Below are 111,654 nucleotides of genomic sequence, written 5' to 3'. Positions count from 1 at the left end.
TTTTGTATAAATGCATGTCAATTCGGATTCTCTATTCTTGTTATATCTCGGTTATAAGACAAATACTGTTAGGAGAATCATCCAATTAAGTTTTCATGTAAATAGTGGAATGAATTGAGTACATATTTTTTTCCTGACATAATGGTATAAAAATGTATATTTATGTTGGTAGAATTACATGAACTAAACATCACTTATATGAACTAAATGCAATACAATGATTTGGGCAATACTATAATACCTTTCCTTATTACTCGTTCTCCGCCATACTCCTCTCCCTCAGAAACCTCATAACAATCTGTACGGTTGTCACCAATTTTCCAGTGTCTTTTTCTCAAACCATTTTTTTCCCTCCTACTTACCTGTAAAATGAACTCCATAATATGTTATTGAAGAGACCGCCATGAAAAGTCACTTCAAAAAAGGCAAGAATCCACCTGTAAATGTTTAGTTCAACTACATTTAAATAATCGCTTGATTCGTTTTGTATACACTTGTGTTTACGTATCTATATCTACATATTCTTAAGCAATATATTAATATATACACACGTAAACACTATATGTATATGTACACACAGAAATATATAAATTAAATAAATATAATAAACGTAAACACACACACACACACACACACACACACACACACACATATATATATATATATATATATATATATATATATATATATATATATATATATATATATATATATATATATATATATATATATATATATATATATATTAGGAAGACAGGTCTTACACTTTTGTAACTTACGCGATTTTTACGCCTCCAAACAAAGCCTTGTATTATGATAAACCTCAATCACTGTGCCTTTATTGTTTTCTTTTCTTTCGTTTGTCGATCTTATTCTCATCCTTCATTATAGTTTTATCCATCCATTCACTCAAACGTCCTATAATACATCAACATCTGTAACATAATAAATATTTGTACATAAAACATAGGTGTGCGTGTCTATCGGTATATATTTGCCTGTGTGTTTAAATACTGCGTCAACGGATACGATCAATGCGAAGTCCATCGACAAATAATTACAACGTTTTTTATTTGTCAGCGGATATGATCAATACATGGGCTTTATCAACATAAGTGTATGTACGTATTGATGTAATATTATTTTACGATACCTCAAATCAAAACGAGTGGTTATGTAGCACCAACTAAGGTAAAATGCGAAAAATGTAAAATTGAATTTGGGATTTAACGCCAATTTTCGGCGCAAGATAGGCGATATTTGGCGCCAGTATAACTTGTGGAGGATGAACCCGAGAAAACCCGAGTAAGAACCACCAACCCACGTGCAGCACGTTGGCCGATCCCGAGACTCGAATCTAGGAGGACTGAGATGAGATGACAGTGATCGGTAAAAATGAACCCTTTAGACCATTTGGCCACCAGCTCAGCCCCCCCCCCCAAAAAAAAAAAACAACATAAAGGAAGATGCATTCTTCCAAATCAATGTAAACATTAATACAAAAATATAATATGTAACCACTTCAATATCTTAAAATTCTGTAAAACGTTTTTTTTTAAATAATAGATGAAGGTAACACATTTAAAGCCATTGAATATGATTTCATTTTGTTTTATAAACGGTAGCCCCTTTAAAAGTCCATGGTTTTCTCGGATGGTACTTTCTCGCACAGGTTTCCCCACCTCCCAGCTGTTTGTGCCCAAATACTTCTGTCTCGAAGTCTGGAAATGGACATACTTGACAAGGCTGTGCTCCATTGTCAGTGGTCAATGGCATGGTATCATTCCGTTCGAGGCTCAACATTCAGGAGATATGCAGAAGTAGGTAGATATGTGTGTCTGATGAGCATTAGACACAATACCATCTCATCTATGTGACTGGGTCAATACTAGGAATGTCACTCTTCAATTATGGGTATGTTGTTCTTAAGTTTGTTTGTGGAGAGTTCATTCCACATAATTTGCCAAGTACGAGGAACATGTTCATTTAAACAATATTTGAGGTCAGTGTGTGCAATCTTCCATTAGGAAACATGTGAGTACAGGGTGAGTACAGAGTGAGTACATGGTGAGTACAGGGTGAGTATAGGGTAGCTTTGGCTACTTTATCTACACTTTTATTTACATTTACACCAACGTGACTAAGCAGCTAAGAGAACAGAATAATTTTTCCAGATTAACCAAGAACATCTTTCTTCAATAATATATGGGATATTAACAAATAAACATTTTGATTATTCAAGGCTTTTAATGTAGAAAGGGAATTTTAAAAATGGTGAAATTTGGTATTTGACAAGTTTTATCTTATTTCGATGCTTTGTGAACGCCAATAATTACTGCAGTAAAATTGAGGGTGTCATGAGGTGTTGCAATGGCAGATCACCCTCCAATGGTGTCGAAACGCAGAACCTAGCCGAACAATGAAACCGGGGAAAATGAAACTTATAGGAGCATGAAGTGTCCGTACTCTCATGGATATATACACAAGGGCAAGACCCCAAAGGCGAACAGCCCTTATCACGAGATAATTAGCACGAAACAACATTGATTTGGAGGCACTCGGTGAGACCCGACCTCCTGTGGAAAGATTCCTGACGGAGATAGGAGGTCGGTAAACATTTTTCTGGAAGGATAACGCAGAAGAAGAGGACAGGATCCATGGAGTGGGAAGCCTACTGAGCCATCTCCCAGACTTACCAACCTGTATGAAGAAGAGATTAGTGAACTTCTCTCCTTGAGTGGCAAATACTTCCTGGCAATCACAAGTGCCTATGCCCCAAACCATGACATTCCCAGCTGAAACCAAGCAACAGTTCTATACCAACTTGCACAGTACCCTCACTTCGGCCAATGATAAGCTGATCTTGCTGGGTTATTTCAACACTTGAGATGATATGGACAAAGCTCAGTGGGGTGGGGTGATTGGAAAACATGTTGTTGGCAACAGCAATGGTATGGGTTTCCTGAGCAAATGTGCTAAATACAGCGTTCAGATATGAAACATCATATTTAGACAAGCAGACAAGTACAACACAACGTGGATGCACCCGAGATCTAAGCATTGGCACCTCATAGACTATTTCATCGGTAAACTGAGGTTTTTTTTTAATTTCAAAATCAGATTATATTTCTTAATTTTAAAAATATGATTTAAAAAGATTAGCCATTTTTTAAATATTATTTATATTCTTGTGCTGATTATTCATTTAAAAACAATACGGAATCATCTGAATGTTTCAATTATTACGTAGTTTAAACATTCATATGTTGATAGTACCTTCTGCATATAATAATAATAATAATAATAATAATAATAATAATAATAATAATTATTATTATTATTATTATTATTATTATTATTATTATTAATTTATTTTTTTTCTCCAAATGTAGTCAAAGCACCGACATTTTAAAAACAATTTAAATATGTTTCACCTCTGTCCGCGTGGGTTCAAGTCTCGAGCTCAGCCAACGTGGTTATGTGAGAAATCCTGCCGCTAGCTTCACGTGGGTCGGTGGTTGTTACCAGGGTTTTCCCGGGTTCGTTTTCAACCAGTTATACTGACCGCCATGTATAGCCTATCACGCGCTGAAAAGGGCGTTAAACCCTAACCATCAAACACCTCACTTAAATATGAATTCTACAAACTGCAAACGCCATTTCTGTAATTCGCATGGTCTGTAGCATAATATATATGTGCCGACTTCTATTTTGACCTGAAAGAGTGTCCCGTCATGCCTCTGCAGCTCACCATGCACATTTGGCTGATTTAACATCGCCCTCGCAGTTGACGACCATAATTTTCCAAATTAAAACGGTGTACACAAACGGAGCACGTTACAGTTTGACATTTGAAAGTTATAAAGGACTAATATCTATCAGCTTGACCACTGGTCTCAAACGCGTGGCCCGCCAAGCCTTATCCTGTAGTCTTCAAGCCGTATCTTGTGGTCCGCAAAATGACTGGCGTCACAAGGTGTCATGAGAGATAATAAAGGTGGTGCGGTCCTTCTCTTGGCATCCGTCCGTCTACGAGAGACGATGGCATAGCTCCAAAGTACGCTTTTGCTTATCCTTCTTTTTAGCTCTCTTTTCAGCTTGCTTTATTCTTCTCTTTTCCTCTGCGTTTTGAACTCCCTGCCTGACAGCTAGACGCCAGCTGGAACGGTTGTTTGCACAGCTCTCCCAGTCGTTGACATTGATGTTTGCTGTCTTCATATCCTTCTTGCAAACATCTTTGTAGCGCAGATGTGGTCGTCCAGTTGGTCGTGCACCTTCTGCTAACTCCCCATATAACAGGTCCTTGGGAATGCGACCTGGGTCCATTCTCTTGACATGGCCGAGCCAGCGAAGGCGCCTCTCGCTGAGTATGGAGAACATGCTGTTCATGTTGGCGCGTTCTAGAACTTCTGTGTTGGGTACTTTGTCCTGCCACTGGATGTGCAGAATGCGCCGCAGACATCTCAGGTGGAAGCTGTTGAGTTTCCTCTCGTGTCTTGCATAGGTGGTCCATGTTTCGCTGCTGTAGAGAAGTGAGCTGAGCACGCACGCTTGGTAGACACGCAGTTTGGTCTTCTCTGTGAGGTTGGGGTTGTTCCAGACCCTCTGGTTAAGTCTGGCCATCACTGCTGCTGCCTTGGCAATCCTGCCGCCCACCTCAAAATCAATGGAGAGTGAGCTGGAGATGTTAGACCCGAGGTATGTGAAGTTCTCGACAACTTCCAAATTGTACCCATCGATGGAGACAGAGGGAGGGGAGTCTGTGTCCTGTGCCATGACATTTGTTTTCTTCAAACTGATGGTCAGTCCAAATTCCTTACATGCATGGGAGAGGCAGCATACCAGCTGCTGAAGTCCATCTTCCGTGTGTGATGTCAAGGCTGCATCGTCGGCAAAGAGCAATTCACGGATGAGTACCTCTGTGACTTTAGTCTTAGCACGGAGACGGGCGATGTTGAACAGCTTGCCGTCAGCCCTGGTATGGATGTACACTCCCTCGTAGCAGTCCTTGAATGCGTACTGGAGAAGCATGGAGAAGAAGATGGCAAAGAGCGTCGGTGCAAGGACACAGCCTTGTTTGACTCCGCTAACGACTGGGAATGCTTCAGATGTTGCGCCATTGAAGCACACTGTGCTGTGCATGTTCTCGTGGAACGACATAATGACAGCAAGCAGACGTGGGGGGCAGCCGATCTTCTGCAGAAGTCTGAAGAGTCCACTCCGACTAACCATGTCAAACGCCTTCGTCAGGTCTATGAAGGCAACGTAGAGGGGCATCCGCTGCTCGCGACACTTCTCCTGCAGCTGACGTAGTGAGAAGATCATGTCTACAGTTGACCTGCCGGCTCGAAATCCACACTGGGATTCTGGGTAGACGCGGGAGGCTAGGATCTGCAAGCGTGCCAAGGCAACACGGGCGAAGGCCTTTCCGACGATGCTGAGGAGGGAGATGCCCCGATAGTTGTTGCAGTCACTACGGTCTCCTTTGTTTTTGTACAAAGTGACGATGTTGGCATCACGCATGTCCTGTGGGATGTATCCCTGTTCCCAGCAAAGGCAGAGGAGTGTGTGTAGGGGCTGGAGCAGTGCTGGTTTTCCGCTCTTGAGGACTTCAGGCGGAATGCCGTCGCTTCCGGGAGCCTTCCCACAGGCAAGGCAATCGATGGCTTTTCCGAGCTCTTCCAGGGTGGGCTGTGTGTCTAGCTCCTCCATGACAGGCAGGTCTGGAATGGCGTCCAGGGCAGTTCCAGTGACATTGTTTTGGGTTGCATATAGCTCGAGATAGTGCTCAACCCATCGCTGCAGTTGTTTCCCCTGGTCTGTGATGACTTCGCCCGTCTTGGACTTGAGGGGGGCGGTCTTGTAGCTGGGGGGGCCTGTCGCTTGTTTGATACCCTCATACATTCCTCTTGTATCCCCGGTGTCAGCAGCTGTCTGTATACTGTTGCAAAGGTTCAGCCAGTAGGTGTTGACACAGCGGCGGGCGGTCTTCTGGGCATTATTCCTTGCAATCCTGAGGGCTTGTAGTGTTCTGGGACTAGGTGCAGCCTTGTATGCCAGGAGGGCTTTCCTCTTTGCCTCAGTTACGGGCTCCATCTCCTCCCAGTTTGCCTCATACCAGTCGACATTCTTTCGCTCCCTCTTCCCGTAAGCTGTGATGGCTGAATTGTACACAGAGTCACGGATATGGGACCACTTGGAATCAATGGTGTCATCAGGTGTCACTTTGGTGAGGGCTTCCTTCAGTTTGCTGATGAACTGCTGTGTTTTCTCTGGGTTGCTTGCACAGCAGGTGTTGATACGTGGGTGACCCTTCTTCTTGGCGTGGTGCAGCTTCTTGGGTAATATTCGCACCTTGCTGGCCACGAGGGAATGGTCCGTGTCACAATCGGCACTGTGGTAGCTGCGGGTAAGGAGGACACTGGCCAGTTCTGCACGCCTGGTGATGACGAGGTCTAGCTGGTGCCAGTGGCGTGAACGTGGGTGTCTCCACGACACCTGGTGGATCTCCTTGCATTTGAAGAAAGTGTTTGTCACACATAGGCTGTGGGAGCAGCACATCTCCAGCAGTCGCTGACCATTCTCGTTGATCTTTCCCCTTCCGTAAAAGCCGAGACAGGTGGACCAGGCCTCATGGTCAGCTCCCACTCTAGCATTGAAGTCTCCTAGTAAGTAAAGGCTTTCATTGTTGGGGATACTAGATATTGCCTGATCCAGAGCCTCATAAAACTTGTCTTTCTCCTCGTAGGTGGAGTAGAGGGTTGGAGCGTACAAACTGAAGATGTTGACCGGGCCTAAGGATGTTGACAGCCGGAGGGCAAGGATTCTCTCAGTACCTGATGATGGAGGTTCAATGAAGGCGATTAGCGTGTTCTTGACGGCAAAGCCTACACCATGATGCCTAGGTTCATCCAAGGGCTTCCCCTGCCAAAAGAATGTGTAATTGGCTTCCCTGATGGTGCCGCTGTCAGCCAGTCGGGTCTCCTGGAGGCAGGCAATGTCGATGTTCAGTCGGGAGAGTTCTCTGTCAATGACGGCAGTCTTCCGTGCATCGTCGATCTGCTGTAGGTCAGTGGTCAATCCAGGACACATGGTCCTGATGTTCCAGGTTGCAAAATGAAGAGTTGGTGCGGTCCTTAGGCCATCGAAAATGCCCTTATGCGGCCCTCGGGGTGGTTTGAGTTTGTGACCCCTGAGCTAGGCCGTAATTTTGCCAGGTAATACTATGGAGGATATACTGAAAGTGGGGTACGATTCATAGTGGATTAGAACCTGGCTTTAGCAATTTTCCCTCCAAGACAGCTAGACTATGACATTCGACGCATTATAAGACTTACATGAAAGAGAAAGTCATTATTTTAAAAATCATTTTGAAACTAAAGACTACTTTTTTACATTGAACTCAATGCGTATTTAATAAACTTCTACCACATTCGGGTCAAATGACCTAGTTTAGTATATACGCCTAAACAAGGCAGTGTACTGAACAGAGTACGTTTGTGTGTGTGCAGACAGGCGTTCATTATATAGAGAAAACGCATGCTTGTGTTGGTGTTTGCAGTTTACTTTTGTTGTTGTTGGCGCTAAATAGATTTAGTGCTGGTGCGCCGTAAAACCAAAAGCAGTCAATCATTGGTGTTCTGTCTGACAACCACCATTGTACTTTCATAAAGGAATCGAGATACCATTGATAAGTTTACTCACTTCAATGCACAAAAATATTATGCTACAAAACATAAATGTTATTGTGAGGAAAAATCCATATGACAGATGAACACATAATTTAACTACGAGGTAAAGTAGTTAGGATGAATGATGAAAAGAAAACTAGTGTCTCTCCCCACATATAGAAACTTTCATGGATGTATAATGGTCAGTTCTAACGTGATTTTCCTTTATGAACATGTGTTTTACTTTATATGTTGGAATATTTTTATCTAATAAATCAAGCTGCTTTATTTTAGTTGTCCGTACCAAGGAATACATTCTAACACCTTATGTTGAAATATTGGTGCATTATTTCAAGAGAAGTTCTCCAAGTGTTGTTTCTCATCGGATCTTGACCCTTGTTCCTGAACGCCATTGTAAGGTTCATGTTCTTTGACCGCTGTCTCATCGTTTTCTCCCATCCGTTCAGTCTGTGGTGTTCTATCGTCTTTGTGAGGTCTTTCGGCATCTGTATCATCATTATCTTTCATCACACGAGTTAGTGGTGTTTCCTCTTGGGCCTCGATTTTAATATGTTCAGGTCCCGTTCCGGTCGGAATCGCTGCCTGTCGCTGTCGATGGAACCGAATAGCAAAAGCAAGGTTCACGATAAAGCTAACCAGGAAAAGAACCAGGAAAAGTATGAACAGGATTATAGCCCAGGCAGAGGGTGAATTTTCTTCTGGAATGGTGCCTAAAAAAGAGAAGAAAGTTTAATCTAGCATATTTTGCATGTCGTTTATCTTGCTATGAATAACAATCATTATATTTTGTGCACACATCCGTAGTAGTAGTGGTAGTAGTAAAAGTGGGAGTAATAATCTTGGTGCGGGGGGGGGGGCTGAGGGTAGAGTGCGATGTGTGATGGAAAAGGAATTCGTTTTCAACTTAATGTTTCATATTTAGATCACTTATAGCTTCTGATTTTCAAAAATAAATGTACTGGAATATTAATAATTGGCAGTGACGAATAGGCTTTTGTATCTAACCTCTCAACCCTTCAAAAGGTTATTCGAGTCTTGAATATATACTCCCACATGAGCAGCTTAAGTCTCATGAATTCTGTTTGAACCCTTGAAAATCAGAAATCTCTCAGAAATTAAATCAGAAATTGTTCGATTGCTGTTTAATTCACACTTATGTATGCTCGAGTTCATACTAGTTGGCAATGTGGTTACCTTTATTCGCTTATATTCGAAAACCCATGTTGGCCTGCAATACGGTTATCTTCACTCACGTTCTTATTGCTGTTTCAAACATCGTAATCAAGAATTTTTATATATTCACAATTAAATATTATTTCGTGGCATTAAATATTTTACCTTTACTCTAAAAGGTACCTTATGAGCATAAATTAAAATCGAGGTATTACAACTTAAGTATGTTTTCATTCAGATAAAATGAGAATGAAGAAATAATACCTTGTATGTCTTGCATTCCCTGCTCAATTCCTTTCCCTGAAATCATAGCAAGAGATAAAGAAAAAGGGCATTTAATAAGTACACGTAAATGTTCATCGTGGGTTAACATTAATTATGGCCATCACATTTTAATTTGCGTGATTGTATACAGAAACAGGTCGCACTTCTTTCAAACAAACTGTATATGGAAGATGTAGAACAAATCATGCAGTAAATCATATTTTAAGAGACCATCTAAAACTCGATAGAGTGGACTCTTAAAACAGATGGAACTTTTACACAGGTTTGTGAACATATATTGTATACGTAAGCTGCCGAGTTTCTTTGATACGACTCTCGCCTATATACAATGCTGGATGGCGAGGAGCGAGATTTCCGTGGTAAACAATACGGAACAACTATTTGACTAATTGAGCAATATGCGCCATTTCGTTCTTGTTTGGTGGGTGAACACAAAGAGATCTGCTTGGGACATGGTTCTACACCATGACCGTGCTGCCTGCTACGGCCTAGTCTAAAGTATGAAAATTATGCATCGTAAAATAAGCGGTATCTTAAAAGAGGTGGCCATAACACAGGTTGATCTAAATTTGAATATTAGTCACTGAGCAGGTGTGTGGCCAACACTATAACTGCACAAGTGTACCTGAAAGTGATGCTAATCCTTTATGAAAAGTTGTATTTCTACGAAAAATATTATTGCGTCTCTAGTTCACTCACGACACCTTATATACAGCTGACTCAGAGACCTAGGACCAAAGGAAGGTACTAATTGATTTAGCGTCGGAGATATTGTGATACCATCCGTCTGTCCATGCATCCTTCCATCTTTCCGTTACCCTACCTGCTGCTAATATATATTGTAATATTATTTGGATCATATGTTATGGACGTAGACACACGGGAGGAAGAAACACATTACGTGTTGAATTTGTGCTATGACCACTGGTCATAGTCTGGCTCGGGCTGACAAAGTGAGAAAGTGTTGGCTGCAAAAGAAAGAAAAAATACGCGAGCATGTGCAAAGGCGAGCGATCAAACTTATTCTAGTTTTCATGGTGATAATAATCATTCAATATATCTGTGTCAACGATAACTGTGTATGCCGTAATTCATTATAATGGCGACTTTCAAAACCTTACGTATCTAACACAAGCCGTACCTGAAACGAGTTAATATTCTCCCTGCTCAACAATTTTAAAGTGTCATGAAGGATCACCCCTTACCTATGCAATACGAAAGGCAGTCCAGATGTGGAGTACAGTTACGCTGTGTATAGTTACGCTGTGTATATTGGCATAAAAGGCATTTATTTTGGATTTTATCACAATATTCTTCATTCTGCACGCACCATCTGCCGTTACAGTAAAGACTTTGGTTCGCCGCATCTGAATCACCGCTCACGTGTGCAATAGATGTAACACAGCACAAAACGATAAAGGCTGAAATGATATATATTTTATAGATATCAGATTTGTTTAAAATTTAAAAAATATTTTCATTCGGATATATTGTTCTATATTGCAGATGACAAATTTTGGTTTATCATTGATAACCTGTAACAATTTTCTAATTATCTAATAACATATTTTAATTTTAACAAGTGAATGAATTTGTGATACCCACGTGTATTTTACTAACACTGTAACGCGATGGATTCAAAATATCATGGGAGTTATTGACAAAGAATAATTTCATGGCCTACAGACCTAATACCTTGTATAAGGAAAGTTGTATCCTGCGTACGTTTTCTGAATAACTACCCACAACACTTGTGCTATATAATCTATCTTTCACCACAGAAAAATCAGCTGACTTGCCATTTACAACAGTAACTGTTTATATTAACATTCCATCACGAGTTTTATAGGACATGGTGAATTATTTTCTTCGAGGCATATCAGTCAAATTATATTATATTTTTCCCATTGTCTTTTACAGTGGTAATATATCTTGAGGAAAACCAATGTAAATGTTATCCCCCAACAAAGCACCCTCTTTAGAACTGAATTTCAATCGTATGCGACCTGGAAGGGGTATTGTGCCGGCTGGGGGAATATGCTACTTATTTTGAGTGAGGAACTTTACAATTCCTTTGACAATCATCACTTATATCCTGCAATGACTAGCATGGCTAAAGCAACTTCTTTCCAACACACGTAGTGGTACAAATTTTATTTTAATAGCTCATGTAAACTGTGTTTTCCTAGTCCAAATTAAGAATAGAATGGCCCAGCATGACTGACTATTCCAGCACTTGTATATTCCATAGGGGTGGGGGGGAGTAGGAGAACCGGGTGATTTTGGAGATGAGAGTAATCTGGATTTCGCTCATTTATCGATGCTAAGAAGTATTCAGTTTGGTCATACTTTCAAAGTTATGTCATCCCTTTAATAGATCTTGCTTACCTACCTCAGCAGAGCAAGCACGTATCCTTGCCTTAGGTCAATGCCTCATGCATTGTACCATTTTACTCTTTATTTTCTGGCTCTTTTTTTCCTTCTGCCGATCTTTTCCTCATTCGTAGTCTTATACATTCGACCACCAACTGTGTGTGTGTGTGTGTGTGTGTGTGTGTGTGTAAACAAACATCCAATACAATAAATTATGCGTGGGTGAAGGTCATCCTGTCCATCTGTTGGTAAAAGTGAACCTCTAGCAACTTAAGTTCACTACATATGCACGCTGTGTTTTCTTAACTAAAATCCAGTACAACTGTATATAAAATTTTCATCCTGATTGACGAGTCATACTCTTTCATGTTCTTTGGAGCAGAGGGGAGGGGGATGACAGCAGAAAAAGAGGTGGGAATTTATATATTCTGTGATTCACTCCACTGTTAAGCCTGAGACGGATACGATTAGGTTGTAATTAAACGGTTCATAGCCACATTATTATCTTTTATATAAATGCATGTCAATTCGGATTCTCTATCCTTATTACGTTTCAGTTATAAGACTAAATACTATTAGGAGAATCATCCAACTAAGTTTTCTTGTAAATAGTGGAATGCCTTGAGTACATAATTTTTTCCTGACAATGGTATAAAAATGTAAATTTATGTTAGTAGAATTACATGAACTAAACATCACTTATATCAACTAAAGGCAACACAATGCTTTGGGCAATACCATAATACATTTCCTTACTCCTCGTTCTCCGCTATATCCTACTCCCTCAGAAACCTCATAACATTCTGTACGGTTGTCAGCAATTTTCGAGTAACTTTATCTCGATCCATTTTTTCCTTACCTGTAAAATGAACTCCATAGTAGGTTATGGTAGAGACCGCCATGACAAGTCACTTCAATCCACTTGTAAATGTTTAGCTCAACTCCATTTAAATCATCGCTTGATTTGCTTTGTCCACACTTGTGCTTACGTAATCTATATATAGATACATATACGTAAACAATATATTAATATGTACACACGTAAGCACTATATATACCTGCACACACACAAATATCTAAATTTATATCCACGTAAACACACACAAATATATATATATATATATGTATATATTACGAAGACTGGTCATGCACTTGTAACTTACGCGATAAAAAAAAAAGCTTTTGAATATTAAACCACGCGATTTGTACGCCTCCAAACAAAGCCTTGTATTAGGACAAACCTCAATCACTGTGTCATTCCTTTATTGTTTTCTTTTCTTTCGTTTGTTGATGTTATTCTCATCCATCCATTCACTCAAACGTCCGACAACACATCAATACATGTAACAAGATAAACATTTGCACATTAAATATAGGTGTGTTTGTCTATCAGTCTGTTTATTTGCCAGTGTGTATAAATACTGCGTCAACGGATACGATCAAAGCGAAGTCCATCGACAAATAATTACAACGTTTTTTATTTGTCAGCGGATATGATCAATACATGGGCTTTATCAACATAAGTGTATGTACTTGTTGATGTAATATTATTTTACGATACCTCAGCTCAAAACGAGTGGTTATGCAGCACCAACTAAGGTAAAATTCGAAAAATGTAAAACTGAATTGATGTGGTTGTTGTTGTGGGGTTTAACGCCATTTTTCAGCACGATAGGCTATACATGGCGGCCAGTATTAATGGTGGAGGAAGAACCCGGAAAACCCCGGAAAGAACCACCGACCCACGAGAAGCTACTGGCAAGCTTTCTCACATGCCCACATTGGCTGAATCTTTGACCCGAACCGCCGCAGACAGAGGTGAGATGGCAGTGATCCGTAACGAAGAGCGCTTTAGACCACTCGGCCAATCGGGGCACCAAAAACTGAATTGAACAAAAATGCAGGATTTTTGTTGTTTTGAAATTTATTGTCAATTTTCGGAGCAAGATAGGGTGTATTTGGTGGCCATTATAACTGGTGGAGGATGAACCCGGAAAAAACTGTGTAAGAACCACCAAACCACGTGAAGCTACTGGTAGCTGTCTTACCTACCCACTTTGGATGATCCCAAGACTCGAACCTTAGAGACTGAGATGAGATGACAGTGATCGGTAAAAATTAGCTCTTTAAATCATTCGGCCACCATTATCGCCCCCCCCCCCCCCCGAAAAAACCCATAAAGGATGACGAAGGATGACGAACTATTCAATGTAAACATTGATACAAAAAGATAATAGATAACCACTTCAAGATGTTAAAATTTTATAAAATGTATTTTAGAAAATAAGAGATGAAAGTAACACATATAAAACCACATATAAAACCACTGAATATGATTTCATTTTGTTTTATAAACGGCAGCCCCTTTAAAAGTCCATGATTTTATCGGATGGTACTTCGTCGCATAGGTTCTTTCCCCAGCAGTTCAAACCAAAGTACTTCGGTCTCGAAGTGTGGAAATGGACATACTTGACAAGGCTGTGCTCCATTGCCAGTGGTCAGTGGCATGGTATCATTCCGTTCGAGGCTCAACATTCAGGAGATATGCAGAAGTAGGTAGATATGTGTGTCTGATGAGCATTAGACACAATACCATCTCATCTATGTGACTGGGTCAATACTAGGAATGTGTGCAATCTTCAATTGTGGGTATGTTGTTCTTAAGTTTGTTTGTGGAGTTTTCATTCCACATAATTTGCCAAGTACGTCGAACAGGTTGATTTAAACAATATTTGAGGTCAGTGTGTGCAATCTTCCATTAGGAAACGGGTGAGTACAGAGTGAGTACATGGTGAGTACAGGGTAGCTTTGGCTACTTTATATGCACCTTCATTAACATTTCCACCAACGTGACTAAGCAGCTAAGAGGACAGAATAATTTGCCCAGATTCAACAAGAACAGTGATATGATGTGATATGATTTTTATTTTTAACGTAGCGATAACAATTTTTCAGTCATATCGCTACGATGCAATGTGGCAGTTTATAGTGATGTCTAGCACTGGGGCATCATGCCGCAACATGTAGCATGATGTCCCACCCAGTCACGTTATCCTGACACCAGGCCGACCACTCCTAACACTAACCTCTTAACGCTGAACGCCAAGCGAGGCAGCTGTTAGTACCATTTTTGTAAGTCTTTGGTATGGCTCGGCCGGGGATCGAATCCACGACCTCCCGCATCCAAGGCGGACGCTCTAACCACTAGGCCACCGGAGCGGTTCAACAAGAACAGCTTTGGTCTATAATATATGGGACGTTAACAAAAAAACATTTAGATTATTCAAGGTTTTTAATGTAGAAACGAATCAGAAGAATGGTAAAATGTGGGTTTTGAGAAGTTTTAACGTATTTCAAAGCACTGGGAACGCCAATAATTACTGCAGTAAAATTGAGGGTTTATTCGATAACCGGTTCAAGAGGGTGTCATGGGGTGTTGCAATGGCAGATCATCCTCCAGTGGAGTCGAAACGCAGAACCTAGCCGAACAATGAAACCGGGGAAAATGAAACTTATAGGAGCATGAAGTGTCCGTACTCTCATGGATAGATACACAGGGGCAAGACCCCAAAAGACGAACAGCCCTTATCGCGAGAGAACTAGCACGAAACAACATCAATTTGGCAGCACTCAGTGAGACCCGACCTCCTGTGGAAGGATCACTGACGGAGATAGGAGATGAATAAACATTGTTCTGGAAGGGAAATGCAGAAGAAGAGGACATGATCAATGGAATGGGACTTGCCATTATGGTAAGCCTTCTGAGCCACCTTCAAGACTTACCAACGCTTCCTGACAATCACAAGTGCCTATGCCCCAAACCATGACATTCCCAGCTGAAACCAAGGAACAGTTTTATACCAGCTTGGACTCTACCTTCACTTCGGCCAATGACAAGCTGATCTCGTTGGGGTATTTCAACACCCGAGATGATATGGACAAAGCTCAGTGGGGTGGGGTGATTGGAAAACATGCTGTTGGCAACAGCAATGGTTTGCTTCTCTTGAGAAAATGTGCTGAACACAGCCTTGTGATATGAAACATCATATTTAGACAAGCAGACAAGTACAAGACAACGTGGATGCACTCGAGATCTAAGCATTGGCACCTCATAGACTATTTCATCACTAAACTTAGGGACATCAGCAATGTACTCATTACTAGAGTCATACGCGGAGCATACGCGGAGCAGAGTGTTCAACTGACCACAGACTTGTCAGAACCAAGTTTAACCTATACATTATACCTCACCACTACAAGCGACCCAGAAGGGTGAGACTTGTCTTCAACACAAGCAAGTTACAGTTGCCGGAGCATAACCAGGAGTTCCAAGTCAACTCGACAACAAGCGGTCTGTCAAAGGACCATTGACTGGAGGCCCAAGTGAAAAAATGCAACCAGTTAAAAGAGATGGTGACGGAAACAACTAAGTAAGTCCTGGGTCATAGAACAGAGTCCATTATGACTGGTTTGATGAGTATGAAGACAACATCAAGAGCCTGATTGAAGAATAGAACAAGGCATACTCTGAGTGGTAGAAAGATCAAAACTCCATCTCCAAGAAAGACAAGCTAAAGCACCTGCAGACAAGGGCTCAATGGAAACTCCGCAAAATGCACGATCGATCATGGGAAAACACGGCTGAGGAAATACAACAATATGCTGATATGAAGAAATCCAAAATGTTTTTAGTGCCATTAAAGTGTTTATAACCCATTCAGATTAGGATCCACCACTCTACTCTCTGAAGATGGCACCACAACCGTCAAAGACATAGAAGGGATAAAATCAAGATGGAATGAAAACTTCAGCGAGCTCCTGAATCGCCCACCCACTGTTGATAGAGCAGCACTGCACAAAACCCATCAAAAACCAGTCTACGAGATAGGAGGTGTCGAAGGCCATTTAACAGATGAATCATTAAAGGATATGCCTACTGATCTTCGAGATGCCACCATCATATCACTGTACAAGCTGGATTTAACTTCAACAGCTATAGAGGAATTTCTCTGCTCTCCTTTGCAGGAAGATTCTTGCCCCTACCATCATGAACAGGCTTGTCTCAATCATCTCAGAGGTAATGCTAACTGAACTACAGTGTGGATTCCGTCCAGGCCGCACAAAGGCTTTCGACTGTTTAAATAGAGAAGCACTGTGGTTTGTCCTTGGAAAATATGGCTGCTCTAGAAAGGTTATCACCATTATTAAGTTGTTCCATGATGATATGACTGGAGAGGACTTGGTCAGTGGTGAGTGCTGAGAGCACTTTGGCGTCTTGACCGGAGTGAAGCAGGGCTGTGAGCTAGCAAATGTATTTTTTAACCTCTTCTTCACCCTACTCCATGTACTGAAGGACCTAGATATTGGAATCTACGTCAGTATCACCTGATGGATCCGTTTGACTTGCGTCATCTCTCTGCAGCAATAAAGACACTTGAAAGACTACTTCTCTAAGCTATGTTTGCAGATGACTGCACTTATGGCACACATGGAAAATCACCTACAGACCATTATGAATTCGTTCTCTGAGGCATCTAGGCTGTTTGGTCTGACAATAAACCAGGATAAAACAAAAGTACTACTTCAGCCAGGATCTTACACAAACCCACTACAAACCATCACGATCAAGGGAGACAGTTCAAGAACGTGGAGAGTTTTACATACCTGGGAAGCAAATGTCTTCAAATGGGTCTGTCACGTTTGTTCAGGCCAGGTCGTAAGTCGTGTATAAACTAAAGCATTATTATTACAAGCCATGTTTGATGTCTGAACATACCGCAGGCTAGAGTTAATCTAATATGCAAAGTTACCTGACCAGAAAGACGACCCGGCATCTTGAATCGGCATAGGAGTTTGATCGAGCGACTTCCCACCTATGTGTTGCAAACATCAGAGGAACCCGTGATGACCGGGGCATGTTCTAAATCCGTCCGCGCGTGGACAGACAGCGAGAAGGACATTGTCCACTAAGTTTGATTGGATCAGATCAAAGAGACATCCAATCGGAATTGAGACGTAGGGGGTGGTAACAATTTCGATCCGAATTACAACTTCTAACTGGCAAGCAAAAATTTTGTTCTCCTGGGAATATTGCTGAGCAAATAGGATTACTTTGAGAAAGCCACTCGTAATTTGGCGGGAAAACTTAGAAACAGATTCTAAGGAAAGACAAAGCTTCCTAAAGGTCAATAGTTTATTTGCTAGATTTTTGCAGAATATTACGGCATTGTAAGTGTAATTATGTGTAGTCTGTACACTTAATTACTAGGATCGTTTAGTATGTAGAATCACCCTTGTAGTGTTCATTTACAGGCGTATTTGAGTATTATGTAGAGAATTATGTAAATTGTTAGCTTGTGGTCAGAATTAATTTTGTAATCCGCTATTAGATTACTTCGTAGTAAGCTAGTGCATTTATTCATGTGATCTATTAGAATTTACACATTCTTGAATTGTGAATTTGGAAAATGGTTGAAGTGTGTAAGATTAGTTAGTATGGATGTATGGATATATCAGAGCATGGATATTTGTAAACAAATGCGTCTGGTTGTTGTGATATTGTTTAGTATAATGGGATTAGGAATATGTACTGATGTGACGCAATTTATTGATGTATGTATGAGAAGTAATTATTACCGCGCTTTTATTACGACATTGTTTTACCATTCTAGAACGTATGAGTATTTCGATGTGAATAAATGCGTGACCGAAGAATTTAATAGCCGTTATCTGATGATAGACTGGGTGTAATGTTAGATGAGAGGGCTTAGGAAAATATTGTACCGTATTCATGTTTTCACAGGAAGCTTTTTGGGGGACAGAACTTCCGGTTCAGTGCGTCCCAAGTCTCTAAAAGGGGAGACGGAAGTAAGACTAGCAGAGCAGTCGGAGTCAAGTCTAGTCGGTATCGACTCGAGAAGGATGAGGAAAAGGAGTTGAGAAGGAGAAAGTGGAAAAATAGAAGTATAGAGAAGTCGAGAAGAAGTAATTTGGAGGAAGTCGGGAGGAGGAGGAGAAGGAATTTGAGGAATATGAGAGAAGAATACACAGATGAGTAGAATACAAGGACAGGTTGAAAGCTATTTCACACTACTAATCAAATGATGCAATAGGCTATCACAGGGTCGAGCGGAAGGAGAGTTCTTGGGAAATTTTAATCATTTGATTATTGAATTGTCATTAAATTGGTATTCGTTAAATTTAACGTTTTTGTATATTCAATCATTTAATCGTCGCCATTGCTGAATGGGGGCTCGGAGCTTTACATCTATCTTTCACTAATTTAACTTCCAACCAAAATCGAGCCTGGGTGGGACTTCTATAATAATTTAAATAAAATATTGGAAGCACCCCGACCCACACCTACCAAAGTGACGGCATAACAAACACCGACATGACACAGGGTCACTAAACAATGACATTACAGCCAGGATCCGGAAAGCGAGCCAAGTTCTAGAAAGATTTCATGTCAAGAGTCTGGCAGGAAAAATACATTTGGATGCCCACCAAGATCAAGGTCTATAATGATGTCGTCCTCACCTCCCTGCTCTGAAACCTGGACCACTTACTGCAGTCATGTGAAGCAGTTTTCCTTTATGTTCCACAGTGTTTTGCATACAACCACAAACATAAGCTTTGAGATTTTTGTAATATCTTTGAAAAGAAAGTCATCTAATGCAAATCTTGTATACATATAAGTTAAGACATGAAAACAGAAATTTGTCTCCAACGTTAATCTAATTTCATTAATACAGACTATAAAAGTATGAATTTAAAGAAATGATTACTTTAGTATTTTAAAAACAGGTCGTTGTCTTTCATAACAACCGTTTAGTACCAATCATTTTTAACTCGAATATAAGCTGACACTGAATGCAACCATGCAGAAAAACAATAAGCCGATCAAAACTTACAAATCATAAATGTAACCAGCCACACTTATTTTGGGGTATTGTGTCAGCATTTTGTGTTATTTATTCCACAGAAAATATTTGTCTTCTATTTCCAGGTGTATGGTCAAGCTATAGGAAATGGTTTTAAGTCATCTAGAAACACTGTCTTCTTCACGAGCAGGATGGAAATGATGAGTATGCTTTCCTCTCTGCAGTCTCTCTACAGCAAAATTTAGCATTCCTACTGTGTGCACCATCTTGCTTCTATTGAACTAAGCATGGTCACACTTCGACCTTCTCGATAACATCATACATTCAAATGTAAGCCATCTTTGAAAACATTGTATCATGCTGATATTAACTATTTACTTTGGACACTGTTCAAAAGTTGTTTGACAATCAAATATCCTTCTAAAGAAATCATTCTTTAGTTAACTGGAATGGCAAACAGTGAGGAAAGTGCAGTATCCTATTCATTCCATGTAATCAATGGAGTGAGGCAGGGAGGTATTCTTTTGCCTTTGTAGTTTAATATATAGAGACTTTTTAGTTGGGTCATTGTCCCATGAAGCCACTTTTGACACCAGATGCTTTATTTCTTAACAATTTTAGTTTGCAGAAATTATTAATGATATGTGAAAATTATGCATTATTTGCGCGTGTGTGTGTATATATATATATATATATATATATATATATATATATATATATATATATATATATATATATATATATATATATATAAAGAGAGAGAGAGAGAGAACATGTGTATAGTATGTAAACTGTATCAATGATATACCACGAGATGTAAAGATATTTTGTTAAAAGAAAACAAGGCTGTCCGAGTTTCCTTTTAATGAAAAATTTATACAAGTGGTATATCACTGATACAGCATACATACTATACATATATTTTATTTATATCACATACAAATACATATGTTTGCCCTTTGAACAGAATTCAGATTTACTACAGGCAGCTGTGTTGTGACCGAGTGAATGAACTCTTCATATCCCCAAGTGTGTCCTCTACAAAATGTAGTTCTGTCTTTTGTGGCTATTCAAAATCACCTTTGCATATTGATAAGTTGATTGTTTTTGTTTTTCTAGTTTCTATTTTTCTTCACATTGATTAAATCAATATAAAACACACTTATGATTTAAAGATGAAAAATGGTTTTAATGAAGAAAGTTGAGCACTACACACTTGGTTAGCTACACAATTCACATGAACGCTAAGCCATTCATGTATCAGCGCATGGGAATTAATGTGGAATAGAAACTAAGCTAAATGACGAACTAACAAGAGGTAATTAAAATCATTTAAGATATTTACAGTTGATCTAAGTCAGTATTCTGCTTTGAAAACAGTACTACTGATCATAAAACTCTCTGCCCCCCTTTGGTCAGTTTGACTTTAAAACTCAAATTCTCTCTCTCTCTCTCTCTCTCTCTCATCCTTTGGTCGGTTCTCTCTCTCTCTCTCTCTCTCTCATCCTGTGGTCGATTTGACTTAACTTTTACTAACATTCATATGCCCAGAGATAACCTGGGATGACACAAGCGAAAATTCTCTACACTCTTCTTTTCAATGATTTTTGCCTGTATCTTGCTGCGATGGGAGATAGAGAGAAAGAGATAGCAGCCTTTGGACATTTTCATATTTAATTAATACTTTTTTGAATATTATAATAGGTTTAAGAAACAACAACAAAACATTAAATACATCATAGTATGTGCACCATGTAACTGAGAAATTTACCGTATAATGTCGACAGGGTTTGCAGCTTTGTATCATTGATCAAAGCTGGCCGGCGTAGAACAGGAAGAAGAATTCCAGTTATCTCCCTTAATTCGACACAACCATTTTTAAAAAATTCGACCGTTAATTTAGATAACCTAATTCAAATCCAAATTAATTCATCAACCTTTATGTCAACTATCCAAGAAATACCTCTGCGCATTGCATTATTCAATGCCTAGTCAGTAGGACCACCAGAAAAACGCATAGAAATAGTTAAATTTATCAACGATGAAAATGTTGACATATTATTCTTGACAGAAACATGGCTAAAAACATCAGGTGATGAGCCCAAGTGTGTGGATCTAACACCCATTGGTTACTCCATCAAGTCGTTCCCCAGTAATTCTCACGGAGGTGGAACTGCTGTCATCACAAAGACCTCCATAATAAAACGTCTGAACTAAACCACAACATTCAGTTTCGACCATACATCGTTTGAACTAGTCCAAACCACACTCACACTGGAGCAAAGGTCAGTACATTTTTTCTGCCTATACCGCCCTCCTCCTAGTAGAAAAAACAAGCTACCTGATTCTCTCTTTTTGGAGCAGTTTCCGAACCTCCTGGACTATGGTAATTCGATAGGTGGCAACCTAATTGTTCTTGGAGATTTCAACTTTCACTTTGACTGTCCCGGAAACTCAAATACATCAAAACTCCTAGATTCCATTAATGTTTTCAACCTCAAACAGTCAGTTAACCAACCCACCCATAAACATGGTCACATTTTAGACTGGATTCTTCATAGACCTGATGATAACATTCTACGGTCCTCCCTGGTATCCCATGACCTTGCATCAGATCACCTCTGCATTTTATGCCATCTTGACGTATCAGCCCCTAACCCTCCACCTTTATCTACTACTAAGAGAAACCTCCGTATGATAAATAGAACCAAATTAATGCACGACATCCAAGCTAACCTAACAACTTGCTTACCTCCTACAGCAGAACAAGTCGATAACTGTCTGCGTTCATTACTTGACAAACATGCCCCAGCTACCAAGTGCAGAGTATCAATTCAAAAGTGTTCTCCATGGTATAGCAGTGTTAGGGACCAGCTTTGCACTGCTAAAAGAGACCGCCATAAAGCTGAGAGGATCTGGCTTTCCACCAGACTATTCATAAGCAAATCTATGAAGTCGCTAAGAAGAATGTCATAAATATAGTCCATGCAGCGAAATCAGCCCACTACACTACTAAGATCATGGAAAGTTCCAGCTGCAAAGAGCTCTTCAAGATTACTAACAAGCTAATGTCAAGGAACAAATCAACACCACTTCCAACTACCTTCTCTCCAGTTGACCTTCCGGACATGTTTGCAAATTTTTTCCGTGACAAAGTACAAACCATTAGAGATAAGCTTGACACCATAATTTCAATTGACTCGTCGTCACAATACAGTTGGGATACAGAATTTGAGCGGCAACCATTAGCAGCATTTGAACCTGTCTCTATGGATTTTGTACATACAATTATGATGAAGAGTGCACCAAAGTCATGTGAACTTGATCCAGTTCCAACATCACTGCTACTTGAGTGCATAGATCCAGTATTGCCTTCACTAACTGATGTTATTAATACCTCTCTCTCATCTGGGAAATTCCCATCATTTTTCAAAACTGCCATTGTAAAGCCTCTGCTGAAGAATCCAACACTAGACCATAATGATTTAAAGAACTACCGCCCAGTTTCTAATCTCCCATTCATTTAAAAAGTCTTAGAAAAGGTTGTTCTATCCCAGCTTGTATCTCATCTAAATTCAAACAGTCTTTTTAGCAATGTACAATCTGCATATCGCCCTTGCCACAGTACTGAACTCTTTTAAAAGTAGTTAATGACATTCTCTCTGCATTGGATTGTGGAAAGATTACAGTCCTCACCCTCCTTGATTTGTCTGCAGCATTTGACACAATAAACCATGATATGTTACTTTTCCGTCTCCAGCATGTATTTGGCATTCATGATACAGCCTTACTGTGGTTCAAGTCCTACTTGGTCAACAGGACACAAATTGTATCTGTAAAAGGAATACACTCCAACCCAGTTGATCTATGTTGTGGTGTTCCACAGGGGTCTGTTCTTGGACCTGTTCTCTTCATTCTGTACACTCAGTTGCTCTCAAGTGTCATAGATCATCATCCAGTGTCTCATCAATTGTATGCTGATGACACGCAAATATTCAAAACTAGCCACCCAGCTGAAGTTGATGCTACCATCCATGGTGTAGAGAGGTGCATTTCTGATGTGAAATCATGGATGACATGTATCAAGCTGCAGATGAATGATGATAAAACTAAGGCCATTATGATCACAAAACAAAGACTTTCTCATTCACATCCTTTACCTAAAACAATAAATATCAACAACACCAACATTAAATTCACACAATCAGTACGAAACCTAGGTGTTACTCTGGACAGTACTCTCACATTGCACCAACATGTCATGAACATATGCAAGGCTGCATATCTTGAGCTGAGACACATCAGCTCAATTCGCAAGTATCTTTAAGTTGATGCCACTAAAACACTTGTGTGTTCATTAGTACTTTCGGGACTGGACAATTGTAACTCAATTCTGTCTGGTTCATCTCAATATCTACTCCAGAAACTTCAAAAAGTTCAAAACACAGCTGCTCGGATCATACTTAGAGTACTACGATCAGAGCACACCTGCCCGCTGCTCTGTACCCTACACTGGTTATCCATTCGATACAGAATCAAACACAAAATTTGTTCTCTGTGCTACATTTCACTGTCGGACTCTAGTCCAACATACCTATCTGACCTCACTCATGTGTATACACCAGCAAGATACTTACGCTCCTCTTCTGACAATTGTATACTCATTATTCCAAGTATGAAAACAAAGTCATATGGACAGCGTTCTTTTGCATACCAGGGCCCAGCAACGTGGAATGAATTGCCCACTGAACTTAGACACAAAGACACAGTGATCAAATTCAAGAGGGCTCTCAAAACTCACTTATTTCGACAGCAAGAGCAAACTTAAAGACCTAATGTTTCCTACCTGAAATAGTTTCAGCATGTTTTTTATTTTTTTAAATGTTTTTCTAATTTCATGTTGCTTGTTTTTGTAATAATATTATTATGTTTCTTATCTTATAGGTGTTGTATAAAGTTGTAAAGCACTTAGAGCTTCTAAAGATTAGGCGCTATACAAAGTCCTCATTATTATTATTATTATTATATAAACGCTGTAGATAAATCCCAAGGAAAGTGCACACATGATGAATCATATTCTTGTAGGTTACTTGGATAAGTTCAATTTCAAGGTTTTCAACCCAAAATCTTTTTCTCTCTCACTCCAGATTTCTGCTTAGTTTTTCCCATTATGCACGAGAGGGGATAGGGGAATCGAAAGGAGACAGGATTGTAATGAAATTGTGTACCATATTAAATTCATTTAGAAAATGGGGATTATTAACATTTTGTATTGCTATTTTCATGTCACTAATGATTAATGTGTGGAAATTTATCAGTGACCTAGAATCAAAAGCACAAAGGTTGTGAGAATGTTTATATATGCGTATTATTGTACCATGGGCGGATCACAATTTGATATACCAATAGTACTGGTTCATCAATTTGCTTTATATTACACAAAAATCATTAAGCATGGTTTTTCAGTCAACTTCTTTAAAAGTACCATCTCTCTGTCTGTGCTTCTTTATGGCCCTGCCCATGCATTTGTCAACAGTTATACTTACTATTGGTCAGATTTTAAAATCCAATCTATCAAGCAATGAAGATACAAGACATTACATTTTTTTGTGTACTCAAACAAATATGCTTTAGGTAAATTTATTTACTGCTACTTGAACATCAAAACTACATTATTCAAATCTTATTCCTGCACATTATACTTAAAACATTTGGGCAAACTTGTACTACAAAAATTCATTATAACAATTATCTTCATGTACTATTAATTCTTTCAAATGGAACAATACCTCTGACATGTCTGAAACTATAATGTAGTTCGTTTTGAAAAATTTATGAGAAAGTATGTTTTCAAGAATGATAAGAATGTCTAATAATGAAAACGACATCTTGAAACGAGTGTGAAACTAAGATAATCCTTTTAATTATTGGATTATAGATAGATGCAACAAATTACTTGTTATATGTCTTACTTATTCTTGTTCTTAACAATGACAGACACACACTGTAGTTGTAACTATGTCTCTATATTTGTACATAAGACACCCATGATCTCTTATGTTTAAAATACTTTTTTCATGATTCCCACGCTTTTCTAAAGATAAATTTCCAGGTCATTTCCAGGGTTTTTCCAAGATGAAATTACTTTTTTCAAGATTCACATATGACCATTCCTGAATGGAATTAAAGAACATTTCAGATTATAAAACATGCATTTTCTAAACCTAAAGACGTTTCTTTTTCAATGCTCTCCAAAAACAGCAAAGTCAGAAAAGATGAACATGTACAAGACTACCAAATGTATCACACAAAACAAGTTAGATTATATTCCTATTCATTTCAATGTACAGAATAAAAATTATAACTTTATTTTGCTGAATTATGCTGCTAAGTGGGAACAACAGAATGAACATCAATTATGTTTTGTTTCCTTTAAAGCGTTTAATTCTAAAGAATTCTGTAGCATAATATCTATGCATCTCATAGAAAGTAACATTTCCTATTACAGTAAAGAAAAAAAACAATAAATGCAAATAATTAGAATCTTGTCTTGTAACAAAAATTTATATGTGCCAATAAAATCCAAGACAACATTTTTCAAGCAACCTATTCTCCTTAAGATGATTTGGTTAAAAATCCATCATTAAAAACAATTTCAAAAGGATTAATTTAAATTTTGACAAAAGACCAGCAAAATTATATACTGTTGATTCTTTTTTTAATATGTAAAACATGGGCCAACAATTTCTCATGTCGGCTCTGAGATTCAACAATATGGACTACACATTTGGTTTAAAACAAATAGCAGTCCATTTTCTAATCCGAGTTTCCTTTGAATATTTCCACCCCATTTTTTATATTTGGACATTTAGGTTAGGGTATGGGGTGATTGCAACTGCATATCGAAAAATTTGGAATTTGCCGCCACTGTGTGTAGCAACATATGGTTGTCGCTACCAGTAGGCCAAGAAAATTTAAACTTATGTTATAGCAACTTATACTTGCAGGAAATCAATAGGAAAATGATTTATTTTCTCAGAAATGGCAAGTATTATACTCATTATGTCGTTAATCCGCTGACAGACTAGACAAAACTATGGCATAGATGAAACCTGACCCAGTGCTCACCATTTGCATTATGAGTCATATGACTTCACAAATCTCAAATGACGACATCAGAAGTCCAATAGTCATGTGATATCAACAGCAAACTCTTTTATAATGTTGTTGTACAGAAATTCAATTATATTAAATGAATGTCAGATACTCTTTGTAAAAACCAGCAATATGGCCAGTCTGATTCATCAAGCAGAGAGCACATGTCAACGCGGTAGTCATGTGATACAACAAAACTCAAGAAGTTGTTCTCAGAATGTATAAATATGGAGAATTTTATATTCTTTTTTTCTTTTTACAGCCAGTATACGACTTTCATTTAATATTTTTTTATTTTTTTTCTCTACAACATTTGAAAATATGGGTTGTTAGATTTGTTTACTCATGCAACTATCAATGCAAATTGCGAGTACTAGGTTACATTTCATTAACGATATAGTTTTATCTTCCTTTCAGCAGATTAAAGACATAACGATTTTAATAGTCACAATTTCTGAGAAAATAAGTAATTTTTATATCCATTTCATGCATGTATCACTCAATCTAATGTTTCAAGTTTGCTAGACCATCACCATATTGCCTCTTGTGATGCTAGACTGGTTTTCATACCTTCCATGTAAGGAAAGATATGGATATCGAGCTGATTTTGAAAATAAAAGTCTACTAGACTAATCCACTGGGTGTTTGCATTGACTCAGTATATATGTTTATTGCAAGCAACTAAATGATCTATACAGAACCCTCCGAATATTCTGATTAGAACTCGATCAACTTAACTCATGAGTAATTTAGTTATGACTCAATTATGTGATTGTTTTGGGCGCCAAAGTGGTGGTGGAAAATTTCTGGGTTTTTCCTGACTTTCATCAATGTTTGCAAAATTCAAGGACTTTTCACAGTCGGGAAAACAATTATCATTTCTCCAGTCTTTTTCCCCATTTCCCACTAGTGTAGGAACCCTGTTTTTTTAGTATTTTTGCACTGACTTCAAAACATTACACAGTAGACACTTGCCAAAATATCGAAATCCATCAGTGGAGATTGACATCTTTTATACAGAACAGATGCCAGAAATGAGGCAATCTTGATCATATAAGCCCAAATGTAGTTACCCGAGTCTCTCTTGTCAAGCCTGTAAAATCATATAAAACAAAACAGCAGAAAATTCTTGTGCAACAAATTGGTATGTTTCCTATGACCTGATTTCTGAATACATGTGACGAAATGAAATATCCATTGTGCATTCAATTCAATAAAACTATTGATAAACTGATACTGGCATTAGAATGGTTCTTGAATGAATCAATAGCTCATTTATACACAGCGACAGTGTTTTGCCCCATGAAAGAATTACACACTGATGTAGTATTTCATGCTTGTTTTCATGAAATTAAAAATGGCACATCCAAGCTTTTCGCATATATGGCCATATGCTCCCAATGAAATTTTCTTCTTTTGTTCTTAATTTTGCATGTTCTGCTGAAGTGCAGAGTAAATCATGAAGAACCAGAAATATAATACTGGACACAAAGTTTCTACATCTAGGGGTTTAAACTGAAGTTACAAGATTATATAAAACCCAAAGAAGCATTCAAGTTTTCCAAAATATAAATTTATTGAAATAAAATGCAGAATCAAGCAAATTGAAAGAATTAAAAAATAATTTACAGTGTATGAATTCCTAGAATGTAATCATAATAATCCTAATTATACTATAAAGTTTCTTACTAATCTGAAAACTGTTTCAAGGTATAATGACTGAAACTTGCTACCACAGAACAATATTGAAATCTATAGTTATTAATTCAAATGTTTTTACTTCAATGAAATCTCATGAGTGTAGGATATCACTAAAGTTTTGGAAAGTGTCACATAATCTGACTTAATTAAATAGTCATGTACTTGAATATAATCACATAATCCCAATGATTATCCACTCCAACAATTATAAATCACTATTTTCCTCTCACTGACTCATACAAGCTCTAGCATAACTGCACAAGAATAAAATAAATTATGCATATAGTCATTATAGAGTGTCCACTTGCATTCAAATAAACAATCTCTGATTCATAATAATTTCTAGAACAACTTGAATCATATTATTCCCTTTCACAATAAATTGGTCATCAATATACACAAACAGTCCTATTATGACCTTCAAATCTCACTGAACCAATTCAATGTTAGAACACATTTTAGCTCTCCATAGGACAATTGTACTAAAAATTACAAGCTTTGTTTATGTGACCTTCATTCACACTTGTGTGTCATTCTTGACCTGCTTATCATTTATTTCACCTTAGTGATTGGCTTTGTAAAGAATGAAACTCTTATGATGAAGTATACATGTAATTTTACCACCTTACTAACCAGTGAATTAAAGGATTTTAAACATATTTTTAATATATTTTCAGTCTCAAATGACTTAAATATGAATTCTAAATTCATGCATAATTCTGTAATAAGGCAGATGATGTGTGCAACGACTAAAATCACTTCATGAGTGGTGCTGAAACAACACTCATTTTCAAGTTATTGTAAAATGGATCTACAAGGGGATTATTCTATAAAATGGATCTACAAGGAGATTATTCTATAAAATGGATCTACAAGGGTATTATTCTATAAAATGGATCTGCAAGGGTATTATTCTATAAAATGGATCTACAAGGAGATTATTCTATAAAATGGATCTACAAGGGGATTATTCTATAAAATGGATCTACAAGGGTATTATTCTATAAAATGGATCTACAAGGGTATTATTCTATAAAATGGATCTACAAGGGGATTATTCTATAAAATGGATCTACAAGGGGATTATTCTATAAAATGGATCTGCAAGGGGATTATTCTATAAAATGGATCTACAAGGAGATTATTCTATCAAACGGATCTACATGGGTATTATTTTATAAAATGGATCTACAAGGGGATTCGTCTATAAAATGGATCTGCAAGGGGATTATTCTATAAAATGGAACTGCAAGGGGATTATTCTATAAAATGGATCTACAAGGGGATTATTCTATAAAATGGATAAAATCTCCTCATATTGTTTAGACACAAATTTGTTTTCAATAGTCAAGTTTTTAAATATTACACAAAGTCAGGCTTGTACAAATAGAAATTATGTTTGGTATATTTCTTTCAGATATGCTTACATGACACTGTGACATTGGATCAGTACTGAATATTTGAACCATTGTACAAAACAGGAAGTGTTTATATAGCTTGGTGTCTGCTTTCTCCTAGGAAAAATGTAATCATTTCATCTTGATTACAAAATTTAATTTGACAAAGTTGTACACACTACCTGAACTCTTTACATTGCATGGTGTAGGTGTAAGCCCTCATTCTCAATTTTCTGGAAGTGTACTCTGCGCATCTTTTAAATGTGACAATAATTTTAGGGGACAAACTTTTTGGGGGATGAATCAGGACTCTTATGGTTTTGTGACAGAAGTGGAGGACATTGATTGAGGCTCACTCATGTCATCTTTAAAACTGCATGCATGGATTTGAACTAACACTTCAGCTTGTGTGTGTACGGCAATATGGCACATTGGTGCCTCTTACTTTCTTCTAGTTTCTCACTAGAACTGTTTCATCTTGATTGCAAAAATTTTGTTTGACTAGGTTTCATATGCAGCAGGTAGAAATAGTGTCTTAGATTTAGAGAATTCATTCAGTTCATAAAACAATCAATAAGCATGAAGCATAAGCACAGATCGACCTGCTGGTCAGAGATTTGCTTAAAGCTATAAGAATGTATATTTCAGAGTAATCCTCCAATTGAGATAAAAGTCAAGACTATAGCTGTATCTGTCAAGAAAAGGACGCTGGGCTACCGAATATCAACAACATCAAAACAAGATAGGGGAAAAGGCAAAGGTCAAGATACCAAAAGAGGAAAAGAAAAATGTGGTACTCCCCCATCTGTTGATATGGCAGACCTACAAGGTGAAGCCTGTGGTAATGACAGCAACACATCACCAACCACCATGACAGAGGGCTGGTGTCCCTCAAATTGAGAATTATTACCTGGAGTCGGAACATCAGCACTCAGAGTGGGAGCCCCAGTGGTCAAAACCACAGCCACCACAGCATCCATTGGTGATGTGCCACTTAGAGTGGTGAGGGAAAGAGAGAATGCCCCAAATGTAAGATTGTGGTTCTGAAGCCACACATGTCCCCTCAGCACTCCCTATTGTGATTAATCAACGTGGTATAGATAAATGGAGGCAACAGTGTGTGTGTGGATCTAGGCCTGGAAGGTGTAGGCATTAACAAAGTGAACTGGAGGGGAAAGGCCATTTTCAGAGCCAACCACACTCTAGAAATGAGATCCTATTAAATTTGCCAGAAATTGCTTGTATTTGTATGTTTAAGAGCTGGTGTGTGTGTGTTGTTTTTTCACCAGCAAAAAACTCTTTCTTTACAAACGTGTTTATATGAGGTCTTAGTGGTGTGTCTATAAACACTAACTGCCCTTGGTTGTGTGATAGTGTTTGGTGTTTGTATGGTTTGTCTTTGTCTTTTAAAAAATATCTTTTCTCCGATATTTGTTAGTATTGGGTATGTGGTATAGTGTGTGTTTCTAATAGTGTTTTCTTTTCAGCCTGTGTAATACTAATTTGGATGTTATGGTTTATTAGGTAGTATGTAGTTTGTGTGAGGGATGAATGTTTTTCTTTATGTCAATGCTTCAAGCACATAATGTGCTCTGTACACCATTGGGTTACCCTCAATGATTAGTGAACACATACTAAAAATGAATTCAGTGAACGATTTGATAGACATTATGGATTGGATGATGTTGATTATGTTCTAGAAAAGATAGCGACCTATTGGAAGTACCCAGTCAGTCTTGACTTCATGACAAGGTAAGATGCAGCCTTAAAAAACTGCCAGGGACCTTGTCAAAGAGATAATGGAGGAGGAAGAGATGAAAATGAAAGAACTGGTTACTTATGGACACTGTAGTGTCAGTAAAATGATGGCTACATGGATTTGATAGAGGCGAGTATTTTTTAAATTTTAGAGACCTGCATAGATTGGTGTTACCCACTGATAAGAAGTGTGAGATGGCAAACAGCTGCTTTCAAGATAGCAGAAAGTCTTGTGAGGAAATTGATGGAAGAGGAAGTCGTAAAGAAAAAGGCTACCTGGGCAAACGAAAGAAAAGAAAAGGAAAATATGAAGAAAAAGGAAGACTTTGACAAGCTGAATAAAATTTGGATGAAGGTGCAGGGAAAATGTAGAGCTATGACCTGAAGAAGAGAAAAAGAAAGAAGTTACTAGACAAACTGAGGAGGTGGTGCAGAACTGAAAGAAATAGAAGAAACCCAACGGCCCTTTTCAGGGCCACTAATTTGCCTCAAAAAGATATACTCTTGGACTATTGCCTCACAGCAATTTTTTGTCTTTGTGTTGTATATGTAATTGTCTGTTTATACTGACCCCAAAAACCCTTTTGACCCTATAAATACTTTTGACTGTATAAACCGTTTTGACCCTATAAGCAATTCACATAGAGTTTCACACATTTAACTGAGAATAGCACGTATTGATGTCCACTGAGGTCAGCCACTTGTAACACTGTTGCCCTTTTCCCCAGTAACGACAGCATCATGACATAACCCATGCTAATTTCTTGTATGACCCCCATGTGCCTTTCCTATGTTAATCTTATGAACTGATATAACACTGGATTTTCAGTATGACTTCCAAGTACCTTTCCTATGTTAATTTTATGAACTGATTTAACACTGGATTTTCAGTATGACTCCCAAGTGCCTTTCCTATGTTAATTTTATGAACTGATTTAACACTGGATTTTCAGTATGACTCCCAAGTGCCTTTCCTATGTTAATCTTATGAACTGATTTAACACTGGATTTTCAGTATGACTCCCAAGTACCTTTCCTATGTTAATTTTATGAACTGATCTAACACTGGATTTTCAGTATGACTCCCAAGTACCTTTCCTATGTTAATTTTATGAACTGATTTAACACGTGATTTTCAGTATGACTCCCAAGTGCCTTTCCTATGTTAATTTTATGAACTGATTTAACACTGGATTTTCAGTATGACTCCCAAGTGCCTTTCCTATGTTAATTTTATGAACTGATTTAACACTGGATTTTCAGTATGACTCCCAAGTGCCTTTCCTATGTTAATCTTATGAACTGATTTAACACTGGATTTTCAGTATGACTCTCAAGTGCCTTTCCTATGTTAATCTTATGAACTGACTTAACACTGGATTTTCAGTATGACTCTCAAGTGCCTTTCCTATGCTAATTTTATGAACTGATTTAACACTGGATTTTCAGTATGACTCCCAAGTGCCTTTCCTATGTTAATCTTATGAACTGATTTAACACCGGATTTTCAGTACGACTCCCAAGTGATTCTCATACTTTTACCATGTGGAAATCCAACTGAACCCCAAGTGGTGCATACTACTACTTTTATTTTTCAAACAGTCTGGATTCCAAAATAATTTGTTTAGTTATGATTTTTGCATGTTTAAAAAAGAATAATTATTTTTAATTTAAACATTCAAGAAATATGACATTTTTTGGTAAAAGCGCAATATCAATATGACCAGCCAGCTAGAAGTACTGGTAGTGAAAATAAGGTTTACCAGATGGACATTGTGCCAGCCATATCAGAAGAAGTCTTTCACTGAAAACACCCTGCTAATATGGCCATTACTCAGGAGAAGTAGTGATAAGAGTTCCAAGATGGCTTCTGTGGTGGTCACATTGGTCACACTGGATGTCTGAGCATTGCCATTTTTATTTGGGACCAACCAGACATCATAAGAAGTCTTTCAGTAAAAACCCTATGTCCATCTATCTGACCATGCATTCAGGAGGAATTCTCAAGTTGGCATAATTTTTTTAACTTATTTATAAACTTCTTCAATGGTGTTTATCTTTTCTACTAAATCTGTGGCAGGCAATAATACAAGTGTTAGAATTATCTTGAGTAAAATCTCAGTTGAGGAGAAACTGTAGTACATTTCTGTGCAATCAGAAATACACCTTTTTGTTTGGTAGTATAAGTGTCAGATTTTGATTCCAACAGTCTTATCCTTTGCTGCTGTTATGTTTCAATGGTGCAACCTTGAATATGAGACTAATTACAATCAACACATTCATTGACATCAGATTGATGTGAACAGGAAGTACATCTATGTGCACTGGTAAAAGATACCAGCATGCCTATCATAATATTACACAAACACTTTTCATTAAGCAAGTCACAGTCAAAATGTAACAGAATCATCCCTTAAAACGAAATATAAATTACTAACTGAAACATAAACATTAGTCTTCATCAAACCGTGAACATATTTTATGACAGACACTGGAGTAACCAAGGCATTCACCACAGTGAATTGTACTAAAGTGAAAGCTGTTTTTTAGAGGTAATTACCAACTTTACATCTGATTGATATTCAAGTCACATTATGATGACCAGAATGCACCAATGAAATTCTGAGACACTTCATAAACTTGACAATGACTAGATATTTGTAAGGAATAAGATCAACATTTCTGAATTTTTGTTTCACAACAAAGATATCAAACACTTTATAAATCACGAATTTAGCAATAAATTAACTTCAATAATTTTCATTACTGCTGACTCAGAAAGAATTTTAAGTGTTGGAATCAGCCATATGTCTGGCACTTCCTTCGTCTAATTCTAGTCGATTGTAGCGGTCCCTCAGTAAGAACAATACTGGCAAGCAGAATACAATGGACCCTAGACAGCACCAATTTTCCCACATGGTACCTGAAAAACCCAGAGGTTTACACAATACAGTATATATGTAACGACTAACAATATGAACTGTTAAACAGAATTAAGAAAGACTGAATGACAATAATTAATGAGAACAACTAAATTACATTAATGAGTGCTACTGAATGATATTAATGAGAATGACTAAATCACATTAATGAGCACTACTGAATGATATTAATGAGAACGACTAAATCACATTAATGAGCACTACTGAATGATATTAATGAGAATGACTAAATCACATTAATGAGCACTACTGAATGATATTAATGAGAATGACTAAATCACATTAATGAGCACTACTGAATGATATTAATGAGAACGACTAAATCACGTTAATGAGTACTACTGAATGATATTAATGAGAACAACTAATTCACATTAATGAGCACTACTGAATGACATTAATGAGAATGACTAAATCACATTAATGAGCACTACTGAATGACATTAATGAGAATGACTAAATCACATTAATGAGCACTACTGAATGATATTAATGAGAATGACTAAATCACATTAATGAGCACTACTGAATGATATTAATGAGACTGACTAAATCACATTAATGAGCACTACTGAATGATATTAATGAGAATGACTAAATCACATTAATGAGCACTACTGAATGATATTAATGAGAATGACTAAATCACATTAATGAGCACTACTGAATGATATTAATGAGAACGACTAAATCACATTAATGAGCACTACTGAATGATATTAATGAGAACGACTAAATCACATTAATGAGCACTACTGAATGATATTAATGAGAATGACTAAATCACATTAATGAGCACTACTGAATGATATTAATGAGAATGACTAAATCACATTAATGAGTACTAAATGATATTAATGAGAATGACTAAATCAAATTAATGAGCACTACTGAATGATATTAATGAGAACCACTAAATCACATTAATGAGTACTACTGAATGATATTAATGAGAACCACTAAATCACATTAATGAGCACTACTGAATGATATTAATGAGAATGACTAAATCACATTAATGAGCACTACTGAATGATATTAATGAGAACGACTAAATCACATTAATGAGTACTACTGAATGATATTAATGAGAATGACTAAATCACATTAATGAACACTACTGAATGATATTAATGAGAACAACTAAGTCACATTAATGAGCACTACTGAATGATATTAATGAGAACGACTAAATCACATTAATGAGCACTACTGAATGATATTAATGAGAACGACTAAATCACATTAATGAGTACTACTGAATGATATTAATGAGAATGACTAAATCACATTAATGAGTACTACTGTATGATATTAATGAGAATGACTAAATCACATTAATGAGCACTATTGAATGATATTAATGAGAATGACTAAATCACATTAATGAGTACTACTGTATGATATTAATGAGAATGACTAAATCACATTAATGAGCACTATTGAATGACATTAATGAGAATGACTATATCACATTAATGAGCACTACTGAATGATATTAATGAGAATGACTAAATCACATTAATGAGCACTATTGAATGATATTAATGAGAATGACTAAATCACATTAATGAGCACTATTGAATGACATTAATGAGAATGACTATATCACATTAATGAGCACTACTGAATGATATTAATTAATGATTACATACAATTTCCAAATTATGATTAATTCTTATTACTCAGGGTTTGTTCTTTGATGCATAAAATCTGTGGAAGATAACAACAATAAGAATAAGCCAAATAATTTTTTGTTCAGGCAGAATTACTATCTCAAGATATATGAAAGAATTTATGATACAGTGTGGCTGACTGTATATAGGAATTATTATTTCAGATACAAAAAGTTACCTGTAGTTGCCATTATGACTAACATCTTTAGAATTTAAAAATAATAATTTTGTAATTTAACTTTGTGAAACCTCTCTGATAAACTTGTGTGTATCAATTATCAAGTCACCACTGGGCATGATACAGGATGCCACCATGCCTCTATATCAGTGTACTGTATTATGCCATCAATTAGATCATTTCATATACATTTCATACACAAACACATATTTCATTAAAAAAAATCAAACAATGGTATATATTAATGAAATAAGTTCACACTTTTCCACTTTTCTTTTCCCAACCAATAAGTTAATTATAAGTTGCCTATGTACAGATGACACAATGACCATTATGCCATGCCTATGTATAATGCCACAATGACCATTATACCATGCCTATGAATAATGCTACAATGACCATTACACCATGCCTATGTATAATGCCACAATGACCATTACACCATGCCTATGCATATTGCCACAATGACCATTATGCCATACCTATGTACAGATGACACAATGACCATTATGCCATGCCTATGTAAAGATGCCACTATGACCATTATGCCATGCCTATGTATAATGCCACAACAACTATTATGCCATGCCTATGTACAGATGACACAATGACCATTATGCCATGCCTATGTACAGATGCCACTATGACCATTATACCACGCCTATGTAAAGATGCCACTATGACCATTATGCCATGCCTATGTATAATGCCACAACAACCATTATGCCATGCCTATGTACAAATGACAAAATGACCATTATGCCATGCCTATGAATAATGCTACAATGACCATTACACCATGCCTATGTATAATGCCACAATGACCATTACACCATGCCTATGTATATTGCCACAATGACCATTATGCCATGCCTATGTACAGATGCCACTATGACCATTATACCATGCCTATGCAAAGATGCCACTATGACCATTATGCCATGCCTATGTATAATGCCACAACAACCATTATGCCATGCCTATGTATATTGCCACAATGACCAGTATCCATGCCTATGTAAAGATGCCACTATGACCATTATGCCATGCCTATATATAATGGCACAACAACCATTATGCCATGCCTATGTACAGATGACACAATGGCCATTATGTCATGCCTATGTACAGATGCCACTATGACCATTATGGCATGCCTATGTATAATGCCACAATGACCATTATGCCGTGCCTATGTATAATGTCACAATCACCATTATACCATGCCTATATAGGATGCCACAATTACCATTACAACATGCCTATGTACAGATGCCACAATGTTCAATACACCAGCTGGATTACATCATGAAATTCATGCATGATAAACAACATACAGGAAAACATCCAATTTCATTTGTTATCATCACTCCCCATCAGTTAGGGTTCCTGTTCAGATTTTGCTTGTTGACTATGGTGTATATATTGTGCTTCTTTCCCAAAAACATTTATCAATATGCACATTTTTATATAATGACCAATAAATGTACAAAGTTTCACAACGATCAATAAAAAAAAAACACAAACAAGTTACATTCACAAAAATCTGATTTGCACTGCATTCAGCAGCATGACAAAAAGTGAAATCACTCTAACAAAACATGGGAGAGCATTTGCTGACATGGGCATCAGATGATGAAGACCATAACATGTGTAACATTCATAACAAGACCATAACATGTATACCATTCATAACAAGACCATAACATGTATACCATTCATAACAAGACCATAACATGTATAACATTCATAACAAGACCATAACATGTATAACATTCATAACAAGACCATAACATGTATAACATTCATAACAAGACCATAACATGTATAACATTCATAACAAGACCATAACATGTATAACATTCATAACAAGACCATAACATGTATAACATTCATAACAAGACCATAACATGTATAACATTCATAACAAGACCATAACATGTATAACATTCATAACAAGACCATAACGTGTATACCATTCATAACAAGACCATAACATGTATAACATTCATAACAAGACCATAACATGTATAACATTCATAACAAGACCATAACATGTATAACATTCATAACAAGACCATAACACGTATAACATTCATAACAAGACCATAACATGTATAACATTCATAACAAGACCATAACATGTATAACATTCAAAACAAGACCATAACATGTATAACATTCATAACAATACACTGAATACTTTGAAACTATCTGCATTCACAATATTCTGTAAAGTACACCAACCAGTTACAAGTCAAACTGAGCAACAAAAATATCCCAATGGTAGACTGACCTGCTGACATGCACATCATCATAAAATGACCATAATATTTACCAAGTGTCACAGTCAGCCATCAAAAACTGTAGGGCAAGATGCATCCACAAGATTATATTATATGCTGCAAGACAGCAAGTATATCTCTTAACAAAGATTGGGAGCAACGTGATTTCTTTTGGTTTGGCTTGGTGATGCATGGCACAGCAAAACAGGTAGGTTTTTTGGTGCCAAGGTAATTGGATTATAGTGCCTTGCCCAAGAACACATCATGATAGCTGACTCAGACAAGTCTGATGATAGGATCTGACCTTGCATCCTTTTGGAATTTAGTCAAGCATGCTAACCACTGGACCAAATCAGCCCCCCCCCCTCAAAAGTGATTTGTCACAATTTACTTCTTTAAATGATGACCATACCAAATTTAATGGCTAGTCATTGACATCTCTGAGACTAGTTGCATTCACATGATTTTATCACACACCTGCAAGTCAAAATGGCAATAATTCTAACAAATGCAACAGCATAGTGATTTGTCAACATGCTCATCTTCAGACGATGACCATATTATGTACACTGATCACTGATCTATCAAAAACTGGACTAGTTTCATTCAAAACATTAAATAACACGTTATATTCTGCTGCAACACAAAAAGGGCAATAACTCTTTTAAAAAATTGTCAGAGCAAAGTAATTTGTCAAACTGCACATCTTCAAATGGTGACCATATCATTTACCAAGTTTCATTGCAAGCCATTAAAAACTGCAACTTCATACATTCATGAGAGTTTGTCATACATTGCATTCAGCTGCTAACTAAAAAAAGCAATAACCCACATATTTACCTCCATTAATAGGAACACCCAACCTTCTAACTTTAATGATGACTAATTACCATTATAATGTGTTACCTGAACTAGCAGGAACACCAAAACCTTCAACAGTATTAAACAGTATTGATCACTGCATCTATTTACCAATGTAATGTATTACCTGAATTAGTACGAACACCATATCTCCTATATTACTGACCAATGCATCTATTACCACTGTAATGTATTACCTGAATTAGCAGGAACACCAAAACTTAAACATTAATCATCACTGCATCTATTGCCAATGCAATGTGTTACCTGAATTAGCAGGAACACCAAAATTTAAACATTAATGATCACTGCATCTATTACCAATGCAATGTATTACCTGAATTAGCAGGAACACCAAAATTTAAACATTAATGATCACTGCATCTATTACCAATGCAATGTATTACCTGAATTAGCAGGAACACCAAAATTTAAACATTAATGATCACTGCATCTATTACCAATGCAATGTATTACCTGAATTAGCAGGAACACCAAAATTTAAACATTAATGATCACTGCATCTATTACCAATGCAATGTGTTACCTGAACTAGCAGGAACACCAAAACCTTCAACAGTATTAAACAATATTGATCACTGCATCTATTTACCAATGTAATGTATTACCTTAATTAGTACGAACACCATATCTCCTATATTACTGACCAATGCATCTATTACCACTGTAATGTATTACCTGAGTTAGTAGGAATACAACATCTCCTATATTACTGACCAATGCATCTATTACCACTGTAATGTATTTCCTGAATTAGTAGGAATACATCTCTTATATTACTGACCAATGCATGTACTTACAAGTGTAATGTATTACCTGAATCAGTAGGAAAACCAAAATCTCCTACATTACTCATCACTGCATGTACTTACTAATGTAATGTATTACCTGAATTAGTTGGAACACCAAAATCTACATTTCTGACCACTGCATGTACTTACAAGTGTATTATATTACCTGAATTAATTGGAGCACAAAATCTACTACATTACTGATCACTACATGTACAAGTGTATTGTATTACCTGAATTAGTTGGAACACCAAACCTCCTACATTACTGATCACTACATCTAATACCAATGTAATGTATTACCTGAATTAATTAGAGCACCAAACCTCCTACATTACTGATCACTACATCTATTACTAATGTAATGTATTACCTGAATTAATTGGAGCAATAAAATCTACTACATTACTGATCACTGCATGTACTTACCTATATTAGGTATCATCTGGATTAGTAGGAACACCAAACCTCCTATATTATTCATCAATGTGAGGGCAAAGTTTGTTATCCCCTCAGCTACTGGGTATGTAGCTTCACAACACATCTCAAAAAATAGTGGTGTTGAGGCAGGCAAAAGTAATGCAACTAAAATAATGGTTGCATACAGTATTCCTGAAAAATGCAATAAAAACGAACTGTCATGATGTGTTGTAATCTAAGAAACAAAAATATTAACCTCAATGCTATCTTCAACCTTGTCATTACCAGGTTTTCTATCAACAGGTGCTTAAGTGATGATGATGATGATGATGATGATGATGATGATGATGATGGTGATGATGATGATGATGATGATTATTATTATTGTCAACAATCTTGTATGCTCAATGCTTTTTCATTCTCAGTGGGGATCAGATTTTTATTTATATCATACCCTTATATACAGCTGTTCCCTCATTATAACACACTCATAACACACCAGATGAGGTCCACAATGGTTGGCTACTGCTCCGGTGGCCTAGTGGTTAGAGTGTCTGCCTCAAATGCAGGAGATCGTTTGTTCAAACCCTGGCCTAGTCATACCAAAGACTTATAAAAATGGTTCTAATAGCTCAACATTAAAAGGTTATTGTTAGGACTGGTCAGATTGGTGTCAGGCAAATGTGACTGGGTGGGATATCATACTACATGTCTGCGGCATGATGCCCTAGTGCTAGACATAACTATAAACTGTCACTTTGCAGACATTGTAGTGAAATGACTGAATTTTTTTTAAAGCTATGTTAAAAATCCATATCACACACACCCATAATGGCTGACTGCATTTTGTACCAAACCATGATATAACACAAAAGCTCAAAAATACACATGCGCATGTGTTATGGGGGGGGGGGGGTGTTAAGAGGGTATGAATACAGAAAATGCCAATTCAGAGGAACCTGAACAAACTTTTTATGAACATAAAATATATGTACTTTCCACTTCAAAGTAATCTAGTAGTCAAGCTGATAAATCAAGATGTCATTCATAAAACTTATCTCTTGTTCCTTTAAAAATATATACATCTGTATTTGACAGTTCCATAATTTTATAATTACTTCAGTCTCCATTCTAATAAAATGTTTTCACACAAGCCATTGAAAGTCCTATGTGGTCAATATTCACTCTGAAAATATAGCTGGAGATTTCATCGATTTTGTATTTAAGTGCATTGGTTTCTCACATTAGTGTACATGTTCATTACTATGTCCATCCATCAATAATCCTAGATTAACCTCTTTTTTTCTTTTGTAATAGGATGAATACATTGGTGGCATTATAATGCAGGACAGAACCTTAATATTTTTTATGTAACTAAAATATATGATGTAGCTTTGGCATCTGTGTGCATGTTCATTACTATGCATATTTCATTTAATTTATATTTGATTTAATTTAATTGTTTGTTTGTTAGCTTTAAAAAAAAATTATTCCATTACATACTATTGTAATGTAACTTTATTTACTGGATTTGACAATTTCCAGAAATTAATTTGACCTGACTGCTTTTTTCATAAACACCTAATAATAGAAACTTTGTATCAAATGCTGACGTAGTACCTAGTTTTTTTTCTTTCTTTCTTAGTGTAGATTCATTAAGTGAAATTGAGGCCCTACTGTGAGTGCGTGATGTTTGGCATGTAAAGCTTCTATCTAGTTCTAGAAACATCAACATATGGGAATCTTTTTTGCATCTTAAATTAGTGTATAACTCTTTTCTATAGAAAATTTAATCAGTTGGGCTAAAAACCATTGACACTTAAAGGTGTTTTGTTGTGACCAGTTTGAGTTGAAATTCTATTTTATGGAATTATTAATTCTTTTCCCTGGGAATATTTAAGTGCTCATACTGAATTCTTGGACAAAGAAATTTATTGAAATTATATTTGGAATTCAAAACTAGAATATTATTTTCTGTGGTTCAGCAAGGAACTGTTGACACATCGGGACAACGTTATCATCCTCCATCTTGGATTTTTTATCAGAACTCCAACTCAAATTCATTTAGGACTTTTTATTTCTAGGACTTCTATTTCTTAATTCTTGGATTATTTTTGGATTTGATTTGTAAAACCTTAAGTTCTTTTTCTCATTTTTACCAGGTTTTTCTAGGGAAATAAATTATTTGTTAAATTTTAAAAAGCTTGTTGTCTTCAGTCTCTTCTCGTTACTGTTTTAAAGCATCTAAATTGTAACACCATCAATCCATAAATCTATTCAGTTTAGATTATCCTGGATGAGTTTGTTTTTAAAACAATTAAGTGTCTATGGCATCACAGAATTAAATCCATGATCACATTATCATGATAAACACGATAATGAAGGAGAGAACTTTCACATTTTTTTATGTACATAAAATATATGACATAGGGATTACTTTGGCATATGTGTATAATATAACTATATCCACCTGTACGTCCTCCCACACCCTAGATTAACCTCAGTTGTAATGGGTTTAGGGATTTGTATCAACAATCAGCTGATATGAAATTCTGTCTGATAAAAAAATAATTACTCTATTGCATAAGAATGCTAGAATGCAATAAGCAACAAAAATGTGATTGTTGATATGAAAAGGTCTGACTGAATTTCAAATGTTTGTTTTTTAAAAACAAATATGATGTGCAAGTCAAACATCTGATTTGTATTGCATAAGTACTGATTACTTGCTTTTATAATGAAATATAAACTTTCCAATATAATCAATTAGAGTATTAACCATTATTCTTTAAGTAAGTCTATATAATACACTAACCTGATGATGATGGAATTGTTCCATACAAAGCCAGAGTAAAGACGGCAAAAGAAATCCCCCCTGACACATATAAGATGATCATGAATTTCTTCATATGATGGGAGAAAATATCTGCAAGCCTACAAAACAAATAACTGGAGCCATAAAAGTGCCACCATTCTTCTTGAGCAGCAAGATGGTCCTCAGATTAGCACCATTCTTTTAAGACTAAACACACATCATAAGAAGTCTTTCTGTTAAAAACCAGGTCACTATGAGAATTTATCAAAAAGATGTAGCAATGAAAAGATTTTCAAGATGGCTACACTTGCAATAACATAGAATGTTTTATATGCACCATTTTCATTTCCAAACATATTTACATCAAAAGAAGTAATTCAGCAAAAACACCTGGTTGATTTGTTTATTAGTACATGAGGAATAACAAGATTTTCAAAATGTCTGCCATGAAAGCCATGCTGGATGTCAGAATGGTACCATTTCATTTAGGACTGTCTACAGTGAAAACTCCAAGTTAACATGATCATATGCTCAGAAAGTGTCATGATAACAAGATTATTAAGAGAACAGATCAGCCCATTTTTCACTTAGAACTATCTCTCTAGAAGTCATAAAAAGTCTTTTAGTGAAAATTCCATATCAAGAGAACCATCCATTTGGGAGAAGTGATACCAAGATTTTCAAAATGACCACAGTTCTTTGAATTTTAAGGGACATTTATTTAGGACCAACTAAGCCTCTGGATATGCCAAGTTTCATGACTTCCTTAGGTGGAGTTGCAAATACAGACAACTCTTAACAGGAGACAAACAGGCAGAGAGATGATGGAAGCAGGCTCATTACATAAAATTGCTTATCAATGACATAAAAATCCTACACAAGTGCTAGCTTCAGATGAAAATTATGAACCAATTTTCTATTCTATGTAAGCCTCTGCCAGTAAAGATCCAGTTTAATAAATGATTTTGATAACATTTAATTGGATGACCATATATATACATCATTTTCTTATTCACATCTCTAAAATCACAACATTAAAAACCTGTCTTGAAAGAACACTCCTTCTGCCAAAAAATAATGGACCTTCAATACAGGTGCTCTCTCATGACAGGTCATAATACTATAATCAATAAATCTGTGCAGGGAGAACCTGGTCTCTCAAGACAGATGGTCTTTCATAGCAGTGGTCTCTCAAGACAGGTGGTCTTTCATAGCAGTGGTCTCTCAAGACAGGTTCTACTATAATGGAGTAGTAGGACTTCAAGGAAAGATGCTTCAGACATCTTACAAGTCATACCTACAGTTTTAACATCATATACTACACATCACGTCTTGAAATTTTTTTATGAACTGAAGTTATATGTTATATTGAAAATGTCATGTAACAGATAAGTTAATATGTAAATATTCTGCTACATAAAACTGACAAAACTGCCCAAATATTTATCATGGTATTTTAAAATGCCATACAAGATTACATCTCAAAACAATCTAACAATTACTTAAACATATTTTTCATTGATAAAAGAACCTGAAGATAGTTTTAGATTAGGAATAGCTGATTCATTTCTGACTAAATATCAAAATTAAGTTTTACAAAGAATAAATGATAGATATTTTTTACCTGGCCACAAGCAGCCCAGAGAAACATGCAGCAATTGTACTGTAAAATCCTAACCATCCTGCCTCTTTCTGCAATAAAGACAGACACATACACCTCTCCATTGATAACTCGTGCAAAACGTGGTCAAAAACATTGACTTCACTATATGCAAGAACACAAATTACCGAGGGACCTCTGATAAATGAAAAATGGGGTTCCATCCCAGATAAACATCAGGAAAACTGAGGAAGGAGAAGGGGGTACTGGCATCATTTAATAGTTGATTACTCATTTTAAATTGCACTGGGAATAATTGTTAATAAACAGCATTTTCTAATGAAACTGTTACCCTTTCAGTATAAATTATCTTTCAAGAAAACCAATCTTGGAAATATCGTGAAAAATAACTCCATGAGGTTTCAACACATCAAGTACATGTGTGCCTCATTGTGTACCAACAAAATTTTGTGTATTATGTCACCACATTTCGTAAAACAAAACAAGATTCATTTTGTTCAGAAAGTAGAGACATTTATTTTGTTAAACAAGCATCAAGATTTTTAAAATTGTTTTAGCAGTTAAATACTGATGCAGTGATTTCAGTACAAGTGAAGACACTTGCTTCTCCATATTGATCCATATGTATCCAATAAAGCTTTGAATTCACTGGGTACTCCTTTAGTATGGTTGATTTGACATCTCTGATCACATCTGAGAAAGACAAGAATAATTTATGGCGTTTAATTGTTACTTACAGAATAATATTTATAACAGTGTTTGAGTTGTCAGCTGAAAATGAGTTGACCTGACATACGACCATGACTGCTAGCCCAAATGCTGGTAGGATTTGTATGCCTTTTATCTTTTGTTTTGTTCCATCACCTTTAATTGATTTGACACAAAAGACATAATTAATATGATAATAAAAAGTAAGTCTTTTTTTAACTGAATATAGCAATACAACAAAATATGTTTGCAAACTGGAGATCAAAACAGATTCAGCAGTTAATTAGGTTCTCACTTGAGTGCTTGCGATGATAGCTGTCCTTTTAGATTGACATTTTTTGCATATGAATACAAGAGGGCATATGACATATATGATTCTTATGCTGAATTCAATTTAGAATATAAAACAAAAACACAAATTTCACTTAACAAAACTTTATTACACTCAGGTTTGAATTCTCAATCATTTTCAATAGGCTTATGTGAAAAGATAACGTAATTGGACAGCATTGCTTTTTTTGGTCACACACACCAACCTCACTTGAGACCTCACAACACACTTTCTGAGACTCAAACCCCTGCAACACTGTCTGGGAATATAGCAGGAATGGTGGTCTATATGATTCCTCTTTTATAATGCTAGAGAAAAAACTCAGGTACTACTGGGGTACTACCTAAGGGAAGTAATTCAGAAATTGTCTATTTCAGATACTTTCTTTGTGCAAAGACCCATTTTCAACCAGCAGTGCTAGCATCATGTTTCAAATGAATATATTTCTTACTAAGTGATATTACTGACCTAACACAATGCACAAACTCTGAACATTAGGCATATCTATCTTATGTTGACACAGAAAAATCCATTCTTGTTTGCAGTACACTGTAAATATATACTGTAAAACCTGTCTTGAGAGACCACTCTTTCTTTGTTCTATGATTTCCAGGCCTTGTTTCTAAAGATAAGTGGTATTTCATAGCACTGGTCTTTCAAGTCAGGTTTCAACGAATGCTGTATATTTGCCTGCTTTGCCACTGTATTATCCTAATCCCTACACAAATACTTACAGAGCAAGAAAAATATGTTGCTGTTATAGGTCTAATAACTAGTGTAAAGAACAAGTCTATCTGTTCTCAAATGTCGTCATATTCGACTGCTTATCAGCATCATTTGCATTAATTTGAAAGACATCAATGCAAGGATCCTTCTCTGAAATTTGGTCAAATTCTTAACAGTAATTTTTTATAAGTGGCCCTTTAAATGATTTTGATAGTTTTTTAGAAGTGGTCCAAAAGATTTTTTTTTAATGCAATGGATGCCATATGTGATTTGTGCAAACTTAAAAGCACTTAATGTCAGGACACTTTTAGTTAAATTTGCTTAATCTGTTTAACGGTGAATTTCAAAGGTTTTTCTGTTTTAAGTAATGGCTGCCATGTGTAATATTGGATGAGCATAATATGTAGAAATTGAAAGCAGTTAATGCTAAAAAGATTTCTGTTACATTTGGTCAAATCGCATTAAGCAATTTTTAAGAATAAGACTTTAAAGGTTTTTGTATTTTTAGTAATGGTGGACATATTTGATTACAGATCAGCATCATTTACATAAATATTGAAGACATCAATGCAAATATGCTTCAAAATTTGGCCAAATTCTGATAAGTAATGGTTTTAATTAGGTCCTTTAATCACTCCAGTGGCCAACTGGTTAGAGCGTCTGCCTCAGATGCGGGAGGTTGCAGGTTCAAATTTGGCAAGTCATACCAAAGACTTATAAAAATGGTACTAACAGCTGCCTTGCAAGGCGCTCAGCATTAAGAGATTAGTGTTAGGACTGGTTCGCCTGGTGTCAGGATAATGTAGATGGGTGGGACATGATGCTACATGTCTGTGGCATGAGGCCCCAGTGCTAGACATCACTATGAACTGCCACACTGCAGACATCATAGCGATATGACTAAAAAATTGTTAAAGCTAAGTTAAAAATCAAAATCCCATATATATATACACACACACACAGAGGTCCTTTAAAGAATCTTTTGATTTTTAATAACAGTAACAATGTTTGACAGAAATACAAACTTGAGAATCCTTCAAATCAGGATGTATTCTGTCAATTTGGATCCATTTCTGTCGAGTTATATCTCAGAAAAAATTGTTTCACAGTTTATCTCATTTTAGCAATGATGTTTTTTTGTGAAGGTGGATCAGGATCATTTTCATAAAATTAAAAATACTTAAAGTTCTATTAAATTTACTAAAATCTTTATCAGTTGTTGGGAAATGGTTTTATAAAGGTTTTTGGTCTTTTTTGTTTTAGTAATTGTGGTCATATCTGATAGCTGAAAAACTTCAGCGTCATCTAAATATAAAAGTCCTTCATGCCAGGGTCCTTTTCCTCAGTCTTGATCAAAGTCTATCTAGCTGACATTTATAAGAAGCTATTTTATATTTTAACACTGTAAGCCTATTTGATGATGAATTGGCATATTTTTTTAACATCCAATTTTTTTATAAAGAACACTGGTCAACAGTGAAATCATTACTGACTTGAAAAGGCCCTAATCTGTAGTATTTTGGTGTGCCGAACACGAATATAACCGTGAAAAATTTGTATTGGCTCTCGTTTTGAAGATATTCATATACCTCATTTTCTATGTTTCACTGTGTAAATTTCTCCAGTAGGACTGCAGCAACATCCGGAATAATGATGTAACATTGCATAATACCATCATGCTCACATCATCCACAGTTGATTGCATCATTTTCTGATGCAATGCAATACTAATGCCATGCGGCTGCTGAAGTAAGTTGACGTCAGCAGTGTACTATACATGTGTAGGCCTATTATACTAATGCCAGGCGGCTGCTGAAGCTGACGTAAGCAGTGTACTATATAAAGCCCAATCAGATAGGTTCAGCATTTAAAATATTTTAGACGTTGTGCGAGACAGTTCAAGCTACTGTTACATAAAACTTATTATTTTATCCATTTACGTACAATAAAGAACAGTAATGCCTCGAAAGTGTGTTAATACCGCGGACAATTTTTGCTATATTTGTGGGGAAGTGACATTTGCCAACCAGAAGAAAAGTATCAATTCTCAAGTGAAGAAGGCATATCATCTTTACTTCGGATGCAAGGTTGGTGACCAAGACAAGCCTTGGGCTCCGCATATATGCTGTGCTACATGTACAACACAGCTTTCACAGTGGTTGAATTGCAAAAGGTCATCAATGCCGTTTGCAGTCCCAATGGTGTGGAGAGAGCCAAGCAACCACCTAAATGACTGTTACTTCTGCTTGGTTCCTCCTCTTTCCAGCGGAATAACGAAGCGAAAGAAGTCGAGAATAGTCTACCCAAACATTCCGTCTGCATTGAGACCAGTTCCACATGGTGAGGGACTTCCTATTCCAGAACCTCCAGCAGAATATTCTCTTGATTCATCTGACGAAGACAAAGGTGAGTCGACCTGTTCTTCTCCTGGTCCATCAGCATGCAGTGATCCAGATTTTCACTGTGGTGCATCATCAACCCCACACAGAATAACACAGGAAGAACTAAATGACCTGATTCGTGATTTGGACTTATCAAAGAACAAGGCAGAATTGCTAGGATCAAGACTCCAACAATGGAATCTTCTAGAAGAAGATGTCACAATTACTGCATATCGAAAGCGCCACCAGCAATTGGAGCCTTTCTTCAGAAAGGAAAGTAATCTGATATTCTGTTCTGATATTGAGGGCCTCATGAATGCTTTAAAAATCACTCATGACCCACAAGAATGGAGACTATTTGTGGACTCTTCGAAACTGAGTCTCAAGGCTGTGCTTTTGCACAATGGAAACATTCTTCCATCTATTCCAGTAGCGTATGCTGTCCACATGAAAGAGACATACGATAACTTAAGGCAGCTACTGAATTCCATTGAGTATAACAAGTACAGCTGGCACCTCTGTGGTGATTTGAAGGTAGTTGCCCTTTTAATGGGACTGCAGCAAGGATATACAAAATACATGTGTTTCTTATGCGAGTGGGATAGCCGAGCAAGGGAAATGCACTACATGAGGAAGGAATGGACTCACAGGCAGAATGTAGCCATTGGAGAGAAGAATATCCAACACCCAGCTCTGGTTGAGGCTCAGAAAATCTTGCTACCACCCCTTCACATCAAACTAGGTTTGATGAAGAACTTCGTGAAAGCCATTGACCGGACTTTGCCAGCATTCCGATACCTGCATGAAAAATTCCCTCGACTCAGCGAAGCAAAGATTAAAGAGGGAGTTTTTGTGGGTCCTCAGATTCGAGAGCTTTTCAAAGATGACCGGTTCAACAACTTGCTGGAAGGTGACGCGAAACAAGCATGGAATGCTTTTCGCCTAGTTTCTACAAACTTCCTCGGAAATGTTAGGGCAGAAAACTATAAGGAACTAGTAGAAGACATGTTGATGAAGTATAAGAAACTTGGCTGCAATATGTCTCTAAAGATTCACTTCCTTCATTCCCATTTGGATTTCTTTCCTAGCAACTGTGGTATTGTTAGTGATGAACATGGCGAACGTTTTCATCAAGATATCGCAACAATGGAACAAAGATACCAGGGAAAATGGTCCACTACAATGCTGGCTGACTACTGCTGGACACTCCTCAGAGATGCTCCCGAACAGCTGTACAAGAGACAGGCGAAGAAATCTAAGATGTAGTCAATGACTTGATTTTTTATAGGTAGGCTATTACAGTTGACCTTTTACTATTGGAATGCATTTCGTTATGTAAACATTAATTTCTTGCAGATTACAAAAAAACTAGAGCCAATTTTGCAATTTGACTGTCATATTCGTGTTCAGCACATAAAAATTGATAAGAATTGACTAATTTTATTTCAGTAACATGACTTTTGTAAAAATTTGTTGTCCAGTGGAATTTGGAAAAGCAAACATTGATGAATGAAGGGTCATAAAATTAGGCTTCACAGGTGAGCTAATAAATTTCTTGAAACTCCTTAGTCTGAGTGAACACTCAATTCTGGATAGCTTTAAATACGTAAACTAATTTACATGCAAGAGATTGCAATGTGTCAGAATGTTTACATACGGTTATCTGTTATGTATAGATTCTATTGTAACACTAATACTAAAACAAAGGCAATTTTCAGTTTGAGTGTTCAATCAGGTTGAGAAGTTTCTGAATACAGGGCATGCTGTGACACACACCTCTGAGATATTATGGTCTTTAAGATTTGTTGTGACATACACCTCTGAGATATTATGGTCTTTAAGATTTGTTGTGACACACACCTCTGAGATATTATGGTCTTTAAGATTTGTTGTGACACACACCTCTGAGATATTATGGTCTTTAAGATTTGTTGTGACATAAACCTCTGAGATATTATGGTCTTTAAGATTTGTTGTGACAAACACCTCTGAGATATTATGGTCTTTAAGATTTGTTGTGACACACACCTCTGAGATATTATGGTCTTTAAGATTTGTTGTGACATACACCTCTGAGATATTATGGTCTTTAAGATTTGTTGTGACACACACCTCTGAGATATTATGGTCTTTAAGATTTGTTGTGACATACACCTCTGAGATATTATGGTCTTTAAGATTTGTTGTGACACACACCTCTGAGATATTATGGTCTTTAAGATTTGTTGTGACACACACCTCTGAGATATTATGGTCTTTAAGATTTGTTGTGACACACACCTCTGAGATATTATGGTCTTTAAGATTCACATCCAGCACTGAACCCCAGCATCCATAGATACCAAGAGACACGCCATATACAACCGATATCTGCCAAAATGTCACATTCCTGCAAATTGAAAACAATGAAATTGAATTATGTCATAATTCTGTAGAACAGGTACAAAATATTTTGAATAAAAGAAACATATGCTAACATCGTATTGTTCTATTTCTGTCAAAATATCAGCATTATACAAATTGTGAAGAACTACTCACTCTTCTATGAAGAAAATAGTGTTTACACAGTCTTTTTCAATCATACCAAATCATGCAGAACTACTCAAACTTGTACAGAGACAATAGTGTCTACACACACTCTCTCTCTCTCAATCAATCAATCGATCAATCAATTAATCAATCAATCATACCCAATCAAAAAGAACTACTCTTGTACAAAGAAAATAGTGTCCAAACATTCTGTCTCAAAAGATATATTTACTAATAATTACAGCCAAACTATTATCCAGACACCACTGAAAAATATTTTCTTGGTCCAAATAAATGACAATAATATAATGAACAAATTATAAGGTGAAAAAAAACATTCCAGTGGTTCTGATGAGCAAATATTCCACAATGTTTTGCACAAGGTTAAGAAGAAAAACAAAGTGTCTTGAAGGAACAGAAAAAGAGTTATGGTAGTCTTCTAGGCCTTGAGGTCATTTCCAGATTACTACTGAGATTTTGCCCAATACTCTGGAATGAAAAATCTCTGAAACTATTCAATTATTATTTCCATGCCATATGTTGATCACAATGTAAATATTTAATATAATATTTAAATTAACTGTTCCTGGTAATGTCCCTTATGTTTATTTCCATATCAATGTAACATGTTCAGTTATCTTGGCTATAGGTATTGATTTTTTTCTTTGACAGCTGACCTGACTCATGAAGGCAGCATCCTGTGCCTATTCAAATGAATGTACGACATACTAAATAACATATAGGTACCAAATATAATTGTTCATATCTGATAGCTGACCTCAATATGCTTTGCCTGTTCTTATATACCATGTTCAGTCCATCCTCTGCTGCTGCTTGTTCTACCTTATTTGCCAATTCCTCAACAAAGTTTCTTTTATCCATTCAGGCACTCCTTTTCATTTCTTTATCCTTCACCTTATAATCTTTCTGTGCTCCTTCAATCAACCTTGGTGATTTCGTACTCAGCAATTTGTTTTTGGCCATTCTCATTTCATCTATTCTTGTCCAAGTCTCTGATGTTAACCATTTCATTTCTTTTATCTTTTGATTACCAATGATTTTCTTTGCTGCTTCAGAGTATGTATTTTGATGTTAGTCCACGTACTTTCAACTGTGTTCTGCTCTTCCTCATCTTTAATGACTAATGCATTAAAACAATTTCTAAGCTTGATGGTAAAATCTCTCTTCATCTCTAGTGAGCAAAGCTTGCTGATGTCAAACACGTTTCATTGATGATGTGTGGTAAGTGTTGCCCATAGTTTCAGCTTTATCTTGGTTATCACAAGGTAATGATCACTGCTGACATTGGCCCCAAGATGGACCTTGACATCTTGAAGAGATCTGCACCACTTTTATTCATGACAACATGGTCAATCTGGTTGACAGTGTGTCCATTGGAGGATTTCCAAGTTAATTTGTGGACGTCTTTGAGCAGCAAGACAATGCCACCTATTGTGCAGTTGTTGCAGAGGACCATTGTCATTGATCACTCCACAGCCATGTTGCCCCATCACCTCCTCATTGTTTGCATTGTCTGATCCTACCATGGCATTCATATCTCTCATTACCAAGGGCATGTTATGTTGTAGGACTTTAGAAACTGCTAGCTGTAACTATTCATACGAGTTCTTATCTTCTTCCTCTGCCTCATTTATTGGAGCACAACAAGAGAGTGAGTTTGCAGTAATGGGAGTTACCGTATATACTCGCATATAAGCCTGTTCGCGTATAAGCCAATCCCCCAAACTGAATTGGTAAAACTGTTTTAAATTGCATGACCCTTGTATAAGCCGACCCATAATTTCTAGACTACCGGTACATCACAAGATGCACAAAGTGAGTTCTGAATACGTTTATTTAGGCAAATCACATTATTAAATAAAATGAAAGTAAGAAAGCTAATTTATATGTTGATATAAAAACAATTCTAAAGTGTTAATGGAAATTTAATTAATCCTCATTCTAAAATCATGAACTATAAAAGTTCTATCACTTTTAGAATCCTTCAAAATCTGGCTCTGTATCAGACTTGCCAAACAGTTCACGAAACTTGGCTTCTGTTACAGGCGTGCTTTCATCATATAGTCGTCATTGTCATCATGGTCATCCGATAGTGTGTCGTTCTCCTTCACACTCTCTTCATCATTGTTGGATTGAAATATAGCATCATCCTCTGTTCCATCCATGGCATTGCTGATACAGCGCTTTCTGAATGATTTTGCTTTTCCGCCATTCCCGTACTTACTTCTCGTTCACAAAAAATTTGCATGCTGCAGCACATTTGTTATTTGCTTCTGCATATTCAATAACTTTAAGTTTGAATGCTGCATCATAAGCAGAACGCTTTCTTTTACTTACAACATTATTTATTTTATCAAATTGAACTAAATATAAACATTCTAGAGCGATTAAACTGAAATAATTTCTTATAGTGGTAGTATACTATTTATATACCTTATCCTGTAATTATTTCCATGTGTGGTTGGTTATCAATTTGTATTTGATAATTATTTATCATTGTTGTTTATTTGTGTGTTTTTTTTAAACTACCGGTAGTGTGATTCAATTGATCAAAATATGACTGGTTTCAGCGTGGATTTATTCAAGTATTGTGACAGTTTATAACTTTGAGCAGAAACCATGTCCACTACCATATCTCATTAAACAATACATCTGAGAGTTGGCATGTATTAGTAAAGTCATTGGCATTGTGCAACAAAACAAACCTATTATCCCGAGGCATTTATCACAGATTAAGCATATGGTAGCTATTGTATAACACTCTACCGCTAACAAACCACTTTGCTTTACAAACAACTAAACAACAGTAGTATATAAACTGTGGCTGCCGATTACTTCTAAAACACCTGTCAAAGAAATCCCACAAATTATATTGTTTTACAATTATTCACGCTGACTCGTATATTGCCCTGTTATTTACCCTTCCTAAGCGTGCGCGCAACAAACCCTTATGGAGCCTCTTACTATTGTTCCTTTAACCCTTTACCTCATAGAGCATAGTGACAAAGTGCAGCTCGCTATACATAGAACACAGGTTACCTAGTCGACCGCATACGCATAGCTTGCCTGTGAACTATTAAGCAATGTAGTGTATGTTACGTTTAACAGCAATTTTAACCATTTTACATTTTGGTACACATCTATTACATGTGGAACAATTTAAGAGTAAAGTCCGATTGTTATAGCTGTGTAATTATTTATCACGGAAGAATTTGTTATGTGCTTTAAAATCTGGAGAGAATTCGTTCACCGTCATGTCAGTGAGGCCGTGTGACCAACCGTAGAGCTGCCATTTCTCATACTCGAAATTTACAAGTTTTTCATATGTGTCTACATCACTAAGTCATCTAAATTTGATAATTTATAAAAACTAATTGCAGCCTATATCAATATCCAAGCCTTTACCTAGGTTATTGAATATTTCATAGTTGTGATTATAATCATGAAAACTTCGTAAGTACTGAATGAAATCCGCGACCGCCATTTTGGAGAGTGGAGATTACGACCCAGTTACTTTAAATAGCAGATATCGACCAGTACATAAACAGTGACCACGTGATCTGACGTAATTGTCATTCACAGAAATGAATGTAGTATCTAATAAGGGGTTTTCCCCGAAGGTGGCGCTACGAAAACCGGCTTAAAATGGCCGTTGTTTACAGCAGACGTAAAAAGGCACTTCTATGGGACTTTTGTAGAAGCGTCAAAAGTCGCTTCGATGTGACTTTTGTAGAGGCGTCCAAAGACGGTTGTATGAGGTAAAGGGTTAAGACAATCATACATGTATTTCTACTCTCGATCAAAATGTTTGTCGCATATACCTTCAGTATCATAATTCTTTTATTTTTTTATATAGATTCTTTTCATATTTACGCTCCGGTGGCCTAGTGGTTAGAGCGTCCGCCTCGGATGCGGGAGATCGTGGGTTCGATCCCCGGCCGAGTCAAACCAAAGACTTACAAAAATGGTACTAACAGCTGCTTCGCTTGGTGCTCAGCATTAAGAGGTTAGTGTTAGGACTGGTCGGCCCGGTGTCAGGATAATGTGACTGGGTGGGACATCATGCTACATGTCTGCGGCATGATGCCCCAGTGCTAGACATCACTATAAACTGCCACATTGCAGACATCATAGCGATATGACTGGAAAATTGTTAAAGCTACGTTAAAAATCCAAATCACAACAACATATTTACACTGAAATAAGCTAGTGTGCATTTGTACGATACCGTAGAGTTAATGATTACTGATTAGCTGAGGGTTAAATACTTGACTGGAGATTACTAATATGGCGGTTCTTTTGGAAAATACAAGTACCACCATGGCTCAAATAACATGTATGGCTGCATTTTCTGGAGGATGGACATCTGTCAAATAGACGTCAAGTACATTAAAACATGTTTTTCATTCATTATCCTACCACTTAAGTTAGAAAAAAAATATTTGTTTCACTTCACAACAGCACAAATCTTATGAGCCATGTGGCATCATTAGGCATGTGATCTCATCTTTGGCGATCGACAGAAACAATAAATACTGGAAATCGAGGGAAAAAAGTGTTGAAAATTTTCAGACTTTGACCTTGGCCCGCAGATAAGCTGACCCCCTTTCTTCCAGGCCTTATGTTTTTCCTAAATTTTTTGGCTTATACACGAGTATATATGGTATTTCTTGCTTTGATAAGTCTGTCGTTGATAGGTTCCCATTGTAGGATTGCTTTTTTAATAGCATGCTGCTGATAAGGGCTTCCCCACTGGAATGGACATCATCCTTCCCAGAGTAAAGAATGGTTGGGCCTTCACTTGTCATCTTGCGTCCTGAACCTGTCCATCTGGTCTCACTGACACCAAGAATATCCCATTTTTACCTGTTCATCTCATTGATGACTTGTGCCATTTTCAATTTTCAAATATGTTGTGGGCATTACATGCAGCAAGATGAACCAAAATTTTGGGTTCTGAAAAGCTCCTGGTCAAGCTCCTAACTCACCAGGACTTGTATTGATTAGAAGATGTCATGATACCTAATAGTTGGTAGGAATTCTTTACTTGACCTCTGGTTGTTGTTGAAGTTCAAGCTGTTGCAGTTTCTGTAATGGTTTTGTTTTTATGGGGTAGAGTTGTTGGCATTACACCCAACCCCTAACCTGGAGGACAAGATGCTTTGGTCTGGGCTAACTTAAGTAGAAAAAGGCAGCTGAGTAGCTATGATAACAAAATAACATGACATGTTTCCAGGTTTCCAAATTAAATTAAAAGGGTGCAAAAAGGAGAAGGATTATTCATAATTCATAATAAGGGCAACTGGAAATATTAAAGTAAACAAGTTCATGATAAAATGTCTTATCTAGGCTATTGAACATATGGTGGGCTACTAGTTCTTTTTCCTGCAAGCTTGCCAAAATTCGATCTGATTTTGACGTTTATTGTACCCTCAAAACAGAAGCAAGTTTCTAACCTGATGAGCTCTTTAAAGCCTGAAGAAAAGTCCCGTCTCTCTACCGAGGCAGATATACTGGGTGGCAGAGGAGGCTTGTTGGGAAAATATATCAGGATCAGAAGAAAGGAAAACATAGAGACTCCAAATGCTGAAAACATATAGGATTATTAAAACAACAATAAAAATATATTACAGTAAATAATATCAGGAAACATGGGATTCAAAGAAATAATGTCTTTTTGGCAAATCGTGCTGTAATATATATTAAAAATACAGTAGAATTCTGATACCTTGACCCTCCAAGAGATTGAGTAAATCAGTCTTAATGATCAGTAATCTGAGTCAACAAGGTTCTGTATTATTATAATAAATATTCATTTTTCAAGTTAAGTGTTTTTTAATATCAGTTCAAGTTAGGTGTTCTTGAATACCAGTTCAAGTTAGGTGTTTTTGAGCCAACAAGATTATGTCCAACAAGAAAGAGCTATAACTGGACCAGAAAGTTTGTAACATCATTGGTGTTTTCTCTGAGCTAAATATTTTGGAAGATGAACAAAAAAAATGGCATACCGTATATACTTGCTTATAAGTCAAGTCAAACTAAAACAACAACAAAACAAAGACCCTGATCTGCCATAGCATAATGTGCCTGCAGATCAGGGTCTGTGTCATTTGTTCTACTGATTAGTTCTAACAAACTGTATGATGTGTTTTCAGATCTGGGTCTTCACAGTTTGCAGTTGGGCTCATCTTATATGTGAGTAAATATGGTCTAGTCTTCTGTGTTATACCAAGGAAATGATGGCTAGTAATCATATATTAGTCTTTCCTACGTTTTCATTGTTGAAGCTTTAAGAGATGAAACAGATGACATATTTCTCATCCTTTAAAAACACTCCATCACAATAATGTTGACAAAAAGAAAAGATTATATGCAAGTCAGTCAAAAATTAATTAAATGATTTGTATATATATGCCTGATATTTATCTCTACACTTATCAGACAAAGTAGGGATATTGTGAAAAATTATATCTGTCCATCTGAATTATGGATATATAATGTCCACAAATTCCTCCCAAACTGTTCAAGCTTGATATATGAAACTTGGATCAATGATAGCCCTATGGATTTAGATTGTGCCCAAAATAATTGGAACTTACCTTGCCCATGCTGTTGCAAACAGTGGTGATTTTATTTTAAAAAAAGTAAATATCCAAAATGTTTGCCACATGTGTCTCAGCAGGGGTGCATCAGTTCAATCATCCAAACATCATTCCATGTCAAGACTGGGACTTCTAGGTCATGCCCTAGGGATTTTCTTAACCATGAGAACTTAGCCATGGGTATTAACATAGAAACCACTGACCTTCCTACACTATAAGCATATATACACTTACTGGGCATAAAATAACAAATTTATACATGCTAATGATATTGGTCTTGGAATCCAACCCAAAACCCTAGGAATTGAGATCTGGGTTATAACTTGGAATCCACCAAGATACTACAACAATAAGCATATGGGGATGTAAAGACAGGCTGATATGTGTAACTGACATTGACTGATTATTCCACCCTTATGATTATAATGGCATAGCTCCTGTGTCATAACTATTCCATCCTTATGATTATAATGGCATAGCTTCTGTGTCATAACTATTCCATCCTTATGATTATAATGGCAAGCTCCTGTGTCATAACTGATGAACTTTTGACATTGCCATCCACAGGAATGAAAAGGCATATTTAAACATGCAAATGGCACTGGCTTATGGATCCATCTTTATCCCCCACTATTGTTGTAGTTGTTGCTGTTGTAGGGTTTAACGTCATTTTTCAGCACAAGATAGGATATACATGGTGACCAGTATAACTGGTGGAGGAAGAACCCTGGAAAACCCAGAGAAGAATCTCTGACCCACAAGAAGCTACTGGCCGGCTTTCCCATGTACCCATGCTAGCCGATATCCTACATTATAACAACATACATAATTAGATAGCATGAAATGACAAACGTATATACCAGCCATTCAGAACATCCTGGTCTCTTTCAAATGAAAGCTGAATAACTCAACACTCTAAAAGAAACTCAGAAGTAACTATAGTATTACTTCCCAAATAGGATAAGGTTTTTGATCGATAAATACCGTATTTACTGTATATGTTGGGACACTGTATTTGTTGGACACCTTACATTAATTTTTGAAGTAATTTTTTTGTGCAATTCAAAGACATACATTTTTTTCAGGTCAAAAGTTGTGGAACACCTTTTAAATCAATCGAAAATTTTAAATACACTCCAAATGAAATTTTATTTTAAAAAATATAAATCTGTGTAATTGAGAAAAAACTCTTTAATCCACTGCAGCAGCATCTCATCAACCCTGCACACGTATGATCCATTCTTTAGGTGCATCAATATTTTTTTAGCTTTCTCATGCCATGAAAAATTATCATTGGAGGCAACACATCTCCTGAAGTGGAAACTACAAGGACAAAAAGTCAGATCTTTAAAAATATGCACCAGTCATGCTAATTCTCACAATTTTAACCCAATCTTGTTGTCAGTCTGTCTAGGAATGAGATCGAAGTACAATAGAATTTTACGCATGTTAATGATGATATTGTCAGTAAAATCATCATCTCTTCTGGCCTTCATGAATTCATCAAATGATTTTATTTTCTCCAAATCTTCTGGGTGACACTGGGTCATTGATGTCCCATGCACACAGCACTATACTGTGTCACTTTAAATTTTTTTCCCATTGTTTCAATTTATTTTCAAATTTCCCATGAATACCAGTGAAAATGTATGGGAATACTGGTGAAAATGTATTTTAAGTTAGTTTAAATATCTCTGCAGACTTTGTACATTGAACAAAAAAAAAAAACTAGACACACTTAAAAGAATCCAAAGTTGGCTTCTGAGGTTGGCTGGCTTTGCAATAAAATAAAATTTTTATTGATATCCTTTTTAAAAAATCTACTTAAAAGAATCCAACATCGATTTGCTTTGTAATAAGCTACCACTCATAATTATGAGTCAGACATCTGAGAAACAGAGACAGAGAATGTCAAAGTTGTTTTGTTTTTCATCTGATCAGACAGTTGTATATTTGCCCAGATTATCAGTTTTTTTCCAGACAGAAGGTTTCTTGATACACTATCATGCCAGACTAAAGATTCCAGCTGATATTTCTGTAAGTATATAATTACTTTTCACAGGAAAAATGTCACTAACTTACTTTGAGAAAGTAGTTTAAGTGTCTCAGTCAATTCCCACAAACCATTAAACAATATATGCCACTGTAATCTATTTATAACAAGCATAAGTTTGAGACAACAGCTGACTGTTTGAAACCTGTATTGTGGCATAAGCAAGATAGATTTTATTTCTTTTGACCAATAAGCAATCTTCTCTTTTATGGCACCCTGATTTGACTAAAGTAGATTACTTACTAAAGTTAATGGAAATTGAGGTGGTTGGAATTCTTTCAAATGCAACACTTTTCTTGTGAAAAGTAATTACATACTTACAGAAATATCAGCTGGCATCTTTTATCTAGCATACAAATGCATAATAAAGCTGCACAGCTTAGAAATTCCAGTAATCTGGACCAAGTAAAAAGCTCGCCAATCAGATGAAAATCACAAAATGTTTGACACTGTCTTTTAACTTGTCCTAAGTTGTTGTTGTTTTAAGGTTTAACACAATTTTTAAGCACAAGACAGGCTATACATGGTGGCCAGTATAAATGGTGGAAGAAGAACCCAGGAAAACCACAGAAAGAACCACCGACCCACAAGAAGTTACTGGCATTCTTTCTCACATACCCGAGACTCAAACCCAAGCAGACAGAGGTGAGATGGCAGTGATCCATAATGGTGAGCGCTTTAGGCCACTCAGCCACTCTGGACTCCAACTGGTTCTAGGTCTAACTCATTAAGATGTGTAGCAGCTGATTGAAAATTAAAATGTCTCCACATTATAATTACACATAAATTAATGTAATGTAAATACCATTAAGAAATAAAAGACTATGTGTGCAACTGAAATTTCTTGAGTTACAAACTTTGCCTCTTATTTTAAATTACATTTAAGGGTCCATGTAATGGAATATAGTATTTTCATGTTTTGGACTAAGTTTGTATCAAGAGATTCTTTAGAAAGAGCATAAGCAGTGAAATGTAGAAACGTAATGAGTAAAATGAGGACAAGGATGATAACTGTTGCAACTCACTCTTCCCAAGGACATTTGTGTAAATAAAAAATCCTGAATACATGATGATCTTTTAATTTATATTTATATTTTTTATATGCACAAAGTATATCTTTATACAAGATTTTATATCAGTGCTTGACTGTGTGTGTCGGCAGAATACAATGAGTACATTTTCAGCTAGAGCACTAAATGGAGACTGTATTACTTTTCAGAAATGAAAATTGTCTTTTGCCAAAGATGTCTCACCTTCTACAATTTCTTCTCAATGAAGTTGTGTTCCCTATATTAAAGATAAAAACATGGAGTGCTTCATCACTCAGTTGAAATTGCTTTGTGGTTGGATAGGGTTACATAGTTTACAAAACATCACATTTTTTGGTTAACTGTGAATAACACTGAAACTAAGGTGACCATATGAATAGGTGGGTGGTTGGGGTTTGCTGAAGAGTTTAATCTTTGAAGCTTCAATTTAGGTGCAAGTCTTAGTTTTATTTTTCTCTGTATATACCAGATATATTTCATGCTGTGTTAAAAAAAAAGTCATATATTTCAACTTGTGACTCTGCCACTCACTAAAATGTGTTTTTATATAAAAGGTGATGACATATATTCAGTAACAACACAGGAAAAGAAAATATCATGTACAAATTTCATAAATAAGTATATAATAATTTACAATATTCTGGGATAAGTGCAATCTTACCTATGTACATGTAGAACATGATGTCTTCCCTGATTTCAGCTGCAGTACATGGAAGTCTATTTGCATCTGGAAAATAAACAAAGATCTAAAAGATAAATGTGAGCACATATTGTTTATATGGTACTGTGTAAGTATAATGTAGTCATTGGAAACCATGAAGTATATTGATTTATAATGAATTCAATGACACATATCATTTTATGACCAACTAATGCAATGGGATCCAAAATTACAGAAACTCTATTAAAATGAAGGGCCTTATAATGAGGGTGTGCTGTACAATGACACCTCACCATAACATAGTTCATCAAAGCCACACAACATATCATTTTATATCTGGGTGACTAATTGAGTGAGATACCAATATACTGTATATATCCGTACCCACTTATAAATCAATTAAAAGTGCAAATAAGGATCCTGATCTGCCATTGCATAAAATGCCTAAAGATCAAGGTCAATTTTGTTTGATTTACCAATTACTACTAACAAACTGCACAGACCCAGATCTGCTGGTGTATTATTCGACAGCAGATCTGGGTCTGTGCAGTTTGCAGTTGAACTCATAAGTGAGTATACATGGTAATAATGTTTCTGATCCAAATGCAAACAACACAGACCCTAATCTGCCATTGTATAATGTGTCTGTATATCAAGGTATATCTTGTTTGTTTTACTGATTACTCCTAAAAAAAGGGCATAGACCCAGATCTACCAACACATTATGCAATGACAGATTTGGGTCTATGTAGTTTTCAGATTGATTCGACTTACATGTGATTATATTGTGTCTCTTAGTTGCAAGGCAGTCTTTCTTCTAAGTATGTTTTACACAAAACCACAAATAATACAGTTAAAGTATATAAAATATTTTTTTCAAATTATAACTGGTTCTTATCTACCACAAACTGCAATACTGTAATCATTTATATAGCTCTACAAAGCATTCTGAAGTCTCTTGCAGCCATTGTAATTTATATGTATGATCAAACAGAAATAAATTCTGACCTAAGTGGTCTCAACAATAAAATCTTGGTCCCTGTGACCAGGCATAAAAGATATAAAATAAAAAGATGATAAAAAGAACATTCTTTACTAGGTACTATAATAAGTCGAAAACAATAGTAATTAATTTTCGTTATATTTTTTATATAAAAAAAAATTGTTCTTAAAATCTGCTTCAGAATATATTATCACTGGTCCAAACTGAGGAGATTTTAGTATGACCTCTAACAGTATGACCTCCAACAGGAGCATAGTTCATGCATCAGCTAAGTATGACCTCTAACAGGAGTATAGTTCATGCATCACTTAAGTATGACCTCTAACAGGAGCACAGTTCATGTATCAGCTAAGTATGACCTCTAACAGGAGCATAGTTCACGCATCAGCTAAGTATGACCTCCAACAGGAGCATAGTTCATGCATCAGCTAAGTATGACCTCTAACAGGAGTATGGTTCATGCATCAGATAAGTATGACCTCTAACAGGAACACAGTTCATGCATCACTAACTATCCTGGTTAGACACTGCATTTGAGGTCTCACATGAAATGCATGCAGTTCACACACATAACACTGGTTCACACTAAAATATAAACTTTACCAGCAAAGGGTAGCCTATCATAATATACAATGTATAGTCATTATTATCATGTTTGTTGTTTACCATTGAATAAACATTTATTCCTATATCCAATTCCATGGATCAGAAAGACCTGTATACAGTATGGAAAAGTCCATCTGGCAAACATACTTTACTTAGATTAATAAAGCATAAAATGTAAGTCACAGTGATTTTCTTTGGATATAAGTGGTTAATACAAACAGATGCAACAAATCATAAAGTTTTGTGATTATATGGCAAACAGCACCAAAATAATATAAGTGACCTATAAACAAAAATAATTATAGGTTACTGCATTTGTATGGGAAAATATGAACAAGTTTTTCGGATGGAATACTGAACAACCTTGGGAGTGCAGCATATCCATCTGACACAATGAGTTCAAATTTCCCATACAAATGCAGTAACCTTTCTATTATATGCTCATTTTCTTATTCTACCTAAAGATTACTTATATAAACATAACACACTACAATAAACAAAGTAACTGAATGTAGGTTGTATTCCTAACTAAATATACAAGCGCAGATTCATCATTACACAACTACATTATTAATGCGCACATAACTCTGCCCAGATCAATTTGAATTTAGTCATGCGCTAGACATAAGTTTTGAAAGAAAATGGCATTTTTGTCTACTTAAAATTGAAATTTAGAGTCATATTGTGAATGAATGCGCATTGCAACAACTTTTCCATTTGATCTGGATTGAATAGATTTTAGTACTTTTGTCGATTCTACGAAATTTCGTGATTATGGACTGGATTCATCTGTGCAAATTGTACATGAAATATATCAGACTGAAGCAGCCAGGGAGAAGCATGTTGACATCTGCGTTTGTTCTGTCATTGACTATTTGAAATCATAATGTGGGAAAAATATGAAGTCTTTCAATAGCAATTATCAAAAAGATGCCATTGAATTTAATGTTTATTTCATTTTGAGTGCAGTAAGGAGGACGTAATTGCACTTGGAATATAGTCGAAATTACAGTACAATTTCGAAATGTGTAATCAAGCTTGAGAACTCATGACATGGCTCGTGTAATTCGGATTTGCAGAACTAAGAAAGTATATTCTGAGGAAATTCATGATGTAAAACTGTATATTTTTTGCCATTCGTATTACCAGCTAAAGGAGACAGTTTATGCCTTGTAACTTGCATGTTATTTGTAGGTACCCAGCAATTTTATGAAATCTGGCATCTATCGCAAAAATCCGAAACATTGTATCAAAAAGGTTAATGCGGAATGTAGCAAAGCAGCTGGTATGTGGCAGTCCACAAAAACATCGACTTTAGTTCATTCAGAAACAAATTTAATCAACCAAAACATAAAGTGTCTGCTAGACGAGTGTACATAATTTGTTTACAAAGTAGTTCCTAATACACTATTGGGCACACGTGTCCTGCACGTGAGTGCAATATGAAGGTGTGCAATATCATAAAATACTGAATGATTCTGACAATGTAAAGTTAACGGAGAAAAAAAATGAGCATATAATAATGGTATAGTACATATCAAGATGCATCATCAAGTTTCATACTTGTAGGTAACATAGGATGCATATAGTGTGCCAAAAACTCATGTGATCATGAGCCAAATATAAAAATTTAATCAAAGCCAGTAAATGAATAATTGTAATTGTCACAATTAGATTAAATAGTGTGGTACTAAAAGAGATTCATGTTATAATCAATTTCATGATTGAAAGATGAAGAGTATGCAAGCAATGAACAAAAGATATAAAATTCAGCCTGGCTGTGAAATTCAAGATACATACCCTTGCCAAGTCTCATGATTCTGGATAGGAAAATATGTACACAGAATGCAACCTACACTGGTCAGGAGCTAAATTCAAAACTTTAACCAAAAACATAAAGTAAATCCAATTTTTTAACTGAAAATATTGACTACATTTTAGAAAATAACATAAGATCTAGAGTATATACAATCTGTTGCTTCTTTTTTAAATGCATACATTCCTTTGTTTCCACCAATCTTTCTAAAAACATCTGGTGCATATATATCTGAGAAAACTAATTTTTTCTTGTGATACACTACCAAATATTCAATTTTACAGGCTTGTCTTGATGTGTTTGCTCTTTTTACTTCCATAAGCATGACATGACATGGACATATTTTGCATGACATGACAGGGACATGCTTTGCTTGACATGACAGGATCATGTTTTATGAGTGTGCATGAGTAATGCTACACATCAAGTCAGTGTGAGATACGAGACAACCCCCAATTACAGGAACATTTTCTAAACACCAAGGTTTAACATTTAATTTCAAGTTTTTCCATTAACTGTTTTGTCAGCTGCAGTTAGGTTTCATGTGTGCATGACAAAGGTATTGCAAATCAAGCATTTATGTCTTATTGTAGCCACTGATTAATTGCTTTTCTACATATCTAAGTTTTTAATACATTAGGCTCAGATTTGCCTTCACATAATGCATACCTAACTGCATACAGCTTGAACCAAGACCTGCCTTCACATAATGCATACCTAACTGCACACAGCTTGGACCCAGATCTGCCTTCACATAATGCATACCTAACTGCATACAGCTTGAACCAAGATCTGCCTTCACATAATGCATACCTAACTGCATACAGCTTGAACCAAGATCTGCCTTCACATAATGCATACCTAACTGCATACAGCTTGAACCAAGATCTGCCTTCACATAATGCATACCTAACTGCATACAGCTTGGACCAAGATCTGCCTTCACATAATGCATACCTAACTGCATACAGCTTGAACCAAGATCTGCCTTCACATAATGCATACCTAACTGCATACAGCTTGGACCAAGATCTGCCTTCACATAATCCACTTCTTTGTGCTTAGACTCAGTTCTATCATCAGATAATGCACTGGCAGATCAGGACCTTTACTGAAGCCTAGTTCCTAGATCTGCCTTTACACAATGTATAACTGCATACAATTTGGGCTAGGGGCCCCAAGTGGCCGAGTGGTCTAAAGTGCTCTCCGTTACGAATCACTGACATCTCACCTCTGTCTACATGGGTTTGAGTCTCAGATTCAGCCAATGTGGGTATGTGAGAAAGCTTGCCAGTAGCTTCTCGTGGGTTGGTGGTTCTTTCTGGGGATTTTCCTGGGTTCTTCCTCCACCAATAATACTGGCCGCCATGTATAGCCTATCGTGTGCTGCAAAATGGCGTTAAACCCTATAACAACAACAATAACAACAACAATTTGGGCTCAGATCTGCCTACCCATTATACATACCTAACTGTATGCAGGTTTCATTCAGATTTGCCTTCCCATAATGCACTGGCAGATCAGGATGTTTACTGGTCATTCTACTTATTCCTATTCTAAATCTTTTCTACGATAAAACCAGTGACAAAAGAATCAATTGCTTATTGTAAAGTCCTCATTTTCTCAACCAAGCATCAGACAGTGTTTGCTTACCTATATTTTTAAGCAAGAGTCAATGGAAGCGTTGAAATAGTTAATTTGTATTTATGTCATGTAATTATTACAAATGACATCTTGTGAAGTCTTGGTTAAATAATATTCCTCCATAGCATGGTTGTTTCTGATATCAAAACTGTGAGAAAACAAGAGATGACAGTGGTATTTGAAAATATATACCAGAGATTAATCGAGTGCAAAACATGCAAGAATGAGCACACATGAAGATAAAAAGAATCAGGCATTCAGCTTCTGCAAGTTCCACAGATCCTTTCATTATGAAAAGACAGAAAAACATCACCAAATTGTGGGTGGCAAAATTTTGATTTTTCAAAATGCAAAAGGCTTTGATAACACCTATCAATGGAGTGACATCAGAGACTCGGATTACACTGACCCTCATCTGTGTTAATTATGCTTGCAACTGGATGTTGTCCATACATTGGACAGTCCCAGAGTCATTATTGATAAAGTGATAGTGATATGGGAACAGATATCTAAAAAATGTTTCAACTTTCCTGAATAGCAACAATAAAAAATCTTTTTCACATAAACAAGATTTGTGTTTATAAAACACATGTACCCCTACTGTTAAAAATAAATGTGTGCAAGTTAACAATGTCAACATCCAAAACAAAATGCTAGAATTCATTTCAATGACATAAACATTTTTCATCAGGTCATGTGTATACATATGAATATAAAAAGGCTTATCAAAGTTCATATGCATAAGGCAAGCAGTTTTTGATTAAGATGAAATGTCCAAGTGCAGCATGTAAAAACGAATATATACAACATAAAATAAACATAAAATAATCATTGAAATGGTACCAAAATCTAATCAAGCTAATGTACACATACAGTCACACTAAATTTAATTTGCTTTCGTGAGGCAGGTTCTGAATATTTATGCTAACAAAATTTGCAGTAGTTTTTTTAGTCCTTAATAATAGTGCTATCAAGCATTTATTTTAAAACAGTCCAAAAGGTGTGAAAAAACATAATTAAAAACATGGAATACAAATTTTATTAAGTGGTATATGTATGTGCATAAAAGAGTCCACCAAATTTCACATGTTTAAATTAATTGGTTTCAAAAAATCATTATAAAAAAACAGATAATGGTCTGAGAGTGTTTAGGTATGAAATGACAGATGCAAAGCTCCTGCTGCTACTGCAGTGGTGACAGAGTGCTAATGCCTACTCAAAAACATGACATTCTTGTAATTACTTCAAATCCATTTGTCTAGTATCCCAACAGACAGATAGACAGATGAGAAACAATTACCTGTTACATTGATAAGGGATGGACTTCCAGTAGAGAAATATGATTCATTTAAACTGTAATTAAGAAGAAAATTAATTTATAGGATTGTTCTCAAGCTTTATTCATATAAAGATGTGTTTTAATCACTTTTCATGATATAAAAACATTGTAATTATGGATTTCTCTCCCTTTAAGCAACCAAATAAACTAGAATGTCAAGCTTTTTTCAACTAAACAAGCTGAATGTTATATTTTCATATGCAGCTTTTATATATTTCCAAAGATTATGAACTCTGCCCAACCTTGTTTTCATAAGGCAGATGTGCTAAGAAATGGTTGCATAAAATATGTTAAGTTTCTTGCTTACTTGATTTAAATGCTCCATCACATCAAACACTATAAGATCTAAATGGAATCCTATACAATTCTGCAATATGATGTACATTAGTGCCAATGTCCTGCACCCAAAATAAAAGGTCAAGGGTCAAAGTTTTACTCTAATATATCCTGATCCAGGCCAAAATTAAACACCCCCAATAGTTACTAATAGCAAAAAGTGTAGAGAGAAACAAACCTTCAGCCAAGGTGGGAGTAATAAATAAATAAATAAACAAAATTGAAAATAATAATTGAAAAAGTGATTTGGATGACTAATGTGATGATGTGGAACATCACCGTGATGATGAGTTGATGTCACATTTCATGTAAACACGATAAGTTTCATCGGCTGATTGAGATTACATATGATTATGAAGCCATGTTTCTATGATATTTATCAAGCCTGAAATAGGATTCTGGCTTGAATGGTTTGCAAAAAGTATGTCTGGACAAATTTTGAGATCAAAAAAAAAATGTCTTTGTAGTTTCACTTCTATAAAGTTTGACCAAAATGCTTTCTATTCATAACACCAGTACAGATTAATCAATTTAAACTCATTTTACCAGATCCTGGTACAGTTTTCAATTAGCTATGTAATGGTCTAGTTAAATGAGACTAACAGGACACAAGTTCTATTTCTGTGTCTGAATTAATATTGTAGACATTTGTTTTTAAAGTTTAAACAGCTGTTTATTTGACTTTGTACCAGTATAACACCATCATCCTAGAAATATGTTACTGTGATTTAGTGGACATGCATAATGGCAGTACACGTATTAGGTCACTGCTTGGCAAAAGAAACAGGTATGACTCCTTGGAATCTTCTTGCTCATTAAAATGAGGGCTTGGGAATGTCAACTGTGCCAGATGCTTTCTTCTACATGCCATACAAGGAGACCAGTTGAGGCACATTGTTATCAACAGGAAATTATCTATGATAATGTTAACACTAAGAAGGTCTCTGATATTTTAAAAGAATTACATTCATATTTTAAGCATTTTACTGCCTTTTTTTTGTAATATTTATATTGTTTGCCATTTTTGGGATGCCTAAACTTCTTCAGCACTATATAATCAGGACTGAGACGATTATATCATATACCAACAAACAAACATACTTTGTTAAAATGTGGTCACCAGCATTCTTGTTACAAACACCACAAATTTTACTTGTGAATAATGTGTGCCAAGCTAAAACCAGAGTACAGTGCATTGCCAAGAACACAATACCATTCCAATATAAGATTAGTTTCATCTGAATGTATTGTTTGCAGTATACACTGAGTACACATGAGTTACTGACCCTTAAATCTATTTTTTCCTAATTAAAATGCACTTTTCCAGTAATTTTTGGAGCATTTTTCGAGAAAGTATGAATCCTGGAACTCAAGAGCAAAACGTGGGTTCCTTTTAAATTAAAGTTTCTGGGGCAACTTTGTATCTTTGCATTGTTATAACTTAAGTTCTAATTGGCAATATATAGCCAGCATTGTGCTGACATGCTGTTCAACCATTTACATACATTCATACATACACATACAGACGAACATACTGTTACCGGGCATAAGAGACATAAAACACTAACAAGAGCATTCTCTTCTATAAGCTAACACAATGAACTGATAAAAACCAGCTCTTCATACTTCTAGGGTTTGTTTGTTTTTTAAATATGGCTTTTCACAATATCTGCTCCATGAGTTTTCATAATTGTCCAGCTCTAAAAACCATATTTTACTGGGTGAAAGTCACAGAAACTTTGAGTAACCTTAGAATGACTGCCATCACCAGAAGCATTATTTTATGCATCATTAATGACTTGCTATTTTAATGAGGGTGCAGCAGTTGTCAAGATGCATCCAATTAACATGTTTGGTGATTCCTATTATGTATACTAATGGCTTAAAGGCTGAGCTAAATCCTATAACTTAGCTAAGAATGTACAAATAGTGTACAGGTATGTACAAAACTAGCTCCTTACCCCCCTCCCAAGAGGGACAAGTAGGTACATGTACTATTAAACAAACTGCAAACTGTTCATTAGGACCTGGAAAGAATGACTGAGATGACATGTGTATGATTTTATCTGTGAAGAAGCCAGTGCCAAGTCCAATGCCAGAGGTAACAATAAATCTCCACTAAAGAAAAGCTAAAACTATGAGGAATAAAACATACCTGTCGTTAGAATGTGTACAATTCTGTCTTTCAGGTACTAAGTATGGACCTGGAAATGTTGTTGAAAGCAGAAATAGTTGGAGCAAAGCAGATATATATATATATATATATATATATATATATATATATATATATATATATATATATATATATATATGTACACACACACTCAGGATAACCTGTCTGGAAAAAAAAATAGATTAAACATTTACTTGATTCTAGAACAATAATCAAATATGGAGGTTTTATTTCTGTACTTATGTTTCAATCTTCAATAAATGAAAACTCAACACACATTTCCCTTATAACAATTCTTCAGTAGTGGACAGTCACAAACAACTGTAAAGAAAAGCCTTATTCAGGGAAGGTAATGAAGTCAGTAAGTTTTTGAATGCCATTATATGAACTTTAGTACTGAAGTTCGGGATTTTTTTTCAGGTAAATTGTGTTGGTACACAAATGCATGCAAAATCTGACCTTTAAGTTTAAAATGTTATTTCTGGTATGTTCTTAGCCCATATCATTATATATATGACACAGCATTTTATATTTAAAAAAAACATGATCTCTCACACACCCTAGCCTACATTTACCTGTTAAGAAAAACAAGATTCCAATAAATCTTATGACAAAACAATAGTGTCATACAGTGACTTTTATTTGTACCATGATATATTCCCTTCACCTGTAACCTATTTAAATAGTAAATGGTCATGATTCACATTTTGCACTTCATGCTTGTGGAAATTACTGGATAGTTTACAGTTAGTTGTTAGAGACAATTAAAAGGTCAAGGCAGTCAAAGATAAAGAACTAACATTCCACAGAATACTTAACTGACGACATTATCTTGGTTACTTTTATGTTTGCAAGTGTTTAGGCAATGCCATGACAGAGCCTATTAGGTTATTTAACATAGGTTAAGTGGATGAAGTGGAACAATCCAATTAATTTGAAGTTAGGTAAATCAGATATTCATGCTGAGGAAATAAAGTTATTACACTGTGTTGCCTTGAATGAAAACGCTGAATAAAATTACTGACCAGTTCATGATCAGATTTCATTCTATATATCAAATATAAAAATTGCTCTTACTCAGTGGAATGTTAAAGTTTTGATCAGTGTGGAAGTGTGATTCATTCTGAAAGGCAAAATACTGAAACACAAATGTGATTCCGGCAAGGAGGAGCCAAATGTGAAGTAACCAAAGCCAAGCAGAAGCAAATTTTTAAGTAACTTATAGTTCTCCAAGAACACTTACGCAATCACATTATGTTAGGAATATTAGCCTGTTACCTTGTAAATCCAGCCCCACTAAAAGATGAAGAAAGAAAAAAATTATTGTCTCTCTCATATAGAAAAAGAGCAATAACTCTTGCCCATTACCTCCCCTTGCCACCACGACCATGTGTTACTAGTTTTTACCTGAGCGATATACTAACAAGGATGTCCACATGGTGGGGTGGTTGGGAGGGTTCTTAAGTAATGTGATTGGGAAAGTTTTCTGAAGAAATGAAATTAGCTTTAAAATTTGCTTTCTCCAAATATCCCCAATCACTTTATGTTAAGAAAAAAGGTAATAGGAGGAGGGAATGCTGTGCAACCGACCTTTACCTTGGGTAGCTTTCTTGTGAAAGATGGCTGAATTCTGCATGCAAACAATAACCCATTCTCCTAATCACATAAGTAACACAGCCTAGGGTCACTGTGTGTGTGTGTGTGTGGTGAAGCCAGTGAAGCTGATAGGCTGTGCTGATTGTTTTAATTGGATCTGGTGGCCATCTGTTCTGCTGCCACCAGACCTACCAGATTCAAGATTTGCCTCTGTGAAGCTAAATCTGTTTCCCAAGGAATATACTGTCCCAAAATATATGGTAAATAGGGTATATACCAGCTGATGGTATTGCATATCAAATATGAGTGTTGTCATTGTCAATGTAACAAGAGACCCTTGAAGAGACTGACCAAAATCAGAGATAAGTCTATTTCTACCATCATTTTCTCTTCTTTTTAACCGTGGAATATTGAAACGCACTTCGATATTCTTGACAAATTACAATATGCCACATTCTGCATCAAAATAATTTCTTACTTCCTGAGCTAAAATGTTCACTGGATACCTGTAAGTGCAAGGACATTGCAAAAGTAAAAGATTCAAATTTCAAATGTCATGCTGATATTTCTTTTCCTAGGACATAATTTCACAAATGTATGGGCCTGTTATGTTATATTTAAAAAATATTTGGAAACAAATCATAATTAGGACTAAATGGCCTGGATTTTTTAATTCTTTAAAAAAAATAATAAATTAAGATTTATGTTGAGAACTTGATTGATTACCCAGGAGAAAAGATACTGCAATTCCAATTCCACTGATTGTAGTTGCTATTGCTGTTGCTGTGGTTCTCTGGTGAGGTGGAAACCATTCTGCTGACACAACTGGTGGTCCTCCCATGACAACAGGGCCTGCAACTCCATTTAGAAACTGCCCAATGTGTATTAACCTTGAAAAAAGCCAAGAAATGATTTACAATAAGTATCAACCTTGAAAAGTAGTCAATATATGATACAAAATGCATGATAAAACCACATACAAAGCCATCAATTTTTTTGTTCACAATCATACATACTAGAGGTCATTTGAGTACAATGATTCACTTGCTCCACTGCTACATTATTCAAAAACATAACAAAGCTCATTAAAGTTTGAAAAGTTAGTCACTGCAACCTCCTTCATTATGGTGTAAATAACAGTACTCAGATGATTGCACTTCATAGAGTTCAATGACTGTTCTTGCAACAATGTCACAAAAATAATGTTAAATGCAAAAATTGAACATGATCATTGGAGTATAAAAAGTTGGCCACTATAACCCATTCTTTGCTTAATCTTAATAGTATATTTTGAGATAAATGGGCCCATAAACTTACAGGACAACACCCATGCATGATGTTACAGTCTTAACATAATAAAATAATGAAAAGCAAACATGCTAACTGTGTAACCCATGAGAACATTAATAATAATAATAATGAGAACTTTGTATAGTGCCTAATCTTTAGAAGCTCTAAGCGCTTTACAACATTAGACGATACCTATAACATAAAAAATGATATGATTACAAAAATCAAACACCATGAAATTACAAAACATAAAAAACATGCTGAAAATATTTAAGGTAGGAAACATTATTAGGTCTTTAAGTTTGTTCTTGCAGTCGAAATAAGTGAGTTTTATGAGCAATCTTGAATGGGATCACTGTATCCCATGAGAACATTAGCAACACCACTATCGAAATGCAACAACAATGTCTCACCTATACTTTGTAGTCCAGACAAAAAAACTGCAATGCATTGCCAACTACATGTATGTCTATGCCACAATATAAATCACACCTGCATTTTTAAATTTTACTTCAATCCTCATTTTTAACAAGAAAACTTGACAATAAACTTTACATTTATTTTTCCCAAGTATGACAGCCATGTTATAAACACATATATTTAGATCACACAGTCTATGTTTAGTTTACCAATGCAACTTGCAGCCTGTACAAGATTACATATTAAAATTTCAACGACAGATCTTTAAGGCACATGTGTTTTTCTTTGGTTTTCCCTAAGAGGTTAGAAATTGTAGTACATAACAACAGTCACGGGCAGAGACAAATAAAACTGGAGAAAACTATTAGCATTTGCAATGTTACCACTTACCAGTGCACATGCCAAAATAGGGTCCATTGTTAGACTCTAGGGTTATAAAAAAAGATGCTACCACCACTTGACAATCTAGGTCCCATTGTAAACCAACAAGAGTGACAATAACACAAAGTACTGAAAAGGCAATCCTACAGGGTTTCCACACTAGTGCAGGGACATAATTACATACCTATGATATTTTTCAGACATCGGACTGTGAAGAATCACAAAATATTAAGTAAGATTTAAGCATTATATGTCAGACTTCATTTTAAGATTTCTGGGATATTCATTGAGGTAAAATACTAATGATTTTACTTAATTTTTAGCAAAGATTTTTAAGTAACAGATCTCCCATACCAATAATTGATATGGTCTTTATTTTCTATGGGTCATTTCAACCACTGTGAACCTGCTGCGAAAATATATGCAGGACATGGTTGTAAAATCCTCAGTTTTATTTATGTATTATATAACCTTCAATTTACTATAAATAGAGAAAAATTAAAGAAAATTTAAGATAAGAACTTTATTCTTCTGTGAAAAACCAGTCTTATGATACAGCATAAAATTCAGATTGAATTTTCCTCACTGTGTGGAACCACAGGTATGCAAGTAATTCTGAAAGATATTTTCACACTCTATGAAATATCATATGTAATTAATTCTGCATGATTCTTCCTAATTGCTGCAAGTTATCACAGGTAATTAATTCTGCATGATTCTTCCTTGCTGCAAGTTATCACAGGTAATTAATTCTGCATGATTTTCAACACTCCATAGGTATCACATGTAATTAATTCTGCATGACCTTTCTGCACTCTGTGAGATATCAAAGGTAGTTAATTCTCCATGATTTTTCCTGACTCTGTGAGGTATAACAGGTACATAATTAATTCTGCATGATTTTTCCTCTCTCCATGAGATATCACAAGTATGTAATTAATTCTACATGATTTTTCCTCACTTTGTGGGGTAGCACCAGTATATATGTGTGCGTTTTGGAATTTTAACGTAGCTTTAACAATTTTTCAGTCATATCACTATGATGTCTGCAGTGTTCGTAGTTTATTGTGATGTTTAGTATTGGGGCATCAGGTCACAGACATATAACATGATGACCCATCCCATCACATTATCTTGACACCAGGCCAACCAGTCCTAACATTAACCTCTTAATGCTGAGTGCCTAGGGATGCAGCTTTCAGTATCATTTTTATAAGTCTTTGGTATCACTCAGCCGGAGTTCAAACCTGCGACTTCCCAGTATATGAGTAATGATTTTTTCCTCACTCTGTGAGACATTGCTGGTATTTACACTCTGAGATATTACTGGTATTTACACTGTGAGATATTACTGGTATTTACACTATGAGATATTACTGTTATTTACACTCAGTGATATATTACTGGTATTTGCACTCTGTGAGATGTTACTGGTATTTACACTCTGTGAGATATTACTGGTATTTACACTCAGTGATATATTACTGGTATTTACACTCTGTGAGATATTACTGGTATTTACACTCAGTGATAAATTACTGGTATTTGCACTCTGTGAGATGTTACTGGTATTTACACTCTGTGAGATATTACTGGTATTTACACTCTGTGAGATATTACTGGTATTTACACTCTGTGAGATATTACTGGTATTTGCACTCTGTGAGATATTACTGGTATTTACACTCTGTGAGATATTACTGGTATTTACACTCTGTGAGATATTACTGGTATTTGCACTCTGTGAGATGTTACTGGTATTTACACTCTGTGAGATGTTACTGGTATTTACACTCTGTGAGATATTACTGGTATTTACACTCTGTGAGATATTACTGGTATTTACACTCTGTGAGATATTACTGGTATTTACACTCAGTGAGATATTACTGGCATTTACACTCTGTGAGATATTACTGGTATTTACACTCTGTGAGATATTACTGGCATTTAGTTACTAACTGAAGAGGAATATAACTTTGCAGAACTGATTCTTACCAAGTTGCTTTTGTTGGATCAGAAGTAATACAGCGTAAGCCTGTTCCCAAGGCAACTAGAAAACTCGCACACAAACATGCCCAACGGATACCTGCAATTTATTGTTGTACTTGAGCAAGACAACTGAATTTTCAGAATTATTTTAAAATTATTTGTCAATAATTGTACAATAATGGCGTGAATCATTTATATTATAAATTTATTATATTTGCTAAATTTCTCAAGCTAACAAAACATGACTGACAGTATTTTATGTCAGCCAGTTTCTTTGTTGAGTTTTATTTTCACTATTATCATGAAATATTTATTCTGCAAAATGGTTTTAAAAAAATAATACAAATTTCTTACAAAATTAAATAACATATACCCAGGGAATAATATCTCATAGTAGCATGAAATCAAAACACAGGACAAATGTAAGATTGCAGGTGCAAAATATTGGCACCGTGGAAACAGCTCATTACAGTAGCAGAGCCGTGTTAGTGCTGATATGCCATAGAGACCATTCCAGGAAGAAAAAAAACACTCATGCTTTTCTTTCCAAAAAATATTCAATGCTTTTCTTTCCAAAATTACTTGAATATTGCCTCCCAACTAAACAGAGTTGCATTAATTAAAATTTATATCTTACACTGTGTAACAAACATAGTGCTATTTAATGAATAAAGTGTCATTCTTATGAGTTACTACCATACAAAGACATTTTCTTCAACTGACTTTTTGCTACATTGCATACTTAATTATCTTCAACAAATGAAATTTCTTTAGCAATACAAAACTGTTTGAGAATGGTTGATCTATATTTACATGTGTGTGTGTGTGTGTGTGTGTTTTGGATTTTTCAACGTAGCTTTAACAACTTTTCAGTCATATCGCTATGACATCTGCTGTGTGACAGTTTATAGTGATGTCTAGCACTTGGGCATCATGCCACAGACATGTAGCATGATGTCCCACCCAGTCACATCATCCTGACACCAGGCCAACCAGTCCTAACACTAACTGATAGGCAAAGAAAAACATAATACTAAACAATTTTAGAATCTTCAGGAAACTAAAGCCTTAAAAAAATTAAATTTTCTCTCACAAAAAAGTTAAAAGATGCCAAAGTTATATAAAAAGTATTTAAAATAAAACAAAAAGGTAAAGTCCTTAACATTATTATCACATTTTTTTAATATAAACCATACTCTTATAAATTCAAATATTTTATAACCTTGAGAAACATTGTCATATAGCTGCTTGGTAGAACTGACATCATAAAATTTGTATCGAAGAAGAAATATAACTGATATGCTCTGTACCAACAGCCATAAGGGAATGGAATCTATCCCTGACCATATCAAAATCTTGTCTCTTCCTCGGAATGTCTAAACATATGCCCCATTTTCAATTCTTAATAAATAGCTAAAATGACATGAAAAATAGGAGTCATTAAATTTTTCCCGTTTCAATTTTACTTTACCATTTTCCGTAACAGGAGCCATTATAATAATGAAAATAATGTAGACCTGGTACAATGCATAATCTTTAGAGGCCATAAAACAGTATACGATGACAAGATTACAAAAACAAACACCACGATATTACAAAACAAAAAATTGCTGACTAACATCAATGGGCATTCAGTCTACATAGCTGGGCACTGGCACATAAAATTTGCTTACTAATATCAATGGGCATTCAGTCCACATAGCTGGGCACTGGCACATAAAATTTGCTTACTAATATCAATGGGCATTCAGTCCACATAGCTCGGCACTGGTACATAAAAGAACATCATCCATATGGACTTCATTTTAACAGTGGGAACAATGGGAATATGTCAGTCAGAAGAGGGTTGTAAATTTCTAGATGGGGTGAGCGAGGCCATATAGGTTGTTGTGGTTGTTGTAGGGTTTAACGCCATTTTTCAGCACAAGATAGGCTATACATGGTGGCCAGTATAACTGGTGGAGGAAGAACCCTGGAAAACCCAGGGAAGAACCAGTGACCCACGAATAGCTACTAGCAGGCTTTCCCATGTACCCATGCTAGCCGAACCTTGGACTCGAACCCACGCAGACAGAGGTGAGATAGCAGTGATCCAGAACGGTAAGCGCTTTAGACCACTCAGCCACTCGGGACCCCAGCCATACAGGTATACTGGACTGGAGCCAGTCAATAAAATGTAGCATAGTGAACAGATTCTGTGTTTGATTCTGGATCGAATGGGTAGCCAGTGGATGTTATACACCATTATTTAACCTCGGAAAGAAAATTAATCCAAAAGAAAAAAATCATAATCAAAATTCAATAATCCCCCCCATTTTTAAAAAACAAAAAAAATAAAAAAATATAGACAACCATGGGAAAATATGATACAATTACCATCCTTACACAAATATCTATATCATACGAAAAAATATAGCATACAATGTAAAACTGTTTACATGGGAAGGGAATCCGATATGGACAAAGGTGTAATGGATGGATGAACTTCAACCATTAGCTGAGAGGAACCAGCGAGTGTACCTCAACAATTGGGAAAAACCCCTTATCCAAAATCAATATCTAAATAAATTTCTGATCAAAATTCTTTAAATTGCAACACAACACCAATAAAACCTTAGGGGGAAACAAGACATGCCAACCCCGACGAGTCTGTCTCAGTAAGGCAGCTGATTTTTTTCCGTAAGATTAACCAATTTTCAGTAAGGTGTAAAATTTTTTTATCAATAACTGCTATTTTAAAGCTGGAAAACATAATGAAAAGATTGAAACATCAAGGATAACATTATGTTCAACTGAAAAGTTTGTAAAGTATGTGTAGACTTTATTTACCACTAGTACAGTTGCACAAACTTTAGTTCCAAACCCTATGAAACTCAATGGCTTGTTGCTATCTCTCAACATGGCATAATTCTTGGAAATTCTTTTTCCATTTTATATGACGATGGCAATCATATCTCCCATCACGAGACATGCTCAAATTGGCATGTGATGTCCACTAAACATAACTGTGTCCTTTCCATCTTTATTCACAAGAATCTAAATATTCCTTTACATTCTTCTGTGTTGATTATTAACACTTTTTTGAGGCTTATTTTCCATTTCGTCTTAAACATGCATAACTTTCGGGATGCCATTTTTCAAAACTTCTATAATCAGTTTGATCATGCTGATGCTTAGCATGAATAAATAGGTGCAGTTTAAAGAGTCTGGGGTGCTGCTGTAAAGTTAGTCTTGTTCCCTAACTAATTTCACTAATTCTAATATGAAACCCGGATCCCCAAAAAAACACAGATGAATCCATTATTTTTTTTCGGCAACAATCATTTTTCTGTAGTTTTTACTTGTATGCCATAAGTCCATAGTTTAAGGGTAATTTTCATAAGACTTATGGCAAAATTGTAAGAGTTGGCAGGTCTGGAACACATAAAAACTTCTTTCTTTTTCAACAATCGAGGGGGCACCTTAACAGAGCCCAAAAAGAAAAAAAGAATATAGAGCAGGGGGAGGTGTGCTCAGTTCTTGTACTATAAGGATAATCTGAGAAGCTGTGTTTTGAACTTTTTGAAGTTTTTGTCGTAGATACTGAGATAAACCAGTTCAGTCTGACATTGTACTCACTGAGAATTCATCTGTAAACCGAGGCTACAGTACAACAAATCATGAGCTAATTAATCAACCATGTAGGTCAATGAGGAATATCCCTGAACCCAGTTGTTCAACAGAAAAAACCGTTACTAGTTGCACACATGAAGATATGCAATGCACGGACTCAAACAGCAATGAGACTCAGATTAGTGCCAAGAAGACCTACTCTGCTTTATGGGATACAACAGCAGACATGTACATTATGTTTCCTGAGCAAATCCTATGTTTGGTGGCTTGTAAATCCATCTGGAATAGCACAACCATCTGTCCTGTTGCCATTTTGAATTTCGTGCTAGATACGGCTGTTACCAATTACCGGTATCTGTCTAAAGTGTATGCAGGTGTGTTCCGGAAAGATTTGGATGCAGCAAAATTGCACATTTTAATGAACAGGTGACATCAGACCACATATCATCAATATAGATTTGGGGGGGGGGTTGATTTATCGGACTAGTACATAATCTCTGTGTTCCCAAAAAACTGACTTCCAAGTATAGATTATTCATTGTACAAAATTTTACTCACATTGGCCTTTAAATAGAGAGTTAAGTAAAGTTCCTAAATATTTCTATATATGCACTCGCCAAGTCCTGCATGATATTCTCAGAATGGGATGTTGTTCTTTTACACATGATATATTTTCTAATCTTAGTAAACAATTCATTTATATGTGCTTGTGGTCTGACATTTCTGTAACAAATATACTGCATTTAGAAATATTACAATTTATATCAGTGGTTCCCAACTCTTTGGTCACAACCCAAACAAGGGTCACAAGGACGTTCTAGAAGGTCAACAGGAATATTTCTGAGGATGGCAAAACTTATCAAAATGTGGAAACTGGATCATTATGCTCAGAAAAAGTATTGTTTAGGGTCTCCTCTTAAAAAGATTGGGAAATACTGATTTTTATAATATTTTGTAATGATAATATCGAACTATTATTGGAAGAAAGTTCTCTACAGTAAAACAAAATCAAATAAATTAGGTTTCAGTGAACTTACTGAAGGAGGCAGCACAGACATATCAACAGGCATTGCATGATGTAGCTTCTCAGTGGCTGATCCAGAAAGGATTCAGGTGTCAGTCAAATCACCTTTCCTGACTAAAATAGTATCTCCTCAGGGACAAATATAAAAAACTTAGCCCTTTAAGAAAACTGCTACCACCCTCAAAATGGAACCCATAATGACAAAATCTGGAATCCACCTTATGTGCCTCTGTCACATTTGTGATTGGACATAATCAGTTTCATATTTATCTCTCACATTAATATAGAAGGGAAGGTGTGCAAACAGGATGTCCTACCATATATGGTCACATACAAGTCAAGTGCAATGGTAAACAACAAAGACCTGGATGTGCCAACATATAATGTACTGGCATAGCAGTCTCTATGTTGTTCATTCTACTGATTATTCCCAAAATCTCTTTCACCTTTGCGTTTGGGCAGAGAGAAGCCTAAGTCAGTTACATATTTATGGGTATGCAAACAGGATGCTTACAGTTCTGGCTGTGTTACCATATATAGTCACAATCAAGCACAGCTGTAAACAACACTGATCCTGATCTGCCATTGCACAATGCACTGGCAGAGTAAACCTATGTTGTTTATTCTACTTATTACTCCTAACAAATTGAAGATACCCACATCTGCTGGAACATTATCTGATGGCTGATTGGATCTATGTGGTTTACATTTGGACTCATAAATGAGTACATACGATATTTACCTTTCACATCAATTAACCATGAGAGAGGGAATACAAACACAATGTATGATATAGGACCCCAGTTGCTGAGTAAAGCAATGGTTGAATCTGTCCAGCCAAATGCATCTTCACTTGCACTTGCAACTGGCCCCCATGTGTTCCAAACTCCAGCTTGTATGGCTGCACTGAGGGAAAAAGCGGCCAGGATATACCATCTTTGGAAATAAACCTGAAATGTACAGTGCACTTGTATAATATATATATATATATATATATATATATATATATATATATATATACACACACACACACACACACTTTGTTGAACAAATGCACAAAATACTCAGATATTCAGATGTTGGAATATGGTTCCCTTTTACAGATAATCTAACTTGTCAAAAGAGGTCACCCTTGTAATTGGCCAAAAACATGGCCTTCATAAATAGGTAACCTATATATAGAGGGTAACTGCAAGTAAGGATGGATGGAAGGATAGCAAAAATTACAAAGAAAAAAGTTTCTGCAGCCTACACAAGTCCAAATGTACAAAGAAAACATATTTATTTTTTTAAAAAGATTACATGTCTGTTTTTGTTCTAAATTACTTAAATCTACTATATAAACCCTAAGACCTAGAAGATGTAACAATTTATGTCAATCTTATAATTATACAGGGAAAAGCAACTGGCTACAAATATAATGGCCATCCAGAAAACCATCTGAAACCATTAACAGTTCTTGGTCTTTACAGTCAGGTAAAACATTTTGGTTTATGTATAAACAGGACTAATGGAACAAGGTTTTTATACACAGATGGCATAAGAACATGTTTGCTGAACAATTGTTCTCACATACATTGTAATGTTTTCTTTTAGCAGCATTATAATATGTCATAATTATAAAATTTGCATAAATTCATGACAATTGCTCGTGCAAAAAATCTTTTCTACGAGTAGTAACATCGGTATATTAATTATTGGGACATGATAACAGCATCACTGAGAAATGCTTTCTCTGTGCATCAGCATATGAATCAATGGAACATAACAACATATTCCTGAGAAACTTTTTCTGTGTGTGGTAATATGAGCATATGAATCTGTGGGACATAAAAACAGTATCACTGAGAAACACTAGTCTGTGTGGTAATATGAGTACATGAATTTGTGGGACATAAAAACAGTATCACCGAGAATCACTAGTCTGTGTGGTAATATGAGTACATGAATCTGTGGGACATAATAACAGTATCACTGAGAAACACTAGTCTGTATGGTAATATCAGCATATGAATCTGTGGGACATAATAACAGTATCACTGAGAAACACTAGTCTGTATGGTAATATCAGCATATGAATCTGTGGGATATAATAACAGTATCACTGAGAAACACTAGTCTGTATAGTATTATGAGCATATGAATCTGTGGGACATAATAACAGTATCACTGAGAAACACTAGTCTGTGTGGTAATATGAGCATATGAATCTGTGGGACATAACAGTATCACTGAGAAACACTAGTCTGTATGGTATTATTAGCATATGAATCTGTGGGACATAATAACAGTATCACTGAGAAACACTAGTCTGTATAGTATTATGAGTACATGAATCTGTGGGATATAATAACAGTATCACTGAGAAACACTAGTCTGTATGGTAATATGAGCATATGAATCTGTGGGACATAATAACAGTATCACTGAGAAACACTAGTCTGTATGGTATTATGAGCATATGAATCTGTTGCAAATGTTAACAATGTCACTTAGAGATACTTTCTTTCTGAAATGACATCAGAATAACAATCACAACCTGGTATTTACTATTAATTAAAGTCTAGGCATTAATTATAATGTTATAGGACATATTATACCACCAGTAGCCAGCTGTTCAACTAATTTAATAACATTTTCTGCATAAAACTAAACTGACAGCAAATTTATACAAAGTAATTATACCAACTTCCAACTTGACAAAATTTCTTTGGTGCAAAGCACATAGATACAACCAAGCCTGATTCTGGCTTTATTGACCAATAGAAAGTGATCAATACATCCAGTTTTGATAAAGAATGTCGAACAGACTGAGAAATTTGTAGAATGATTCATGGATTAGAACATTTCCATTGGCTGCAAATTGAAAGAAACTATGGAACATTATTAGTTTTATGCACTCAGACTTTTTTCCAGACTTTGCCATTTTAGCTGATATACTGTGAATGTTTAAAATAAGAAACTAACAAGATTGATGATGTTGGTGGAGGGAGGTCTTGAACATAAGGATTATGATCTTAAACCTCTGTAGAAAAGTTTGTTAAAGTTTGCTTAACAAAAAAAGAAAATGTAACATGCTGTACTGTGCTGCTTAAAGAAGAAATAAAAAAGTAGATGGAATTATTATCAATATGGCCATTTGTTTCTTCTTCCAGTGTCTTGGCCAATTTATTGATCTGAAATGGAATTAAGCTAGCGAAATAAATTAACACAAAAAAAGAAAATGTAATCTCTTCCTTGAATTCTTCTACATGTACACAAAATTAAATAATGGCAAGGCAAAGCCATTAAGAAATTGTTGTAATTTTAATATCACACACAATCACAATTACACTTTTCTCCATTACCTAAGTTTTTGATTATTTCACCATAACACTATGTCATAATGAATGAGAATAAGCAATCTCATGCCATACATATTGACACATCTATTTATAGATCCTATGCAATATTAGACTCTTAACAGAGTCAAATCATGTAGGCAACTTTAACTAAAGATATTCTGTACAAATTACAACCATAAATAAGAATTATAAAAACTGGACAAAATCATGTACCAGGAGTTACAAAAAATCTAGAATACATAACAAGTGGGACTCTTATTTTTTAGGGCTGGGACTCCAACTTTTTCCAAGGAAGGAGTTCTGGACTGCAATTTTCATAATCATATGAAGAACCCTGAATAATAATAATAATAATAATAATAACAATAATAGTAATAGTAACTGCAAATACCCAATGTGACTTTATCTCATAACTGTCAGACTTAAATTTGTAATATGTGTAATAAACCACCATGACCACAACCATCACTGTAGTCCGAACTTCCTCTGATCCTTGCCACCCCATTTTTAATATTTGGACATTTATGTTACACCCTAACATAGATGTCCAAATATCAAAAATTGGGTGGCAAAGGTCAGAGGAAGCTAAGACTACCATCACCCCTCATACCTAAGCAATGACATGATCCAGGGAATGTAATAACTTGTCAGTTACGTATATGTCATGTTCTCTTAATATTCCTTTATACATACTTACATACATACATACATACATACATACATACATACATACATACATACATACATATATATATATATATATTACAACTCAGTGGTTTGAACTAAGTAACAGAAAGAAAAAAAACAAATACCAACACATTTTATCAAATTCAAGATATAATTTTTTTCCATGAATACAATGTGAAAATTTAAAAAATGAACTTACAGTAATGCAAATTAAATCTCAAATAGCCCTAAAAGATTTATCACAAGTCCAAATGTATAAAGTTCATACTGAATTCCAGTGGTATTCCAAAAAAGTTCCCATGTTGAATTTGTTGATATGCCTGTAGTCTTGAATATGGTACTGAGCCCATGGCCTGTAGTATAGAGATGTGCTAAAAGTCCATTCACAATAATATATTCCAAAAATGTTCTTGTCTGAAACCACTATAAGTCCCAATAATGTTCCAGTCCAAGAATATTATAGATGAGCACTTTGTATTTCCAATGAATAATAGCTGGAATAAGTAACTCCACTCAAATGAAATACTGAACACAACAATAAGGCTGATTCTGCTTCAAGATGTTAAGGTAAGAATGAGTAATTTCTCAAGTAAACAAGATTATTTTTAAACAAATTAAGACACAAAACCAGAACCAGGATGATCTTCAAAAGATCATTTCTAGAATGTTTTCAGTTGGCAACAGGATAAAATCTCTCACTAAAATTATTATAAAGAACATGGGAAATATCAGATACAACAGGTTATTGCATCGTGGAATGCCAATGTCCTAGACCCAGATCCAAATAAACACATAATGATTGTAATATTTAACCAATGGACAAGGTCAAGTCCAAAATAAATTATCCATAAAATATAATTATGGAAAAAAACTGACAAATATAAAAAAAAAAAATATATATATATATATATATATATATATATATATATATATATATATATATATATATATATATATAATTTTGTCAGGAATTATTTAGAAGCTCTGGTACTTTATGAACCCTTATCATAAATACCATAGGGGTGAAGGCTATAAAAAATTTTCAAATTTCAAATCTGAAGTTTAGAATATAAATAGTGAAAGAAAAGACAGATGGATTAAATATAGATGTGTAGTATCAATAATATTTTCTCATAAGAATGGAGTACCTTTTATGATATGGAAATATTGCACATTTGATTATGTATTTTAAGTTCAGTTTCATATTTTTGACCTAGACTTAGAGCTATTTGTGTACCTTTGTTTTTACCGTTGTTGGAATAATTGGATCTTTGTCCCCTTCTTGATAAGTAAGAACTGCAGTATGATGAAACCCTGATGATGCCACATAATTCACAGGAAAAGATGGTGTTAGATGTGTATCACTCATGATGATAATGCAAGTGAAGAAATGCTAAAGGAAAATTAAAATTCATCATATACTGCAAATTTCTGAGACTGAGTTTTTCATCCATCCATCCATCCTTCCATCATTATCACCCTATCCACATACTGCTTTCTGCATTATGAGTATAATATGAGTGCCTGTTTTTTAAATGTAGAGTTTCTTGTCATAAGCACCTTTTTTGCTTAATTCTGATTTATAATTTTGCATATGAATGTTCTAGTCTCATATTTTTTGTCAAACCCCCTTGGCAAGCAGCTCAACACTGGTATCAGGGGGCATATTCACATAGATGTATGTAAATCCATCTACATCCAACCGCTCCGGTGGCCTAGTGGTTAGAGTGTCCACCTCGGATGCAGGAGGTCGTGGGTTCAATCCCTGGCGGAGTCATACCAGAGACTTAAAAAATGGTACTAACAGCTGCCTCACTTGGCGTTCAGGATTAAGAGGTTACTGTTAGGACTGGTCAGCCTGGTGTCAGGATAATGTGACTGGGTGTGATATCATGCATGATGCCCCAGTGCTAGACATCACTATAAACTGCCACATTGCAGACACTGTAGCGATATGACCGAAAAATTGTTAAAGCTACGTTAAAAAATCAAAATCACATCACACATCACCATCTACATCCTAGATTAACCCCATGTTGAAGTTTTTCACTTTCCTTTTACTTACACGCAATCTTATCACATTCTCATTGGAGTGGAATATAGCTCATGGCATGCAGGTCATAGCCACCAACTTATTTTTGGCTGCAATCCTTTTAATGACCTGGTTATACACTTTCAAACTCTAGAAAGCTTTCCATATGGGCAGATAATTAATATACATTACAGACAGATATACACAATTAATATTCATCATAGATAGATTGATACATGAAGTTAATATCCATCAAAGATAGATATATGAAGTTAATATCCATCAGAGATTTATCAAATGAAAAACAGAATGACAGGTAGGGTAGGTAGGTATGTAGACTGTCAGACAGACAGACAGACACACTGATAGATAGATAGATAGACAGACATACAGATTGATAGATAGACATATAAATTCAAAGTTTTCAATGATTCATAATTTAATGATAAAAGCCGATTTTAAATATATATATTCACAAAAATTTCCAAAAGCAATTTGTTGCATAAACACAATATATAGTCAGAAAGAGTGCAGAGTATAATAACATTAAAACAATCTAAACAAAATGGTAATATTACTACATGTATCTTCAGATATCAACTTTCATATACCCAATTCTCTCTCTCTCTCTCTCTCTCTCTCTTCAGCAAAGGCACTAAGTGATAAGAATGTCCCCTATATCACCATCACTTCCTTTCCAGATAATTTCTGCCCAACATCAGCATCCATGAATAGTTAGGCCAAACTCCCTCTGATTTCAAGGTTGAATCATATCATACACCACCAGGGCCACAGACAGTGATCACAGGCACTGGGGTAAGAAACACCCAGGCCTCTCCTAGCTCTTGTTCAAACAAAATTTTTTTAAAATAAAATTAAAAAGTGTTGTCCAGCAGAGGACCCCTTACAGGCCCAGGCCTCAGGGATATATCCCAAGTTAACCCCCTTGTTGACCCTGTACACCACAGTAATCTGGTAACTTTAAAAAATAAATAAAATCCATCTATATATCTGGACAACAAAAATCCACAATGTAATAACACTTAGACTTTCCCACTTGTTTATAGCAATTATTATATTTATCTGAAGATACACTCATGCTTGATACAAACTCTTATCTTCGTTATACACTGAACTTTCAATGCAAATCTAATATTATCTACATGCAATTTGATATCAAAATTGTCATGCAATCCATCTCCAATTATTGGCAGACAATATATATAAATATGACAATGTTATGAACTGCTTGGTGACAACCGAGTTTGAAACTGTAAATCAGTTATTAAAATGATTAAGTTTTCAACATGCCTTGATAGCCCAGAATGCTGTATTATCGTTGTATTTAAATGTTCTTATTGGTACGTATTAAAACTGTTTTTGCTATTGCTGCTTACTTATAATTTGCAAAGTTTCAATGACTTTCCCTCTTTCTATTCCTGTAAAATATCTTTGTCATTCAAAGTGTGTAATGTAAATAAAACAGCATATGGTGTCTGACCCAGATTAAAATACCATGGAGTTACAACTCTATATTACTGCAGTATTTGCCTAACTTAGGCATGGTAGCTCACACGTATAATAATAAACATCAATTACAACTTAGCTAATGAATAGGAATGTCCACGTTTGTACCAGCATAATATTTTCACAATAAACGAAAAGATCCATTTATCAAATCAAACACACAAATGTAATTAAAGTGGAAATCCATGAATAACAACATTACAAATTAAAAACAATTATTATTTAACTTTACATGAATTTTAAATGCAATGTGGGCAAAGAAATATAAATATATAAGAAATTATTATCAATATCATTATTATTATTATTGAAATATTACTGACTTCAAGAAAGTTTAACTGCTATTGTATACTTATTTACACACAAGAAGTATGATCATAAGCAACATTCTGTTAATTTGGGTCCATACTGGCCACCATGGAATGAAACTGCAACCTTAACATTGTAAGGACACATTTGTCACCAACAGTATTTAACCAATGCATTTCAACATCAGACAATACACTGAATATGTTTCGTTGCCAAAGCCAATACAAGTATAGCTATTTCGACAGGAGTTTTGTATATGATAATAAACGGAACTGCATGCACTTCACAAAAAAAAAATGTTCATTCTTTTCAATTTAAGCTTATTTACAAAAAAACATGTTGACAATTTCGAGTAAGATAGTAACGTCCTTACTGGCTACAGCTTTAATCTGTAAACAACCATTAGACATCGCGTGTCCAAAATTAATATGAAAATCCCGTTTGCCACGATAATATAGTGTCTGCGATAATACAGCGTTGGAGTATACCTTATATTTTCAAATCACAAGAGGGGTACCAGCAATAGGTAGCCGAATACTACACTACTAGTACTACCGCCCACTGTTCATTTTTCAAGACACTTTCATTCTACGCAATCAGCTTATCTCACATAAAGCGACGTTAGGTGCATTAATTATATTATCGTTTGCTTGTTTGCATTTTACTTCGTGTTTCTTCTTCTTTAATTCGCTGTATAGACCTCAGTAAATATTTAAATAATTGAAGTCCACCATGTTTTTGATCATGTGACAACTATGCTCCAAGTGGAATATCCTCGGCTTTTTCCATCACATATCAAAACATTCAGATATCCCTCAGCTACTTCTGCAAGTTAACATTTTATCGCAGTAATCTATTGCAGGGGGAAAAAATTATACAAATTTACCCGCCAGAAAAGAAACACAAACTATATATTATGTATGTGATTGAAGTGATTGAAATGACTGTTGGATTAACTTCTCGGTCAATCCATGTTTGTAAATAGCCCAAGTGATCCGAATGGCATCGATGGACATACGGACATAGAACACAATTAATGTTACTATATGTTCTCTACATTTGTTTATCAGTACTGACCTTTCCACTGTGTGACAATCAATGCCAATCATATGTTAATCTAAAATACCTTCAAAGATTACTTCACGGTGAAGTTCTTGTCAAAGGCTGACCTGCTCTTTTTTGAGATGCTGGACATTCGACAGAGCAATATGTAAACAGAACACAGATTTCACTTCCGGATCATCACCAAGGCCTCCTTATTACTCACTGTGCACTGTCACCGAAATACACACAAACAACAACACCCTGAGCTCATATTCTCAAGAATAAACAATTATCTTTAAATCCCTACCAAAAAAGCATAAATAAAACTCATATCACTACCAAAATGAGAGAGGGGAAAATGAACTAAAAATAGACTAGAACTACATTATTCCATACATTCCCACATTCGAGGTTGATCGAAATATCGCTGGTTCATTTCCGCGAGCTCGTGTAATAAACCTCTGATGTAATTCGTCGCTATTGAGAACCATATTATTGTGATACCTCGAGACTTTAAGCACATCACCACAGATAATGCTATTGATACGTCAGTACATTAGAGATTGGAATTCATTCTGAACAGACTGAATTCATTCGGAATACTCTATACTTTTGGACTTATGATATAACTTTTAGGACTAGTTGGAATTTAATTCACAATACTGTAAAAAAAAAAAAAAAATGAAATTTTCACATTGTATTATATGGAAATACATTATTTTTTTAATTTTACAAAACATGTTGGTGTTCGGTCTTTTCTGTTGCTTAGTTTAAGACCACAGAGTTGTAACAATATGAAAAGACTCGGGGAAACAACATACACACGAACCTAAACAAGTGTCATCATAAGGAATCTGACCATGAACCCGGGCATAGTGATCATTATATGAGTACGGACCCTGTTGTGTTTATCTGTATTGTGAGTTTAACATTTGTCCGCGACTGTAGATTGTAACTGTCGTTTGTAAACAATATCTTACATATCTAACTTTTGACCATGAAGATAATGCACATTTGTAAACAACATGTTTACTTGAATCTGAGTTCAAGACACTGGTTTCGCCCTTGGAAAAAATATGCTCTACCTGTTTTATTTGTTTGTTGTTGTTGGATTTTTTTGATGGGGGAGAGGGGTCTTTTGTCTTGGGGTGTGGGTAGTGAAGTGGGATACCCTAGCCTCAATGGGAAATAGATTATAGACCCCCCTTCCCGGGACACTCTAGCCTCAAGTTTTCTTTTAGCACACCCTAGGACAGTCTAGCCTCTGTTTTTTTAGCACACCCTGGGACACTCTAGCCTCAAGGAGAATTGAACATGGGGAATAGTGGGCCTGTATAGCGTCAAAGGAAAGTGGAGTTGTTGTATAATGACACTAAGAATGGAACAGGTGAGATGACGTCACGGTACTGAAGCTTGGTAACAATGTTGCAACAATATAACAACAGGTGAGGTGACGTCAGTCGGGACGAAAGAGCGGGAAAACACATAGAACACTTGGCGGGAATGGGACTGGCGGGACAGAGACATTTATAACTCATGCATCATACAGCATACAAAGATAATCAACTATACAATCAACTAAACAAAAATTTAGGTAAGAAAGCAAATCTTTTCAAGGCATATGAGTGGCTTTGAAAAGAACCTTTTTGTTTATGTTAACATCATTCCGTTAACATAGAGGGCATCGCATAGGTCTTCTTCTCTTCATCAAACTTGTTCTGACTTCTGGTCTGTAGATAAGGACTCTCTTCAAACAGCCTTGTCTCTCCACATAGATTCTTCTTTTCCAAACGCTTATAACAGTGATCCGGATAATTGTCCATGATGATTTCACATACATGGGTAAGTCCGTACGGCACAGCATCGATGATACGAGGGTAGATGATTATACCTATTTCCACATTTGTTTTGAGAACATGTGAACGTAATGAACTGATCAAAGTTATTTATAGTGGAAGAGCGGATCGAAACGGATCGAATTTTTTCACCAATCATAACACACGTTACAAAATTCAGTAATAAAATGGAGTCTGTCTTCCAATCCGAAGAGATCTACCTGTGACGTCACATTCCCTATATAGGTGCGCTAGCGTCTGTGCGCAGTGAATCCATGCGACCGAGTTTTTCAAACATGACGGAAACTAAGAAGACACTGAATTGGAGTGCACCGGCCGTGGAGAACGAGAAGTGATGGTATAGCAGCGGCTACGAAAGTCAACACAATCCAACTTTTAGAAGAGATCGGTTTTAATTGGGATTTAGTCGATTTTCTTTCTTCTTCGCAAGAATTTGTTCCGGTACCGGTACCTTCGGCACCTTCTCCTTATTTACCACACGTCGAGGATAATAAACAGAAATAGGAAGAATAATGGGAGAAATTTTTACAACAGCAGAAAGAAGCAGAACAAGCTTTTCTCCTTCAACAACAACAGCAACAAGAAGAAGAGGCAAGAAGAAGGAAGCGACAAGAAGAAGAAGAAGCAGAGAAGAAACAAAGCCTAAGAGAGAAAGAGGACAATGAAAGTCAAACGGTGACTGTAGTCTTAGGCATTTTAGCAAAGTTAAGGATTCTGAAACAAATTTATCAGACTTCTTTAATACGACCCAAAAGAAAAAGACCTTCCAGAGCCAAACATCCCAGCCCTATTACTACATCTATGATACTACCCCTAGTTATTTCTACCAAATCATCGACAGGAGCAAGTCCAGAAGTATGCCTTGGCCTGGCAAAGGCTGAATGTACTTAAAGCTGATTACGTCACGTTCCTGAGGTTTTCAACAAACAAATACACAATGGTATTTTTTGGGCCACCCACTTTTCTCGAAAAGAGATATCATGCACATTGCCAAAATCAATTAAAAGTCAAAATCCCTTTCTTCTGCCCATGATGTACGTGTGTGAGTGAGTGTAGATCCATATTCTAAAAAATCAGAATCAAAAGACACTTACGTTTTCTGTCCGGTCTATTCTGGTACAAATTTTACAATCCAATTCACAACACAATACAACAATTTAAAAAGTTCATAGACTTCTTCTGTGTGTTTGTTCACTCTCTCTGTTTTTTTTTTTTTTTTTTTCATTTCTGCACTTTTACAGGTTTTTCCTCCTCCTCTTCTTCCTTACATTCTCCTCGTCTTCTTTTCTTCTCTTTTTTCTCATTCTTTACATGTCTGAGTTCTTCTTTTGGGGAGGGTACCTCTTCATCCTGTTCAGAACCACTCTCTTCCTCTTGCTCCTGTTGTTTCTGAGGGCATTCTGAAAACCAATGTCCTTTCTCTTGACAATGATAACAGGTATCTTGACTTTTGTCTCTTCTGATACCTGTCTTGCTCTTTTGACGGTCTGGACACTCCTTGGCCTAATGCCATTTCTTCTTATAGATGTAGCAAGTATCTTGATTTTTATCTCGAAAGGATGGAGGGTAGTCCGTCGGTTTGTCTGAAGAATACTTTCGTATGACACCTCGCAAAGCTCTGATCAGAAATTCGATCTGTCTGGGCTCTTCCATCGTTCTGGTCGGCTTGAGAGTGAAATGAATACTGGAAGGGAAGGCATTGACCCTTTATAAATACAATAGTCTGACATGGATATAGAGGATTCCATAGCGTTTAAAATGTAGTTATTTGACTTTTTCAGTCAAGATTAAACAAACTCATGTCACGGAGAAAGGAGAAGAAAGTAAGAGGCAGAAACGTGATTTATCGCCTCGCACAATAGCTGGAGTCTTTGGCACAACTTCAGGGCAGCGATTTTGAAGATGACATGAGTGAACCTGAATCTAGACCCAGAGATTCCACACCTAACCAAAGTTCACCACCATTAGTAAACCCTGAAAAGTACTGCCACATTCAAGAGACGGAAAAGCGCTTCTCTAGAAAATTTAGAACGACGGCTTACACATACACGGTGAAGTTGAAAGATCTTAAGTCTGAAGCGCCGTTGAGGAAACCGGAGGGCTTCATCAGCGAGGTGTGGGATTCTTTGTTAAGTACACTAAAACGGCAATGTGAAGCCAAAGAAGGCGATCGCTTGAGACTTTTCATTCATCACGACAGTTTGAAGTCCCCCGTTTAGATCGAGTTTAGCAGCCCGGCAGAATTGACAGCTTCCAAAGTCATCGACAAGATTCAGCACAGTCCAACGAGAAGTTTCACATCACCGATGGAAAAGCGACACTGTTCATGGCCCACGTTTCTCTTCCCAAATGGACCGGACGCAAAAAGGTGATATTGGTGGACGACCTTCGCAGCACCAAAACTAGCCTAGTCCGAATTAACAACAGTCAAGACCAAATGTGTTTAGTCCGTGCCATCGTAGTGGGACGAACGTATGCCGACAAGAACGACACTGCAAAAATGGAAAAGAGTCTGGAAAACTATTCGACAATCGGATCGAACCAAATAACGAAAGAAACAGAACTCCTGTTACAACAAGGGGGATATCCAAAGACACACCTTGTGGCATTTCTGAAATGCAAAAATTACAATACATCTTGGCTCCACGCTACGCGATGAAAGTGCATTCTCAAGAAGTGCGCGGAACTCTGTTGTTTCGAGGCAAAGATTTCAAAAACGGAAAATACATTCACATCTATTATCACGATGAATATTTCGATGACATTACCAGTATCAACGCATTCCTAGGATACGGTTGTTACTGTGAGAAATGTGACTATGACTATAACAATCGAGCGCAACACAAGCATTGTGGATCAAAATGCTCAGGATGTTTGGCTTCTCAACCCTGTCTTTGACGAAGGATAAGAACGAGTGCATTGCCATACTTGTCAGCGCACTTTTGTCCATCCAACCTGTTACCAACAACATCTAAAAACGCAAGGTTCACATTAAAAAAGTTTTTTCTCAACTCCTGAGATTGTGCCTTACGTGTGGACAAGTCATACGTAGCAATAATGCCAAGGTGCACATATGTTCAGGAAAGAAACGATGTCACATTTGTCACCAAATCGTGACCTTGGAACACGAATGCTACATTTAAAAATACCAGCCCCAACATGGAGATGATAGCCTGAAGAAAGGCAATTTCATCTTTTTCGATTTCGAATGCATGCAAGAGACTGGCACTCACATTCCTAATTTCTACGTGGCTGATCGAGCGTGCGAGAAGTGCATCAAAGAACCTATTTTCAGTCATTGCCCTCACTGCAGCAAGATTCCTGGAGGACGCGAAAAAATCTTTCGAGGACCGAACACGCTAGCATATTTCGCTCAATGGATCATAGACCCCATCGACGAGACGTGGAGCCAAGAGGACATCGAACGCTTCGGAGATTGTCATCGCCATGTCACGGTGATGGCTCACATTTTCTCCGGATACGATGGCCAGTTTCTTTTAAGATACTATACGGAGAAAAGTACTGAACGTCCGAGAATGACTTTGAGCGGAGCCAAACTCATTTCCATGAAAGTGGGACGAGTACAGTTTAAAGATTCGATGAGTTACTTGGCTATGCCTTTAAGCCGAATGCCTAAAACGTTTGGAATGACAAAAATGGCTAAAGGTTATTTTTCCACACTTTTTCAATACCGAAGCCAATCAACATGACATTCAACCCCATTTGACTGAGGCTCACTATTATGACCTCGACAACATTCGTACCGAACAACGTGAAGCTTTCTACGCTTGGTACCAGACTCACGCGTAAGACCCTTTCGACTTTCAGGAAGAAATGTTAAAGTATTGTCTTTCCGACGTGGACATTTTACGGCGTTGCTGTGGAAAATGTCAAGAATTATTTATGGAACACGGAGGGATCGATCCTTTGAAATAACTCACCACCGCCAAAGCATGTTCCTTAGTGTACCGCCAACGATTCAAGCCCGAAATCACCCTGGCTGTCATTAGCCCTCAAACGACTAACTTTGTCAAACATCACACGGTCAAAGTCCTACGCTGGCTACATTACTTGTGCGACAAGGAAGACAAATGGATCCAACATGCCCGCAATGAAGGATGCGAAAAGACCATCGGAAGGTATTCGGAGGATGGCTGTGTCTTAGAAAACCCCATGATCGTTTACGTGTTTAATGGATGCTTATTTCACGGATGTCCCATTTGCTACCTTCAACATGACACTACAAAGAAGAATTAGCCGGAGCCGAATTTTTGTACTTGGGGAGCAGAAATATTCGGCTTCCCTGTAACATGCTCGATGGTCTCCGGATTGTCACTACCTAACTTTAGTGGGACCTAGTCACTGAAGTGGCATACCATGTCGTTTAGGAAACGAGATTGGCTAGGAGTCAAACGTTGGACAACACCTCGACAAGTATTTAAACCCCGTTTGAAAAATAGTATTCAGGTATTACCAAACGAATTGCAACAGAAGATCTACAAGGAAGTTTGGCAGGGACATGTTAGAGAAAAATCTCAATTGGTGACTGTAGAATATTTTTGTCGAGAAACTCACAAGAGGACAATGAAAAAGTCAACAAACGCATCAGATTTCTCTGGATCAAGTCTGCGTCCTTCCGATTATTCCGCTTTAGACCGTTTACATCAGAAGATTTTATTGACATTGTTGACCGTTACCCTGAATGGCATCGGTGAGAAATTATTCACTGTGTCCATTACTTTCGCTCCAGGAGAAGAATTTAAACAAAATAATACTGGCTGACATGATTATGGATACTTTACAAGAGAACATTCATAGTTTTCCTGTGGAATTGTGAGAACGCATTTACCGATATCTGGTCAAAATACAATTCCAACGCAAAGAACAACTGCATCCATTACATCACCGGTGATTCAACCACTGGTACCTGAATGGTATAAGAAGACTGGTTCAGATGAAAGTGTTTCAGCTGTCAACATTGATCAACTACCCACTGGCACAAAGGATTCGTTTGCTACTGTTCATTCTATTTGCTACAAGGTAGACTTACTGCAAAGAATTCCAGAAGAAGAGTTAGAGCGTTACCAAAATCTTTCATACAACGTAAATTTAGTTCATGAGGAAACTTCTGAACTGAGTGTGACGTGCAAGTTAGTAATTAAACCATTTAGATTCGCCACTGGATCATCTTTGATCATACGATCATCTCTGTGCAAAAAGTACACGTATTACCTATGATAACGAGGGTATAAAAACGGACTACCATGTCACAATCTTTAGCACTCGTGATACAACAAATTCCGCTGAAAGAAATCAATAAGAGCATTCAGACGGTGGAGGATTACCAACACTTATTACATGAACTTTGTCCATTGAATTGGGGTCGCCGTGTGGTGTGTGTCTTAGTGATTTTCGTTCTGTGATTTCGTTTTCCAGCCGATTCCTTTTCGGCTCTTTACGAACAGTACTTGCCACCAAATAAAACATGAAAAATTGAAAGTGATCCCTTTAGATGTCCACGAGAAACTCATTTTGTTAAAGGCCTTGCGTTTCCGTCTGGTAATTTCTCGGCCTCTACAGGAACCAAAGATTCTTCAACTTTTAGGTACTGAAGATGTGTATGACGATGTGTGTGTAGCTTGTGACGTACACCCTCACTGGACATATGTACGTGACTGGAAAAATTGGGGTTTCGAGGTTTGGACCAAAGAAGTGGCCATTTATGCCCAGGAGTTGTGATCCTCAATTCAAACGTTCAGCATAAAAAGGTAACTTTTAAACCTGTGATAGTGACAGTGCTAGAAGAACCCGTCACCGAGAACAACCACTACCTTCAGGACAGGACTGTCATGGACATTCCCTAAAGACCATTCCGGGAGGACACCTGTGTGACTGTACCAAATGTAGCGACTCTAAGAAAGTTACACACTGTCCCTAGGACACCTTGGTTACCAAACCCATGTTGTACAGTGACTTGTTTATATTCCACTTTGATTTTTTTTACATGTTTATTTATTGCTGTACTTAACCATTGGCTTTTATGTATTTTTGCTTTCATGTTGTTCCATTTTTAAAAAATCAATAAACGTGTCCTGAAGAAAAGTATAAAAAAATCTTGTCTTGTTTGTCTTCGTGTCAAAAGTGACATTCCTTACACTATGGCTACCTCTGCTGTCTCTGCTCCCTCTTCCTCCACTTTCAAAGCCATCCCTTTAATACGTTAATTGCCGGACCTAGCGGTTCAGGCAAAACCGAATTTGTCAAACGTTTGATCGAACATAAACATCATTTGATCGATCATCCACCTCAATGAATCGTGTGGTGTTACAAAGAGTGGCTGTTGGCGTACAGCCTCTTGCGAGAAAGTCAAGGCGATTCCATCGTGTTGGTGGAAGGCATTCCTGGCGAAGACGACGAAATCGTGTCTGATTCCAGTCAGTAGTGAATAGGGGCACCCTAGCCTCAATGGGAATTAGCATTACAGACCCCCCTTGGGCAAACCAAGCCTCAATGGAAATTTAACATGGGAAAAAATCATGGGCAAACCTAGCCTCAAGGGAAATTGAACGTGAGAAAAAAATCATGGGCAACTCTAGCCTCAAGGGGAATTGAAAATGGAACAGGGTCGGAACCCTATTTTAATAGGGTTCCGACCTGAGGGGTCTATGGAAAGGAAACAGCGAAAATTGAAACAGGGAGGGTCTCTATTTTTTGTTTTCAAAAAAAAAAAAATAGAAAAAAAATAAAATAAAATAAAAATAAAATAAAAAAAATAAAAAAAGAGGGTTGGCAATTGAAAGTCGATCTCTTTTCGAGACCTATGGGTGGCCCTGAAAAGGGCCTTTGGGTTTCTTCTTCTAATTTCTTCTATTTCTCCACCAACTTCTTATTTTCTGTCCTACACTTTTTCTCTTCTTTTCTTTCTTTTCTTCCTCCTTTTTCTCTTCTTTTGGCTTTTCCTCCTCTTCTTTCTTCCTCTTCTCATTTTCTTCTTCTTTTTCAATTTTTTCGTTCCATTCTCTCATCATTATCCTTTCCTCTTCATCCTCCTTCTCCTCCTTTATTTATTTCATCACTGCACTGATCATGTCCTTTACTTTTTTTAAATTGTTGATCTCCATCTTCACTCGATGGGGACTATAAGAATAGTGATCCTCGTTTAGTCTCACTAACATTTGCTCCATCATACCCAAATTGTCCATGACGTCTTGCAATGTTTTCATTTTATCAAGTTGGTTTGAAGCCATCTTCTTTTTTATTCTCTGTAGAATGGTTTGAACGACGAATACTGTGGGTTCTTATAGTGAAAGCGCGGACGTGATGGAAAACATCCCCCTAAAACAAAATTGATCTTACCTAGATCATGACCAAACAACGCGCGGACGTGAAGGAAAACATCCCCTACTTTTCTCATTTCATATGATCTACTATCCACATACGTGAACCAGCAATAAACTAACCCCAAATCTACTATTTTACACACGCAAATCATTAAAACATAATCCATAATCTACTATCCACACAATCGTACGTGAGCGGTTACAAAACCCACACTATACTCTCCACATACGCTAATAAACAATAAACTAACCCATAATCTACTATCCACACTAACACATGCACTTACACCACAAAAGAGTCAGTGTTTATATTCACACTACTCTACATACACACATTGGCAAATCGATTACTATATCTTTTCTAGAGATTGGGGTAGCCCTGAAAAGGGCTGTTTTTTAACCCCAGATGCACCTATCTAATGCTGGCACCTTCCTGGTCTGGCACCACACACACATCTTCGACTCCAGTCTCCTTGCCAATTCACCCTTGTTGCTGTAAGCGCAGAGGCGGTTTGAGTATCTTCACTATTCCAATCTTCTGTTTCTGGAATAGTGAAGACTTCCCTTTCTCTTCTTCTATTTCTTATTCTAGGATGAATCGGCATCCTTACCTCCTGTTGTAAATGTGGTGCAGCTACAGGTTGGGGAGATGTCCTTGCCTCAGGTGTCACCTTGCACACAGGGTTTATCATAGGGTGACACCTGATCTCTCTCTTTCTTTCCTCCTCTTCTTTCATTTTTCTTTCTTCCTCCTCCTGTTCTATCCTGGCTTCTTCCACAAGGGCCTCCGCAGCCAGCTCGTTCAGGAGGCATCTGGCATATTCCAGGTGCATCTGTAGTTCAAAAAGTTTTTCAAGTCTGCTACTCATTTTTATTGTTGATCAATCAACAAGGGTAGCTAGACTGCCGATTGATTTTTAATTTATACTGAAAGCGCGGACATGATAGAAAACATCTCCCTAAAACAAAATTGATATTACCTAGATCACGACCAAACAACCCGCTGACCTAAAAGAAACATTCACTCACTTTTTTATACTACCCATTACTAATTTAAAACTTTTCATTAATCACTTCAATATACTATTCACATACGCAAAGCAATTCAATCAAACCCCAAATCTACTCTCCCCACACGTCAAACAGCAAAAAACATGATCTTAATCTACTATCCCCACTAACTTAGGTGATCACTTACAAACACACAATCCTATACACAAGCACATACACTCACACCACAAAAGAGTTAGTGTTTATATTCACACTACTCTACCTACACACATTGGCAAATGGATTACAATTTCTTTTCTAGAGTATTGGGTAGCCCTGAAAAGGGCTGGTTTTTTTTGTTTGCTATGGCAATCTTTTAGTTTCTAAGAATGCGACGTCCTCTGACGATACACTTTCGGACGATAGGTCTGCTTCTTCGGAAAGAGAAGAAGAACTCTTTGGTGTCGATACGACAATCGACAAAGCCTCTGTCAGGTTCAGGTTGCTGCTGCTGCTGTTGTTGTTGCTGTTGCTGCTGTCTTTGAAGTCTATACTTCTCTGTCCATTCTTCTTTCTCCCTGTTCACTTCTTCTCTGAAGAGCTCTTCTATCAGGTCTTCAGTGACTTTTAACATTCTCACATTCTCTATCTCTTCAGGCTTCGGTATCAGACTGTGTCTGACCGTATGCAAATTCACGTAGGCTTCGTTTAGCTTAGCTAGTTTGGAGCACATCTTCGTAGGATGAGTCGACAATGGATGGTTAGACTGGAAATTACCCCGGTTCTTAAAGTCAAAGCGCGGACGTGAAGGAAAACATCCCTCTACGGTTTTCGAGCCGTAACGTTCAATGAGTGTCATGAGAGAGATAGATAGAAGTCAAAGAGCATGAATCAACATTCCTATAGCCAAACAAACGACAAAGGCATTTTTTTCAAAACACAACATTTTTTATTCAAAATCACTTAACACTAACCAACAACTCTAACATTTTTAACAATAATCCAACAATATAACATCAAACATTTTTTTTCAAATGACAAACATTTTTTTCAATTAACACTCTACTTTAAACAGGGTTGACAACGTTGTGAATGAAATTGTGATTTCCACTGTTGGAAGTCATTAGGCCATTGATGGACATTACGTTTCCTAGCTTGAGACAAAAGATAAGCATAATGGTCACAAAACCATCGATCTACTTTCACATCGTTTCTTGAAGAAGAACGAGGATCAAAATGAGTCACTAAATGTTCTAAGGAATAGCCCAGGCTGCGATGATGCAGAAAATACACACAATATTGTCCACACACCAAGGAATCTGTGCCTTGTAATTTCACATTATTGAATCGGGTGGTCTGAGCATTTCTTCTCATAAAGTCAATGATATCGTCTTCCAAAGGGGGCAATCCGTACGAATCGAAATATTCCACACATCCTTCTTGAGGAAAGTAGACGGCTACCCAGTGGGTTCCTGGGAGATGACTGTCGTCCGTGTTGATCACATAAACTTGATGGTCTTGAGGTTTGCGATGAGGGAGTTCATCTTTAGCACAGACGACAGGATTCCAAGAAGCCGTGTACGAGCTGTGGTTCAAAAGGTTATAAAGTTCCCAGGTATCCATTGATCTGCGTGTTTTTCTTTTTCTTCACAGGTAATGATAAGTGATCAATTCGATCCTGACTTTTTGCTTGAAAATGTCTGACAAATAACCGTTTCTTCGTTTCGTCTCCTCACTCTGATTCAGGAGAGCTTCGATACGATCGATCTCTTGCGTGCTTAATGGTGGACAAGAATGTTCACGCAAGTCTTTATACCACTGATGCAACACGACTTCGTCCGAGATGAGACTCCAAGCATCTTCCAGATATTCATCCAATTTTTCTTCTTGGCTCAGCATCAGGCATTTATCGTGTTGAATTTGACTGGGATGATCGTTTTGACATCCATAGCAATCTTTCTTGATCAATTCCGTCATTTTTTCGACCAAGTGTTTGGCAAAACAGGAGGCTAAATGGGCTTCTTGTTCTGGCCATCTTGACTTCATCATAACTTCATCGTCTTTGTCTTGGGATTCTCCTTCCACGGTCTCCTCACATTCCATCTCCAAAGTTTCTCCGCTAGGTAAAGAGGGATAACAGTCTTCCATGGCTTCTAATAGTCTAGAATGACTTCTCTCAAACTGTTGATTTCTATGGTATTATCGAATTCGGTATACAGGAGGACGTTCACCGTCTCTGCTAGATTTGTAGTAAACTGAATTTCCACACGAATCTGGCCAGATTTTATAGGGTGGAAATGTCCCTCGTCGCTGCCTTGGTCTGGAGTGAAATCGAAAGCCCACAAAGTGTAGCCTCCTGCGTAATCCTTGTACGTAATGCCGTGACTGGTGTTGGTTCCTAACTGACCAGTGGCTTCGTACAGGGACAACTACGACCTCAAGTAATTCTTCTTGTCAAAGTTAGGTTCGAAAGGTCGGGTACACAAGGTCTTGCCATCGCGACTGACTTCGATCTTGGACACGTCAAAGTGTTTAAAGTGGAAAGGATTTTTAGCCAAAGCTCCGTTGAAGGCTGCATTCTCGACGATACCAAGGATCAAACGTTAGGGTAACTGTCCTTGGAACAGATGATCTTCGATCATGGATCGCAGCCCCGTAGGAATGGTGAAGGTTTTCACTTCCACGCGTCGTATGGGATACTTGGCGGTCGTTCTGCTCAACGTCTGACTGATGTCGTTACCCACTTTAGGTAACACTTCCACGCGTCGTACGTAGAGCCTGGCTTCCTCGATGACAGTTTTGCAAGCACTAGTACCTATCAAATGGAAAGCGGCACTACTACGATTCAGTCTCAGGCGGAGGTTCACTCCGTTCAGCAAATACTTTTCTTGTAACCACATGTCCAAATGCAAACGATCCATCAGTTCTAAACTATCTCCACTTTTGATTCTGTCTCTTCGTTCTACAAATCCCGCATTGTGTTCTTTGGTTGTATTAATTTCGAATTCTTCAAACTGGCCTGCATCGTCAGCTTCCCATACCACACAGGCATTGAGATGAGTGTTCTTGGCGTCTATTCCGTACGTCAAGAGATTTTCCAGGTACGCTCGATAAGGGTAAGTATCCATGCTGCTACTGACCAGTTTGTTATTCAAGTACAAGTCCACTCCACTGAACAAGGAATGCATGAAATTGTTGACGGGAGCTATTACCTCATCACCATCTAGGGGCATATTGTCCTCATCGACAACATTGACTTTCAGGTACAAGTAACTGCTATTCAGATCGATGTAATCTTCGGGCTGTCCTTTGATTTCAAACTCGATGGGAGCTGAGGCTGTCAAAAAGGAGACGGGGTGAAATTCCACCCACAGGGATTCTTGCATGGTCATCATGGTGGGGGGGCATGGCAAACAGATCCAGTTCCGACTTGGAACAAGCGCAAGACTCTCGGTGCATCATTTTTATCTCTTTCTCAACAATCGAAAACGTCTAAGTCTCGAACGGTTCTTCTTTTCTTTGCCTTTCTAGCTTTAGAAGTGTGAAGTCTGGTAAAAGGGTGTTTTCTTCGTCGTCTCTTTCTGCCTTGTCCTTGCTGAATGCTTGACTCGGTAGCGTCCAGGGCATTTATGGGTGTGTCTCGTCGGCCCAAAAGGTCTTTGCCCGTTTGCAGCAAGACATTTTTGCCTGCCCTCATGAAGGCTTCTTTAGGGTTTTGTTTGTCGATGATGACATTTTGGAGAAATTCTTTGCCTTGTGTCAGTGCCGCATCTTTCAAGGCGTGCAATCCGCGTGATACCATCGGTTTCAAGACTGGGGCCACCGAACGAAAGGCCGATTTCAGCATATCTCCTAAACCGTGTCCTCGCTGTCGAGCAACCCCTCGGTACACTGGATACATGACTTACGAGTCGTGAGAGAACCGTTTTCGAAAATGGAGTTTCACCGTGACTTTTCCTTTGGTGAATGGATTATTTTGTCCCAGATCTCCTTTTATAGCAATGTTGACCGTGTCCAAATACGACTTGCTGACAGGCAAATAGTGAGGATGTACAAATTCGTGGTGAACGTGGTAAGTGTTTCCACCTTCCTCGTCAGCGACCGTGGCAGAATCCACTTTGAAAGGAATGACACGCAGTAACGGTACGGAGGTGTGTCCCACCACGTTATACTCCACCACATCGGAGTACACAAACATCAAGTTCAGTCCTTGGTTCAGTTCTACAGGGGCACGAAATAACTTGCTAAAAGACTCGTTCTCGTAAACGATTGGTAATTCGTTTTTCTTCATCATGACCATTCTCATGCCCATGTCTCCGCCCAACATGTCAAACAATTCAGGACAAAATAAAATGGACACGATTTTACTCCCGTCAAATTTCATCAAGAAGCGACAAGCTGCTTTGTGGTATTCCATAGTGACACTTTTTTGACACTTTCCAAAGCTTTCAGAAACACGACATCAAACCTGGAGGTAATGGTGCTCACCAAATGTTCACCACTAAAATAATAGCCTGGGGGAACGAACAAGTGATAGGTGGTGTACTTTTGATTTTTTGTGCCAGGGGTTTTCTTGTCATATTTGCCATGGGTATCCAAGTACTGTTGCATTTGCTCGTCATAAACTTCCACATGGGTCGGGTGAATGATTTCCACTAAAGCCACTTCCCAATGGGCTTCGTGATCTAATGGGATGGCCTGAGGTAATTTGGCCGTGTAACAGCACAACATGTTGTGGGGAAACACCTCCATGGAACTGTCACTGGGTAAGGTTAAGTAAAATTGGCTTTGGTGACTCATAATTCCAGAGTTCTGTGGCTGTCCGAAGGGTTACTGGACGTCAGAGGTGTGTCTCCGCCCAAAATGGGGTTGTTGTTATTGTTATTGGAGCGGTGACTGACACTGGCACTGGACAGAAGGTTCCCGTTGTTCCCATTCGAGGTGAATTTCAGGGAGGGATTAGGAAGCAGGTTACCGATGCAACTGCTCAATAAAATAGTCCACAATTGTTTGTCTCTTTGTTGCAAACTCAAATTGGCAATGGCTGCCCCGATGACACAATACACCACGAAGATTTGGCAGAAAAAGACGATTTGCGTTTTAGGCACACGTTCTCCACACCACACCCACAAGGGTTGTTTCTGTAAATCTTGAAAAGAAGAACTGGGTGAAGGAGTGGTCGACTTAGCTGCGTCTGTGTGAAAGGGCATGATGGTCACTTCTTTTTATAGTCGATGACTTGCGAAGCGTCGATCCAAGAATCAAAACTGGGTGGATATTCTTTCCAACGTACTTTGACTTCTTTGACACGTCGTTTGCCCACTTTACGGGTTCTGCGTTCGAGAATGCTTTCGATGTCGTACACGTCGTCTTCTTTTTTGGTGACACGTTGTAACTCGGGCAAATAAAACGTTCCTTTGAGCACTTCTCCGTTCATGTCTTCCAATTTATAGACGGTAGGATGACGGCCATGCACTCGTCCAGTGACGCGAAACAGTTCGGTCGTCCAGTTAGGTAAGTAACCTTTGTCGAAAGTGCGTTTGGTTTTGCCAATGCGTACCCAATCTCCTACGGTCAACACTCCACTTTTCTTGGGGACAGCCCTCGTCGGGGACGTACCAAACAGGCGCTCAAACACCAGTACTTTGTTTTCGGGAGTCACTTCTTGCGGGGCACGTCCGATGCTTCGATGGTAAGATTGGTTGTATGCTTGCACCAGGTGCGGTAAGATGTAGATGTACTTCAGAGTGTGGTGATGCGTAAAATATTTCCACATACGTTCTTTCAAAGTGCGTTGAAAACGTTCCACGATGCTGGCTCTGGTTTCGGGATTCTCGGTGGTAAAAAATGAATGTCACGTTTCTTTAATTCTTTTTGGAAAGCTTGGTTCAGAAATTCGGTGGCTTTGTCCGTTTGCCATCGAAGAGGGTGACGACCGCTTTGTTTCAACACTCGTTGCAGGGCTCGCACTAATTCGCTGCTCGATATGGAAGTCAAGGGTACGACCCAGGCAAATTTGGAAAAGACGTCGATGAAACAAAACAAATATTTGTAGCCACGATTGTAGCTGGCCAAATGAGAGACATCGGCTAAATCGGCTTGCCATTGATGATCGATGCCTTCCACTTGGGTGCGACTTCTGGAAAACTTGCGTCGAATGGGTTTGTGTAAAGTGTAGGTAGCTTGTTCTTGTAACCATCGTTGCACTTGAGGTAAACGGAGACTTTTCAGTCGCGTTTTGGCAGCACGATACAATTTTTGAACTCCTGCGTAACCTGCAGGATCCGAGGGATTGTAGTAAATGCTGGCTAACACTTTTTCCATTTTGTGTTTGTGTGTTAATAAGGCACCCACTCTTGGAAGATGCTACTCTTTTTCTCTTGGGGTACTTTCTTGGATTGCAATGCTTTGCGTGTGCGACCAGCAATAGGTGTCGCAGAGGAGGATGTCGGAACAGGGGATATCGGTTCTTGTTTCACTTCTGTCTTCACTTCTGTCTTCACATTCTTTTTCTCTTCTGATGAAGAAGGGGTGGTCATCATCTTTTTAATCCATCCAATTCTGAAGGTAGGTGGTGTTGTTAACTTGCGTACTTTTTCTGGTGGAGTTTGAAGCCCTTCTTCTTCTTCTTCTTCTTTTTCTGTCTTGGTCACTGGTAGTGGTGGTGGTGGTACTGGTGATGGTGCTGGACTTTTCATCAAGGTCTTAAAATCTTTCAGAGTGGGAAGAGCTGCTTCGTCTAAAGCTTTCTGATGAAAGACTTGCAGTTGTTGCAAGAGTTGACCGTACTTTTCCGATTTTTCTGTTTCGGACAAATCTTGGCGATCCATCAAGGACTGCAATTCGTGTTGTAACTGGGACATTTCGCTCAAATGGGGATTGGGAGGTAAATGCGGGGTGCGTTGTTCTTGCCAACGATGGTATTCCATCCATCGTTTGTAAGGCACTAAAGCTAGTTTTCGTCCTTCCATGGGGTTGTCAGGGGTCGATTCTGAGATCTTGGGACTTCCGAGGGCCTTTTTATCTTGCTCCCATCAGTCCTCCCAACATGGTTCCCAAGACTCCTTTCAGTAAGGGGACTAACAAGAGGGGTAAAATGCCTCCACGTTGGACCAACATCTTCTTTTGACGAATGGGAATTTTCTTTTGAACCATTTGGCGAAGAACGTGACGATGTTTGCCTAAGCATTGTTTCTGGTCTTTGGACAAAGGAATCGTGCCTTTCAAGACGTTCAAACAGCATTAGCACACGGTATCGATGACCTCTTTGGAGGCTGATTGAATGAGTTTTTATCGTAGAGGTGGAGAAGCTTTGGACAGGACAGATAACATGTCCCCATGTTTGACTAAACGAGGAGGCAGTCCTTTTCTTTTCTTTCCCTGGGGTTGTTTAGAAGAGGGATGTTTTCTGGAGGGTGACATCTTTGAGTCTTCAGCACCAAAAACACTGATACCCCGACTTGGTCACACACTTTTTTATACTGGAACGCGTCGCCACTGATTGTCTTTACGTCGTATCAATTTAAGGACAGGCATGACACGTCGTGCAGGGGTACGCAACGGACTAAATCGAGCCAGTTCTTGCTTGGACAAATCCAGTAAACTTTGTAACATGCCCGATCTTTCTTGGACTTTGATTTTGGGAGAAGGTACTTTGTGAGCAGCCGCCACTGCCACTAAATTGGAGGGTCCTGCCACTGGGGAAGTTCTTGGGGTCATCAACGGAGAAGTTCTTGGTGCGATCAACGTCTCCAAGTACTCTTCAGTTCTTGGTGTCATCAACGGAGAAGTCGATGAACGTGAGGCTAACGGAGACTCAGTCACCGCCGTGGCAGGTCGTGGTTTGCGAGTGTAAGGTTGCGTCCTGGCTGAAGTGCCTCTCTTGCGACTAGTTTTCTTCTGTGGACTTTTCTTTTTCTGGTGACTTTTTCTCTGTTTCTTTTTCTGGGGTCTTCTTTTCTTTTTCCGGGGTGGTGTCTGGTAAGAGGAGGGTCCCGCCACTGGAGAAGTTCTCCTTGGGGACCTGGTCTTTTTCTTCTTCTTGGAGCTTCGTTTGACTTTTTCTTGGGGAGAACTTTGGGGGCATTAGGATCCCATCTTAAGAGAGAGCGAATGATGACCCCTCCTAGAGTACCGCTCCCTCCAGGTTTCAAAATGATTTGTTTTTTGGTTTGAGTGTCGATGCGGGGATCGGCCAGTTGGGTCAAAGCGACTTTGTTTCGATCAAAAAAGCGTTTGGTTTGATGAGGAATCTGAAAGATCCCTTGGAGCAATTGACGTGCTGTCACCGTGAACCATCGTAAGACTTCTTTGAGACTAGCTTCTAAGAGACGAGCTCGTATTTGTGGATTTTTTTCTCGACTGATGCCATACAAGGTACGAATCAATTTGACGGGAAGATGCGACTGAAGGGACGTCATGTTGACGTTGTGTGAGACAGACGAAAAGGTTCTGAGGTTGTTATAGATTTTTTTGTGGAGTGAAATTAAGTCGAGGAAGGAGACGTGTACAGGACAGGCCCTCCGTCTTGGCACCAGTGCTGAAACAAGTGGGTAGGAAATCACAAATCCTCGGGGGTCGTAGGTTTCAAATCGACGAGTAAATACGCGTGTGGAGTTTGAGTGGCATCGTCGTACGCCTGAGTCAGCCAAGGCGTTCCTAACTGTTTGGCTAAGACTTGCACTTGCGATTTATCTCGAGGGCTTTTAAACAAATCCACGTAATGCGCATTGAGACTGGTGGTGCGATGGGCTTTACTTTGTTGAAACAAATTTTGGGTGATGTAAACGACACTGGCATTACGGTGATGCCCTTTGCGCGTGAACCACAGTTTAATTTCTTCTTCGTCTTCTACTAACATGTCGTCAAAAATGACCAAATGGGTTTGACGGGAGTCAGAGACGATGCCGTCGTCTTCTTTAGGAATGCCTTCCACAAACACGATGGAATCGCCTTGACTTTCTCGCAAGAGGCTGTACGCCAATTGCCACTCTTTGTAACACCACACGATCAGCTGAGGTGGTCGATCGATCAAATGATGTTTATGTTCGATCAAACGTTTGACGAATTCGGTTTTGCCTGAACCGCTAGGTCCAGCAATGAGCATGTTAAAGGGATGGCGAAGATACAAAGCCTCCCAACAGGCACGATCTAAGTGTTCGTCGATGACTTTGACAGTGGAGGAAGAGGGAGCAGAGACAGCAGAAGTAGCCATAGTGTCAGGAATGTCACTTGTGACACGAAAACAAACAAGACGAGAGTTTATATAATTTTTTTTTTCAGAACACGTTTATTGAATGTTTTAAACATGAATACGAAAGACAAAAATACATAAAAGCCAAAGGCTTAAGTACAAAGATAAAAGGCACATGAAAATCATTAACGTGGAATAAAAACAAGTGTCTGTACAACATGTTTTGGGTAAAGTTCTGACCAGTTCTATAGGGGGTAAGGTCACACAAGTGTCCTCCCGAAAGGGTCTTTCAGGCCTGTCCACGACAGTCCTGTCCTGGGTGACGGGTTCTTCTGGCACCGTCACTAACACAGGTTGAGAATAACTTTTTTCTTTGGACGTTGAAAGGAAGGATCACAACTCTCGAGCATACTGGGCCACTTCTTGGGTCCAAGCTTCAAAATCCCATTTTTTCCAGGTACGGACATCTGTCCAGTGGGGGTGTAAGTCACAAGCTACACACACATCGTCATACACGTCTTGGGTAGCTAAAAGTTGACGAATCTTTTTTTCACGTAGAGGTCGAGAAGTATCCAGATGAAAACGTAAGGCTTTGAGCAAAAGGAGTCTCTCGTGAACATTTAAAGGCACCACTTTCATGTTGAATGGGGTGGTAAATACTGTTCGTAAAGAGTCCACAAGGAATCGGCTGGTAAACGAAATCCCAGAAAACAAGTCACTAAGACACACACCACTTGTCGACCCAAATTGAATGGATACAGTTCTTGTAATAATCGATGGTAATGATCCACGGTTTGAATATGGTCATTGAGTTCCTTCCACGGAATCTATTCAATCACTTGTGACATAAGCATAAGATGTTTTTATACTCTCTGTTTTTCGGAAGCAATACACGTACATTCTACCCAGACATCTTCGTTCTCCAGTAGGAAATCTAGAATACTGTAACCTACAGTTCAAACTTCGATTAGAAGTTTTCTCTTCCACTAAGCAGATTCCACGTAACATATGTTGGTAATCCTTTAACTCGTCTTCCTCAATGCGTTGCTCTAGGTGAATCTCGAAGTAACCAAAATGATGAACATTTCGTTCATTCACTAACTCACTAACAAGGTCTGACCACTGAGACAGTTTCTGACGAATCAGTTCTTTTATACCATTCAGGTACCAGTGGTTAAAGATCTTATGACGTAACGGATGCAACTGTTCTTTACGTTTCACTTGTATTTTGACCAGCTCTCGGTAAATCCTTTCTGTCAACTCCACAGGCAAGCCCAAAATGTTCTCTTGTAAAGTATCCATAAGTATGTACACTGTTTTTGGAATCCTTGGGTGGTGGCCAATAGCCTCGTTTACCTTTGTGCCTGATGTAATATCCACTCATAATCAGTCTTCTTATACTTTGGAACAGAGCATAATTTAAAAACGGATGAATAACTTTGCGTTTGCGTTTCACTTGTATTTTGATCAGTTCTCGGTAAATGCGTTCTCTCAACTCCACAGGCAAAGCACGAATATTCTCTTGTAAAGTATCCATAAACAGATTATGGTAAGTTACTTCAATGTCTCGGTCCCACTAAGGGTAAGTAATGACAATTCGGTGACCATCGAGCATGTTCTACGTAGGCCGAATATTGTGGTTCCCGGTGATGAAGTGACACACCGCATCTGAAGCACTTGACTTTATCTCCTTCGCCCAAGTAGAACAATCCGGCTCTGGCTAATTCCTCGGGGGGTCGGGCCTCCCAGATACTTAGGCCATTTTCCTTTGAACGATTGAAGACGATTTTCAAAGTCGCAGTATTCCAACAAACGCACAGGGAACGAATATTCGTCTTTCACAGGTTCGTTTCGATGAGGGGTGGGTGACATGGACAGGAGTTTGCTCAGGGCTGGATGACATCCGTAGGGAGGTAGACGTGAAGGTGAACATCCCCCTTTAAAACGAAACCCAGTAAAATGTCCAAGAGGACGAGCGGCATCGCTTTCGCATCCCTTAGGTTTGGCACGCAC

At 37.0% G+C, this 111,654-nt stretch overlaps 2 protein-coding genes and 1 long non-coding RNA gene across 3 annotated transcripts; 1 reads left to right on the top strand and 2 right to left on the bottom strand.

Moving 5' to 3' along the window:
* Nucleotides 1–7,682: 7,682 nt before the first annotated feature.
* LOC149775993 (uncharacterized) lies at nucleotides 7,683–12,534 on the bottom strand. The gene is made up of 4 exons (XM_089941227.1): nucleotides 12,382–12,534; nucleotides 10,355–10,570; nucleotides 9,129–9,164; nucleotides 7,683–8,401 (listed from the first exon to the last, which is right to left on the bottom strand). The coding sequence occupies exons 1-4, from the start codon at nucleotides 12,422–12,424 to the stop codon at nucleotides 8,022–8,024; spliced, it is 675 nt and encodes a 224-aa protein (XP_089797353.1). The 5' UTR covers nucleotides 12,425–12,534; the 3' UTR covers nucleotides 7,683–8,021.
* Nucleotides 12,535–12,949: 415 nt separating this feature from the next.
* On the top strand, nucleotides 12,950–19,483 carry LOC149775992 (uncharacterized). Its single transcript, XR_016416093.1, has 2 exons — nucleotides 12,950–13,121; nucleotides 18,325–19,483. It is a non-coding gene; the product is annotated as an uncharacterized LOC149775992 (long non-coding RNA).
* An 11,787-nt stretch (nucleotides 19,484–31,270) lies between these two features.
* Nucleotides 31,271–89,959, bottom strand: LOC149775991 (solute carrier family 49 member 4 homolog). Its single transcript, XM_089941219.1, has 14 exons — nucleotides 89,884–89,959; nucleotides 86,588–86,743; nucleotides 82,062–82,269; nucleotides 76,690–76,780; nucleotides 73,327–73,490; nucleotides 70,987–71,035; nucleotides 68,457–68,509; nucleotides 62,088–62,153; nucleotides 57,179–57,308; nucleotides 51,453–51,561; nucleotides 45,030–45,097; nucleotides 43,406–43,524; nucleotides 40,600–40,782; nucleotides 31,271–34,339 (listed from the first exon to the last, which is right to left on the bottom strand). Exons 2-14 carry the CDS (start codon nucleotides 86,717–86,719, stop codon nucleotides 34,203–34,205), a joined length of 1,509 nt encoding a protein of 502 aa, XP_089797345.1. The 5' UTR covers nucleotides 86,720–86,743; nucleotides 89,884–89,959; the 3' UTR covers nucleotides 31,271–34,202.
* Nucleotides 89,960–111,654: the final 21,695 nt, after the last annotated feature.

This window comes from Sinohyriopsis cumingii, chromosome 18 (assembly GCF_028554795.1).
Source record: "Sinohyriopsis cumingii isolate HCF-2022 chromosome 18, ASM2855479v2, whole genome shotgun sequence".
In the NCBI taxonomy this organism is placed as follows: Eukaryota; Metazoa; Mollusca; class Bivalvia; order Unionida; family Unionidae; genus Sinohyriopsis; species Sinohyriopsis cumingii.
Note: the sequence above shows the minus strand (reverse complement) of the source record. Positions and strands in the feature narration are given on the sequence as shown.

What these genes read in the sequence shown, in the direction of transcription:
- LOC149775991 (XM_089941219.1), bottom strand. Translation starts at nt 86,719, where the DNA reads ATGAGTGATACACATCTAACACCATCTTTTCCTGTGAATTATGTGGCA. An exon ending in TCTGGGCTGCTTGTGGCCAG is followed by an intron (nt 43,525 to 45,029) that starts GTAAAAAATATC and finishes TTTGTTTTGTAG; the next exon opens with GCTTGCAGATATTTTCTCCC. An exon ending in CCAGATGATACCTAATATAG is followed by an intron (nt 34,340 to 40,599) that starts GTAAGTACATGC and finishes TGGGTTTTTCAG; the next exon opens with GTACCATGTGGGAAAATTGG.
- LOC149775993 (XM_089941227.1), bottom strand. Translation starts at nt 12,424, where the DNA reads ATGGCGGTCTCTACCATAACCTACTATGGAGTTCATTTTACAG. An exon ending in CTATGGAGTTCATTTTACAG is followed by an intron (nt 10,571 to 12,381) that starts GTAAGGAAAAAA and finishes ATATCATTTCAG; the next exon opens with CCTTTATCGTTTTGTGCTGT. An exon ending in GGGAATGCAAGACATACAAG is followed by an intron (nt 8,402 to 9,128) that starts GTATTATTTCTT and finishes TCTCTTTTTTAG; the next exon opens with GCACCATTCCAGAAGAAAAT.